The following is a 138,157-nucleotide window of genomic DNA, read 5'->3' on the forward strand; positions in this document are numbered from 1 at the left end:
ATTTACTTTAATGTCGGAGGTCGTCAGGTCAAATATATGAAAGTAGCATTAAGTTTTTTTTATTTCCACTTGTTTCCAGCAGCAACATCATCAGCTTTAAATGGTTCATCCTCTGGAGAGCGGGAAGAAGATCAGGACGGTTCATCCTCCGGAGAGCGGGAAAAAGATCAGGACGGTTCATCCTCCGGAGAGCCGGAAGAAGATCAGGACGGTTCATCCTCCGGAGAGCGGGAAGAAGATCAGGACGGTTCATCCTCCGGAGAGCCGAAAGAAGATCAGGACGGTTCATCCTCCGGAGAGCGGGAAAAAGATCAGGACGGTTCATCCTCCGGAGAGCCGGAAGAAGATCAGGACGGTTCATCCTCTGGAGAGCGGGAAAAAGATCAGGACGGTTCATCCTCTGGAGAGCGGGAAGAAGATCAGGACGGTTCATCCTCCGGAGAGCCGGAAGAAGATCAGGACGGTTCATCCTCCGGAGAGCCGGAAAAAGATCAGGACGGTTCATCCTCTGGTGAACAGGAAGACATTGCTTTGTGCTTTGTTTTGATTTTTACAGATGTTGAGGAACCCGTTCTCTGTTCATACATATGTTTTACTGGTTGGAACGTTGCATTCAAGGACCATTGGGATTTTTGAACCTGTTTGTGTTTGCTGTTGTTGCTACAGAACAGTTTACCTGGCGACACAGATGCATTGTGAACTTTAAGGTCGGAGGTTATTGAGTTAACACTGTGAGACACGTTTTGTTTTGTTGAATATTTTCAGAGAATAATTAATGTAAAATGAAAAACATCAGACCTTAATGTTAGATATTTCACCTGAGCAACACTCAAATTTAGTGACAAACTTTTAGAAACATTGATCCGTCGGTCGCTTACTGTACAGTAAACACAAAACACGAGACGAGAAGACGCAGGTTTAAAAGCCTTCGTTGATTCACACTTCTGTGTGTGTGTGTGTGTGTGTGTGTGTGACAATCTGTCGAGTTTTACTCTCGGAGTAAAAACAGACTCAGAGTAAATCTGCTCATAATTAACTGGAGGATCTATTTTTATCTTCCTGTTTCCACAGTCTCTTGTTGGCGAGCACCAGACGCACACACACACACACACACACAAGTGTTCAGTAAACACTCAAACTAATAGGAGGAGAAGTTCCCACGAGGAGGAAGACGTTCTTCTGACTCTTCTTCTGGTCGATCTCAGTTTCATCGGTGATGTCAATTATTCACTTACGACCTTTGACCTGCCGCTGTAACGCTGAGGGAGATAATTACGCTGACTATCCACGAAGACAAGAAAAGAGGAGGATGAGGGGAGGGGTTACTGTTGCCATGGCAACAGTAACCCTGTGGAGTTGCCACCACACACACACACACACACCTGTCATGCATGTAGCGGAGGCCAAGCAGCAGCTGGAAAAGCCAATCGGTGACCTGGGTTTGGCTCCGCCCCGCTGGCCTGTTATTGTTATTGTTATTACAATAGAGGAATAATCTCAGAGAACGCGGGTCACGACTGATTTTTGTGTTGAACGTGATGAGGTCACGGGCGAGCACTTCGTGAAATGCTCCTTTAAAATAAACTTAACTGTGGAGGCACTGAAGCCCTGCAGGGGATTGTGGGTAATGGTCCGATGAGCTGAGTTCATGTTTCAGCTTCAACGTCAAAGTGACGGACACAATGAATCCTGACGTCTGTTGTATTGTCTGTGGTGCAACACAGACACGACAACAACAGAGAGACAACAACAGACGTGACAACAACAGAGAGACAACAACAGACACAACAACAGACACAACAACAGATAGACAACAGGCATGACAACAACAGAGAGACAACAACAGACATGACAACAACCGATAGAAAACAACAGACACAACAACAGATAGACAACAGGCATGACAACAACAGAGAGACAACAACAGACATGACAACAACAGATACAACAACAGAGAGACAACAGGCATGACAACAACAGAGAGACAACAACAGACATGACAACAACCGATAGAAAACAACAGACACAACAACAGATAGACAACAGGCATGACAACAACAGACACGACAACAACAGATAGAAAACAACAGACATGACAACAACAGATACAACAACAGATAGACAACAGGCATGACAACAACAGACATGACAACAACAGACATGACAACAACAGATACAACAACAGACATGACAACAACAGATATGACAACAACAGATACAACAACAGATAGACAACAGGCATGACAACAACAGACATGACAACAACAGATAGAAAACAACAGATAGACAACAGACACGATAACAACAGACAGACAACAGACAAAGGCGTTGAGTTTCCAGCAGACGAGAGGAACAGAGAGACATTCATACTGAAGTACAGTGAGTGTGTGAGAGAGGCAACATGGGAGTCATTAGAGGAGGAGGAGGGTGAATATGATGAAGAGGAGGATGAAGATGATGAAGAGGAGGAGGGTGAAGATGAGGAGGATTAAAAGGATAAAGAGGATGAAGAGGAGGAGGATGAAGAGGAGAAGGATGATGAAGATGATGAAGAGGAGGAGGGTGAAGATGAGGAGGATTAAAAGGATAAAGAGGATGAAGAGGAGGAGGATGAAGAGGATGAAGAGGAGAAGGATGATGAAGATGATGAAGAGGAGGATGGTGAAGATGATGAAGAGGAGGATGATGAAAATGAAGAGGAGGAGGATGTTGATGATGAAGAGGAGGAAGGTGAAGATGATGAAGATGAAAAGGATGAAGGGGATTAAGAGGAGAAGGATGATGAAGATGATGGAGAGGAGGCTAAAGATGATGAAGAGGAGGAGGATGAAGAATATGGAGATGATGATGAAGAGGAGGATGAAGGAGATGATGAAGAGGAGGCAGCAGCGAGTGGAGAGGTGTTCAGTGTGTTTTCCTTCCTCAGTGTTTTGACGCCTCCTGGTGGCCACAGTCAGAAACACATCATCATGATCGACGATGTACAATCGACACTCACAGTGCCTCCTCCTCCTCTTCATCACCCTCTTCTCCTCCTCTTCATCACCCTCTCCTCCTCCTGATCAGCTCACACACTGTGGACTGTGTGTGTGTGTGTGTGTGTGTGTGTGTTGCGACGCTGCCATCTACTGACACTTCTGTGGCGTCATGACAAGTTCTGAAAACATCAGTGTGAAAGTACCGACACTTTTATTCTGAAGGTCCGACCGGATGCTAGAAGGTTTGTGTTTCACAGCAGCTTGACGCTGCTCGGTCCGATAATGGAACTGGGGAGAGAGTGAGCGTTTTACCTGAGCGTGACGTCATTCAACAGCGGAGACGCAGGTCGCGAGCCGGTAACCGGACGGTGTTGTTGTTTTTATCCGTTAATCAGCTGTTGACCGTTGACGTGATGACACGGTGATGGAGGAGGAGGAGGAGGAGGAGGAGGAAGAGGACAAATAAACAAATCAACAGGTGAAACCACAGGTTTGATGTTTGACTATTATTAATATGTATTTAGTTTTACTTTCCACCGCTGCAGTTCTTCTACAGATTGTACAGGACGAGATGAGGTCTCATTCTTTATCACAACATGAATCATTTACTGGCATATTTAAAAGTTAATAATTCACAATATTGCACTGGAAGGGAACTGAACGAATGTCCCTGTGGACAACAGATCAGAACTGTTGAGACTACAAACACGTTTTACCTCCGACATTAGGGCGCGGTCGAATCATCCTTCCTCTACTGTTCCTTGACCTCTGTGTTAAAGGTCACGAGGTCAAGTAAAGGAGTCAAGGAAGATTCACAGGACTTATGAAAAGAGAATCCGACTCCACTGACACTGAACCATGTGGTCATGTGATGGTGGATGTTGTTGATGCGTCTGTTGTGTTGAAACAACACATTTCTGAAGATCAACTACAAAAACCTCAGCGGCTCCATCAGCGTTTTTCAATGTTTTTTGATTCATATGTAACAGTTACTGACATCTGGGTCATATTCATACTCTTCTTCTTCTTCTTCAGATTGAATCGTTTACGTTCGTTCACGATGCGTCACATTAAATATCGCTGCCGCAATGAATTGTGGGTCTGTTTCTACTTTCCTCACACATAGGAAGCTCCAGTGTGTCCTCTGATGAAGGAGACAGGAGAGGAAACATTGAAGCTCCTTTCCTAAACACTTAGAGACTCTGAACATCATCATGGTGCTGAGGAAATACTTCAGGTCACTTTAAGATTTAGGAAACTTCCTGAGCACAATTGACAATTGGCCCGCAGCTCCAGTGTGTCAGCACAATGAAAAACTTCTAAGCAGAAGTATTTGTGTATTTTGTGTACAACATTCGTACAAACTTGAGAGTTTCAAGACTGAATTGGTGCAATGAGCCTTTAATTTACAACATGCAACAGAAACTCAGTAGTTTAAACACTCATAACAATTAAAAAAAAGTAGAAAAACAACAGAACTCATGTGACGTGTAATAATACTGTGGACATCTTTTCTTCTCAAATATAATAAAACCACTTCATTTCTCCACCAGCACAAACCTGAAGACGCTTTCGTCAGCGTCTTCCTCACTGAGCGCACGTCGGCCCATTGTCGGCCCGTTACTGGCCGGAGAAGCGACGGGTCGACGGATGATTCAACACAACTTTAAGGCACTTTGGAGAAAAATCGAACGTGTTTAAACGACGGTGAGTCTGAGACACTGACGCTTCACGCCGATCCATGATCGAGAACGGACGTCTCACGTGAAACACGCCAAGTGGAGTCTCTCGGGAGTTCGTCCACACCTTAAGAGACCTGCGAGGGGGCGGCGCTGCGACTCCACAGTTTTGGCCTAGTGGTTTGCACGTCGGAGGTCTCGGCCAATCACAAGTCAGTCTCAGACCAGAAACAATCCAATTCAATGTTGGAGTGGATCTGGACAAAGGGGCGGAGCCAGAAATCTAATATTGTGAGGATCTAGTGGATTTAAATGTGTTTTCATCTCCTGCAATGTAGATTATGATTTAATAGTCTGCACTGTTTCGTTGTCGTAGTTATAAGTTTTCATTGTCGGCCTTAGTGGAGCGACGGGATCTACTGACGGATGTTCTAGTCTAGTTTTATTCCGTGAGACGTCCATCCAAGAACCCACAACGTTGAGCGACAGTCACGGTGAATCAGCTCAATGAGCATCTGTGAGAAAAATACAAACATGCCGGAATAAATGATGTAAACGGTCGTGTGGCCTGGAGCCCGAGTGAAGCTAAGAATCTTCTCTGTCAGAAGAACAGAGGATGGAAACAGTCAGTGGCGACGTGTCCATCATGACTCCAGGCAAACAGAAAAAAAGATACACCAATAAAAAACATTTGTATTCAAAAGTTTGACAATAGAAATACAAAACAAACCCAAACATGCTGAATAAATGTACATGGTCGTTCGTGTCCAGTGATTCTACACAAGTGCTTCGGATTCTGATATTCATCAGCATCATTCAGCTGAAATGGTGCCAGCATTAATATTTAAGTTTTACTGTACGAGTGCATCTCTAATGGAAACAAAGCTTCTACGTGTCCAGACACAAAATAAAAAAATCAGTGAAGCAGCAAAACACACAGCAGATGTGAACATGTCGGACCATCGCAGAATGTGTACAGTCGTGATGTGACAGGACGCTGCAGCTCTACACACTGTGACTCAGAGCCAACAGTCGCCAGAGAAACTGGCTCAACTATTTGGCCGTAGAACCAAAATGGCGTCCATGGCGCACTCCGTGAGACACAGATGGACTGTGTAGGACTGTAGCTGCCGCTCAGAACACGAGGTCTTCACGGGACCAGTTCCTTCAAACCCAAAAGGGTCCAAAATTTTTCAGTGCAACAAGGTCGTGTTGGGTTTGATCTGTAAACTAAACTGTCAATCATATCTGTTGATGATGTCGCAACACAATAGTGTCTAATGTACAGAGACATTTTGGATCAGTTGTGGTCGAGGTAAATTGAGTAGGTACCTAGAGTCCAGCCAGATATGATCCTTTCACGAACAATATCAGCGTTCACGTTTGCTGATATTTAAACTTTCATTTTTTTATAGAATAAACAATGCAGGAAATTTGTTGCATTCATGTTTCATATTTTACATGAAGGTTGATGGTTAAACTGCAAAAATATCAAGCCTCAATTCTATTTATTTGACATAAGGGTTTGATTATCACATCTTAGGAATCAAGGAAACATTATATATATACAGTATATATATATATACAGTATATATATATACTGTATATATATAATGGAAATATTTAATATATACAGTATATATATACTGTATATATTAAATATTTCCGTGATATGTTTCTGATATATATCAGCCGATGTATCATATTGGAAATGTTCTGATCCATAGTTAACAGTATCGTCCATATCAGTAATATTAACTTCGTAAAATTCAACATTACAGTGACTGAAAATGTGTTTGTCAGTCATGTGAGGCAGCAGTTGTCTAAAACGGAAATTATTCTTCCTCTTAATATCTAGGGCTGCAACTAATGATCGTTTTCATTATTGATCAATCTCCTGTTCAGTTTTTCATTGAAGATGCTGATTTTTGTATTTGATAAATCGTCCCAATGTACAATGTAAGACTGGAAGAACGGGCAAATCTTCATCATGGAGAAGCTAGAACCAACAAATGTTTGGCATTCTTGATTAGAAATGAATATCAACGATTGACTGACAGGTTTGGTTGATTGACGGCTCGTCACACAGTGTGTACTACGGCTTCATCCGTCGCACCAGAGGCTAAAACAACAATAATCTGTGTTCAAATCCATTGTAATTTGTCCTGTAAACCTAAACACCCACAGTCGTAGCCAGTGACACATTCAATTTTAAAATCCAATTAGACGTAAATCCTTCCTTAGGAATTCCTTCGAAATGTAAACACACATTCAGTGGAAAAATTGGAAGCAGAGATTTTTGGCATCTGATGGCCAGTAAGGCAGTAATCTGAGGACGAACGTCTCCGACCGAGAGCAGGGTTCAGTTTCACACGGAAGAGAGTTTTAAAGCAGGAAAGTTTCGCGCTTTTCACCAGGAAAAACACCAGCAAGCCAGATTTTTAATTCTACGAACATTTCTCACGTAATGAAACCTCACTGATAAAAATTAAAAACACTGATTTATCCGAAACATACCAGCACGTTAAAACGGCCAGATTTACATTCAATCGTTACTCCTTATTAAACTGTCACTTCCTGTCAGAGGTAGTGACATTTAACTTCTTCTGTAATGTGTGAAGCTACTTCATAGAACTAGCTAGCTACTTTAGCAACACAATGCTAATGGTATTCAAAGAAAACCAAGCTGGCCGGTAAGACTGTGTTGGGCCCAGTTAAGACTTGAATTAGCTCAAAGTGTTAATGCACAGAATTTAAATGAGAAGAATTATTTGTGACACACTCCAAAGCGGTTAGCTGTTTGTTTTTTAGCGAGGTTAGCATTAGCAGTTTTAGCTTATGTCTGCTACTATCTACTTGTTCCACCTTCATGAGTTAAGACTCATTAGTAATAAATAATAATGCTTTACTTTCACATTAAAGAGAAAATGAAATCAATCAGCTCAAGCTACTATGATAAAATAACGTAATGTTGATAAAGCTAAAAGAACACCAACAAAACATTTAAGAAAATGAGCAGAAAGACTTTTTCGTCTGAACAAAGTGCATCCTGGAGGCATTAAGGTATTTTACATAAATTCCCACCCAAAGAATCACTGTGGTAAATTAGCTAGCCTCTTGCTACTGTAGCTAACAGACTTTAAGGGGTGTCCAACACCAGCTGACAAGCTACAGTATGAAAAACTTTGTTTGACATTGAAATGCTCTTTGATAAATTAATATCTGATGAACGTAAACATTTGCTTTTAATTTTTTATTTAAGTTCTCTTACAGCATTTTGTGCCTCGACCATGTTTCCCATTTGGAGTGAGAAAATGGTTTTGGAGAAAAAACATTACTATTTCTCATTTTCAGGAATTGAAAGAGTATTGTATATATGATTTATGTATTATGCACTTTTATCCTCAGACAAAGTTAACATGGATAATAGCATAAATTGTGTTTTCCAGTTTGCAGCAGTGCAAATTCCACATTGTTCGAATGTTGATTTGATCAGAAATGTTTCTAGAACCAAAAACACAAACTTAAGCTTTAATCCACGACATCGAGTCATCGGTGAATTATTAAGTAGACTTCTGTCGACTGTCCCTACAGAGCTCGGGGTCACGTGATGTGGAAATACGTTGGCACATATTGATTCAGAGTAGGTGTAAGAAGAGAATAAATGCTTTGGATCAGTTCTGAGCATTATTTAATTTTGTTCACTCACTAAATGGAGGCAGAGATTAATAATCAAAGTCAGAAAAAATTGTGGACTGGATATTTATATTATATTCACTACTTTTTTTGGACAAAGGTTGTTCGTCTGTGCTTTCATCTAGCTGGTGTGACGGTTATGAGCCTGCCAATATGTTCCATCGATTCAATTTTTTTTCTTTTTTTAATGTTATCTGTGTAAACACTTCATTGATCCGTTGGCATGTTTTAGTTGATCCTTAGATTATTATTTAGTACATTCGGTTGATTCATCTGAGCACATATATCTGTAGTTTTGATGAATCTGTTTGTAGATTTATTGATTAGATGTATGTTATATTATTTAGTAAACGTGTTCTTACAGCTCATGCATATGTTTTATTTAAATATTGTTATTAAACCATGTGATGTATTTATCGATCTGTGCTCACATGTAATAAATCAGCATTAACTTCTCATGCATTTTATCAAAAATACATTTTATTGTTCTGTACACTGTTACACTGTACTGTGTTTTGTCAAATATTTGATTAGGTTGTGTGTACATTTTTCAAATCCATGTTTGTTTTTATAAATCCATGTGTTAATCTCTCAAGTAAAGTTCATACATCCATGCAAACATATTTCCACACCAGTAATTTTCTCTGACGAGCTCAATAGAAATCATAATCTGGACCCTGCTCTCTTTGTTTCTGATGATGGAAAGAAGGTTCAGAACGTATTCATATTCAAATAGTTAACAGTTGGTTTCTAAAGCACCAAGGACGTGAACACGTGAACATGTCTGTCCTCTAAACTCTCTAAACTGTGAAGAGTCAAAGTGATGCATCCTGGGAGTTTATGCTCCGCCCACGGGATCAGAGCTTTAGTTCACTTTGGTAAAGTTATTGGTCAATTTTAGAGCTTGACCCATATATCCGTTTGCCGATAATATCGGCCGATATTAGCTTCTGACCGATATGTTTAGAGCCCGACCGATATTATCGGACAACATATAGGAGACTTTAGATGTGCATTTATATTTTACATTTTAGGTTCAATAAATGTTTATTTTCTTAATTCAACTTCTATTTATTTGGTTGTTTCTGCCATTTTTTTTTTCAATTTATAGCAATTAATGATAAAGTTTATGGTTAAACTAAGATATCAAGCCTAAATTACATTTCTGTCATGAAGGTTTGATAACGAAATCTTTGGAATCATTGACAGATTTAAAAAATAAATAAATATAAACATATATATATATATATATTGGCGGATGTCTCGGTATCGGGAATCTTGTACTCCCTAAAATCGATATTGGCATCGCCCCCAAAAATCCATATCGGTCGGGCTCTAGTAATTTTTCCATTAATAGGTCAAATCGATGGCACATCCTTTGTCACACGGTTGTGCAGTTACTGTTTGAAGGATGTAACGGCAAAATTATTGATGTTTTGATACCATCAATAAACATCATGTGCAGACTAACTTCTCTAACTTGTCTGTGGCTCTCTGCTCCAGGCAATAGAATATCTGCAGTTTGTTAAAGAAGGGTCAGTCATTTCCCAGAACAGCTGGGTGCTGTACAGAAGAGAACGGTGCGTTTGTCGGGGACTATTTTCAGAGGCAGATGAATCCACAGCTTGTCTGTAGACAAACACATTGTCGGTTTGTTGACAAATGTAGATTATCACCAAACTTCTATTTCCTGTTTGTGTGTTTGTAAGCATTGTCAGCATGCGATTGTTTTTTCAACGTTTCAATTTACAAAAATTGTTAGCATGCTATCGTTTTTAGCACACGTATGTATTAGCCCCTGAGTAATGTTTTAGCATGCTAACAAAGTCTCGAGCAGTGCGAGCTCTTTCCTGTGAAACACCTGCTTGTAATTTGTATTAGCACGCCGGAACAATGTTTGCACACAAATGTTTTAGTGTGCTAGCAAAATTAGCGTAGCAGGCTAACAGGGCTGTACTGTTCATCGTGTCATTGTTTGACGTTTAAGAAAAGAGATTTTAAAAAGAGATTTTAATACAACCATGGTCTGAACTGGTTTCACTGAGCGGATGAGACGTTACGGAGGAAACGCAACGACGAGGCGTCGCCGAGGCGCTGTGAGAGTCCGGAGGGAAACTGCTTTATGGCACACGACAGTAAGGGGGCGCTGTTCTTTTAACGCTAACACAGCTTTAGCTTCTTTCTCCAGGTGATTGGTGGAGGAATGGGAAAAGCTTACGGAGACAAAAAAAACAAAGATTGTCGGCCCTTCTCAGGGCAGGAGGCGGCGGGGATGATGGGAAACGTAGTCGGTGGTTAAAATGTGAAACTGAGCAACTTTCAATGTGATTCTGTGACAAGCAGAGGAGAGTACTTGGGAGCAGTAACGTTACTACGATCCTGTCGGGGTTTTACCGTGGAGATCGGGGATGTTTATGTGTCGGACTGTTGAAAGCGACGGCTGGTCCTGGATCAGCGCTTCTGTTCCCTCTGCAGAATGAATTATGATCCAATAAACAGGTCAATTATCCAGGTGGTTGCTAGGCAGGACACAGCGAACTGCAGACACCAGCCATCGGTTTCCTCAAGAGACGAGTCGCTGTTTTCACACTGCGGAACCTGGAGGGAGGGAAGGAAGCAGGAAGGATGACGGAGGAGAAGAGGAGCGATGGAGGGAGGGAGTAACCGTGGGAGAAGACAGAAGAAAGGGAAGAAGGCGACACAGAAAAGTGAGACTCAGTGAAACAGAAAATATTTTCCATCATGTGGATCGGACTCACGTGACTCTCCCTGGAGGAACAAGACAATCGGCTCAGTGTTGAAAAATAATCTTGATATTGGGCCTCTCAGTTCCACTTTATGTGTGTGTGTGTGTGTGTGTGTGTTTGTGTGTGTGTGTGTTTTACAAGACAAGTACATAGACAAAAACATCAAATTTGAGAAGCTAAAACCAACCAAAAATATCGAGTTTGCACGAAAAATGAAATGATCAAAGGGGCAGGAAGCAGCTCTGGAGAAAGTTTGCTTCTCTCTTTCTTGTTGTTGTGGTTTGACTGCTCCGGACCGGGCCGCGAACCTGCGACCTCCGGTGCGGGAGTCCGACGCACTAACCACAAGGCCATAACCGCAGAGTTGCGGCACTGCCCACCAGCGCGTGTCTAAAGGTGTCGACGAGTGATGTTTACAAACTGCACTCGCGGCGTTGTGAGGTCCGCGCCATTTCAGAACCTGGGCTGAGCCGAAAGTCTTTCGCTGCTGATTTTAACAAAACGTGTGTTGCTTTAGAATCGCTTACTGCCCCTTTAATCTATTATCAAAAATGTTTCATCGTGAATTTTCTGTCAATCGCTTAATCCTTGTTCTACGGAACTGTAACGTTTGTCTGTGGAGTCGACTCCACAGACTCGACCCGACACTGAACGTAAGCTTCACGGTTCATGTTCGCAGGTTGATTTTCTGACGATGAAGACGTGACCGCGACGCTGCTGTTGACGGGACGTACCGGTGGGATGAGGGCCACAGGTCACACTGTAAGACGTCCACAGACTGACGGCCATCAGGAACGTCGCTATGAAGCCAAACACCTGGAGAGAAACACGATGACATGAACACACGTCACATCTTCACATTCACTCGCTCATCAGACTTTTTTATCCAGAGTGACGACACCGACGCTTCAGTCCATCAGAGACAAAGATCAGGACCACAGCTGGTGAGATGAGTCTTCAGAGGGACGGCCCTAGTCCGACAGCGTCTCCACGCTTGGGAAGCTGAAGACAATGTTCAAAAAAACTAATGCACAAAACCTGAGTTTTGTAGATCACTGATGAAGCCGACAAACGTGGATATGTGAGGTTTCAGTAAAAAAACTGATTGCTATCGGTGAAGCAATCAGCAAATTCTCTAATTAGAGGCGGAAGGACGGGGGCGACTCCCAACAAGAGTCAGAGGTCTCACTCTGCCTGTGCTTCCACTGACCACAGACAGCAAGTTGTAAGAACTACTGCTGCTAGGCAACGGCTGCATGGACGCTACGTTTTATGTTACTGTCGACCAGCAAGTTAGCAAGCTAGCAGGCACGTTACGTAATGCAGGAAATACAAAGAAGTGACAGATTGAAATGAGCAAGATCAACATTTTTATTTTCTTCTACACCACATAGGTCTCATGTAGGGCTGCAACTAATGATTGTTTTTTAATAATTGATTAATCGATTAGTTGTTTGGTCCATAAAATATCATGACATGGTGAAAAATGTTGATCGTGTTTCCCCAAACACCGACATGATGTTTTGTTTCGTCCACACACCAAAGATCTTCAGTTCACTGTCACAGAGGAACAAAGAAACCAGAACATATTCAAATTTAAGCCGAAATCAGAGAATTTCTTTTTACCCCATAAAAACTACTTGAACTGATTAATCGATTATCTAATAGTTGCCGATTCATTTAGTAGTCGATTACTATCGATAAGCAGTTGCACCTCAGTCTCATGTTCAGGTGTTGGATTTACCCAGGTGTCCCAGCGACCCTGAAATCCGACACGCCACATCATTAGCATCTTTCAAATCCCTTCTTAAAACTTTCTTTTATAGGAAAGAGTTTATGAATACTTAATTTATTGTTGAGTTTTATCTCTTGACTTGCCCATTTAATGTATATCTGTGTATATCATGTACATGTATGTGTGTATGTAGATATTTGTATGCATATGTATATACATATATATATATTTATTTATTTTCTTTTTCTCAGGTGTTCTATAGTTTATGACACCTGTTTTTTGTATTTGACTTCATTGTTCTTGGTTTTTATCTGCTGTTTTTTATCTGGAGAGCACTTTTTGTAACCTTGTTTAGAAAAGTGCTTTGGAAATAAAGTTTATCATTATTATTATTCTTTACGTACCGATCCGGCCACCAGCGCAGAAACCGATTCGCTCTTCACGGCGCCGACGATGGAGGCGATGAGGATCAGGACGGTGCCGACGGAATAATGGAAGAACTCCTGAAACAGCCGGAGAACAGATTCACTATCGAACAGCTTCATCAGAACACGTGGAAACTTTCCAAGAAGCTTCCGACGATAAATAAACTTTTTTTTTTATCACAGCATCATCTCGTGTGTCAGATTAGTTTCTAATATCTGATAAATCCTCTGCTTCTCCTGTCTGCTCTGAGCCGAACTGATTACGTTTATAATCTATATTTACTTTCCCGTGACTGTAAAAACCTAAATTCCTTTATTTTCCTGTGATCCTACGAATTGAACAAAATAATATTTAGAGGCTATGTAAACTTTGCTTCAACTAATTTCATGAAGTTTTCATTTGTAACGTTTATTTATGGAGGCAAAACAAAACTTTTTTTAAGTTTTGACCAGAGTGGAGGCCAGTCAAGTGGAAAAAAACGGGGTATCCTGATCATTTCTGCAGGGGTCCTGTGTCCACATGCTCAAGAGGTAGACTCGGTTAGCCCACTAATCAAAATGTGGCTGGTTTGATCCTCGGCCCCTCTAGTCTGCATGCATGGGACAAAATCTCCATACAAATACAACCCATATTTTTATATTTTTGACAAGCGTAATTGTAATGGTGGTTTCCTGTCCACATGTGGAACATTCTGATCAAACCCCTCAGACACGGTGAGCAGCGGATGTTGGACCGTGGATCAGTGGTGATGTGAGCGCGTCGGTCCCGCTCACCGTCAGCGGCCAGTTGATGCACGGCATCTTCGCCTGCAGCCGGAACAGGTGCATGAGGAAGAAGATGAGTAAGGCCACGAGGAACCACAGCGCCACAACCTCAAAGAACTGGAAGGCCGCCCAGCTGGGCCAACCCCGGACGCAGCGGACGCAAAGGAAGGTGACGAGCAGAGCCAGCTGGGGACAAAGAAAACCACAGGTAAATCTACGGTGGCCGAGAAGGGTCAACACTGATGCAAAAGCCACGAGGTTAAAAAGTTTGAAGAAGAAGTGGAAAACGTAATTGCTAGATAACTGTTGTTGGCAATCCTTCACGTTCAGAGACATTTATTTTGAATGCGACTTTGAAAGGACGGGTTGTCCTACTTCTTTTTTTCATCACGCATCCTTAGTTATGCCGTGGACTTCCGTTGTGGCCTTTTTTCTTTTTACTTTCAGTTGTGGCTTTTGTATTTTGCAACATGTCGATGAGTGATGTTCACAAACTGTTTTCAATTTACAGAGCCAGGATTGGATTATAAATCGCTCATTGCCCCTTAAATTGACTTTAACACTTGAAATACTGCAGCCAGACACCAGGGGGCGATCAGGATGATTCATCCATCTTTATTCACGGTTTTTAGTACAAGGCTGGGCAGTGTGCGGCCGTGAGACACTTGAGATCTGAGGTTAGGTATCGATGTGAATTCATCATCAGATTAATTGAAATAAATTATAAAAAATAATTATAAATTATTTGCACGGTGGTGTAGTGGTTAGCACCTTCGCCTCACAGCAAGAAGGTTCTGGGTTCGAATCCCGGTTCAACCGGGGCCTTTCTGTGTGGAGTTTGCATGTTCTCCCCGTGTATGCGTGGGTTCTCTCCGGGTTCTCCATCTTCCTCCCACAGTCCAAAGACATGGAATGGGGTCAGGTTCATTGAAGACTCTAAATTGACCGTAGTGAATGTGAGAATTAATAGGCTGGCGACCTGTCCAGGGTGTCCCCCGCCCAATGTTAGCTGGGATTGGCTCCAGCGACCCTTAAATTGATAAAGCGGTAGACGATGAATGAATGAATAATAAATGAGTGTAAATCGAGTTTGTTCAAGCATGATGTGTGAAAAATGTCAAAAAACACTCCAAATTTGCTCACTAAAATCAAAATGGCCGACTTCCTGTTGGCCGGAGGTGATGGCGCCTTGTTGGTCTTTTTTGTGGGTCTTGATGCGAAACACGTGCTGACCAGACATCAAATGTAAAGCAAGGTTGAAGTTGTTTTTTTGACACGCCCGTGCCCGGGACCCCTAGAACGTCAACATTTTTCACCAGTTCTGATGCGTGTGCAAATACCCGGGTAGGTCGGAGCCCGTTCGGTGACTCAAACTAGCGATTCATTTGCTGAATAATAATAATATCTAATGTAATAATTCATCCATTACAATAGGTCCTCGCTCTGACTTTGTCAGTGGAGCTCGGGCCCTAATACTGACAACAAAATACAGGCTCGCTGCAGCGCTGCAGTCGTTGATTATTGAAAGAAAGAAGAGTTGTGAAAAGTTGAACACAATAATGACGGTGCCAGTGAAGCCACGCCCCCTCCGTCCATTTTCAATAACGCGTTGATTTCAGGATTTTCATCAGGCGGTAACATTCCCGGCTCGACGTGAAGCTGACGGTTTTCATCGGTTAGCTAAACGTGTCCCGGAACAAACTCACGGTTCACTCTGACATCCCGAGTCATCCCGGGTGGACTCGGGTGGACTCGGGTGGACTCGGGGTGACTCGGGTGGACTCGGGGTGACTCGGGGTGCAGCTGTGACATTTCCGTCGCGGCGGGCGGCTCTCACCATCTGTCCCATCTTGAGCAGCCCCGGGATGGTCCGGGTGTAGCCCAGGTTGAGGAGCCCGTCGCCGGACGTCCTGGTGGTGGTGGTCGTGATGACGGTGTGCGACATGTTGACGGTCGTAAAGTTCAACTGCGGCAGAACGAGTCCCGTCGGCCGGCGGCGACACACAGACGGTCTGACAGCACACCGGATCAACAGGGGCACTTCCGGGAGCAGATGTCACAATAAAAGCTCGGCGAGCTCAAGGAAAGACTTTTTATCAATACTATGAGTAATGATAAAAAAAAAAACTAAAAAAACATTTTACTTCATTTCATACAATAAAATAAAACAATTGTACAAAAAACATCATTAAACTCATAAATGAAATAGAATACTCATGAATTCATTTTGAAGGATAAGACTGGTGATTTCCTGAAATCGTATTTTTCTGTATTTGAGTATTTCATTCTATTCTTCCTTTTTTCCATCGTTTTATGTGTTCGTATAAATCAAATATATCAATATCAATAATAAGAATTATTATTATTAATGTTAGAAGTCCAGCTTGTGAGAGACTATTTCAGTCTCTGTCTACGCGTTTGGTTTGTCAGGTTAGTAACGTTTTATTTTATAACACAACAAAGACGCACAGTTACAGAACTAAACAACAGATGGAAGAAACATTTCAATCACATAATTAAAAAAGAAAAGAAAAGTACAAATATGTATCTGGATAAATGAAGAAGTACAGTCGTGAAAACAAGAGTAAAAAGAACAGATGTCTGGTTATTGTTTTTCATTGTTACAGTAAAGACGAAACGAATAGAGTTTCTCTGCCTTTATTTTGAAGAAAACATCCTGTATCCCCTGGCTTCATAATGGATGAGTGTGTGTGTGTGTGTGTGTGTGTGTGTGTGTGTGGGTGTGGAGGTGTGGTCTGTCAGGAAACACTGCAGCAGCAGCAGAGTGTGAAGCTTCCAGACAAACACAGCGACGCTCAGTCCAAACACACGATTGTTCTCAGATCAGTGACAACAGAGCAGCAGTCAGGACCGTTCTGTTCACATGAACACACACACACACACACACACACACACACACACACACACACACACACACACACACACACATGCACACACTGAATACAAAGTGCAGACTGTTCCAGCACTGACACGCAGGACAGGGTCTTGATGAGCGGGTCCGTTCTGGATCTGGTTCCATGGAGGTTTAACACCAGCTTGTGTTTTAACTCTGCGACCTCTGACCTCTGTCTGATGGTTCTCATGAATTATTCTCTGTGATATCTGTGAACATGTTCAAAAACAATGTTACAGAAAGAGATCAAACAGACAGATAGACAGAGAGAAAGAGACAGACAGACAGACAGACAGACAGACAGACAGAGAGAAAGAGAGAGACAGACAGACAGACAGACAGACAGACAGAGAGAAAGAGAGAAAGAGACAGACAGATAGACAGACAGAGAGAAAGAGACAGACAGACAGACAGAGAGAAAGAGAGAGACAGACAGACAGACAGACAGACAGAGAGAGACAGACAGGCAGACAGACAGACAGACAGACAGACAGACAGGCAGGCAGACAGACAGGCAGACAGAGAGAGAGACAGACAGACAGACAGACAGACAGAGAGAGAGACAGACAGACAGACACAGAGAGATTTTTGATTTTTTTTTAAACAACTTTTATTACAATTTACCAGAAAACATCAAATTTTTTGTACGAATGCGCTAAAAATAAAAAACAAAAATAAATAATTGAATGTATTAAATAAAAAAAAATCTTAAAAACACAGAGTGAAAGATGAGCTCTTCCTCCTTCATGGGGGCTTCAGTTCCATCAGAATAGTCCTGCAGCATCTCCCTCTCCTCACTGTCCAGTCTGGTCCACTCCTTCAGAATGGTCCTGGTGTGACGGGCCGACCTCAGGCCCAGCAGGGAGGCCACTGCCTCCGTGTTCTGGAGACCAGGACCAGCAGCCTCCACGATCCCCTCAGGTCTGTCACTCCAGCTCCCGTTAGCCTGTCGGTGAGTCCGGGTCTGCTTCCGTCGTGGAGATCCAGCCGGGCCCCCCACACCAGAGGCTCCTCCAGGAGCCAGAACAGAGACGCTGCAGGTCCTAGTCTGGACCACTTTAAAGTCTCCACGCTGTAAAAAGTCCTTGATAAAAGTGAGGCAGTTTACACAAAGGGACAGAACCACAGTCCACTAAGAACAATGAAGCATCGAGACCCAGACCTGCTACCCCCCTCAGAATGGTGCTGGCCACTGGCCTCCATACGACATCATCAGTCCCAAATAAAAACCTCTGTACGAACTGGAGTCTAAAATGACCTAAAACCACCTCCCCATCCCATTCCCTCCTCCAGTCTGGCCTGTTCAAAGCGTCGTTGTGCGTTTCTTGTAACATTGCTATACTTATTCCTTTAAGCTTTGAATACTCAGAGGCAAGCCCTCTTCCTCACACCTCTGCCACCATTTATATTAAGAGTGGAGAAGGAGACAGACAGACAGACAGAGAGAGACAGAGAGAGAGAGAAAGAGAGAGACAGACAGGCAGACAGACAGACAGACAGACAGACAGGAAGACAGGGAGAGAGAGGAACAGGAAGACAGACAGGAAGACAGACAGACAGACAGAAAGACAGGGAGAGAGAGAGATAGAGAGACAGACAGACAGACAGACAGAGAGACAGAGAGAGAGAGAAAGAGAGAGACAGACAGGCAGACAGACAGACAGACACGAAGACAGGGAGAGAGAGAGATAGAGAGACAGACAGACAGGAAGACAGGGAGAGAGAGAGATAGAGAGACAGACAGACAGGAAGACAGGGAGAGAGAGAGACAGACAGGCAGACAGACAGACAGGAAGACAGGGAGAGAGAGAGACAGACAGGCAGACAGACAGACAGGAAGACAGGGACAGAGAGAGATAGAGAGACAGACAGACAGACAGACAGGGAGAGAGAGAGACAGAGAGACAGACAGACAGGAAGACATGGAGAGAGAGAGACAGAGAGACAGACAGACAGGAAGACAGGGAGAGAGAGAGACAGACAGGCAGACAGGCACACAGACAGACAGGAAGACAGGGAGAGAGAGAGATAGAGAGACAGACAGACAGGAAGACAGGGAGAGAGAGAGACAGACAGACAGACAGACAGACAGGAAGACAGGGACAGAGAGAGATAGACAGGCAGACAGGCACACAGACAGACAGGAAGACAGGGAGAGAGAGAGATAGAGAGACAGACAGACAGGAAGACAGGGAGAGAGAGAGACAGAGAGACAGACAGATAGAGAGAAAGAGCTGTAAATGCAGCAGAACGTTTCAAACACTTTCCTGAACATCGACATTAAAAAGACTTTAACGTAACAACAGATGCTGTAAACCACACCCTGTGGCCACAAAGTGGTTAAACACACACACACACACACACACACACACACACACAGAGGAAGTGAAGCTGGAAGCCGCAGGTCGTTGAAACTGATCTGGGGTCTGTTGGATCTGACTGACCTGAGGACAGGAAGTGACAGCTGAGGGCGAGCGAGCCGCAGTGAAAACCCCGGGTTCAAACCACCGAGGCATTCTGGGGTTTTTACGAGCCGCAGACACAGAGCTCCTCTCTGATTGGCTGCGTCTCACCGTCACTGACGACAGCTGACAGATGATGTTTTCATCGTCTCTCTTTAGTGAAATATGATTCAAGATAAAGTTTCAGGGCTGTGTGGTGTCGCTGACCTCGGTAACGTACCAGCTTTGTCTGGATTCTAACGTTGCTGAAGGTGGCTGTTGCTAGGCAACCCTTAATATTCAAAAAACTGCAACCCCATACATGCAACAGCAGCTTGAAGAACAAAAGCTAATGTTCGTAGTTTGTGTTCGTTCTGATGTTTGTTCGCTTTGCTTCCTGTGAATGTGTCGTCGTCACGACAACCACAAGTGTGTGTGTGGGTATGTCTGTTTTGGAGGCGGGGCTTTGGATTTAGGTGTGGACAGGGGTTGGATTTCTTTTATAAATATTCAACTCTCGCTTTTGTTTCATCATCAACATCACAGGACTTTAAGTAAAAAACATTTATTAACATTTTTCACATTTTCTTAGTATATTTGCTAAGTGATCAACACGAGTCTTGGATGAAGAAATAAACAACAACAACACAATATGTGCAAAATTATGTCTTTCTAATTATCAGATTATCATTATTATTATTATTATTATTATTATTATGTATTTTCATATCAGAGGATATTTGTCATACCCACTCACTGCTGAACATTCACGGCAGAATACAGGACGCCTGGAAAAAATTCAAATACAAATGAACGTTTGTAAAACACTTAATAAGTTTGGAGACACAAAGACATAAAAACAGCTAAAACAAACAAACTGCCTCATGACACGTACTTTATCATAATTTATTAATTTCTTTTTTGCCTTAATTAAGAACAAAGTTTAGTGTGTGTATTACGCAATCTGTTCATATGTTAGTGTAAAAACTTCTTACACTTGAATTATTACTATAACTTCACCCATTAAAACATTTGGTCTCCAATATGCCTCCTAATCTCACTGTGAGATTGTTTTTTAAGTTCACGACTTTTACTTGGAACATTTCTTTTAATTATCTGGTTGATAACCAGGGTGTCATTTTTGTAATTTTGTGGCGCCATCTGGTGGTAAAGTTACAAACCGCAACCAACTGAGCGACCGACAGGGGCTACTTTATGGCGGCGCACCGCTGATTCCATTTCCGGTTTTCGGCCGCGTCAAAATTCAACGTGAACGCGACGTGTTCTGGAGCGTTTAGTTCAACAACCGTATTCAACACGACGTAGAAACATGGAGACTCACACGGAGGTCGGGTCCAACTCATGGAACTAGATATAACTCTTATATGAACATAGTCACGGACAATATATTCAATTTCTGTGAATAACTTCTTCTAAATATTACACTGGAGCTTTAATAACTTTAAATTACAGTGCAGTATGTGTTTGTTTCTAGTCACACTCACCTGCCTCCTGCTGTGGACAGGTGGAGGTCAACCGCTGATGAACAGGCGGAGCTGTGAAGAAGAAGACATCACCTCGTTAGACCTGAGGCTTCGCACATCAGAGCAAAGACTTTTAATCATGAAGTGTTTGATTTATGATTATGTGTTGAATACACAACATCTCAGACCAGCATCATTTTGAACTGAAGGAGTTTTCACATTATTGTGTAGAAGAAGCTTTTGGGAGCGACTCCTCCACGACGCCGGAGACAGGATGCATTGTGGGACAGTTTGATAGCATTGGATCCAAAGTTCAACAGTGAGACTGACAGAGAAACAGGAGTAAATGGACAGAGACACCGACAGGAAGAATTGCGATTCATCTGCGGAGAGCAGTGAGTGTTGGGAAACGAACGAGGCATTGAAGGAGCCTTCAGACATGGAACAGCCTCGTCTCCAGATGCAGCCTTCGAAGAATGAGTCCTCCGAAGTGGTGCGATACATTAACATCTCAGATATCTGTGGTCACAGGACTCACGGGCAGCGGCGCTGTTCAGGCCCACAGCTGAATAAACCAGCTGAATGTCGGCGCCTCCGTCAGCTGCAGAGTCGGACGCTCGCTGTCGATGGTTCAACACTTGACATGAAACACAGAAGAACACGGTGACATTTTGTTTAGAGTAGTTGTTGCTTTGTGAGTGCTTTAGAAACTCCATGTAGGAGAAGAGAAGGTTCTGACGTCTCTTCAGTTTGTCATGTTGTAACTTTTGGTGTTTATTTATTTTTAGTTTCTGCTCATCAGGATTGGTTGGTTTGATAAATAAAGATAGCCGACGTAAGCGGCTCCCAAAAGTGAAGCCAGATCCACATGATCGCCCCCTGGTGTCTGTCTGCAGTACTGGTTATAAGGCCCGCCTCCTGATATAAAAATGGGCTGAGCCGTCATGATTGACAGTCCACACTGACTTATGATTGGTCGAGAGCGTGTATGGACAAATAACGTCAAAAGCAAAAGATGGTGACGCCCCGAGATAGTCTAGTTAAATTCATATAAAAGGGGAGGAAGAGGAGACATGTCCTCCATTTTTATATACAGTCGCTGATCGTTTTTATATACAGTCGCTGATCGTCTTTATATACAGTTGCTGATCGTCTTTATATACAGTCGCTGATCGTCTTTATATACAGTCGCTCATCTTCTTTATATACAGTCAGTGATCGTCTTTATATACAGTCAGTGATGGTCTTTATATACAGTCAGTGATCGTCTTTATATACAGTCAGTTATCGTCTTTATATACAGTCGCTGATCGTCTTTATATACAGTCGCTGATGGTCTTTATATACAGTCAGTGATCGTCTTTATATACAGTCACTGATCGTCAGTGTTTATACAGTCTATCGCCTCCATAATCATGTTTCATGTTTCTCCACTTCACTACATGAAGAAAACAGAGTCTGTTTGTCTGCAGATGTAAAACTGTGAGTGAAAAACGTACCTACTTCAGCGTTTCCATAAACAGGCGAAGAGTCGACTGGAGCTGCAGAGAAACGAGACGAGAAAACCAAACACTGGACCAACCTGCTCATTACAGAATAAAAGGAGATTATTGCTTTAAATTACAATTAAATGATTTCATTGGAGACTTTAAGACACATTTAGACAAAGTGTGTGCTGGAGGAGGACTTGTCCACAACCTGGCAACCCATCAGTTGTCCTTATTAACGGTTTGTGACGGATCTTTAAAGCTTTGGAATGTTTTATTAATCATGATTTAATCCTTAAATTACAGTTTATGAACTCGTTGTTAACAGTTCCTGACCACAGGCGCTCACCTCTGTTCGTGCAGCAGAGGATGATGACTCCTGCAGAGAGCAGCAGCGCCACCATGAGGCCACTCACCACCAGTGCTATCATCAGAGTGTGACTGGTTACTGGATATACTGGATAGGTCCTCTCTGCGTGGCCCTGCGCGTTCTCCGCCCTGCAGGTTAGGTCCGCCCCCTCCAGGTACGCCACGGAGCTGATCAGTCGGAATGGACCGGATTGAGACTCCTCCCCCTGGTCGTCTATCAGGAACCTGGAGGCCGACAACCACACTATTTTGGGCCGCGGATGGCCCTCCGCCTCACACTGCAGCCTCCGGGTGGCGCTGTCTGGGGTGGAGGGTGTCGCCACCACCAAGAGGCTCAGGATCTGAGGTTCACCTTGAAAACATTTCACAAGCAGGAACCAAATTTCATCTGTGGCCGAGTGAACCAGGAAACAAGCTTCAAAATACATAACACCTGTAAACACGTTACAAGGTTTTTATTCTTCAGTTTATTCTTCCACGTCAGTATCCATAGAGTCTTTATGTACACAAAGAGTTTCAATAAGGAAAGCTGATGACTGTGGGTATTTAATTTGGAAGGTGAAGGTGAGAAAAAAGCATAATGTGCCAACAATGTCTGATATCACAAGATGGTGTATGAATAACATTCCGTCACTTCCTCCTCTGTCATTGATTAAACTCTCAAACGCATCCCAGTTTCATAAATTCCTTAATGTCTTGAATGTAACCTATACATGTCCCGCTCATGTTGGACACATTTTGGTATTGATCACTAGTTCTGACTTAACGACATCAGCTGACTTAAGTAATTTGTCGCTGATGGAACTTGGTCCTGATCACCAGCTCTGACCTAGATACTTTAGCTAAAGTAGCTTGAAAAGCTAATAATGTGTTGCTTTAGATAATGTATGAAATAGATAATGTATACATATCAACAAAAATTAGGTTATTTCTGTTTATTAGCACCTAAGTTCTAATAACGTGGTAAATAATTTAATGAGACACAAATAAGTGTCTCATTATATTTGTCGTACACATCATACTGTCCAACTGTCTGTGGACGTGTTACTAGGGTGTGAAATGCTGGTTAACGCTATATTATGAACTGGTTCTGCTACCAATGGCTGGCTAACGTAAACAAAATAGAGCAACAACAAAGGCTCTCGAAGAACAAGATGGACGCCTCCGGTAGCTCTTGGAGGCGTCCATCTTGTACCAACTGGTATGCATCAATTCGGAACCGAGTTCCAAGGTATAATGGAAAGCAGCGTTAACTTTTGTCCTTCCACCAGCTCTTACTTAGCTACCTGCACTACCTTAGCTAACGTAGCTCACTCAGCTTGTGAAATACTGATAATTAGCTTCACCCGCTTCTCCTCTGATACCCTCTGTTTCATTGGATGATCAGTTGATGCAAACTGAGGAAAGCTGAGAACAACAATGTCTGAAATGAGGAAGTCTCAAACTTTCAGGAGAATCTTACTTGTGACATGAAGCTTTGTCTCTTTTTGGAGATATTCCTTCTGTCGGTCCAGCTCCACTCGGCAGAAGTATTCACCATCATCATTCAGCTCAACCTTCTTGATGAGGAGTGACAGCTCCCCCCTCCGCGGATCTCCTGCCAGAGAATATCTGAATCCAGAACAGTCGCTGAGTCTCTCCGTCGAGTCATTTTTAAGTGAACAGCTGAAGAACGGCGCAGCGTTCGATGCTCTGGCCAACCACTTGACGGTGATCGCCCCTGAATAGAACTGTTGATCTGGATGAGTGAAGGAGCAGTTGAGGACGATGTCTTCTCCTCTGGAGACAGTGACCTCCGGAGAGACCGCCATCTTCCGAGGAAGTGAGGACGACCCTGGAGATGAGGATCAGGAAGAGCTTGTGACTCAGCGTGTTTGGAATTATCTCAACTAATTTTGTGACATGATTATGAAATAATCAAAACAAAATTGTTAACTTATTCACTGTCCTGCAGGGATGGATGGAAAAGCTTTAAACTGAAGGATCCCTGGTAATGATTCGTCTTCTGTGGCTCTGAGCTGAACCTGAATGGAGAACAGAATTCTTACCTGTGACGATCACAGTCAGAATTAGAACAATCGACTGAGTTTGCTGCCTCATCTTCAGGCAAACAAAAGTGACACCAGATGAAGAGAAAAGTCTTTAGACATCAAATTAAAACAGCAGCTGAGGAAGTTGTGTGAAATGTGTCATATATCCTGCATTTCCTACATTTCCTGCATTTCCTGCCAGTCTGAAAAAAGTAGAAGTAAAAGAGGCATGGGCAGAAACTACAGAGAGGGGGGCGCAACACAGAGCCGACACATGGTGGCTGTTGTTTGACATATTTTAATCAATCATATGTTTTATGTCCTATCTGGATGTTGAAGCTCTAAGTGTCTGACTGTGTCTCCCAGTGCCACAACAGAAAACTCAGCAGAAAATTCTTGAAGGTTCTTCCACAGACTGTTTATGAAAAGTGACGTAGTCACCGGTTCCGGAAAACGAAGCAAATGCTGAAGTGCCTGAAGCCTGTATTCTTTGTACTGACCAGCAGAGTCTATGAAAACGTGACTCACCCTCACTTGATTCTTAACATCAGTCAAACATTTTCCTGAGGAGTTTATGGTTCAATCGCTAGTTTCAAGTATTCTTCAATACATGATGTTCATTTTGTACATTATGGTCCATTTACAGTCAAACTGTCGTGAACTGAAGTCAGATTGTAAAAAGTAAATGTGAGAATAGCGATTGACGCCTCACACACAGCACTCGCTATTCTTTTTCCTTGCTTCGGTGCACAACACAGAGACACTTCCCCTTCGCACTGCAGCATTTAGACAGACTGCAAATTCACTACTGCAACCCCCCACCCCACACACAAACACACACACACCCTGCGCGTGAGGGAGAGAGTGCGGGGGGAAACACGTTCCTCTTTGCCTCCACCTTGAATGAATGCGATTCTTTATGTCGCACATTTAAAATAAAACTCAAGAAACACAAATGAAATAAATGTTGGTGAAGGAGTAGAAAGATGTAGTGGAACTTCAGATCGGAACACTTTTTCTAATTCCTCCCACTGTCCGCTCTGTCCCACTGACAGTTGACAACCACAGCAACACGTCACCTCTCGCACTGCTTCTTTTTATTACTGATCCTCTGCTGTGGCGACTACACTTCCCTCCAGGTGAGTCCACCTCCCTCCAGGCGAGTGCCCCTCCCTCCAGGCGAGTCCACCTCCCTACAGGCGAGTACACTTCCCTCCAGGCGAGTCCACCTCCCTACAGGCGAGTACACCTCCCTCCAGGCGAGTGCCCCTCCCTCCAGGCGAGTGCCCCTCCCTCCAGGCGAGTCCACCTCCCTACAGGCGAGTCCACCTCCCTCCAGGCGAGTCCACCTCCCTACAGGCGAGTCCACCTCCCTACAGGCGAGTCCACCTCCCTACAGGCGAGTACACCTCCCTCCAGGCGAGTTCACCCCCTACAGGCGAGTCCACTTCCCTACAGGCGAGTACACCTCCCTCCAGGCGAGTCCACATCCCTCCAGGCGAGTCCACCTCCCTACAGGCGAGTAACCCTCCCTCCAGGCGAGTCCCCCTCCCTAAAGGCGAGTCCACCTCCCTACAGGCGAGTACATCTCCCTCCAGGCAAGTCCACCTCCCTCCAGGCGAGTACACCTCCCTAAAGGCGAGATTACCTCCCCACAGGCGAGTCCACCTCCCTCCAGGTGAGTCCCCCTCCCTCCAGGCGAGTCCCCCTCCCTACAGGCGAGTCCACCTCCCTACAGGCGAGTACACTTCCCTCCAGGCGAGTCCACCTCCCTACAGGCGAGTACACCTCCCTACAGGCGAGTCCACCTCCCTACAGGCGAGTACACCTCCCTCCAGGCGAGTACACCTCCCTACAGGCGAGTCCACCTCCCTACAGGCGAGTACACCTCCCTACAGGCGAGTCCACCTCCCTACAGGTGAGTACACCTCCCTCCAGGCGAGTCCACCTCCCTACAGGCGAGTCCACCTCCCTACAGGCGAGTCCACCTCCCTCCAGGCGAGTACAGCTCCCTACAGGCGAGTCCCCCTCCCTACAGGCGAGTACACCTCCCTCCAGGCGGGTCCACCTCCCTCCAGGCGAGTCCACCTCCCTCCAGGCGAGTACACCTCCCTCCAGGCGAGTCCCCCTCCATCCAGGCAAGTCCCCCTCCATCCAGGCGAGTACCCCTCCCTACAGGCGAGTACACCTCCCTCCAGGCGGGTCCACCTCCCTCCAGGCGAGTCCACCTCCCTCCAGGCGAGTACACCTCCCTCCAGGCGAGTCCCCCTCCATCCAGGCAAGTCCACCTCCCTCGGGGCGAGTCCCCCTCCCTACAGGCGAGTCCACCTCCCTACAGGCGAGTACACTTCCCTCCAGGCGAGTCCACCTCCCTCGGGGCGAGTCCCCCTCCCTACAGGCGAGTCCACCTCCCTACAGGCGAGTACACTTCCCTCCAGGCGAGTCCACCTCCCTACAGGCGAGTACACTTCCCTCCAGGCGAGTCCACCTCCCTACAGGCGAGTACACCTCCCTACCGGTGAGTCCACCTCCCTACAGGCGAGTACACCTCCCTCCAGGCGAGTCCACCTCCCTACAGGCGAGTCCACCTCCCTACAGGCGAGTCCACCTCCCTCCAGGCGAGTCCACCTCCCTACAGGCGAGTCCACCTCCCTACAGGCGAGTACACCTCCCTACAGGCGAGTCCACCTCCCTACAGGCGAGTACACCTCCCTCCAGGTGAGTCCACCTCCCTACAGGCGAGTCCACCTCCCTACAGGCGAGTCCACCTCCCTCCAGGCGAGTCCACCTCCCTACAGGCGAGTACACCTCCCTACAGGCGAGTACACCTCCCTACAGGCGAGTCCACCTCCCTACAGGCGAGTACACCTCCCTCCAGGCGAGTCCACCTCCCTACAGGCGAGTCCACCTCCCTACAGGCGAGTACACCTCCCTACAGGCGAGTCCACCTCCCTACAGGCGAGTACACCTCCCTCCAGGCGAGTACACCTCCCTACAGGCGAGTCCACCTCCCTACAGGCGAGTACACCTCCCTACAGGCGAGTCCACCTCCCTACAGGTGAGTACACCTCCCTCCAGGCGAGTCCACCTCCCTACAGGCGAGTCCACCTCCCTACAGGCGAGTCCACCTCCCTCCAGGCGAGTACAGCTCCCTACAGGCGAGTCCCCCTCCCTACAGGCGAGTACACCTCCCTCCAGGCGGGTCCACCTCCCTCCAGGCGAGTCCACCTCCCTCCAGGCGAGTACACCTCCCTCCAGGCGAGTCCCCCTCCATCCAGGCAAGTCCCCCTCCATCCAGGCGAGTACACCTCCCTACAGGCGAGTCCACCTCCCTCGGGGCGAGTCCCCCTCCCTACAGGCGAGTCCACCTCCCTACAGGCGAGTACACTTCCCTCCAGGCGAGTCCACCTCCCTACAGGCGAGTACACCTCCCTACCGGTGAGTCCACCTCCCTACAGGCGAGTACACCTCCCTCCAGGCGAGTCCACCTCCCTACAGGCGAGTCCACCTCCCTACAGGCGAGTCCACCTCCCTCCAGGCGAGTCCACCTCCCTACAGGCGAGTCCACCTCCCTACAGGCGAGTACACCTCCCTACAGGCGAGTCCACCTCCCTACAGGCGAGTACACCTCCCTCCAGGCGAGTCCACCTCCCTACAGGCGAGTCCACTTCCCTACAGGCGAGTACACCTCCCTCCAGGCGAGTCCACATCCCTCCAGGCGAGTCCACCTCCCTCCAGGTGAGTCCCCCTCCCTCCAGGCGAGTCCCCCTCTCTACAGCCGAGTCCACCTCCCTACAGGCGAGTACACTTCCCTCTAGGCGAGTCCACCTCCCTACAGGCGAGTACACCTCCCTCCAGGCGAGTCCACCTCCCTCCAGGCGAGTCCACCTCCCCTCCAGGCGAGTCCACCTCCCTACAGGCGAGTACCCCTCCCTCCAGGCGAGTCCCCCTCCCTAAAGGCGAGTCCACCTCCCTACAGGCGAGTACATCTCCCTCCAGGCGAGTCCACCTCCCTCCAGGCGAGTCCACCTCCCTACAGGCGAGTCTACCTCCCTACAGGCGAGTCTATGTCAGTGTCTGAGAAGTGAGGGTGTTTTTTTCCCTCACCTGTCAGAACGAAAGAACAATTGGATGCCAGGGTGTTATGCACAAGCACGATGGGTATAGGACAACTTCGGCCTACATGTTATCTCAGAAGAGTGACCGCATGGTCTTCTGAAGAAAGGGATGCCAAGACCCCTGGACCCAGGCAGCGACCTGCGGTGACCCTGCATCTCCCAGCTGAGGGGCGTGGTTTGGACAGCCCAACTCGCATCCCTCATTGGCAGAGACCCGCACGGCACCGCAAGGTGTCGCGTGTCGTCACAGACTCTATAAATCAAAGCGTTGCCAACCGCTCATCGCTCTCCGGGAAAGAAACCCGCTTTGATCAGGTGGGTTCCTCTGACCTACAAAGGAGGCAACCACTTCTGGCTTTGGCCCCGTATTGTTGTAAATACACGGAAGTCTTGCACGTATGCGCCTCCCGTCCAGACACACGGAGTTTTCGCTGCCTGAAAACGCCAGATATGCATACGATGATGTCATCGCCCCACCCCACCCCTCGACCCTCGCCCCTAGCCCGCTGAATCTCCAACAACAACAATGGCATCAGATGCTGACTCTCTTGGGTCGCTAGTAGGGCTGGGCGATAAAACGATATGTACGATATGTATCGCGATAGACACGTAATCAATATCAATAGAACACTTTTTTTCCTTGTTGGAAGAAACCGGAGCAAAGAGTCTAGCTACGCCGGCCGCTAGCTACGCTGCTAGCTACGCCGCTAGATACGCCGGCCGCTAGCTACGCCGGCACTCGTCCTCTGGTACCTAGCAACGTATGGAGTGACGCGCCTAATAGCCAATCATGTAACAGTATCACGTTTGGTTGCGCCATCTCGTTGGCTCGTGTTTGTGTTTCTTAGGTCATAAAAATTATCAATAATTATCGATATCGACCGGCCCTAGTCGCTAGGGGAATATATACTTTTGCTCGGTCACTACCATGAGCTAAAAAGGAGTTCGGACAGAATCATATGACACCTCCTTTTTAAATCTTCATCTTCGTACTGTTGTTGTTGTTCGAGTTCTTTTTCTACGAGTATTTGTATGCTCCGCCTCTTCTTCTTCTTTTTTGGTGGAGTTCTGTAGCAGAAAACAGCGCCACATATAGGCCGGGAAGAGGTACTACAGTGTTTCTACAGCTAAATGCGTCTTTCCAATGAATCCATCATTACCGAGAAGTTTCAGGCCCCCCTGCTGAGGAAAATGGGCAGGGGGGGGAAATCGTTTTCGAAATATCTTGTGGTGTGGACGGGGCCTTAGACTTAGACTCGTCCACCGCAACGATCACTCTAGAAACCAGAAGAAGTGACCGTGCACGCAGCTGAACCAGGCCCCAGGTTTCCCGACATCGCTGGACGAATCGGAATCCGTCTTTTTTTTCTCTTCCTTGTGCGCGTTTGGAAACCGACACAGCGCTGGTACCGAGACAAGAGCCGCCGAGGCGGAAAACTCTGTCTTTGATCCCCGCTGAAGGGGATCTCACTATGATGCGAGATATCAGCAAAAATGCACCTGTAGTAAGTAGCAGCCTACCATTGGCAACTACTACAGCAATCAGAATGAGAAAATGTCTTTTTATTGATTTGTGGTGATTTCTTTCCTGAAACCATTCCATGGTAAAGTCTATGCCCCCAGTCTGTGGGGTGTAATTTAGACGGTCCCTAAGACAGAAAGCAGCCGGAACGTAGATTCAAGTGATGTTTTCGCCAGCCAATATCAAACCTGCTGCTAACTTTTACCCGCTCTTTAGCTCTGGGCAGAACGTAGGCTATTTACGTGTGTTTCAGTAAGTTACTGTGTATTGTTGTGAAGTTTGTACCGTACCGCCGTGTCCCGTTTATTGCTGCTATAATAACCGCGTTTTTATCAGTGTTGCTTGACTGTGATTTGTGTCCGATCACGTCGGACTATTGTGTGTTGCTCTGCCATCGTGCCTGAACTCAGCACGCTGTCGTCTGTTTAAAGACCAGCTGAGCCGGCGCGTCTCTGCGTCACAGACCAGGTGCTGGACCTCAGTCATCATCGCATGAGTCTTACTGCTGCTTTGATCGCTTTCCCTTTGCTTTCCTACTAACAAATATTTACACACACTCGTGGGTGCTGGAGAGATCCTGGTCCAAATTTAACTGCGTCCCCGATCTCTCCTTGGTTAGAGTCACATGTTTAAAGGTAGCTGCCCATTTAACTTGAGGTCTCACGCCCCACCTTTCTCTGGCGCCATGTGACGTCCCCGGTCACGTCCGCGACGACTGTGCACACACTCGCACAAACACACGCTCACACACACACACAGACACACACACACACACACACACACACACCAGCTTATTGTTGTCTTTTCATATGATGATCATATGATATATGATTGGTAGCTTAGCTTATAATAGATATTTATTGATAAAAAGTAATATTGATTGTAAATTTATATTGCTAAAGTTAATAAATGCTGTTATACTTGAAAGAGAAGTTGTTTTGTCTTATTTGTATGTACATTGGGATATTGGCTGGTTGACAGAGTCAGTGCTCGAATTCACACCTTTAGTTCACTCCATAAATGCTCATATCTACCAGATATGAGCATTTTGAGTGAAAACCTTTAGTTCTTGAGGCTGAGTTAACGATTTTGTTATTGGTCCCGGTTTCTGGGTGGTGCCCTGTTGCTATTAACATTGATTAATAAGCTCTATTGACTTTCATAATTCATAATTATCTTTGATAATTATAAATTATTGCTGATAACCAAATTAGCCCAAACCGATGCACAACACAGGGTCATTTATATACGGATCAGCATTTATGAGGTGATTTGCATTGACTATTTATGGTTAAAATGGGCGTGTACGCGGCGGGATATGAGGCTGATTCACATACGCACACTTGTAGCTGATCTGTGGTTTTATAAGTCTGAATATTTACGGCGTACGCCATTTTTGGCTTTTGTGCGCACGTACACTTTTAGTCAGGATCCTATGCACAGTTTTATAAATGAGACACCAGATCATTAATGAAATGTGGTTTGATATTGAGAAAATTTCAAGACTACATTTTGACGGATGGCTTTATTCCTGGTTCAATCATTTACTTATGCTTTACAGATCAAGCTTCAAAATACATAACACCTGTAAACACGTTACAAGGTTTTTATTCTTCAGTTTATTCTTCCACGTCAGTATCCATAGAATCTTTATGTACACAAAGAGTTTCAATAACGAAAGCTGATGACTGTGGGTATTTAATTTGGAAGAAGGTGAAGGTGAGAAAAAAGCATAATGTGCCAACAATGTCTGATATCACATGATGGTGTATGAATAACATTCTGTCACTTCCTCCTCTGTCATTGATTAAACTCTCAAACGCATCCCAGTTTCATAAATTCCTTAATGTCTTGAATGTAACCTATACATGTCTCGCTCATGTTGGACACATTTTGGTATTGATCACTAGTTCTGACTTAACGACATCAGCTGACTTAAGTAATTTGTCGCTGATGGAACTTGGTCCTGATCACCAGCTCTGACCTAGATACTTTAGCTAAAGTAGCTTGAAAAGCTAATAATGTGTTGCTTTAGATAATGTATGAAATAGATAATGTATACATATCAACAAAAGTGAGGTTATTACTGTTTATTAGCACTTAAGTTCTAATAACGTGCTAAATAATATAATGAGACACAAATAAGTGTCTCATTATATTTGTCGTACACATCATACTGTCCAACTGTCTGTGGACGTGAAATTCTGGTTAACGCTATATTATGAACTGGTTCTGCTACCAATGGCTGGCTAACGTAAACAAAATAGAGCAACAACAAAGGCTCTACCGACCAAATGTGCATCAATTCGGGTGATTCAGTGTGCCGTCGTACCGAGCACCGAGTTCCAAGGTATAATGGAAAGCAGCGTTAACTTTTGTCCTTCCACCAGCTCTTACTTAGCTACCTGCGCTACCTTAGCTAACGTAGCTCACTCAGCTTGTGAAATACTGATAATTAGCTTCACCCGCTTCTCCTCTGATACCCTCTGTTTCATTGGATGATCAGTTGATGCAAACTGAGGAAAGCTGAGAACAACAATATCTGAAATGAGGAAGTCTCAAACTTTCAGGAGAATCTTACTTACTTACTTGCAAAAGTGTGTGTAAGAATATGGGCCCTCCTGAAGAAATATTTAAAACTATCATGGTGACGTGATAGTTACCAGACAACCTGGCCAATTTGTGTGCCCTCTGAAGTGCCCTTTCATGCAATAAATTATGACCATCTGCCCTTTAGAGCAAGAAAATTTAATAACGTGTCCTAATGAGTGCCCTTTTAGTGGAGAAAACGTGATGCAGTGCCCTGTAAGGCGCCCTTCCAATGGTCTAGACTTGACGTTCCTTATAAGGCGCCCTTCCAATGGTCTAGACTTGACGTTCCCTATAAGGTGCCCTTCCAATGGTTTAGACTTGACGTTCCCTATAAGGCGCCCTTCCAATGGTCTAGACTTGACGTTCCCTATAAGGTGCCCTTCCAATGGTCTAGACTTGACGTTCCCTCTAAGGCGCCCTTCCAATGGAAAAGGGTGTCGTTATGAAGTGCTCTATATGCCCCCCCTATGACAGTGCCCCAGAGGGTGCCCTTTCCAATAGAGAGGATGGGAAGCAGTGCTGTATACGGTACTACAGGTGAGAAGACATGATGAAGTACCCAATTGGGTGCTACCCTAATGGAGAAGTGCCCCTCCAGTGGATAAAATGTGATGCAGTGCTGTAAAAGAAGCCTATTTGTGTTTTTGGAGCGTCGCCCGGCAGTGCACTTTTCAAAAGATGCTACTTTTCCCCATTTTTGTACTTGTATGTGGGCAGGGGTCAATGTCCATACAACACATGTATAAGTTGTAAGGCTACAGCACACAATTGTTTACAAGAGCATAAAGTCCTTCATAGATCTAGCCTCCTAAATTGCTATCAAAATTCACCAGATTGATGGATTTCACAATAAAAAAAATTCACCAAATTTTCCTCCGGTATTCCCACCCCGGAAGAAAAGACTGTGGGTGCAGTAACTGTCGTGGAATTTTGTCTATCTTCCCCTGAGAAACTGTTAAGACGAGTCTTCTCAGGAACCAAGCGAGGTCAACCTGTCTGTGGCCACAACAATCATCGAGCAGCTGAAGTCTCTCTCGAGGTGTCATAGTCGCAACGAGATGACGACATTACTCTAAACTAAATACACTACAGAGACCGGGAACAGGCAGATTGTCCACCTTGTTGATCTGTGTAAATGAACCAGAAATCTCCTTGATATATATTGAGCACTTATAATAAATGCTAATGCCTTCAATTATTTCTTTTCACTTACAATGGGATAATCTCAAGTGCCCTCTTAGATGCCCTTCCGAGTAAGAAGACTATTTCATCATACTTGTATTCCATTGTAGCTTTTTATGCTTCATCCCTCATGTTCAATTCTTCTTTTTCCTCTTCTCCTTCCCTTATTTCTTCATCTCCTGCTCTGAGTGAGGTACACTTATTATTTCTTATTAAACCCAATCTTTCTATTTACAGTAACGCTGTGAGTAAGAAATACAGACATACCATTCACTCACCTCGCATGGACGTGGGTGGAGACGAGAGACCTGTTTATCTTGGTCAGATACAACCAGAAACACACCAGAGATGAGTGACAACGTATGCTTTTTGCATCTTTGCCTTTTTTTGCATAAATGATGCAACAGAACAATGCCTTCTGTCAGTAGAACAAGAGAAGCTGGTGATACAGTTCCCTACATTTCCCTAAAAAGAGTTCCCTGTTAGTGGAGCACACTGGCACAAACGGTCCAGAGAGCAGCAGCAGCATGAAGGACGGGATCTTCCTCGGGGTCCTGTGTCGCTCAGGTCAGTGAATTTGATTGTTTGCATGACGACTAACGGAGATCTGTATCACTTTGAGCCATCGCACATTAAATAGCTGGTGTCGTCCTCAGGGTGCCTCACCTTCGCCACGCGCCTGCCCCGTCAGTACCACTATGTGGCTCAGCCGATGACTTGGACTGGAGCTCGGAGCCACTGCAGAGGGTCGTTCTTAGACATAGCCACTATCGGAAGTCTTGAAGAAATGAACCAACTTATCAAAACAGTTCCATCTGCTGGCAACAGCTCTGAGGTTTGGATTGGCCTGTTCGATGAGATTAAATGGAGGTGGTCAGATGGGTACACGGGGAGTGGAGCGGACTATCGGAAGTGGGAACTCTCTTACAACGAGCCAAACTTTTATGAAGCCGGGGAGTTCTGTGTGACCATAGACAATGACAGAGGATGGTATGATGCCTTTTGCACGGGACAATATCCATTCATGTGCTACAACGGTAAGGATAAAGCATGGGGTGCTGTATGTTGATATTTATTCTCCTACATAATATATCAAATATGACACTGTGATGTTTGTACTCAAACTTTAACTGCAGGGTCGATGCTGGATCCTCACTTTGTTTATGTGAATGAATATATGAACTGGTCCGATGCTCAGAACTACTGCAGGGAGCACTTCACAGATCTGGCCACTGTGAGGAACGACACTGAAAACCTCAAGATACACAAACTTCTGACAGAAAACAAAGACTCGTGGATCGGTTTGTTCAGAGATCCTCACTTTTACTGGTCCGACGGGAGTGTCTTCTCATTCAGCTACTGGTACACTGATTACAACTACCTCGGCTCGCGGACTCTGGTATGTGGTGTTGCAGATTTGGAGAAGTCAGGAAGATGGAGGTTAAGGCCCTGTACAAGAAAACTACCATTTGTCTGCTACAGTATCCCTGGTGAGTGCTTCACTGGCCCTCTGCGGAATCAAGTCAATCAGCCAATAGTGATTCTTAAAACATTAACACATGAACTAACTATGCACAAAAACAGTGAGATGGTCTTGTTGTGTCCTCTAGTGTGTGTTTGTTCCTTCTTCCATGTTTCATGCGTCACTCTGTTCTTCCCGACAAACGGACACTTTGACTTCGTCTGGTTCCAGCAGCAAATTCTCCTTCTGAACAATGCCGACACGACGCTCCAGCTGGTCTTTGACTTGTAACTAATTGTCTATCCATCCGTTGCTCTTGTCCACAGTCGTATGTGTGTCGTGTTCATCCAGACCGTGACCCGACACATGTAGCCAGAAGGGAACATGCTGAAAGACGAGTTACTCTATCGTTTGATTTGATCCAATTTAATTACATTTCATTTTACCGCAGGAAAAAGACAAGTGCTGCCAAGAGAACTGACTGATTGTATATCTGAGGGGACTTTGTGAATTGACTTGCAGGCCGGATCAAACTGTCCAGTGAGCAACGGGGCGGCCTGGAGGCCAGAGGCTCCGCCCCCCTGTTTGAAATAAAAGATCGGAGTACTTCTGTAGGTGTCCCAGAACTAGCAGCACAGTGAGCGTGTGTTTGGTCTCTCTCCCCACTCTGTGTTTGAGCAGTGAATAGGCAGATGGTGAAGCTGAGGATGAAGATGGACTCCTCCGTGACCCCGAGTGACCCTGCTGTGAGAGCAGACATCCTGAAAAAGGCCAGTCTCCAATATTGATAACATCAAACAACAACAATGTGTTCGGTGTGCGAATGTGAAAAAATATATAACCAAAAAACCAACAACTCCGGCCACAGATGTTTGAACCGATTACAATGCAAAGCAGCCTCATGTATGGAAAGAAGAGTTATCATCATGTCTCCTCTTCTCATCGTGCGATCTCGACATGACAAATCCTTATTCCGGACACCGGACACGAATCACGACGGCGTATAAGGGCCATTGTAGGAACAATAAAAAACAAAAACAAATAATTTCTGACATTAAAGACGTAAATTGACGAGAATACAAACTCAGATATTCTCTGAGATTAAGTGGTAAATTTAATTGAAACAAGTTGCAAATCTGCGGAAAAAAGATGGAAAAATAGTGTTTTGTTTATCAAGGAACGTCATAAATAACTACCATATTTCAATCTGCTCTGTCTTCATGCAGTCTGTATGTCGTCTGACTGTTTTTCTTAGTTTGCCACAAATCTTGGCATTTGGCCCAAGTCCAGTAAATGGAGCTGCTGGAAACAAACCAGGCCCGGATGATGCAATGACATCACCGGACCTCGGAGGATTTCTTCGTTCTTTCTAAACTTCATGCCGTGATCGCTACACGTCCCGATCAAACAATACCAATGTTCAAACGTCCCACCAGACAAATTCCTGTTTGACCCTCATCCTGATTACTGTATGTTGTGTCATCAAAATTATGAACTTTCTTCATCACCAGCCAACATGGCTAGTCGACTTTTTTAAATTACAAGCCAATCAGATTTTTCACTAGCCCAATTTTCCATGGAATAAACCAGATTACTTGATGCCACTGAAGACATTTAATCATCCATGTTTCTTTAAAAAAATGTATTAGCGTTGATGGCAGATAAACATTAAAATGGTAAAAATATATATATTGTAATATTCGTTTCTTGGTCAAATACGAGCAGCTCACGACCCGACGGCCATTTATGATTTAAAGTCCTCGTCTTCTTCATCATCCCATGTCTGACACCTCCCTCTTTTTGCTCTTCTGCTTTTTTAACTCCCGAAAAATATCTAACGTGAACTTTAATGTTTCAGCTCCTTTGCTTTGTTTCGTTCCGTTCGTCTTCTCCGTCTCGGCGCCGCTCGCTCGTCATCGACACCACGCACGCCGTGGCCGACTGTCGCGTGACACGTCACGACAGAGTGCTCGTGGGAAATGTAGGATTAGTTCTACGTGCAGCGCTGCCAGATGAAGATTATACGTTGCCAAGACAAACACACACACAACAGACCTGATCTGGCAAAAACACTGATGTTGCATCATTTCTGCAGCCGAAGCGCGCTCGGCAGGCGGCCCCTACTGAGCGCGGGCCCTTTCGACTGTCTTGCAATATTATTTGTCAGGTTCGGTGTGTGGGCCTTCTAATTACAGAAGCTAGAACCGTGCGACCGTTCAATCCTTCACTTAGAGCTGACGTATTCATCCACAATTCCCTGGACTTATTTTTTCTTTGTATACATCTCATCACATTTGCTCCTGGTTTCTTTGTATCGTCTCACCTTGTCGACCTCAGTGTCGACGAGCTGCTGGATGATTGTGTCCCGGTCGGACCTTCTCTGGACTGACTGGACGTCTCTTCTGCTACGATATTGGCTTGCTTTGCTTAATAAGTGACCATTTCTGTTAATGGATTGCATATAGTTTATTATAAATCAGCTATTTCACAGTTAAAATGACGTTATCACCAGGGCTCCTTGACAGTGCTCCGCCCCCTTGGAGTAAAGGTCCAACCCTGGTTTTTACCAGTATAGGTTTGGTTGTATACTATAATTATTTGTTCTCATTTATTCATATTAGTAGATTATTGCTGTGTTACTGTATGCATTTTCTTCAAAATAAAATGTGAAATGCAATTTGACTTTTGTGTATAACTCAAGGACGGTGACGGGAGGCAAGATGATTGTGTGGTTTTTATAATTTAGAAAAGAATACATCAATATTCAAATACACTGAGTCTATACAGCCATGGAAGTTGTTTTATCATATCCTTATTATATTGGAATCTCATGGTTACAACCAAAGCCCGACCGATATTTTTGGGCCGAGAGAACAAGATTTCTGATACCCAGACATCTGCCGATATATATATATATATATATATATATAAATCTGATTCCTTTGATGTCGTCAACAAACCTTTATGACAAAGAAATGTAATTGAGGCTTGATATTTTCGTTTAACCATAAACTTTATTATAAAAAACTGGAATTGTAAATAAAAAGAAAACCCAAATACAACCAAATATATATGGAGAACTTGAATTAAGAAAATAAACATCATTTATTTTACCTCAAATATGAGGTATATATATATCAAATATTATATGAACATAAATGCACATTTTAGAGCCGGACCAATATATTGGTCTAGTTTCTACAGTGATGATCTTCATTATAAAATAAAAAAAACTACGACAATACATAGACTTGTCAATTCTGGATTTTAACAAGTGAATCAAAATGATCCAAATATATTTATGTCATCTTAATAAGTTAATGCTAATGGTTTAAATAATATCTGTAAAACTCAAGAGAAGACAGATGGTGGGGTTATACGGTGAATTGTGAATGATGTGTGATCGCACACCACATTTAAGACGGCACATGAACAAGTCTGCGAACAGGAATCCCTGCGAAATATGTTGCTTATATTAAAATTACCATAACTAGCATTGTGGTGATTAAGTGGCAAAGAAAACAACAACAACAACAACGCGTAGATGCTTCTAGTCTGCCAAATAAAAGAAGAAGAAGAAGAAGAAGAGCACGAGGCAGGGCAGTGGTGCAATTGAATCGTCCTTCCTCTACTGTTCCTCGACCTCAGTGTTAAAGGTCACGAGGTCAAAGGCATCAAGGAGGATTCATAGGACTTATGAAAAGAGAATCCGACTCCACTGACACTAAACTACGTCATCACACGATGGCGGATGTTGTTGATGCGTCTGTCGTGGCGAAACTACACATTTCTGAAGATGAACTAAAAAAAACCTCAGCGGCTCCATCAGCATGTTTCAGTGTTTTACCACCGTTTGACATCAGATGTAAATGATTCATATGTAACAGTAGCTGACATGATGCCGTCTGTTCTGGATCATATTCATACTTTTCTTCTTCTTCTTCAGATTGAATCGTTTACGTTCGTTCATGGCGCGTCACAATAAATATCGCTGCCGCAAAGAATTGTGGGTCTACTGTATATCTCCTTTGCTTAGGAAGCTCCAGTGTGTCCTCTGCTAAAGGAGATAGGAAAGGAAGCATTGAAGCTCCTTTCCTAAGCACTTAGAGAATCTGAACATCATCATGGTGCTGAGGAAACACTTCAGGATTTAGGAAACTTCCTAGTAATAAGTAAATTTGACAATTCAAACGCATCTCGGCAAGTGTCCACAGCAGAAATCCCGTTGTGCGACAGTAATAATCATCCGTGCTGAAACACAGTGAGCATGACGACGTTAGTAACATTGATCAAACCAAGCCTCATGGCAATCGTTCCAGTTTGAGGCCGGAGGGCAATCTGATGGGGATACTGGGAGAGGAGGAGAGGAGGGGGGTAAGAATCACCTGGGAGGCACTACCAACACTTTTAAAAGAGCAGGACATTAGAACACTTTAAAACGCTGTTACACATCCAGTACAGTAGGTGGCGGTATGCAGCTAAACGTTGTTTACAACCAATCCGCCAGTAATCAAGAGAAGAAGAAGACGAAGACGAAGTAGAAAAAAAAGAGCACGACGGTTTACGACGGTTGTCACCGGATGTGCGGTGACGTAAAGTGCGGCGGGTGAGCGAAGCATGTGGAGTCGTTCAGTAGCGGCAAACAAACCCTCCGGTGAGAACACGAACGGTCACAACGGAACGAGTTAGAGTTCACCGTGTAACGGAGGATGTCCGTATTCAGCTCACTTCCGTTAGCGCGAACCAAGGTTGTTAGCTTGTAGCTTAGCCCACTGCTAACGCGGCTAATGAGGACTTCGGTTCTGCTCTCTGTCACTTTATATGTTTTTAAAAACGTCTCCTGTTCGACTGGTTCCGGGACGACACGTCCTTCGCGCGCTCCGTTGGTCTGACGTGTGTCGGGCAGCAGCAACAACAACAACCACCACCACAACAACAACAACAACAACAACCACCACCACCACAACAACAACACTGCGCCGAACTCCGGTCACAACACCGCGGAGTGAATCTTGTTCCGGTGTCCGGTGGAAACTACGCTCGTGGCAGGACGCTGCGACACGCGCCGTTGGATCAACGCGACGCCCGTTTAGAATTCGGCATTGATGACATAACACGAGAATCCGCCCGTTTGTGTGTAAACATGAACCAACTGTGGTCTGACACCGGGCGGTCGAACCTGAGTGACGTCTTTTGTATCCCCAAACAACTACGGTGGCCCTGAGAGCTCACAGCACGGCACCTTAAAGCTCCAGTGTTTAATATTTAGAAGAACTTACTCACAGAAACTTAATATATTGGCCATAACTCTGTGTTTCTATATGAGTTCAATATGGTTCCATGAGGTGGGCCCGAGCTCCGTGCGAGTCTCCATGTTTCTACGTTGAATTTTCAGACGCTGCCGGAAACCAGAAATTGAATCAGCGGTGCGCCACCATTACGTGTCCCCTGTTGGCTGCTCAATTGGTTGCAGTTTGCAACTTCACCACCAGATGCCGCCAGGCAATTTCATAAATTAACCCAAAAACATCTTCAACGCGCGTGCAGCATTTAGAAATCGTGCTGCAAATAGACCGCAACATAAGAAAAGTGCTTCCAGAGGAAAGTGATGCACGCATCTGGACATGCTTGTTGTTGCCCCGGACTTTGACTCACGGCGCTATTAAGGTTGTCTTTTTGTCAGTGGTGTTGAAAAATGAGATAAAAAGTAAAGTTATTTTAACATTGTGATTGCATGATTCAAACGCGTGCATCACTTTTAGGTGTCCGCCGGAAAAACTTTCGTTGCGGTCGACTTGCGGGGGAAAAGTCACGTGTAGACCTGCAAGTGAAAAACATGAGTTAAATGTTTTGAGTAGGGCTGTAACCAACTATTATTTTCATCATCGATTAATCTGTCGATTATTTTCTCGATTCATCGATTTGGAGCAGATGGAGAACTACAGTAAAGCTCGGACGCTGGAGCGGCCGTCGCTCTGTCCGTTCCCGGGCCTCGCCCCCGACACGCCCAAGGTCCGGGTCAAAGACGGTAGCAAGATCCGCCACCTGCTGCGCTATGCCCTGAGCCGCATGGAGGCCAAACCCGGAGTGGCCGACGAGGCGGGCCGCCAGGAGGCTGCGAGTCGCCCGCTCTGCAGACAGATAGTCTTCACCGCGAGTGCCAAGGGCGTGTCCAAGGCCATCACTTGTGCCGAGATCGTGAAGCGGCGCGTGAAGGGGCTCCACCAGCTCACCAGGTTGCTGTACGGCACCGCGGTGGAGGTGTGGGAGCCGCTGGAGCCCGGCGCCGGCCTCGACAGCCTCACCGTCAGCAGGAACGTGCCCGCCATCTGGATCCTCCTCTCCCTGGAGCCGCTGGACTGCAGCCAGCCCGGGTACCAGGCGCCGGGTCGGTACGACGCCCTGTGGGCCCAGTCCGCCAACAGGGAGGAGGAGGCTGCGGGGGGGTCAGGGGTCACGGGACAGAGACCAGGATTCAGGAGAAAGAGAGGAAGAGGAGGAGGGAAGGGGCCCGGTCGTCACACTGGACGATCCAGAGACGCGGAGAAATGAGCTGATTCACATTTGAATAAACTACATGAAACTGTGAACTGGCCTCAAGTGAAACTCGACACAAAGACAGTCGGCACAGTCAGCAGCTATGTCTTTATTACATTTACATTTTTTTATTGTTATATTATTATTGACTGTTATTGGATGCTGACCAAAGACTAAAACACAAACAAGCGTTTGTGGCGGGAAAAACTCTGTTGAGTGTTTAACGTGTGACAAGTCTGTTTGTGCCTCTGAGAACAACCAGTTAATAAAGATGATTATTTTTCTTTGTTTAACCCTGAAATTGTTTCCACTGTTACAGATCCTTTCTTTTTTCCTTTTTATTCCTCAAATTTACTTCATGTCGTCTGCGTCTCCATGGTCGACAGAGACCTGTTCATATCATAACTGATGAATCCATGTAGGCTCTCATATCATTCATTCATTCATCGTCTACCGCTTTATCCATTAAGGGTCGCGGGGGGTCGCTGGAGCCAATCCCAGCTAACATTGGGCGAGAGGCGGGGTTCACCCTGGACAGGTCGCCAGCCTATCGCAGGGCCACACACAGAGACGGACAACCATTCACTCTCACATTCACACCTACGGTCAATTTAGAGTCTCCAATGAACCTGACCCCATTCTACATGTCTTTGGAGTGTGGGAGGAAGCCGGAGAACCCGGAGAGAACCCACGCACACACGGGGAGAACATGCAAACTCCACACAGAAAGGCCCTGGTTGAACCGGGATTCGAACCCAGAACCTTCTTGCTGTGAGGCGAAGGTGCTAACCACTACACCACCGTGCAGCCGGCTCTCATATCAATTGGGCAAATTTAAAAAAAAAAAAATTGTGTCTAGATTAGAGCCCCACCGATATCGGCCAACTGATTTGAGCCTTTAAATGTGCATTTATATTTTACATTTTATGTAAAATACATGTTTATTATAAGTTCTATGTCTTAGGTTTGTATTTGTATTTTCAATTCATAGTTATTTATGATAAATGGTTAAACAAAAATATAATTTAATATATTTTAATTTATAAATATTTGATAACATCATTTTAGAAATCATTGACAGATTTTATATATATATATCGGCCGATGTATCGTATCAGTAATCTTGTACTCCCTAATATCGATATCGCTCTAGTCTGGATTTAATGGCATATTAATATAGTTATTGTTATTTATTTCATTTCTTCCCTACAAACAATTCCTTTACATTTTTCTCTATGAATAAAATAACGGACAGTTATTTTCTATGAAACATTAAAAAGTGACATCACTGTTTCACAGATTCTCTTATACAGCAAAAACCATTCTATTTATTTGAATGTAAAACCAATGGCTGATGTGTTGATGGAGGAGGAGGTTCTGTCCCGACGAAGCATCTGCTGTCGGTGTTGATCCTGTTATCTCCTCAGTGACCTCTGACCTCTCAGCTGCTCCAGAGGATTAGAGGATCAGAGCGGAGCAGTCGACGCAGACGATGGAGCGGAGTGGACGCTCGCTGCTGCTGCTCTGCTGGCTGACGGTCAGCCTGGTGACGGCTCAGGTCCGCCACCCGCTGCCGGTGCTGTGGATGATGCCGGTTGGCTCGGGGTCGGGGTCGGGGAGGGAGAACCTGACGGCCGGCGTGACTGCAGCCGTCACACTGGCTCTGAAGGACCTGACGACACGAGCAGCGCCGCTGGGGAACTATGAGATCCAACTGCAGCTGCTGGACTCACAGGTCATATCCCGTCTCTGATCGTCTTTATATACAGTCAGTGATCGTCTTTATATACAGTCACTGATCATCTTTATATACTGTCAGTGATCGTCTTTATATACAGTCACTGATCATCTTTATATACAGTCATTGATCGTCTTCATATACAGTCAGTGATCGTCTTTATATACAGTCACTGATCGTCTTTATATACAGTCATTGATCGTCTTCATATACAGTCAGTGATCGTCTTTATATACAGTCACTGATCGTCTTTATATACAGTCATTGATCGTCTTCATATACAGTCACTGATCGTCTTTATGTAGTCGACTATCGTCTTCATATACAGTCGCTGATCGTCTTTATATACAGTCACTGATGGTCTTTATATACAGTCACTGATCATCTTTATATACAGTCAGTGATGGTCTTTATATACAGTCACTGATCATCTTTATATACAGTCACTGATCGTCTTTATATACAGTCACTGATGGTCTTTATATACAGTCACTGATCATCTTTATATACAGTCACTGATGGTCTTTATATACAGTCATTGATCGTCTTCATATACAGTCTCTGATCGTCTTCATATACAGTCGCTGATCGTCTTTATATACAGTCAGTGATCGTCTTTATATACAGTCACTGATGGTCTTTATATAGAGTCGACTATCGTCTTCATAGACAGTTGCTGATCGTCTTTATATACAGTCACTGATGGTCTTTATATACAGTCACTGATGGTCTTTATATACAGTCAGTGATCGTCTTTATATACAGTCAGTGATCGTCTTTATATACAGTCAGTGATCGTCTTTATATACAGTCAGTGATCGTCTTTATATACAGTCAGTGATCGTCTTTATATACAGTCACTGATGGTCTTTATATACAGTCTTCACCTCGACAGATTAGCTCCAGTATTTTCATATTTTTTTCAAAGGGAAACAATCAGATATCCAGAGACTAAAGGAAGAACCGATTCATAAAAATACATTGTTTTTAAAGAACATTGAGACAGAGACTGAATGCGTCAGTTCTGAATCAAAATGAGAAGCATGAAATCCATGTAAAGTCGTTGGCGATCGATCGTGATAACGTCAGGATGTTAATCAACAACCTTGAGAGGACACTTGAATGAAATAAAATAAAAGTTTGTCATTCTGTTCATACTGTACCTTCAATACTTAAATGATGTACATCCTAAAACCACCTGGCACCAGGAAGCAGCCAGTGACCGCCATGGCCGCCAGCTTTCGCCTTCGTCCGTCCGTCTTATTATTGTGAACATCTCAGAATAACGCCTGCAGTGAGTTACTTCAAATTTGCAAACGTTGAATTATTAAAACAAATGTTAAGACCTATACTGCAGCCCGCCACCAGGGGGCAGGGCTTATGACTTTTACTGCAGAGAGCCGCCAGGGGGCCACGCAGGGGTTTTGGCTTCACTTTCGGGAGCTGACACATCGTCCATCTTTGTCTTTATCGTTGTGTTCCCGTCATGTTCTGCAGTGTGATCCTGCGCAATCGCTCAAAGCTCTGTTTGATGCCATGTGGGCGGGGCCGAAGTACCTGATGGTGTTTGGAGGAGTGTGTCCATCCGTGACGTCACTCATCGCTCGCTCTCTGCCAGCTCTCAACCTGGTGCAGGTACGAGTTTGGTTCAATCAGTGTGTGTGTGAGACAGATGAAGTCATGTGAATGAAAACGTCAGGTCCAGAGACCTGGTCCACATCCAGAGACCTGGTCCACACTCAGAGACCAGGACTAAGCCAGCACTATGAAGAAACATGGATGTAAACAATGTTATAAATTATTCAGAACTTGTTTTTGCAGAAGTTTGTTAAGAAACCTCTACGGAGCATCTTAAAGTGTGTTGAAGGCCCAAGCCGTGGTTCTGGCGCTGACGAATCCTAACCTGCATCCTCTGCAGGTGTCGTTTGATGCCCCGCCCCCTGGCCCGGCCAACAGGAAGTGGTACGGGAACTTGTTCAGCACGATGCCGTCCGACCGAGCTGTGAACCAGGCCGCGGTCAAACTGCTGCAGCGCCACAAGTGGACCAGAGTCGGCATTGTCACGCAGGAGACGCCCAGACTGTTGCAGGTGACCCTAATGACCTCCTGACCTTTCATCTGACATCATCAGCCACTGAGAAGCCCAACCTCTTCTTCTGACCGTCTTTCTTCCTGCAGATGAAGAAGGATCTGATGCGACAGCTGCTGAAGGCCGACGTCCAGACAGTTTCCACAGAAAGTCTCTCTGACGACGTCTGCAGCAGCGTGAAGACGCTGAAGGTGCAGACGCTCGATGGACCACAGTGTGGCGCTGCTGTACACACCCACAGCAGGATTTAACTAAAGTAAACTATACATGAGTTTTGTCTAAATGCGATGAAAACTTAATGTGACGATGGATTTTAAACTTTGCTGCAGGATCGTGACGTGCGGATCATCATCGGACAGTTTGAAGAAGATTCAGCCTCTGAGGTTTTCTGCTGTGTGAGTCAAATGACATCATCTGTATATAAAGGCGATCCATGACTGTATATAAAGACGATCAGTGACTGTATATAAAGACGATCACTGACTGTATATAAAGACGATCAGTGACTGTATATAAAGACGATCAGTGACTGTATATAACACGATCAGCGACTGTATATAAAGATGACCAGCGACTGTATATGACACGATCAGCGACTGTATATAAGACGATCACTGACTGTATATAAAGACGATCAGCGACTGTATATAAAGACGATCACTGACTCTATATAAAGACGATCAGCGACTGTATATACGACGCTCAGCGACTGTATATAAGACGATCAGCAACTGTATATAAAGACGATCACTGACTGTATATAAAGACGATCACTGACTGTATATAAAGACGATCAGTGACTGTATATAAAGACGATCAGTGACTGTATATACGACGCTCAGCGACTGTATATAAAGACGATCAGCAACTGTATATGAAGACGATCAGTGACTGTATATACGACGATCAGTGACTGTATATAAGACGATCAGCGACTGTATATAAAGACGATCACTGACTGTATATAAAGACGACCAGCGACTGTATAGAAGACGATCAGCGACTGTATATAAAGACGATCACTGACTGTATATAAAGACGACCAGCGACTGTATATAAGACGATCAGCGACTGTATATAAAGACGATCACTGACTGTATATAAAGACCACCAGCGACTGTATATACGACGATCAGTGACTGTTTATGAAGATGATCAGTGACTGTATATAAAGACGATCACTGACTGTATATAAAGACTACGACTCGTCTCTTCTTTCTCTCGTTGTACAAACATGAAGCTAAAATATCTCAGATTCAGGAGCCGCAATCTTGTGCCGGTGACGTCATGTGACGTCAGAGTCTGTGCAGTAGATAAAGGCGGGGCTTATGACCTGTACTGCAGCCAGACACCAGGGGGCGATCATGATAATTTGGCTTCATGTCATCTTTATTTTCTGGTTTAAACATTGTTGGCGATATAAGAGAGTTTCCCCAGCAGCTGTTTCCTCTGTATGACGTCCAGGCGTACCGGTTGAACCTGTTCGGAGCTCGGTACCAGTGGATCGTTGTTGATGGAGGAACCGGCGGCTGGAGGCCGGGGCGGCCGGTCTCTGACTGTACGGCCGACAGCGTCCTGACGGCCGCAGACGGATCCATCAGGCTGCAGATCAGACCGCTCGGGAAGAAAACCACAGCGGGAGTCTCCGGACGGGTCAGAACACATTCTGCTCGTCTGTAAAAGGAACGGGTTCTGGTGAAATTATTAACGGTGACGTTTGTCCTACAGACTCCTCAGAGCTACCAGGAGGCCTACCTCGGACAGCTGGTCCAGGACCGGTCACAGCCCCGCCCCCTCCACGCCTTCGCCTACGACGCTGTCTGGGTCGCCGCCTCCGCCCTGGGTCGCGTGACGGAGGCGGCGAAGCACCGGGAGAGGTACGACACTCAGAGGAACGTGACGCTCAGCGAGGAGGAGGAGCTGAAGCTGCTGCTGGAGGCCGTGAAGAACACGCAGCTGGAAGGTGTCACGGTGAGAACATGAAGAAGAAAGAAATATATGTATATATACATATATATATATAGTCTGAGTGAATGAAACGTACATAATCTGTGTGGTTAGTGTACTTTAAACATTCATATACTAATACTAGTATTACTGTCAGTACTGTGTGTGTTACTGACAGTGGTATTGTAGCTCTGTTATATATATATATATATATATATATATATATATATATAATACATCAAATTTATATATAGCGCTTTTCTAAATCCTCAAAGACGATCTATGCATATATATATATATATATAAACCATATACATATATATATATGTATATAGGAAATATATATACAGAAAGTATAGATTACTATACACATATTTATATAAAGGAAGTGAATATTTATATACAATTGATTTATATACAGAAACTGTAGTTATATCAATTGGAAGTGTTGATTTATATACAGTAGATCTTATACTGTATATACAGTAGATTTATATACAGTAGATTTATATACAGGAACTATAGATTTATATAAACTGGAAGTGTAGATTTATATAAACTGGAAGTGTAGATTTATATACAGAAGTTCTTATATATACAGTAGTTTTATATAGAGTAGATTTATATACAGTATATTTACATACAGGAAGTGTATATTGATATACTGTAGCTTTATATAAAGTAGACTTATATAAAGCACATTTTAACTGTAAATGTATAAATGATGTGGCTGTTTTTTTCAGGGACCAGTTTTCTTTCGTAACGGGGAGAGAATGTCGACGACGGAGCTGATCCAGCTTCAAGGTGATATACATGTAACTCACGTGTAGCTGATGTTCATATTCACGTCATCGTATCATTCTGCTCATCTTCAGTACTGTGTGTGTGTGTGTGTGTGTGTGTGTGTGTGTGTGTCCTCAGGCAGCAGTGGTGTGTTGGTGGGTGAGTTCAGTTCAGCCAGTCAACAGCTGCGACTGCGGAACCACCTGCTGAAGTTCAGAGGTCAGAAACAAAACCAAGCTTTTATTCTGAAGGGAACCAGAAGTGAAATGTGACATCACATATTCCTGCTGCTTCCTTCTGTTGTCACCTTTGACCTTTTCTTACATTAGAATCAGAATGCGCCCGTTGCACGGCGGTGATGATGATGTCACTGTGTCCTGCAGGTCCGGGGCCAGCCAGAGATCAGAATCTGCTGCGTCTGCAGCGACGACACGTGAACCTTCTTCAGTACGGCATCGTGTCCTCGGCTGCAGCTCTGACCATCGTCATCACGCTGATCGTCCTCTTCATCGTCCTCCACCGCAAACACTGGTACTGGTCCTGTGGTACTGGTGCTGTTACATAGGCCCTGTGGTTCTGGTATCGATCCGTACTTCAGCCCTGTGGTTCTGGTTCTGGTCTGTACCTGAGCCCTGTGGTACTGGTCTGGTACCTCAGCCCTTTGGTTCTGGTTCTGGTCAGTACCTAGGCCTTGTGGTTCTGGTTCCGATCCATACTTCAGCCCTGTGGTTCTGGTCCGTACTTCAGCCCTGTGGTTCTGATCCGTACTTCAGCCCTGTGGTTCTGGTCCGTACTTCAGCCCTGTGGTTCTGGTCCGTACTTCAGCCCTGTGGTTCTGGTCCGTACTTCAGCCCTGTGACTCTCCGTCTGTCCTCAGGCTGCTGAAGTCGAGCGGCGGATCCCAGGATGAGCTGCTGCTGCTGGGCCTCCTGCTCTCGTCCTCCTCCGTCCTGCTCTCTGCTCCAGACGGAGCCTCTGTGTCTGACAGGACGTTTGAGATTCTCTGCTCGGTGAGTTCAGCTTATTGTGGTGGTTGTGTGTGATTTCCAATATTTGCATGTTGAAGAAGAAGGATCAGGTGACGTCAGGCAGCTGTGAGAGATGAACGAGCAGGTCACATTTCATTTCATTGGTTCCTTTCAGTGAAATCCTCAAAATATTTGACAAAAACAAAACAATATTCACACACTCCATGATTATGTTTATTGGTTCAATGTGTGTGACGTCAACAACTCTGCAACACGTGCACCAACGTTTCTGCCGACATTCCCGACTCGAGGTGGCGTCTCCGTGGAAACTTCACGAATGTGCCGTTGTTCACATGCATTTGACTGACTTACTCATAAATGTATATTGGCTGATAGCACGTGTATCACGGTGCTGGTTTCCCTGCAGGCGCGTCTGTGGACTCTGTCTGCGGGTCAGACTCTGAGCGCCGCGGTGCTGCTCATCAGAACGTGGACTGCGTACTTTCTCTGCTGCGTCAGACAGAAGGTACAGAGCCACCAAGAGTCTGGTTTTACTTATTAACCATAAACATAATCCTTTGCAGGTTAATTGGTTACTTTCAAGTGAACACCCATTTTGGCTACTGATTTCACAGGTTTGGCTAGTTAGTCCCTGTGTACAGGATGGTGCCCCGAATTCCTAATTTCTAGTAAAAAAAACTATTTTTATTAATATTTGTCTTTGATAATTATTAATAACTTGCCAATTTACAAATCTGCTCCTACCAATGCACAACACGTGACTGTTTCAAGCAGCTCCGGCGGAGTCGTCAGCCGACGCACTGCCTCCTGCTCGGGATGCTCCTGCTGGAGGCGTTGGTTTTAACCACCTGGCAGATCCTGGACCCCCTCAGACGGGTGGTGCTGCAGCATCGCGCAGAGGTAACCCCCGACCAGGACGGCCTCGGGTCATCGGAAGCAGGAAGAGTTCGATAGACAGAAAGTGAATGGGCTGATGGGAGATGTGGTTTGAATGTGGAGAGACACACAATTGGAAGTGGGAGAGGTTTAATCAGCCGCCATGTTCGTATGGAAGATCATTTGTGCCAATGTGTTGAAAACAACATGAAACTTGAGAAACTTTCACAATCTAACTATTATGTTTTTCATTATTTCGTCTCTATTTTGAGAAAAATTACAGGCTGTTTTTCTTTTCATCACATTGGCACAAATGAGCTTCCATAATAATAATAGTAATAATAATAATAATTATAAACCGATTTCTGTATTTTCTCAGTTTTGTAAATGAAGGAATTGTTTGGTTTTCAGTCGGACCCGTCGGACCCGGACGTCGTGCTTCAGCCGTTCTCTGATCACTGCAGCAGCAGCAACGTGGAGCTGTGGCTCAGGGTCGTCTGTGGCTACAGAGGCCCCCTGCTGGTCAGTAGTGACACTGCAGACCCCTGCTGGTCAGTAGTGACACTGCAGCCCCTGCTGGTCAGTATTGAAACTGCAGACGCTATCATCTGTCGCCGTGTTTCTGTCCTCAGGGTCTTGGATGTTTCCTGGCCTGGAACATCAGGTCCACGCAGGTTGGCCATGTCAGCGGTCAACGTCTGGCGCTGAGCGTGTTCGCTGTGACGGCATTCGGGGCGTCCGGAGCGACGGCGTCACTACTGACGTCCCACAATCCTCCCGTTCACTTCTGTCTGAGCGGCGCCCTCGTCCTCGGCTGTAACGTCTGCGTCCTGAACTCGCAGTTCGGACCGACGGTCAGACTTTGCACCCCTGTCTCATCAGTTCAGCGGCGTTACTGCGACGTTACTGACGTACTCCTCGTGTGATTGTAGATTCTACACGTGTCGCTGAACGGCAGCGAGACGCAGCCGCCGTCAGAGGTGGAGGAGGAGGAGGAGGAGGAAGACGAGCAGCTTACCAGGTCCAACCTGCTGCTAAAGAGCCGAACTTCGCAGGTGAGGAAATACAAACGAGTGTCGAAAGATATTTTGAAGATGTGGCAGACAGGAAGTGGAAGGGGCGGAACCCACGCTTGTTTCACACAATGCAGATGTGATGAGTCTGATATGGACGGACTCGACCTGATGATGAATATTAATGAAGTGATGTTGATGTTTGTCGTCTCTGCAGCTCGATGTAGAGATAGAAACCATCACCACGCAGCTGTTGGAGTCCGAGATGAGAACAAACATCGGTAAACCATGAACACGACATCACAGACACACAACGGAACTCTGACTCTACAGCGCCCCCTGATGGTGACACCATGACACTGCATCATGTCCTAACTCGCTGTTCTTCCTCCTCCGGGCAGCTGAGGTCAGATCTGTGAGTTGGTTAGATGAGGATCTGAGAGTCTGTGCTGACGACAGAAGCTCCGGGAGGAAACGTCCACATGACGTCAACTCTCCTGAACTGTGAGTTCAACACGTTGTCTGATGTTATCACCTTTCCCGACACATTTGTACGGTCTCACAGCGCCACGTGTCGGAACAAGAATAACAGATCGTGATCTGGCTACGTATAAGAGTCAGACACAAACACAGACTGTAAATAAAGATGGACGACGTGACGGCTCCTTTAAAGTAAAGCCAAATCATCATGATCGCCCCCTGGTGTATGACTGCAGTATAAGGTTATATATATAGTCTTCATATACAGTCGCCGATCATCTTCATACACAGTAGCTGGTCATCTTTTTATACAGTCTGATCGTATTTATATACAGTCACTGATCTTCTTCATATACAGTCACTGATCATCTTTATATACAGTCACTGATCGTCTTTATATACAATCAGTGATCGTCTTTATATACAGTCACTGATCGTCTTCATATACAGTCAGTGATCGTCTTCATATACAGTCAGTGATCGTCTTTATAAACAGTCACGTATTGTCTTTATATACAGTCACTGATCGTCTTTATATACAGTCACTGATCGTCTTTATAAACAGTCACGTATTGTCTTTATATACAGTCACTGATTGTCTTTATATACAGTCACTGATCGTCTTTATATACAGTCACTGATCGTCTTTATATACAGTCAATGATCGTCTTTATATACAGTCACTGATCGTCTTTATATACAGTCACTGATCGTCTTTATATACAGTCCCCTCTCGTGGCTGCAGAGGTCACTGTTGCTCAAGTCTCACACTGCAGCTTTAAAGTTGAAGAGACGTGAACCTCAGACCTGTGTGGAGTTTTTTTTACAGTGTGTTTGTGTCTATGATTTCTCTCAGCATGTGGCGGCGTCTGTCCGTGCAGTTGCCGATCCTCCATCTCTCCTACCTGCCAGCTATCGGCGGCGTCAAGTCCAGCAGCTCCAGTCTGTTTGGCAGCCGGGACGCCTTCATCCACCACCACGAGGCCTCTGTGACCACGAGAAGGTCCTGTCCACCCGACGACACGCACCTGGAGCCAGGTGACTGCTGAACCAATCAGACGGCAGCTGTGACCTTCAGATTGTGAATTATTATATAAACGATTAAACACGAGCGACAGAGCAGAGCTGAATTTATTCTTACAGACACTGTGAGACTGTTGCTGGTTCTTATATGGTTTATAAGACAAATAAAATTTTGAGGACAGGGAAGAGCTGGAATGTTTCCAGCTGCTGCTCAGTGTCGTCTCTTTCCTCCTGCAAGGGAGTTAAATTAAAAAAATTATGAAATCTGTCCAAACACGAACTTTAACCCACATCATGCAAATCAACAGGCAGCGGACGGACGGACAGAACTCCTCACTGAGGCCGTTGATGGTCGGTTTAAGCTTGTTTGTGTTACCATAGAGGGCGGTGCTGCTCAGGCTACTTGGCAATCCCAACCACCTCCGGAGATGGCAGCTTATCTCAAATCCCCCGACAATGGACAGTGGAAATTCATACACCAGCGGCAGCCACAAGATCCTGGGAAGGATGCCATGGTGGTATGTCCAGGCTTTGAACTTGCCTGGTAGACCCGATATGCCGACCACTGTCAGCCAATCCTCGTGCTCATGGTTCGTCGCTTTGACAGAAGTGGCGTCCTTCAGGGTGCAGTCAAGGGTTTTCCGAGACTTTTTGTTGGTTTCTCTGTAATAGACGGGATCCGGGAGCCTCCGATGGAGAAGTGGAACTTGTAAGTCACCTTCCCTCTTTTCAGTACCAAATACCTGGAGTTTGCTGGCTTAAAACACATCCGCACCCAGGTGGTTAGCCTCTCCAGGCACTGGAGCATCCGTCTGCATCCTGTGACAGACAATGTTGTTACTGGTAAGTCATCCATAAAGGCTCTGATAGAGGGCTGTCGGACTCCAGACTTGGTATTGGGCTCCTACACTCCACCTCGGTTGACTTGACCAGCATATTCATGACCAGGGCAAAAAGGGTCACTGACATGGTACATCAGGTGATGATCCAGTCATTGCCGCTTGGATGTGACTGGTGTGAAGTGAACCCCAGATTAAAGTTATCATAATAATCCATAATGAGGTCCTTTATGTTGTTTGGGATGTGATGCCACTCTAATACCGTCTCCACTAGCTTATGGGGTATGGAACCAAAAGCATTGACAAGGTCTTTTCCTTCTCGTGCTTCTCTGATCAGCTGGGTCACCAGGCATCCTGGAACGCCTGGAATTCCCCCCTTCTGCATAGGGGAGTCAATGTAGTGGGGTTTCAGGAGTTGCTCTGTTAGCCTTTAAGCAACAATACTGAAAAAGTCCTTCCCCTCGACACTGAGCAGTGAGAATGGTCCTAACCTGCTTGATGTTGGTTGAGTTCTCCTCCTATAGGAACCAAACACCTTCTGCAAATCTACATTGTTGGGCTACCTTCCCCTCCTCTAGATCACCCTCAGGATTTAACACAGCTGTTGCATTAGCATGGGACATCTTTTGTACACAAATTACAGGACTCTACTGGGTCCAGGTGCTGAGCTGGATCTGGCAGCCTTCACCACAGAGTTTCATTCCAACTGGGCTCTCTGATGTCGAAGTCAGTGATTGAGTTAGGTGGGTTGATCAAGGCTTTACATTCTCCCTGTAGGTGTTCGCAGGATGGTTATCCATTTTCTCCTTTGGGCATGTGAGGTGGCCGCTGTGCTTTTTGCCTAGCAATTGTCTGGTGAACCTAAAGGGATTTGCTAGGAAGGCAATGCGCTTCCTGGTTCTCTCCTTAGTCTCCCTCCGACGCCACTCTTCTCTACGGAGAGTCATACGTTTCCTCCTGAGGATGTTGCAGAGTTCTGCCAGCCCATTTTTCTTATCTTCACCTGTGCATTTGAACTGCCTCTGCAGAAGCTGCAGTTTGTGTCACAGCTGCGAGATCTTCTCTGCTCTGTGGTTCTTGGTGTATTGGCCTTTGGTACTGCCCTTCTCCCTTGTACAAAACCCCTCAGAGCCAAGTTTGATGATCATGGTTGCCACTGTTTGTAGTCTCCTTGTCTGCCCTCCCTTTCATGGTTGCTTTCAGGATGCTGTCCACATCATCGTCGAATTGGCACCACTCACTCCCTTTGGTGGCGCGAGGCCAGTGAACCCGCAAGTGGTGTTGTGCAATGTTTGTTGGTGCTTGGGCTTCTGGAGCTCGGAGGTTCTGGCCACTGTGGGTTGGCACCTGGCCTGGCTCCCCCTGGTCTCACCAAGGTTACTCCTTCTGTGACCTCGACTAATGCAGTCATTTCCATTTTTCAACATGACACATTGTTTAACTGTAACTGGTTACCTAACGTTTGAAAGTGTGGTCTTATTTACTTTAAAGGGATAGTTCAGTGATTTTGAAGTGGGGTTGTATGAGTTACTTATGCATAGTTAATATGTTACCTCATGGAGATGCTGATCAGCAATGTCAGTTAACAGAGTTTGGAGGGGAAATGGAAGTAGCGTAAGTTTCAGTCCCACTGTAGCAGAGCAGACCACCGAAAAACGTCTTTTGCATACTTCAGCCATTTTTTACCGCGCCAACTCGTGCCGGCAGAGTATCAATCCGCAAATCAGCTGTTTGACTCAAAGCTACCATGGCGAGTTGGCGCAGTAATACATGGCCGAAGTACGCTTGAAAAAAAAGTGCAAACTTAAACAGCTGTCTGGCGGAAAACTGAAGCATTGAAAAAATACGTCCTTCAGTGTACAATTGAACAGTTTTTTTTTTTTAAAGTAAGCATTCAGACGTTGCGAAAAATACTTTTTTTTCGGTGGTCCTCTTTGCTGCAGTGGGACTCTACATCCACTTCCCATTCAAACTCCATTAAATGATATCGCTGATCACCATCTCCATAAGGTCACATATTAACTATGCATAAGTAACTCATACAACCCCACTTCAAAATCACTGAACTATGCCTTCAAGGTTCCTAACTCTTCAGCGCAACACTCGATTGAAACCAAACCTTGGAATGTTGTATGTACCACCGCCTTGCACAAGGTTGTAAAATGTCATACAATTCTGCCAATAGTGGACACCACTGTGTCATCATAACCTGATATTTCTACAATTCTGTGATCTTTAAGGAAATTAAACTTGGTGCGCATGTTCTCGGTGAGAATGCACGTGGCATATTTGAAGCATTCAGATCCACGAACAAACAGACAAAGTGAAAAGTGAGATAGACTCTAGTTCTTCTGAAGAACTTCAGTTCCGGTCTGTCAGAGGAAAAACACTGGAAATCGGGAGATTGGGATTTATTTCTCACCACAAACTGGAAACACGTCAGACTTTACATCAGCTGGTCCACAGATGTTTCTGTTACATAGGAATCAGGTCAGATGGCTGAAAATATCTACATGGTTTATGTAATCAATTATTATTATTATTATTATTATTATATGAATATATAAGAATCAAGAGTTTAAAGACATTTATTATTTTGATCTCAACAAACTTTACATCCATTCACTCTGACATCAACCTCCAAGACATTTTGCTTCATAACATGGAAGACACCTACAGTACTACATCTCTCCACATGATGGAGCCACAACACAAAGAAATGAACAGTAACTTCCTTGTCACTTGTGGTTATGTCTATAGTACGGTGGAGACACTTCCCAGAATTCCTCCAATCACCAAACCAGAAGCTGAACCTGGTCTGTGTGAGCGTCAGAGCGTCTGGTCACAGGTGGAGGGGAGGAGTCTCAGGGAAGATGGCGGCCTGGACGTCGTGCTCTCCTCTTCATCGACACCATCGGTCCGATCTGTTGAGAGAAGACGACAGACGTGACGAGTCGGTGGAGGAGCAGCTTCCTCGGCTTCACGCTAACGTGTCGGAGTGAATGTGCTGAGAGATGGATGGGAACTGACACCCGCTGCTAAACGAGTCCCGGGGATATGAATCAATACGTATCAATAAACTGGGACTGGATCGGTTCTGTTGTCCGTACTGACACGTTCAGAAAATAGATTTCCTATTTTTTATTGCTATATAAGTATCACATCAACAACTCAATTCATGATGAAGATATTAATGGATGATTCATTCAAAGTTCATCTGCTGCTGTTCCAGGTAACGTGATGAAACCAACACGACTGTCACATCTGCGTTCATCCACTCAATCTCAACTGTTCACTAACTCAGAGTGTCAGTGTCAGATCAGTGTGAGGGGGCTCCTGTATTCAATATCTTACTGGTTTAATTATTAATAATGCATCATATTCCATTTTTTTGTTTCACAGAATTTTTACGACCTGAGGCTTTTGTAGAAGAGATCAGCGACCAATCAAATCACAAGTCGCTTAGGGGTGAAGAAGCTGAAGACATGTTTGACGAACATCTTTTATTTGTTTAAATCTTCTTTTTTTTTGTAAGTGTCATAAAACGTGTGTGTGTGTGTGTGTGTGTGTGTGTGTGTGTGTGTGTGTGGAAGAATCCCACCGGCTCGTTGCCGAGGGAACCAGGTTGACATCTGTCATCCCTGAACTTGATTCAGCTTCTCCGAGGTAATGATCCAGAAGAACAGTGGAGGTTCACAGGGAACTCTGGATCTTTGCTCTGATACTGACTGTGATCAGAACAGTTCTGACTCCAGACCTCCACTCACCTCACTGGATCCAGACTCAACACACGACTGTCTGGACAAGATCACGCAGCTCCTTCAGGTCTGAGTTCTTCAGCTTGTTTCCCCTTAGTTCCAGTCGTCTCAGGTGGGAGGTTGTGGACTTCAGAGCTGAGACCAGAGAAGAACAGCTGATCTCTGACAACCTGCAGCGACTCAACCTGGATAAAGAATAAAACTTCAGTCAGGAACACTATAGTCAAAATGAATTAATTCCAATAATCGCAATTGGTTATGTTTGGCAGTATGGCTCTGTTCTGGGACCTCCCTGCCCTCCACACACACATGTGGAAAGCCTGGGATAGGGAGAGCACACCTCCCTATCCTTCCATGAGCTTTCATGGAAATTGAGGAAGGGAGCAGCAATTAAAAAACCCTGCAGAACAGAGCAAGGCCAGAGAACGCAAGTTTATTTGTACAGCACATTTCAACAACAAGGCAATTCAAAGTGCTTTACATAAAACATTTAAAGCATTTGGAAAAAACACATAAAATCACGATAAATACAATAATTAAAAAGAAAAAAAGAAAAACATGTTAAAGTAGGATAAGACGAGTGATAAGTGACAAGAAATGCAGAGATAGCTTATTTACTGAAAAGCAGCGGCAAGCTGAAAAGTCTTCAGTCGTGATTTAAAAAACGAGAGAGTTGCAGCAGACCTGAAGTTTTCTGGGAGTTTGTTCCAGATATGAGCAGGCATCAATCATAACACATGACATTGATTCAGATACAGTATGAAAAGGAGGTGCTGGGGTGGAGGCGGGTTGCGAACTGGCGTGCAGCAGAGCAAGAAGAGTGGGCAGGTTAAAGCAGCTTAAATATGAGGTTATATTAGATAGAGGACCAGCTGAGCAGTCAGCTGATGTGGGCTGGCATATAGATCTCTACTGTCAGCTGATGTGCTACGTTATGGTGGCGCTCGACCTCATGGCCTGCCTGAACTAACGCTTTGCTCGATATGAGACTTTAGAAAACAAAGTTTCTGCTTGAAATGTGAAACACGAGCCATTGAAAGTGAGATGAGATTTGTCTTTGTCTCCACGTTGCTCGGCCACAGTCAGTGGACCATATTCCACAGTCCCAGCTGAGGGCCGAGGGGGACCGGGCCTTATCCCTCCAGGCCCCCCTCTCTGGAACAACCTGCCTGGTGCAACTCTTTCTGAAGATGTTTCCAGACAGGACCTCTGGAGAACCACCACAGAAATGCATCCAGATGTTTTCCAGAGTTTGTGGTTCACATGTGACAAACAGCAGGAGATTGTTGAGTCCAACAGGTTCAGGACAGAAGGTTCTGTGGCGTCTGTGTACAGCAGCAGGAGGCAGGACATGACCATGACTCCACTGTTCACACTCGCTGTGAAGCCTCCACAGATTTTCCTGCTGGATTCTCACATGGACTCACTCACACATTCTCTGGAAATGTGACCAGAGGACCGACAGGAGAAGTTCCTGAACATGTCTAGAGCAACATCTGTGGACATTAGTGTTGTCACATACAGCCCCTCCAGAGAAGATCAGGACCAGGTCTGACAGCAGCCTCACTGTGCTGTGAACGCTGCTATATGAATAAAGTTCATCAGGATTATTACTATTATAACTATGAAGAAGAAAATATGAACATGGTGTCTGACCTCAGAGTCTCCAGTCGACAGTCTGGACTCTCCAGAAAACCACACAGCTCCTTCACTCCTGAATCCTGCAGCGTGTTGTCCCTCAGGTCCAGTCGTCTCAGGTGGGAGGGGTCGGACTTCAGAGCTGAGACCAGAGAAGAACAGCTGATCTCTGACAAACTGCAGCTCCACAACCTGGATAAAGAATAAAACATGAGACTTTAGAAAACAAAGTTTCTGCTTGAAACCGTTCAGTGTTTCATCGTCTGTTCAGCGCTGAAGAAAGTTGAGAACATGGAGGTTTAGAAAAGTGAAGCTCCAAACCCCCTGTATGTCACAACTTCAGCCAGACTTTAGTTTTTTTAATGTGTGTTTCCTGTTTTTGTCACACCAACTCTCATGTCATTTCAGACTCTGCCACTCCCTCCTGATGATTCCATCCACCTGGCCGGCCCCACCCCCAGACCCACCTGCTCCTCTTCAGCCCTTCAGTGTATATATACCAGTCCATTCCCTCAGTTCTCTGCCAGGTTGTCTAGTGTGTCTCCTAGCTCTCCAGCATTCTGTTATTCTGACCCTGATTCTGCCTGTACCTGTTTTGACCTGCCTCTTGGTTTGACCTCTGCCTGTCCATTAAACCCTGTTTTTGCACCTGAACTGTTCTGCATCTTCTTTTGTGGCGTGCTATTTGGTTCTTGCCTGCCATTTTGTGAAAGCCTGACAGTACAATCTGGCCTAAAAAGGAACCAAGCCGACACTGAGAAGATACAGCGTGAAATGGCAGCACAAGTCGCTGCTCTACACCACAACCAACATTTGGAGACTCTGAGCGGTCAGTATCAGCAGCTCATGCAGGCCAGTCAAACGCCAGCGGTTTCTCAAACCACCTGTCTCTGGTCCAGAACCCCACTTAAGTTAAGCCAACATGTTTCTGGAGCTCCAGGTACCTGCCGTTCTTTTTTGGCTCTGTGCTTGCTCATTGACTTTTGACCTACAGCCTCTCACATTTCCCACTGAGAGGTCAAGAGTGGCATTTCTGATCACCCAGCTCACTTGACGGGCTCGGTACTGGGGCACCACTGAGTGGGAGAAGCAGTAGGCTCAATGTTCTTCTGTGACTGCCTTTTCTGAGGGTCTTAGGAAGGTGTTTGATCATGCTACCCCTGGCCGAGAGGCTGCTCGTGGACTGTTTGACCTGGTTCAGGGGAGCCAGAGAGTGACTGACTATTCCATTGAGTTCCAGACAACGGGCTTTCTGATCATAATAATAATAATAATACATTTTATTTGCGCTTTACATTAAAGCAATCTCAAAGTGCTACAGAGCATAGAGTAATGCAATTAGAAAAAATCAAGGTCAATGAATTAAAATTAAAAAGATCTGATGACATCAAGGACGAGCTGGCGGCTCTCATCGCCACGGCCATCTGCATCAACGGGCGTCTCCAGGAAAGGAGACAAGAGAGAGTACTGACCAGTTCTCCCCAGAGCTTTACACGTCCTCCAGCTTCACCTCCCACTGCAAGATTTTCTACTTCCACTGGCACTCCTAGCGACCCAGTTGAGCCCATGCAACTTGGCAGGACAAGGCTGTCAGCTGCTGAATGACAGTGGCGCCAAAGAGAGAACTGCTGCATGTACTGTGGGCAGTAGATGTCCAGTAAAAAGACAGAGCTCACCATGAATCAAGAGGGCGCTGGTGAGCCGCATGAGGAACTCTGAAATGCCCTATCGGCCACTACTTCAGGCCCAGCTCAACTGTAATGGACAATCCTACACGGTTTCTGTTTTCATTGACTCCGGGGCCGACACTAACCTTCTGGATCGTGGTCTTGCCATACAGGTGGGTATTAACTACTGCTCTGGATGGGCGCCTCCTCTGCATAGTAACCCACTGAACTGTTCCTCTTCATCGGGGCATATCAGGTAATCACACTGAATCTATCTATCTTTCACCTGATAAATGCTCCACAGCAGCCGATTATCCTGGGGTTTCGTTGGTTAAAGAGACATAATCCATGCATTGACTTGGGGACTGGTTCCATTCTACAGTGGAGTGAACATTGTCATGCAGTTTGTCTGAGATCTGCTTTGTAACCTGCCATCAACATCTCTTCTTTTAAAGAGTTCCCAGATCTCTCAGGTGTCCCATTCGAGAACCATGACTTAAAGGAGGTGTTTAACAAAGTTCGGGCCACCTCAGTTCCCCCACACCGCCCATATGATTGTGCCATTGACCTTCTCCCTGGCTCATCACCGCCTAGGGTGAGACTCTTCTCTTTCTCAGCTCCTGCAATCAAGGCCATAGAGGAATATATTAACAACTCACTGGCAGCAGGCAGGGTGAGGGTAGTGTGGACAAAAAATTATAAATCCCTCTGGCCCTGCCTCGATTACCGTTGGCTAAATGATGTCACTGTTAAAAACAGGTACCCCCTCCCACTCATCTCCTCTGCATTCGAACTGTTGCAAGGGGCTTCTGTGTTTACCAAGTTTGTTCACATTCAGGAGGGGCAGAGTGGAAAACGGCTTTCAATACCCAGAGGGGCCACTACGTGTGCCTGGTTATGCCTTTCGGACTAACTAATGCTCCTGCAATATTCCAAGCCTTGATGATTGATGTACTCCAGGATATTCTCAATGTGTTTGTGTTTGTATATCTCAATGACATCCTAATCTTTTCAACGTCTGAACAGGAACACGTGCAGCATGTCCAGTGTTCTGCAGAGATTATGAGAGAATCAGCTGTTCGTGAAGGTGGAAAAGTCTGAGTTCCATGCCACTGAGGTGTTGTTCCTGGGATCATTGCGGTCAGATGTATTCACATGGATCCTGCCATGGTTTATGCGGTGGTGGATTGGCTGGTTCTCACCACTTGAAAGAAGCTTCAACAGTTCCTAGGGTTTGCCAATTTTTGTTGTAGTACTATAGTTTATCCGCAACTACAGTTCTGTGGCAGCTCCCCTGACACCCCTCACCTCCCAGAATGTAGCCTTCCAATGGCCTCCTGCTGCAGAAAATGTGTTCAGTGAATTAAAATCACGGTCTATTATTATTATTACTATTATTATTATTAATAACATCATTGCATTTATAATTGTCAGTTTTTCTGAAATTATAATTATCAGTCTGGTAGAGATTAAAGCAACTGTTATACAACTCCTCTCTCCCCCGATGTTTTACATTAGATGTCACTAATTCTGTCTGTGTTTTCTCTCTCTCCTAGTGTATCTCTGACCCGAGAGGTGCAGGACACAAACCCCTCATAATAATAATTATTATTATTATTATTACTAATTATAATAACAACACCAAACATGATTGAATTTATAAGTGTTCGTATTATTTTTTTAATTAGAAGTATCAGTCTGGTAGAGATTAAAGCTTCGGTTGTACAACTGTCCTCTCTCTTCTCCCCTGCTGTCTTTCCTCTCCCCCTCTTTCCTCCCACTTCTGCCCTCTCCCCCATTTCTCTCCTCACCCCAACCGGTCGAGACACATGACCGCCCACAACCGAGTCCAGTTCTGACAGAGATTTATTCCTGTTACGGGAGTTTTTTGCTTGCTCATTGTGGGATTTGTTGAAGTGCCTTGGGACAATGTATGTTGTGATTTGGCGCTATACAAATAAAATTGAATTGAATTGAATCAAATTCTCTTCTGCTCCCATTCTTATCCATCCAGATCCAGAATGCCAGTTTGGGGTGGAAGTGGATGCGTCAGACTCTGGGGTGGGGGCAGTCCTTTCTCAGCATTCAGCGTAGGACCAAAAGTTACATCCTTGTGTTTCCAGTCTGACAGCTGTCCCACACAACCTGAGACTATCATCCCAGAAAATATGGTCAGAAAAAAACAGTCTCAGGCCAACCACCAGCTCCCAGTGTGTGCCCTGATAATCGCCTGTATATGCTTGCGAATCTCCGTTCTCAGGTCCTCTATGCTTCCCGCCTTGCCTGTCATCTGAAGCCACGTTTATGGTGGGCTTCCATGGAAGATGACACCAAGGAGGTCATCACTGCTTGCCAGATTTGCTCTCAGCACAAGACCGCTCACCATGCCTCTTCTGCAGCCAATACCCATTCCTCATCGTCCATGGTCCCACATCTCACTCGACTTTGTCACCGGATTGCCTCTTTCAGAGAGTAACACCACCAATCTAACTATTGTGGATAGATTTTCTAAATCGGCTCAGTTTATTCCATTGACCAAATTACTGTATGCCAAAGAAACAGCTGAACTCGTGTTGCACCATGTTTTCCGTCTGCAAGGCCTTCTCTGTGACATTGTCTCAAACCAGGGGCAGCAGTTCACATCTCATTTGTGGACAGAGTTTTGCCAGCTGTTGGGGGCCACAGTCAGCCTATCCTCTGGTTTCCATCCTCAATCCAACAGACAGACTGAACGGATGAACCAGGAAATGGAAACTGCCTTGCGTTGCATCACATCCCAGAACCTGTCCTCCTGGTCCAAGCAGCTTCTGTGGGTTGAATACGCTCACATTACACTCCCAAGCTCAGCTATGGGGCTTTCTCCTTTTCAGTGCTCTCTGGGATAACAACCTCCCTGTTCCCTGAGCAGGAGTGAGAAGCCAGTGTCCCGTCTGTCCAGGCATTCATCCAGCGCTGTCGGTGCACCTGGTTGTGATCCCGTTCTGCTCTCCTGCGTTTGTCCAACCAGTACAAGAGAAGTGCCAACCGGCGTCGCACCCTTGCACCCTGCTACACTCCTGGTCAGAAGGTTTGGTTGTCCACACATGACCTTCCACTCCAGGTAGAGTCTAGAAAGGTTTGTGGGCCGTCCTCCATCAGTAAATTCATCAACCCTGCTGCAGTCCGTCTCCGCCTTCCTCGCTCTATGAGGATTCATCCTGCCTTCCATGTCTCCAAGGTCAAACCTGTTAAGGAAAGCCAGCTCCAGCCCTCCTCCAGACCCCCACCGCCGTATCATCAAGCATCGTATCAAGTCACGGCGGCGGGGAAGGGGTCTTCAATACATTATAGATTGGGAGGGTTATGGCCCTGAGGGGCACTCATGCGTTCCGGCTCGCCACATCTTGGACCCTGATCTCATCTCAGCATTCCATAGGGACCAGCCTGGTGGGATCTCAGGAGCCGTCCAACCCTAGAAGTGGTTGTTCTGTCACAACTCAGTCTTCTCAGTCAGTGTCAGATGAACTTTCATGCTCGTACTCACAGATAATGAAAGTTTGTTTCATTGTCTGATAAAATGATATGAACAAAATATTGAAATGTGAAACACGATGAGTCATTTAAAGTGAGATCAGATTTGTCTTTGTCTGCACGTTGCTCGTCCACAGTCAGTGGACCATATTCCACAGTCACAGCTGAGGGCCAAGGGGGACCAGGCCTTTTCCATCCAGGCCCCCCCTCTCTGGAACAACCTGCCTGGTGCAACACTTAGTAAAGCTGTTTCAGACAGGACCTCTGGAGAATGTTTGCAGAATTGCATCCAGACATGTGACAAACAGCAGGAGATTGTTGAGTCAAACAGGTTAAAGGACAGAAGGTTCTGTGGCTTCTGTGTAGAGCAGCAGGAGGCAGGACATGACCAGAACTCCACTGTTCACACTCATCAACACGTCCACTCGCTGTGAATCCTCCAGAGATTTTCCTTCTGGATTCTCACAAGGACTCACTCACACATTCCTAGGGAATGTGTGAGTGAGTCCAGGACCAGGTCTGACAGCAGCTTCACTGTGCTGTGAATGCTGCCATATGAATAAAGTTTATCATGATTATTACAATTATAACAATGATGAATAAAATGTAAACATGGTGTCTGACCTCAGAGTCTCCAGTCGACAGTGTGGACTCTCCAGAAAACCACACAGCTCCTTCACTCCTGAATCCTGCAGCTTGTTGTTGTAGCTCAGTTCCAGTCGTCTCAGGTGGGAGGGGTTGGACTTCAGAGCTGAGGCCAGAGAAGAACAGCTGATCTCTGACAAACTGCAGTTCACCAACCTGGATAAAGAATAAAACAAAGAATCACATCATTGATAATCCTGATCAATGAGTCTTTGTCTGTCTGTTCTTGTGAATCATCATCATGTCAATGTCATGTCACTGTTCATGTCAACACAGACTCATGACCTGCTGCTGACCTCAGTCCAAACTGTAACGAGAAAATAAATATCAAAAATTTAGAGATGTTGATCTCCAAACCTCTGTTCCTTCTCTCATGTGTCACACGACCTTCTTCTCCCTGAAGGTCTGTGGGATTAAAACATGTTCAAAGTGGAGACGGGTCCTGATGGTCGAGTCCATTCAATCTGGGTTCTGATTGTGTCTTTCATTCACTTCCTGAGTTTAGTTGATCTGAGCCACTGTCGAACTCGTCTGCTGATTGGTCCCTACATCACAACTACAATGACCGTGTGCATCCATGAGAACACAACAACAGGTTCATACATCTGTTTCCAAGAGAAACTCAACTGGACCCTTTGAACAACAGAAATGTCAGATCCATCACTTCTGTGACACGAGCTCTGAACTATATGTGTTTGTTGAAGAGAGACGCAGCGTTTGTCATGTTCAGATGAGCAGCATCACCAGAAACCTGAGAAATCTTAGTGTCTCCACGACTCTGGATCACAAACACTATGACTGGTCTCACCAGAAGTGAAACTTCTAACATTTAACATGTATGTGTCCAAAACAAACCCAACAGATCCAGTCAGTGAACTGACCTCAGAGTCTCCAGTCTACAATGTGGACTCTCCAGTCCAGCAGACAGAACCCTCACTTCCGAATCCTGCAGGTTGTTGTGGCTCAGGTCCAGTTCTGTCAGGTGGGAGGGGTCGGACTTTAGAGCGGAGGCCACGACTTTACAGTGAGTCTCTGAGAGTCCACAGTGAGTAAATCTGTGAAGAGAGAAAATATAAAACCAGACAATCTGTGATAAAAACACACTTGATGCATCTGATGAGGTGGTTGTGGCTGGCTGCAGTACAGGTCATAAACCAGTATGTGCAGTTTGAATTAGTTATTTGATGCTATAACAACATGTTGACTCATCATAACTGGCAGCTGAGACTGTCTTATGATTGGTCGGTGGTGTATCAGTAGGACCCCGATACCACGGCTCCACTCCCCAATCACTACTGTGATACTCTGATTTGAATGATGTCACCAGAACAAGATGGCGGCGCCTGAATCTGAGATGTTGTGTCTAAAGTTTAGTGCAGAGGGAAGAAGTGGAGACATGTCGTCCATCACTGGTCTGGACTCACCGAGCCTTTCTGCAGTTCCTCACAGCTGGGATCAGTCTCCATCGTCCCTCCCATGATGTGTTGTACTTGTTCAGGTCCAAGTCATCCAGAACCTCCTCTGACATCTGCAGCATGTAGGCCAGAGCAGAGCAGTGGATCACAGAGAGGTTCTTCTCTGATCTGTTCTCTGACTTCAGGAACTCTTGGATCTCCTGATGTACTGAGAGGTCGTTCATCTCCATCAGACAGTGGAAGATGTTGATGCTTCTGTCAGGAGAGATTTTATTACTGTTCATCTTCTTCAGGTTGTCGATGACTCTCTTGATGATCTTCTTCTCTGTGCGACCCATCAGGCCTCTGAAGAATCTCTGGTTGGACTCCAGACAGAGGCCGTGAAGGAATCGAACAAACAGATCCAGGTGGCCATTTGGACTTTCAAAGGATCTCTCCATGGTGCTTCCCAGGATGTCCTCCAGAAAAGAGTCATGTTGTGTGTTGTTCCATTTTGTTCCCAGGAAGTCGTCCAGTACTTTTGTGTTTCTGTTGGTGACACAGTGGAACATGTAGACTGCAGCCAGAAACTCCTGAACGCTCAGATGAACAAAGCAGTAGACGGTTTTCTGGAGGATTACACTCTCTCTTCTGAAGATCTCAGTACAAACTCCTGAGTACACCAGGGCCTCTGTGACGTCAAGGCCACAGCGCTCCAGGTCTTCTTGGTAGAACATGATGTTTCCTGTCTCCAGATGTTTAAACGCCAGCCTCCCCAGCTTCAGGAGAACTTCCCTGTCGGCCTCCGTCAGCTCCTGTGGACTCGTCTCACGTCCTTCATGATACTTGTTCTTCTTCCTCCTTGTCTGAACCAGCAGGAAGTGTGAGTACAGGTCAGTCAGGGTCTTGGGCAGCTCTTCTCTCTGGTCTATGGTCAACATGTGCTCCAGAACTGTAGCACTGATCCAGCAGAAGACTGGGATTTGACACATGATGTGGAGGCTCCTGGACGTCTTCACGTGTGAGATGATTCTGCTGGACAGCTCTTCATCACTGAACCTTCTCCTGAAGTACTCCTCCTTCTGGGCGTCGGTGAAGCCTCGTACCTCTGTCACCCTGTCAACACAAGTCGGAGGGATCTGATTGGCTGCCGCAGGTCGGGAGGTTATCCAGATGAGAGCGGAGGGAAGCAGATTCCCCTGGATGAGGTTCGTCAGCAGCACGTTGACTGATGACCTCTGTGTGACATCACACAAAACCTCCCTGTGGTTGAAATCCAGAGAAAGTCTGCTTTCATCCAGGCCGTCAAAGATGAACAACAGTCTACAGACAGTGAGCTTCTCCTCTGTGACCTTCTGTAATGTTGGATGGAAAACACGGAGCAGCGTGAGAAGACTGTGCTGCTGGTCTCTGATCAGGTTCAGCTCCCTGAACGAAAGCAGAATCAGCAGACTGACGTCTTGGTTTTCCAAACCCTCAGCCCAGTCCAGAGTGAACTTCTGCACCGAGAAGGTTTTTCCAACGCCAGCGACGCCGTTCGTCAGGACGACTCTGATGCGTCTCTGCTGGTCGGGTCCGGCTTTAAAGATGTCGTGGCACTTGATAGGAGTTTCATGGAGGGTCTCCTTCTTGGAGGTCGTCTCGAGCTGCCTCACCTCATGTTGGGTATTGACCTCTTCACTCTGTCCCTCTGTGATGTAGAGCTCAGTGAAGATCCTGTTGAGGAGGGTTTCACTTCCTCTGTCATCACTTCCTTCAGTCACACGTTCACATCTCGACCTCAGACTGATCTTATGTTCATCTAGAACCTGCTGCAGACCACCATCTGCTGAAAGACAAGAACCAGAGTAGGACTGAAGACAGAGAGTCTGATGATCACTTTCATAAGATACGTCCAACTATAAACAGAGAAATCTTTGTCTTTCTGTTTCTGGAATTTCTAGTCAACCGGTCATACGAAAATCAAAAACACAAACTATAAATCATCTATATAAACCTTACACAACCTGTAACTGTACGTTGGATGAAAGTGCAGCAATAACACATGAACCTTGTCGAGTGTGAAGTTGTTTGAATGATGCCTCATGAAAAGCTGCCGGCTGGATTAAAGCTCAACAATCAGACACATTCTGAACTGGATCATATTAAACGTCAGTGCTGTATGATTGAACAAATGAACCATCAGACAGAAGTTCAGTGTCACTCTGCACAGAGCGTCTCTGACCTGCTGTCTGAGCTCCAGGTCCTGTTCTGGATCTTTTTCCACACTGGGGACAGGAGGACTCTCCTGGTGAACCCGACTGGTCCCAGTATGAGGTGATGCAGCGTCTGCAGAGCCAGTGTCCACAGCTGGTGGAGACTGGATCCTTCAGGACGTCCTGACAAGAAGCACAGCAGGACGGCAGCTTCTTCTCAGAGACATGACTCCTCTTCTCTCTGTGGACACGGAGACTTTTCATCAGTGATGCTTCTCTTCAATGTTCCTGCACAAAACCTCTGAGCAGCTTCAGTAGAGAACAAACACAATGTGACTGTGACTTCAGAGAAATCCTGAAAAAAGATCTTTGGCAGCGACTAATAAATGTGAAATGTATTTCAACACTGAATCATGTTCAGATCAGTTCACAGTAGAAACAGTCTCTTACTCAGAGTGTGAGGGTCCAGGTTCACCACTGAAGTTTACAGGTTGTTCTTTGGACCAGTCACTCTTCATGGACACACAGCTGAACACTGGAGACTCTGATCTTTGTCTGTGGACAAATCAAATATGTTAGTCACATCATCAGAACTTGTAATGAGCATCTTCCCATTGTGAACATTTCCTCTGTGACTGGAAACTGTGAAGAGTTTCTACATCGACATGTTGGAGGTTGATTGACTGAACCAGACACAACGTGAGGTGTGGACACAGTCTCTTACTCAGAGTGTGAGGGTCCAGGTTCACCACTGAAGTTTACAGGTTGTTCTTTGGACCAGTCACTCTTCATGGACACACAGCTGAACACTGGAGACTCTGCTCTGTCCTCGTCTTCCTGCAGATCGCTCATCTTCTCTGGTCTGAGAGGTGAAGCTCCAACACTGGAGACACACGAGCTCATCATCATAAACTCATTTAAAGTTAGACGCATCTCATTTCTTTACATGTAGAATTAAAACCACAGATATTTTCCCTCCATCATAAAGACACAGTTTGACTCAACTGGTCGGACTTTAGATCCACGTCACGTGTAGCACTGCGTCACAGTGAGTCGAGTGATGAAGGTCCGGTCCAGACAGACGCCGCTTAGACCGGACCTTCGTCACTGAAGCTCAGTGTGACGCAGTGAGTTGATGTGTGAGCGCACAGGAATAAAAGAGTCAGTGGTGAGAGTCACAGTGAATCTCCTTCCTGCTTCTCCTGTGGACGACTGTTCACTCACTGTTCCTCCATGTTCGTCTCCTCGTCATCTCTGTGGTTTCCTCTCGTCTGCTGCTGGAGAAACCGGCTCTTCTCTCCCGCTGACCCTTAACTTCCTCCTGTGGTATCAATTTCTCATACAATCATGTATTCAACATACTTTCAGTTTAAATTGTGTTTCTTGAATGTGGGACAGACTGTTTACGAGGAGTAATAAACTGCTGAGCCTTGAGTAGAAAGTCAGATAAGGAACGTGTGGTGTACAAGGGTTAATAAACTGATGGTGGATTAGGGGTAATAAGACACTTGTGCCAGGAAGGAAGGATTCAGTAGACGTAAGGTCCAGCTCTCCTGTTGAGTCCGGCCGTGCTGGCCTGGCTGGTTAAGATGTCTTTCCTCTATGATCTGGGTCGGACCTCTGAACCTTCCCATGGTGAAGGAGCTCTTAACCAGCTGAACAGACTCTGTTGTACTCTTGACTTTGTTCAATGAAATTAAGATCTCCACCACACCTCCCACAGACGCTGCTCACAGCTCTATACACACTATATATATATATATTAATAAATCTCATATATTATTCATAAAAGAGAGAGATCTGAAGTCAAATAATATAAACTTACCCGCGGCAGTTTTCTTTTTTACCTCCTGTTCTGCTTAGAGACTGACTCACTGAACACCTTCGTTTTCATCTGCTCCTCCCCTGTTGTGTGTGTGTGTGTGTGTGTGTGTGTGTGTGTGTGTGTGTGTGTGTGTGTGTGTGTTGTTGAGGGAGTTCCAGTGTGTCAATGATTAACGTATATCCCTCATATCCCAACAAGCCCTGGACTTCGTGATCAAACTTAAAAAGACCAAAGAGCAAACAGACTTAAGTTAATAATTTTAAAGACTGTATAGTCACATAATGGACTTTTGTTTTGAGTTAGTTAAATCCAATATGGTGCATCCCTAGTTTTTTCCTTAGGGAGGTTAGTACAATCAACAGGGGCCAGTCGAAGTCAAATGGGAGAGCCCACCTCCTCGCCCCTAATACATCACAAGACTCTGATCAACATTATAAACACGACAGCGATGATGACGATGATGAAGGATGGAGCATGTATAATGTGAAAGGTATCGGTCCCAGCACAGAACCTTGTGGAACTCCGTGACTCACTTTTGTAAGAATGGAAGATTGGTTGTCAACGTTAACAAAGTGAAATCTATCTGATAAGTAAGACTCAAACCAGTCGAGTGCTGTTCCTTTAATCACAGTGTGTCTGAGTCTCTGGGACTGAATATTGTGACCAATGCAGCACTGACAGGATGTGAATAGATACACACTTATTGTTTCACAAATATGGATTAAAGCCACAACATCCTGATGAAGAGTCTGTGATGAGAACCTGACCAGGTCTACACAGCAAAGATGAGATGAGTTGAGAGATATGACATTGTTTCCTTGTGATACAAAATACATATACATAGAGGAAATGGGAAGAAACACAGTGACACAGGGCTGTGTGTGGAGGTACTGAGTCACACACACACACACACACACACACACACACAGACAGACTGGTGTCTTCAGTCGTCTCATCATGGACGTTCATCTGGTCTGTAGAGCTCTGAGTCTGCTGTTGTCTGCTGGAGGAGGTGAGCTGAGGAAAATCATGATGAAAATCATGATGATGATGATGATGATGATGATGATGACTGTGTTGTATTATTTTACTGTTGGTGTCAGAAATGTCCACATTTAAAGATTGTCTCCACGTCTCACCGCACCTGTCCAGTATGCATGTATGAATGTGTGAATGTATGAATGTATGAATGTGTGAATAGATTAGTTGATATTTTGACAAACATCATGAAGTACTCAGGCAGGTTAACCCGCTCTGGTAGCAGGTCATGTGACTGTTGTAATGAATGGAGACTTTCAGGCTGTTAAATTCTTCTGTCTGTTTGTCTGAGTTGTAACTGATTCACAAACATCCGAATCATGAATCAGCCTCAAACTCACAGGAACAGTGAAGCTGTCGGACGTCGCACGGTTTGTTCTTCAGCTTCAGAGACAAACATCATCAAGTCCACAGCTCTGAGCTAACAGCTAATCTCACTCAGAGCTAACAGCTAATTCTGCTCAGAGCTAACAGCTACTTCTGCTCTGAGCTAACAGCTAATCTGACTCACAGCTAACAGCTAATTCTGCTCTGAGCTAACAGCTACATCTGCTCTGGGCTAACAGCTAATCTTACTCAGAGCTAACAGCTAATTCTGCTCTGAGCTAACAGCTAATCTTTCTCTGAGCTAACAGCTAATCTGACTCAGAGCTAACAGCTACTTCTGAACTGAGCTAACAGCTAATTCTGCTCTGAGCTAAAAGCTACTTCTGCTCTGAGCTAAGAGCTAATCTTTCTCTGAGCTAACAGCTACTTCTGATCTGAGCTAACAGCTAATTCTGCTCTGAGCTAACAGCTAAATCTGCTTTGAGCTAATATCTAATCTTTCTCTGAGCTAACAGCTAATCTGACTCAGAGCTAACAGCTAATTCTACTCTGAGTTTACAGCTAATTATGCTCTGAGCTAACAGCTAATCTGACTCAGAGCTAACAGCTAATTCTGCTCTGAGCTAACAACTAATTCTGCTCTGACCTAACAGCTAAATCTGCTTTGAGCTAATATCTAATCTTTCTCTGAGCTAACAGCTACTTCTGCTCTGAGCTAACTGCTTATTCTGCCTTGAGCTAACAGCTAAGTCCGATCTGAGCTAACAGCTAATCTTACTCATCACTAACAGCTAATTCTGCTCTTAGCTAACAGCTAATCTGACTCAGAGCTAACAGCTAGTTCTGCTCTGAGCTTACAGCTAATTCTGCTCTGAGCTAACAACTAATTCTGCTCTGAGCTAACAGCTAATTCTCCTCCTAGCTAACAGCTACTTCTACTCCGAGCTAACAGCTAATTCTCCTCTGAGCTAACGGCTCAGTCTAATCTGAGCTAACAGCTAATTCTGCTCTGAGCTAACAGCTAATTCTGCTCTGAGCTAACAGCTAATCTTACTCATAGCTCCTGCTGTCTGCAATAACAGACTTTTCCTCTAGCGCCACCATCAGGTCGACATTTTTATTTGACACGTTGGTTTATTTTACCTGCAGCTGCCTAACAATGTTCCCATCAGCTGTGTTTTAATGACCTGCTGATGAACTGCGATGGTGGATGCTAAACCTTAGCATTTAGCATCAGAGCCTCGCTGTGGCTACAGACTGAGGTAACCAGCCACCACTTTCCCCCCGTGCCCCCCTCCCACCAGTCCTCTGTGCCAGCGATGACGGCTGGTCCATGAACGTGCAGCCGGAGGTCCGAGCCATCGACGGTTACCCGGTGGTTCTGCCCTGCACTTTCAGCCACCCGCAGCACTCCCAGCATTCCTCGCTGCAGGTGCTGTGGCGTCTGGGCCACGGTCAGGGCGCCGCCGTCCTGTTCCGCTGCACCAGCCGGACCGGGGCCCCCACCTGTGAGCCAGGGCCCCAGCAGGACCAGCGCTACCGGCTGGAGGGCAACCCACGAGAGCACGACCTGTCGCTGCGCATCAACAGAGCCTCCCTACAGGACAGCGGGCGCTACTACTGCAGGGTGGAGGTTCAGGGCCGAGAGCACATCAGCTTCGAGGACAAGATGGGAACCAGACTGAGAGTGGAGGGTTGGTCCACACTGACACTTCGTCATCTTACAACTGCATAATTCACCGTCCTCTGCCTGCAGGGGGCGACTGTGGCCCTTTGTTTTACTCACCAGCTTCTCGTTTGTGCTGCAGCTCCTCCGAAGATCCTGGCTCTGTCAGTGGAGGGCAGTGAGCAGTCCGGGTACAGGGCTCTGTGCCGAGTTCAGGGCTCCCCGCTGCCGGACGTCCAGTGGCTCGGTCCGGACGACCTGCTGGAGGGTTCGTCGGTAGGCCCGCTGGCTCAGGGCACCACGGCTCACTACCACACCGTCAGCCAGCTGAGGGACGTGGAGCCGGGCCAGCAGTACACCTGCAGCGCCTCCAACCCGCTTGGCAAAGAGCAGGCCACCCTGTACGTCCTGCCCCCCCAGCCCCCGCCGTCACTGGCCGGGGCGTCGCCTCCTCTGCTGCTGCTCCTGTCGCTGTCTGTGGGGGCAAAGGTCATCCTCCTGGTGGGGGTGGGGGTGTGGCTGGTGCAGGGAGGAGCTCTGCAGGGAGTCCGCTGCTGGTGGAAGTAACCTGTTCTCAACATCTTAACAATGTAATGAATTAACTCTCATTATAATTTAAGTTTTACAGACTTTATCATCATAATCAGGTTCATATTTCATCATGTTTATTTGTAATCACATGAGCAGGAAGCTGCTGATAAACATCCAAAAAAGTTCTGATGAAAACATGTAGTTGTTCTGTATCAAAGATAAGAACGAACACATTCTCTCAAATGGACGTAATGGGATGAAATGTTTCATAAGTCACAAAATTATGATGAAAAGAAATGTGTAACATAGTAAAACAGGTTACGACTCCAGTTAAACCCCAGGAAATATTAATTCATGATTAATTTCCTGTTTGTAAAAAGGTTTCATGGATGATTAGTGTCCGGTTTTCTCGCGTGACATTAAATATTAATCTCTTCAGTGTTGAATCTATTATTGTATTAATGTTGTGGATGTTGATTGTTGTTGAACAGTCAGAAGAAGTAGAGAGGAACAATATGGTTTTAAGGCGCAGAAATCATTCAACACAGAAAAGTCCTGTCTCACTTCAGAAGAACGACTTTATTCAAATGTCCAACTCGTTTAATGTTACTTGGCTGAAGGGAGACGACCAGTTTCACACATTGTTACAGATCAAACTGAAGTGACCACACTGGTGACGGCCAGCAGGGGGAGCTGGTGTCCAACTGGAGGTCTGGAAAAATATGGATGGAAACAACAAACAGCAGATTCAGGACCATCACAGATTAATCTGCTCAAACTGCTTCTGTCTACACGTGGACTGAAAGATTACGTCCTCCGACTGAACCATTCATGATTCATATAGCATGTGTCACTGTTATAAATGTAGTGCTTCACAAAATGGAGGACCTGATCATTTGGTCCTTTGTTCCAAAGACAAAGGAACAGACTGGAAAACTCTGATGCCCAGAATGCTTCACTTATCACACCTTGGTGTGAACTCTCCTCCAAGCTCCAGCTGCCATTGGTCACTGTGTGCCCCAGACCCCAGGGGGTCATCAGGCCCAGAAAACCCCAGCGCACCCATCTTTTCACTCTCTTCCTGCCTCTAACTTCAAGGAGACAACACTCTCTTCTCCAACCTCTCAACGGAGAGCAAAGACCTCTCTTTCTCCTCTGGGAGAAACCACTGCTCTTGGACCGTGACCTCCATGCAGGCCTGCAGAAGCAGACTGCTGCAACTTCCACAGGCAGCGACGCGAGAGCCTGCCAACAAATGGCCTTATCAAAGAAGCACAGCATGTGGCCGAGCCGACTACTTTGTTCACCGCCATCTTGTTTGTAGTACTTCTTAGACCTTTGACCTTTACGGCCATGCACGCACACACACACACACACACACACACACACACACACACAATCTCAGACATATATATATATTTTATTTGTTAGATTAGATTAGATATTGTTGTTTCAACTCAGTCTGCAGTCTGGTCTATTTAATGTTGCATAAGTGTGAGTATTGCCAACCTCTGACCGGTAGAACTCCAAATCCTTCAACCTCTGCTAACTACCAAGGTGGTGATTCTGGTGGTAATTATTAATTTATTTATCAATCAGAATTCCAAATTGATTGTTAGCATATTGTAAATGAGACTGAATCAATTGATTGGCTATCATTTCCCTTCCTTTGAAGGGTGGTGCCCCAAGAACTTTGATATTAATTTAAGTTATTATTTAATATTAACATTTTTTATATTAATATTTTATTATTTTGATAGCCATAACTGATCAATTATAAATGCTTAGACAAATGGTACTTTCACCAATGTCCAGGCACAACATTAAGTCACATTTGGCGTCTAAATACTGAACCATGTTCCAGTGCAAGGTAAAAAAAACAACTTGATAGTAAGATTGATGCCTCACATGACCACTAGATGTCCCGTAGCCATAAAACGAAACTATCAACTGTAATAATCTGCACCTGCGACCTGCAGAGCTGTTTTTATTTCTGCATGAATATTGGACTGTAAATAAAGTACAGGTCATAAGCCCCGCCCCCTACATGTTAGCAAACAGGGACATGGATAGTTTAGCTTCATTTATATATATTATGTACAGTCGCTGATCGTCTTCATATACATTCGCTGATCGTCTTTATACACAGTCAGTGATCTTCTTTATATACATTTGCTGATTGTTTATATATACAGTCGCTGATCGTCTTTATATACAGTCGCTGATCATCTTCATATACAGTCGCCGATCGTCTTCATATACAGTCGCTGATCGTCTTTATATACAGTCGCTGATTGGTTTTATATACATTCGCTGATTGTTTTTATATACATTCGCTGATCGTCGTTATGTACAGTCGCTGATCGTCTTCATATACATTCACTGATCGTCTTTATATACAGTCAGTGATCTTCTTTATATACATTCACTGATCGTCTTTGTATACAGTAGCTGATTGTTTATATATACAGTCGCTGATCGTCTTTATATACAGTCGCTGATCATCTTCATATACAGTCGCCGATCGTCTTTATATACATTCGCTGATCGTCTTTATATACAGTCGCTGATTGTCTATATATACAGTTGCTGATCATCTTTATATACAGTCGCCGATTGTTTTTATATACAGTCGCTGATTGTCTATATATACAGTTGCTGATCGTCTTTATATACAGTCGCCGATTGTTTTTATATACAGTCGCTGATCGTCTTTATATACAGTCACTGATTGTTTTTATATACAGTCGCTGATTGTTTTTATATACAGTCGCTGATTGTCTATATATACAGTTGCTGATCGTCTCCATATACAGTCACTGATCCAGATTTTGTACAGTTTGTGATAGATTTTCTCTTCGGGGTGATTTTATTCTGACAGAAACTGTGAGACTGTTGCTGTTTAGTTGATTCTTACCAAAAACTAAAAAAATCTGCAGATGAAATCAAATGGACTCCATTTTCTTGTTTCCTCATCGGATCATGTGAGGACGGGGAAGTCGCCTGTTTGCTGCTGCAACTCGTCACATTGCGACATGTGTCAAACACGACCTTCGACCTGCGGCGGCGGCGTGTAGGTCTGATCCGGGTTTCCACTGTAGAACTTCTTTAAATCAAGTCTCGTGGATAAACCAACAAAACAGTACAGACGATTGAATCATAATCTCCGTTCAGGAAGAATAAGTTGATAAAAAGACAAAACAAACAAGACGCACGACCGTTTCCCCGTCGTCGTGTCTGTCGTCTCTGGATCAGAGCCATCAAACTGTGGAAGATTCATACAAACTCAGCCTACAACCTCATGAAAGATTAAATCAACTTAAATCCAAAATCTCTCATCACAGACTCGGTCGGTCAACGTGTCTGATGTTTTCATCAGTGAACACGTTAAAAAGTCAACTCGTTTCCTGTAAACCAACGGACACGGGTGGAAACATCACAAAATGATACAAAGTGATCTAGAATCAAAAACAAATAGCTAATATAGATAATCCTAGTTATAGAATAAGACGCAGTATCATCAGGTCATATGAGACTGGTGACGCTTTCACTGACACCTGTGCAAACGGGATTTTCCCAGATTACAGCATGAAAAGGAATAAACAAGCCGACAATCGATTTGTTCCAGAAAAAAACAACATTTATTGGGAAACAGTGGAAAATCCACCACCACAGGAGGAAGAGGAGCCAGAGGGAGGAGCTTCTGGACTGTATAAAATCCCCGAGCTGTGACTGGCAGACGAACGTCCGCCATGTTTTCCTTCCTCCTCTCGGTTGTGGCTCTGACTCTGCTGCCCGTTGCTGCAGCCTCTTCCTCCTTTTCCTCTGGAGGTAGGTCACTCATATTCTTTTACTTTTTAAACGTCGTGATGATCCTTTTTTCAGTGACAACTGACCGTGACCCGTGTTTGTCTCCGGCTCAGGGGGCGACTCTCCTCCGAACCACAGCTACGACCTGTCGGGCTCGGCGCTGTCGGCCCTCCTCAACTCCCCGGTGCACGACGCTGAGAGGATGAAGAGGCCGCTGGAGGGAGCCACCAGCTGGTTCGGACCAGTCAGCCACTCCGGAGTCCGGTCAGTCCACCCGACCGGACACGTGTTCACAGAGATGCTGACACGTCTACATGTGTTGCTGCTGTCGGGTGTGTTGTGTTGCTGGACTTGTGATTAACGCTCAAGGTCCAGAAACGTTCACATCTACAGTGGAGCGACGGTCGCGGTTCTCAGGTTCAGATAAACTTGCCGTGGGATTGAGGCCCCGCCCACACACACGCTCTCGGCCAATACTGAGTCAGTGTCGGCTTTCAATCATGACGTCTCAGCCCCGTTTTTAGATCATCAAATAACTAATGAGAAGCAAATTGATCAGAAACATGAACACGTGAACAAACGTCAGTGATACGAACGACCTCACATGACATGGAGGGGGCGGGGCTAATGACCTGTACTGCAGCCAGACACCAGGGGGCGGGGCTAATGACCTGTACTGCAGCCAGACACCAGGGGGCGGGGCTAATGACCTGTACTGCAGCCAGACACCAGGGGGCGGGGCTGATGACCTGTACTGCAGCCAGACACCAGGGGGCGGGGCTGATGACCTGTACTGCAGCCAGACACCAGGGGGCGGGGCTAATGACCTGTACTGCAGCCAGACACCAGGGGGCGGGGCTGATGACCTGTACTGCAGCCAGACACCAGGGGGCGATCGCGATGATTTGGCCTCATGTCGTCCGTCTTTATTTTGTTTTTGATTCAGATTCACAGGCTGAGATTCAGAGTCTTTCTTATTAGCAACATACAGTTACATATCTTTGTGTTTCATGTGTAGCTTTCAAAGGATCAGAATAATGCGGGAGAGAAATAAAACCTCTTCACTCTGCTCATTGTTCTTCCAGAGTGACACTGGAGGACGGAACCAAGTGGCTCGTCCACAAGGGGGACGGATTCGGAGTATCCTCTCAGACGGTCGTGACCGACGCTCGACACATGAGCTCAGCGTGGGAGGTGAGCGACCAATCGGAGGCCGACAATCAGACTGGGTCAACGTGTTGCGCAGGAGAGAAAACAGTTCAGATCCACAGATGATTTGATTTTGTTTTCTCTTTTGCCTCTCTGGGCCTCCGTACAAAAAATGATCAGCCTTTAAAAATGATGTGAATCTTTGAATTAACCTTCTACCTACCAACACCAACAACAACAACAACAACATGTGTCTGATAGTTTTCATTTACATTCATTAATTATTCTCCGTGAAATCATGTTAAAAAATGTAAATGTGTTCTCCATGGACACGTTGTTGTGATTCAAAAAATTCAAATCGAAGCGAATATTTCCAACATTCAGACGCTTCAGTTTGGTCGTTGTACGAGTCTGTTCGTGACGAAACCTCCTGGTTTTCCAAACGTATTTAAACAACACAGACAACAACGATCCACAGAAGAACCACGACATGAACGAAACAGAAAAGACAAAAACAAGAGGACAGTCAACAAAGATGAAGCAATGTCGAAGACAACCACTAGGTGGCCACAGAGAGGCCCTGAACAAACAAATACTCAGGGTTGGGTAGTAAAGAACAAGTAACTGATAAAAACTGTAACTGTATATTATAAAAATAGATTAAAAAAAATATGAACAAAAAACATATATAGAACCAATACTCATGACTCATGAAATGGTACGCCATACATGTGGAGGAATTAATGTTGTTGATGATATATACTTATGGTTTATAGCTAATGATAATGGAGTATTCATTCCTTTTTGTTTACATTTAAAATGGAATTTATGAACACATAGTTATGGACAACATATTCAATTTTGTGTGAATAAGTTCGTTGAAATATTACACACTTTGGCTTTAATGCTTTAAATTTGTGGAACTCCAATTTTTTGAAATGTTGTGCTTGCCTTTTTAGCATAAGGTGCAATATTTATAATGTTTGATTTTGAAGTAATCCAAACCAATCCAGATTAGAATACATTATTTTTGGAAACCAAAGGATTACGATACATGTAATTGTATTTTTCGTCAGTTTCCCTGTTCGCTCTCAATCCTCAGTGTTTTCCCTCCACAGCCGGTCAGTCAAAAAGATTTCCAAGGAACGAAGAGAGTCACTGACTTTGTGCGCGAGGGCGGAACCGGCTACAACTTACTGTTGGACAACTGTCACCTGGGGTCTCGACGGATGATGGACCAGTGAACCTTTGGAAGTTGCTGAGCTGATCTCACGTGTCGTGTGGTCTTGACGCCACCAGGTGTCTCCAGAACCCGCCGCGTGGAGTCCGTCTTTGTCGGTTACTTCACTGTAACAGACCAGTTGAATAAATGCACTGTAACTTTTCGTGATGAAATGAAATCCTAATGAGTAAATATTCACTTTAACAGAATAAAGTGACTGTTTCTGTTTCTCACTGGTGAACCTGTTGATGTCGTCACTGACGCGTCATTTAGAAACCGCATAGGTTTTTCCTTCTGATATCTGAATGTGCAGTTTGCTCTTTGCCTTTTTTCAGAAGATGGATTCTGTTTCCTGCGGCTTGTGATCTGTAGCTGATGATTCTTCTTCTCTGACGTTCGGCCTCCACCTCTCTCTGTTCTGTGCTCCGCTCTCGCCCTCCCGTTGTTTGTTCTCGTTGCGTCGAGCCTCGTTCGTCGCCCGTCAGCCTCGTTTGTGCACACGAACAAACGGCCGGTTGAAGGTGTGTAATCGGTCGTGATGACGCTCGCCCACAGATTATGTCACCGCCACATTGGGCTCTTTCATCCACATGATTGTTGCGCAAAGATTATGCAATTCACACGAGCGTGTCTGTGAGTGAGTGTTTGTCCACGTGGAGACAAGAACCAGAGCATCAGTCAGTGTGTGTGTGTCAGTGTGCGATGGATGGTTACGTCTGTCAGTCGCTCTGTTGGGTAAAGTGACGGTTGCCTGCGGCCTGGTCCGACCTCTAGTTGATGGAAAAACTCTGAGAGCAAACGTGTTTCTGAAGAACGTGAGAGGAATGGAGGCAGAACTACTGAACCTGTGAGTCCAGTGTTTCTCTCTCTTCTATCTCCGTGTTTGTTCTCCACCTCCTCCTGAGGAACATCTTCATCGTGTAAATACAAGAGCCCGACCGACATGGATTTTTGGAGGCCAATGCCAATAATTGATATTTGGATTCCCGATGCGGATACATCTGCCAATATATATATATTTTTAAATCTGTGATTATGATTCCTGAGATGTCGTTATCAAACCTTTATGACAAACACAGATATTTTAGTTGAACCATGAACTTTATCATAAATAACTATAAATTGAGAATACAAACTTAAATCAAACATTTGAAGGCTCACATCAGTTGGCCGATAATATCGGTCGGGCTCTTAAAATATCGGCCGATACCAATATGTCTGTGAAAGGCTAATAAGGGCTAATATTATCGGTTAAATACTGCCTCATGTCCACCAGCTGCTCAGACGACGAGGACGGGGGATTTAATCTGCTACAGGAAACACTGAGGCTGACGTCACACCCCCATAACCCCAGATGATTTCGTTACAGCTGCACATTTGTTCGGAAGTCATATAACAACGTTTACGTTAGCCTACTAGCCATTGTTAGCAAAACCAGTTGATGATAAAGCATTACGCGGCATTTCACGCATGCTAACGCCATGGTAACCCGTCCACAGACAGTAGGTCAGGACTACTCTGTGTACGACAGCAAAAACTACAGCTGTCACTTCCTGTCAATACACAGAGCAGCCATCTTGGATTTTGAAAGTCAGGGTTGGAGGTTTTTCTGCGACCGACAACACGATACGAATGAACTCGTTCATCGGTTCACCGCTTGCGCATGCGCGTTGTCACGTCTCTTGGAATTCCAAAGATGGTCGGCAACGACGTGACATCTCACGAATTTTTTCTTTGATTTGACACTTTTAAAGCTTTTAAATGCTGCATTTGATTCGGTTAGGGTTAGGGTTAGGGTCGAACATTTATATGCAAACATTATACAGTATATATTGGTTTTCAGTGATGGGAATAACGGCGTTATAAATAACGGTGTTACTAACGGCGTTACTTTTTTCAGTAACTAGTAATGTAATTGATTACTCTTCCCATCATTATAATGCCGTTACCGTTACTCCGATAACGGCGAAAGAGAGTTCTTTCCCTTTGAGGAGGAGGATGACACCTCTGCTACTGCTGAAATTCAATCACAGATTATTTCAAATCAGGAGAACAAGGGATAGACTCTCTTAATGGATTTGCACTGATAAAGAAAATGTCACTCCAGCACAATGCAGCCACTCCATCCAGTGCCCCAGTAGAGAGACTGTTTAGCCTGGGGAAGCTGGTCTTGACTCCACAGTGGAGCAGGCTCTCTGAGCAGAAGTTTGAGAAGCTTTTGGTTTTCGAGATGCAACCACTGGTTCAATGGCAGGAATAGATGGATGGATAAGTAGATAGGGTGGCTTGGATGGATGGGGAGACTGGAATGATGGTTGGATGACTTGTTTGGATGGATAGTTGAATGAATGAATGTTCAGGAGCTAAAGTTGGATACAGTATGTCTACCTGTTGTTTGAAGTTGTGCTGCATCTTATTAGATTTGCACTAAAAAGAGTGTATATATATTTTTGGAATACATTTTTGGTACATTGCTTAAAGAGCATAATTTCATTTAGATTTATTTGTTGGCTGGCTGCGGCCTCCTGAGGTGAGATTGTCAATGGCAAGAGAAAGCCATGGAGATTATTTTTTTAATGTATTTTTTATTTTTAATGTATTACCTGTTTATATTTGGATGCCTGAGTTTTTCTATACATTGCACTTTTCAGTATTATTGAAAGCACTTGATATTTTTACACTGTTATACTTTTTTGAGGAAGAAAATACTTGAAGTACAGTATGTCTACCATTATTTTTTATTTGGACTACAAAGAGTGAATATATTTGTTATTTATTTTTGGTACATTGCTTAACACGCATAATATCATTTTGCCTAGTTGTGGCCTGTTGAGATGCAATAAATATCAAAAGTTCCAAAACATCTATTGTGTTATTTTTATCGATCCACTATATAAACATAGTAATTTTAATATCTACGATAATACATGACATTTCATTGGAGGCTAGTCTCACCGTCCCACAGCAACGTTAAAATAGTTTAGATTTGTGTACTGTGGATTTCTGTCAATAATTTATTGTATTAAGTGTCCATTTCATTATAATATTCAGATTTATCATAAATAATTGAACATGCACATGTATTTTAAGTTCCATCAAAGAGGGCTGGAGGTGGTGTCCAAATTCTTTGACACATTTAAGCATTTAAAAAATTACTTGAAAGTAACGCAATAGTTACTTTCCAAAGTAACTACTTACTTTTATAACTAAGTAACTACTTTAGTTACTTTTGGGAGAAGTAACTAGTAACTGTAACTAGTTACTTTTTTAGAGTAACTTGCCCAACACTGTTGGTTTTAAGAAACAAACAGAAGAGGGTGGCGATAATGCTCCTGTTATGCTGGTGGTCAACCGCCATTAAAAACAACGAAGAAGAGTCAACAACCAATCACGTTGCGATCGCTTAGCCAGTTGTGGCCTCGACCAGAGCTCCTCGAAATTCCGACTTCGGAGGCCGGTAGCTCCGAGTTCCGAGGTGTAATGGAACGCACCATGAACCAGAGAGAAAAGAAAGAAAATATTAAGATGAGTCAAACTAAATTAATCTCAACAATTTTGAGGAAGCCACCATAGGGAAAAGATGAGACTGTTGAATATCAACATTTTCCTCAGATTTATTATGAAATTACAAAATAAACTGAAATAACAATACATTAGTTTGTGAACACTAGGGGGGAGGGGCATACGCGTTGGACTCGTCCATGAGACGTTCCCATGGAAACAGAGACGGATTGCCCTCCGTAGGTAAAAAAAGAAAAAAGAAGAAGAAGCATTAAATCAAAATTCTCCGGAAGTTACAGTCGAGCAGAGTTCAAAGGTCAAACATTATCTGTTTTTAAATAAAAATCTGCTTCCATGGATTTCAGTCAAGGGGGGGCCAGGGTGGGACCACATCACACGGCGAGGGAGGACCGGCTCCTGCGTCAGGCAGCGTTAGGCTTGCGTCAGCAAGACGCACGACGACCACGACGAGCAGGACGACCACGAAGAGCAGGACGAGCAGGACGAGCAGGACGACCACGACGAGCAGGACGAGCAGGACGAGCAGGAAGAGCAGGACGAGCAGGACGACCACGACGAGCAGGACGAGCACGACGAGCAGGACGAGCAGGACGACCACGACGAGCAGGACGAGCAGGACGACCACGATGAGCAGGACGAGCAGGACGACCACGATGAGCAGGACGAGCAGGACGAGCAGGACGACCACGACGAGCAGGACGAGCAGGACGACCAAGACGAGCAGGACGAGCAGGACGACCACAACGCGTCTGAGGTCACGGATTTGTCATCACAGACTGAGGAAGAGATTTGTCAATGACTGGACCGTCAGTCTGTTATTGGTCTCTCTGTCTGTCTGTCTGTCTGTCTGTCTGTCTGTCTGTCTGTCGGTCTGTCTCTCTGTCTGTCTGTCTGTCTGTCTGTCTGTCTGTCTCTCTGTCTGTCTGTCGGTCTGTCTCTCTGTCTGTCTGTCTGTCTGTCTGTCTGTCTGTCTGTCTGTCTGTCGGTCTGTCTCTCTGTCTCTCTGTCTGTCTGTCTCTCTGTCTGTCTGTCTGTTTCTCTGTCTGTCTGTCTCTCTGTCTCTCTGTCTGTCTGTCTTTCTGTCTGTGTGTCTGTCTGTCTGTCTGTCTGTCTGTCTCTCTGTCTGTCTGTCTGTCTGTCTGTCTGTCTCTCTGTCTCTCTGTCTGTCTGTCTGTCTCTCTGTCTCTCTGTCTGTCTGTCTGTCTGTCTCTCTATCTGTCTGTCTGTCTGTTTGTCTGTCTGTCTGTCTGTCTGTCTGTCTGTCTGTCTGTCTCTCTGTCTCTCTGTCTCTCTGTCTCTCTGTCTGTCTCTCTGTCTCTCTGTCTGTCTGTCTGTGACTGAAATGTCAAACGTTCAGAAACACGTCAGAGTCTGACCACCAGGGTCACATGACCTGGACGTGACGTCAGGTTCAGTTCTGAGCGGAGACCCCGTCTCTTTCAAATCCCCTTTTGTCAGTCGCTCTTCCTCTTGACGTAACCCCCCTCCTCCTCCTCTTCTTCCCTTTTCCTCGCCTCAGTGCTTCAGCCTCGCAGGTGGTCCTCTGAATAACCAGCTCGGTGTTTTCCCTCGGTGGAAAGTGAAAGTTCAGACTTTCCTCTCGTGCTCTGCAGAGCCCCTCCCTCCTCCCCTTCCTCTTCCTCCTCCTCCTCTTGGTGTCTCTCAGCTGATCCTGGGCAGCGCCTGGTAGTTTTTCTTCTTCTGCGATCGCAGCAGAGGCGTCTGCGTGTCCATGTCCCGGGACTGTCCCGTCCTGCCGACCCGGCGCAGGCGAGTGTGCGTCCAGCCGTACACCAGACAGTTGAGGAAACCCTGCGAGGCCGAGGTGAAAGCCTGAGGACACAAGACCAGCAGAATGCCTGAGCTGCAATTCTCACTCTGGTGCAGTTTAATTCTTCATTATTTAACATTAGTCAACCAGCAGGTCGTCCTCCACCGTCTGATGCCATCAACTCAAAACATCCTCTGACATATTTAAAGCTCCAGTGTGTAATATTTAGAAGAACTTATTCACAGAAACTGAATATATTGTCCATAACTCTATGTTCATACATGAGTTAAGTATAGTTCCATGAGGTGGACCGACCTCCGTGTGAGTCTCCATGTTTCTACGTCGTGTTGAATACGGTTGTTGAACTAAACGCTCCAGAATACGTCACGTTCACGTTGAGGTTTCAGTCAGACACCGGAAATGGAATCAGGGGTGCACCACCATAAAGTGTCCCCTGTCAGTTACACACTGGGGCTGAGAAATGAAATATATAACTTTAAGATTTTTTTGGAACCTGGTGCCTTTATTAGATAGCATGGCTCACGCCCCCACTTCCCACCCCCATGTCGCTGGTCAGAATGTGAAACTCGAACCCAATCAGAGCAACAGAATGTGTCTGTTCTTCTTTTAGAGAAATTATCCAGTTGGTGGGATCCAGACAGGAGAGAGAATGAGCATCTTTGATTGGTCGGTTTCCAGGGGAACAAACATTAGCTCCGGGTCTAAAAACATGGAGTCCAGCAGCAGACTGACCTGTGATATGTAGAGGACGACCACGGCTTGGCCCTGACACGCCGACGGCTTCGCCACCCGCAGAGACGCCAGACTCGCCGCTGAGGGAACGACAGAAACAATAATTACACTCGGTCGCTTCCATCAACTGGAGACGCGGCAGCCAATCGGAGGCGTCGCTGTCACATTCGTCCAGTAACGATGGTGATGAGGAAACACACCTGGACCCCAGCAGAGGACGAAGACCAGCGGGTACAGCAGCATCCGCCGGTCCATCACGCGGAGCGAGGTCCGCTGCTCGTTGCCTAGGTAACCGTGTGACGTCACAACCCGTCTGTAGATGCGACGGGCTTTGACCACGAACACCTGCAGCGGGAGATTGAGGCCGCCATTTTGTTTTTGTAGCAAAACGGGAAAAAACACCATTGTGTCTTTCTTTTTCATGTGCGAGAAACTCACGGTGATGCCGACGAGCGTGAGGACGAAGGCGGCGAGGAAGACGGCGATGGTGTAGGTGTGGAGCAGGTGGCAGGCTCTGATTGGCTGCTGGTGCTCGGCGGTCAGGTACAGCGCTCCGGTGTCCATCAGGAGACACCTGGTGGTGTACGGTGCACAGCGAGGGTCAAACATCACACTGAACAAATACATTTACATCAAGTTTCACCAAGTTTCTCTTTATAACTGAAACAAAAATCTGAATCTATAGAAAGTCTAACATTTTCTAAAGGTGCAGGCTGCTCGTGGGGGCGTGTCCTCACCTGTAGGGCTGACTGAAGTTGGCCTGACATTGGCGGATGTTTCCTTGTATGAAAACAGGTGTCATCAGCAGCAGAGGAACCAGACTGTGAACACGTGAACAACAACAACGTGTGTGTTACATGTCTTATTTTTAACGTGTCGGAAGGTGCGTGTTCCCGGGTTTCAGAGCGGAACCTGAACGCATCACGGTTTGAACTCACCCACAGAGCAGAGCCGTGGTTTTTCCAGCAGTGCTCACTCTGTTGGAAAACTGTGGGGAAGACGGACTCAGCATGAAAATGAGTTTCACAGCATGAGAGGAATAACTATATATTATATTATATATATATATATATATATATGGTCAAAGATGGCATAGTCACCGGGTAGAACAAGTGTGTGAAGTCTGTATTCTGTGCACTGACCAGCAGAGGGCGACTCTATGAGAACATGACTCTACTTCTCACTTGATTTATAAACGTCAGTAAACATTTGCCTGAGGAGTTTATGGTTCAGTCTCTATTTCCAATCTGCTTCAACACACGATGTTCATTTTGTACATCATGGTCCATTTACAGTCACAAAGACCATTTTGAATCTGTGAGAACTTTTGATTTGACATGTGATTCGTTGCGAAGGTGGGAGTACCTGCAGCGAGTGTCCGTCCAGGCAGCGGTGCAGCTTCTCCCTGATTCCTCTGAACAGGTCCCACATGTAGTTGAGCGTGAAGAAGAAGGACGACATGAACAGAACCTGACGGAACAAACACAGCAGAGTGTTAACGGTCGCTGCCTCGGAACAATGGATGTAGGTCAGGAATGTTTTCCCCATGTTTTCCTGTTTTCTCTCTTTACGCTCAGTCGTTTCCGGCTCATCTCCGTCTGACCCAGTTCAGGACCGGTTCTGGACTCAGAATGTCCGACAAGTGAATAGTGACCTTGAAGGACCAGTCCAGTCTTTTGTCACAGAGACAGCAGCAGCTCTTAGCTAACGTTATTACAGGTTAGCTAAGGTTATTACAGGTTAGCTAAAGTTATTACAGGTTATCTTAACTATTGTTATTACAGGTTAGCTAAAGTTATCACGGATTAGCTAAGGTTATTACAGGTTAGCTAAAGTTATTTCAGGTTAGCTAAGGTTATTACAGGTTAGTTTAGCTATTGTAATTATAGGTTAGCAAAGTTATACAGGTAAGCTAACTATATTACAGGTTGGGTAAGCTAAAGTTATTACAAGTTAGCTAAAGTTATTTCAGGTTAGCTAAAGTTATTACAGGTTAGCTTAGCTATTGTAATTACAGGTTAGCAAAGTTATTACAGGTAAGTTTACTATATTACAGGTTAGGTAATCTAAAGTTATTACAGGTTAGCTAAAGTTATTTCAGGTTAGCTAAAGTTATTACAGGTTAGCTAATGTTATTAAAGGTTAGCTAATGTTATTACAGGTTAGCTACTGTTATTACAGGTTAACTACTGTTATTACAGGTTAGCTACTGTTATTAAAGGTTAGCTACTGTTATTTGAGGTTAGCTACCATTTTTAAAAGTTAGCTAACGTTATTTCAGGTTAGCTTACGTTATTACAGGTTAGCTTAAGTTATTACAGGTTCAACTGTGGGTGTGGGAACCAGCACTGTCATCTAAGTGTCAAAACAAAAACAGTTTTTGCCAATATCTCAGCCCTGAACAGTGAGTCGTACAGTAATAGGAAACTGAAACTGAATAATTTAGAGTCCTGTTCGCCAGACTCAGCTAAAATGGAATAATAAGACGGAAACCGTGGATGTCTTAAGCAGAAGTATTTATTATAAGACCTCATTATTGAGGAGACTTCCGGTTCGCTACACAGATCAACAGGTTCACAGTGTTCGGCGTCCCAAGATAGTCTTCCCATCCCCGGTCTCTGTAGTGTATTTAGCTTTGAGTAATGTCCTCATCTCCCCGCGACTATGACACCTCTAATGAGACTTCAGCTCTCAATGATTGTTTCGGCTTGACACAGATGAGATGACCTTGCTTGGTGCCTGAGAAGACTCGTCTTAGAGTTTCTCAGGGAGGAGAGACGAAAATTCCTCAACAGAAACTTATCACGAGGCTTCATTCTTCTCATACCACAGACCCGAACTACGAAACGTGTTCAACAAAACCCTGGATTATCTTTTCCTTTATCAGGCTTCTCTGGACCTAAGGTTGGTCGCCGTGACAACCTGTATCATGACGCCGGTTTATCAACTCCCTCAGGTCACTGCGGTTCATGTGTGAAGAGGAAACATTGACGTTTGCACGAAAATCACCATCACTGTCGGTGATTCCTTTGTGTTTCCAGCAAGTTAAACCTACAAAACCTCAGCGCTTGAAACAGTCTGAAGGGAACCACATGGGTGATTGACGCGTCTGTCCTCCAATTTGTGAACCTCTGACACAAAGTGTGTTTTTATTTAAATCCGCATGAATGAGATTTAAAGTCGTTTTAAATCTGGTTTGATTATTGTGAAGCAGCAACATCTTGAGACGAACATTCAAGGAACCAGATGTGAAAGCTTTTCTGTTCTGCAGGGAAAAAAACACGCTGCCGTCGTGTTCTTCAGTTTCAGTTCTCAGCAGGAAGTCGAGAGTTTCCAGTTGTGGCTGTGTCCTTGGCTCAGGAGGATAAAAAATGAAGGTTCCTCGTTCTGAGGAAAACCTCCAGTCATTTTGAGGGGAAGGGAATCCCTCGACCTCTAACAACAGCATTGGAAAAGGTCAAAACTTTCCTCACTTGTAACAGTGTGTGTGTGTGTGTGTGTGTAGAGCTGTGTTACCTGCTCCACAGTGTGCAGGTTGTAACAGTGTGTGTTGCGGTGCTCAGAGAACAGTGCGGCCCCGATCAGCCAGCAGAGGGCGAGCAGCAGGTCGGACACACTGAGCAGGAACAGAGGCTGCAGCTGCAAACACATGGGGAAATCCTCAGTTTGACATTTTATTCTCCGTACTTTTTAGATTAAGAGCAAAGCGAACCACTGACCTCCGGCCTCCAACTGAGTCTCTGTGACATCACACAGACGATGATGGAGCCTGAACCCAGGACACTGCAAATCAGATCCCAGACCAGAGTTAAAAAAAACAACATCATATATCATATCTGTGAAACAGATTCTGTGGTGATTTCATCTTCACAAAAGTACGTTTTGATTTCCAACGAAAAGAAGGTTTCCCTTAGTGTAACAGTTCTGAACTGAAGCTGTCAAACAAAAGCTGCTGTAATCAGATTATTTCATGTCGACTGCATCGTTTCCTCCTTCTATTGTCTGAGTGCTGTGACCTCTGACCTCTTTCCCATCGGCCCCTTGCAGTGTGAAATGCCTAAAAATGAAAGATGAATGTACTGAGGCGTCTCTTGTTTAATATACATGTGAGGAAAGATCCTCACGTCAGAAAAATGTATGACGTGGAGGGAACGTCACCAGATTTTGTGTCGATTCATGAACCAGCGACCTCTGACCTCTACTGACCTGAGCAGGGCCATGAGCAGCTGGATGCACCTGACGACGTCATACACCTGCGGACAGGAAACGTCACAACACTTCAACATCATATCTGTCGTACGTGAAACACGCAAATCGTCAGGTCCCAGTTTAAAATCAGTTAGTGTGTTATTTTTTCTAAACGGACATGAGAGTCTGATGTCACTCTGATGTCACACCAGTGTTACCAACTCAATTTCAATGGGAGTTCCTATTAGCAGGGCCTTTTGGTGCTAAATGACATGATATCATTATGTAATGATGTGAAATTGCATCATAATGTGTAGGGCTGCGACTAAAGATTATTTTCATAAATCGATTAATCTGAAAATAATTTTCTCCATTAATCGATTAGTTGTTTGGTTCATAAAATGGTTAAAAATGTTGATCGCGTTTCCTTAAACCTCAACATGATGTTTTGTTTGTCCACACACCTAAGATATTCACTTTACTGTCACAGAGGAGCAGAGAAACCAGAAAATATTCACATTTAAGAAGCTGAAATCAAAGAATTTTGACCTTTTTTTCATAAAAAATACTTTAAACGATTATCAAAATAGCTGGCGATTAATTTAGTTATCGGAAAAATGCAGCATTTTTAATATTTGAGTCACGTTTCGGAAGTTGCTAAATTAAGTTTCAAGAGAAGATACATTTGTTGGTCGTTGCATTTAGAAAGAAGTTTTGCTGTCAAAGAGCGAACATCACACTCGAGCTGCAGGTGTGAAGTGATGAAACAGAGATGAACAAACTGAGAGTGAGAAACTCGAGCATCACACATCTGAGTCTCACAACGGTTCTAACTAGAGCATGACTATATGTATACATATATATATATATGTATATATATACACATGTAAATATATATATATATATATAATTGTCAGTGATTCCGAAGATGTACTTATCAAATCCAAAGAAACAAAGAAATGTAAAAACATTTTACTGCACTTCATAATAAAGGTTGAGAGCCACTGGATTCAACCACAAAAGAGATAAAGTAATAACAATAATAATAATAAATTTCATTTATAGAGCACTTTTCATTGCTAAAAGCAATTAGATCAAACGATCTTCACCACATTAAACTGCTGCTTACATGTTAATGCTTTAACACAGCAAAGAATAATAATAATAATAATTATTATTATAATAATTATAATAATGTGATGCTGCAGACAAAGTGTCTGAGAGTGAACTCACCTGGGTCCAGTCCTGAGCTCCGGTGACGTTTCTCTCTGAGCTGTTGAACATGTTCCGCTGGAGGTTTCAGCAAATCAGGTAAAAGAAACAACAATAAAGACGCAGGAGAACCAGAGCAGGTGTCTGGATCTGAGACGGTCTCAGCAACATCAGCGCAGCAGCTCTTATCCTGCAGCTCCCACAGGAGGCGGGGTTAATTCCACCTGGCCCCGCCCCCCCCCCTGTGGCAGCCAGACCGGTACCTGTCACTCTGCCGCCACCTTCAGGACAGACGTCAGATCACACAGGGAGTTGCGGCTGTAATGAGCTCTGCGGCCTGGACAGTTCACCTCATGAATGTACTGGATCGTTCCATGACACGACGTTAATGGACTGTGACATGTCCGTTTTCTGTGATCCTACGCATGTGCAGAGTGAGAAACCAGACGAGGTGAACAAACCTCCACCTGCTACAAACTGGATTCCAGACATTTACATCATGAAACTTCAGCTGTTTGAATGAGTAAACAACAGAAACTCAGTGTCTGAGTCACTTTAATGAATATTCAATTCAATATATATATGTGAAACTGTCGGCGGGTTTGTGATGACACAGACATCAGCAGAACGGGCTTGTGGGTATAAAGAACGTCTTTGGGTTGACTGATCCACCTCAGGAAGTGTCCTCGGGCATGGCAATGAGCCGCAGCCGGGGGCGTGGCTCTGTGGGTGACCCTCTGAACGAATGTTCCGTTTTCTGTGGTTTGGTTTGTTTCCAGTCTCACACGCGTCAGAACGTTAAGAGATGGAACCAGCAACGGGAGGCAACGTCAGTAAAGTCTACTCTGTTTTCACCTATGACAATAAAACGGTGTGAGATGCGACTCATCATTTCCAAAAGACCAAAAGTGACAAATGTTCAAATGTTGTTGTTTTTTTTCAAGCCAACAGTTGGAAAACCAAAACAATTATTTTGTTTATTTGTGACAAAATAAAAATCAACTCATCAAATGGGAAAAAACAGAAACATTCTGTCTGAAACCATCCATTAAAATACATTGATAATCAGCTGTTAATAAATATTCTGTTGATCCATTTATTGTGTATATGTATACATGAACCTATTGATTATCTATAGGCGGCGATCAGTGTGACGTTCATCTTCATGTTCAGAGGTAAATCTTTCAGTAGTTTTACGAGAGAAGAGCAAAGTTTTAGTTTCACATTGTTTCAGTCCAGGGTTCAAGTCAAACCTGTTTCTTATTTCAGACCCTCTGACCCTCGGTGGCTCCGCCCGCCGACGGCGTCGTCGTCGTCGCTGCCGCTCCGTCTCGTGGCAGCGATGGCGGCGCCGAGTTCGAGGACTCGTGTTTCTTCATGTGTTTGCGGAAGATCCGCGCTCCGCTCAGGTTCTTTTTGCAGATTTCGCAGAAGTACGGCCGAGCGGCCGAGTGCATGTCCACGTGGTAGGTGAGCTCCAGGGCGCGGCTGAAGCTCTTGCTGCACAGCGGACACTGGTAGCGGACGCCTGAGTGCGTCAGCTGGTGGTTCTTGAGCGAGCTCTGGTACTTGAAGGTCTTCTGGCAGGCGGAGCACTGGTACGGCCGGGTGTCGGCGTGCAGCCGCTGGTGGCGGCGCAGAGCGCTGGAGAAGGTGAAGCTCTTGCCGCAGTCGGAGCAGGTGTAGGGCTTCTCTCCGGTGTGGATCCTCCGGTGCTCCGTCAGGTGCACCTGCTGCGTGAAGCTCTTGTTGCAGGCGGAGCAGTGGAACGGACGCTCGCCCGAGTGAATCCTCAGGTGCTTCTGCAGCGCTGATGCTTTGAAGCAGTCGCGACCGCACACCGGACAGCAGTGCTTCCTTTTACCGTCGCCACCACCTGCTAAAGCCGGCGCCGCCGCCTTTGCCTCCGAGCCGCCGTCGCCGCCGCCTGGTTCTGTCGGGAGACACGAAGAATCTGTGAGAGTGTTTGTTCGTTTTTATCTTTCTGATTTTAGTTAAAGCTGAATGATGCAGCTGCTTGTTTCACTTCAGTCTGACTCCAGATAGAGAACAAAAAACGGACCAATTCAGCTGAAGCTAATGAGCTAAAAGATCTTAAGCTAACGAGCTAAACGACCTGAAGCTAACGAGCTAAACGACCTGAAGCTAACGAGCTAAATGATCTGAAGCTAACAAGCTAAATTACCTGAAGCTAACAAACAAATGACCTGAAGCTAACGAGCTAAACGACCTGAAGACAAAGAACTAAACGACCTGAAGCTAACAAGCTAAACGACCTGAAGCTAAAGAACTAAACGCCCTGAAGCCAACAAGCTAAACAACCTGAAGCTAAAGAACTAAACGCCCTGAAGCCAACAAGCTAAACAACCTGATGCTAACAAGATAAACGACCTGAAGCTAACAAGCTAAACAACCTGAAGCTACCAAGCTAAACGACCTGAAGCTAAAGAACTACACGACCTGAAGCTAACAAGTTACACAACCTGATCCTAACACGATAAACGACCTGAAGCTAACAAGCTAAATTACCTGAAGCTAAAGAACTAAACGCCCTGAAGCCAACAAGCTAAACAACCTGATGCTAACAAGATAAACGACCTGAAGCTAACAAGCTAAACAACCTGAAGCTACCAAGCTAAACGACCTGAAGCTAAAGAACTACACGACCTGAAGCTAACAAGTTACACAACCTGATGCTAACACGATAAACGACCTGAAGCTAACAAGCTAAATTACCTGATGCTAACAAGTTAAACAACCTGAAGCTAACGAGCTAAACCACCTGAAGCTAACGAACTAAACCATCTGAAGCTCATGAGCTAAACCACCTGATGCTTAGCTAAACATTAGCGTCATAGCACTGAATTAGTTGATGACGAACCCACGAGCGCCGGTCTCCAGTCTTCTTCCTCTCCGTCAGAGTTTATCAGGCCGCTGACGTCTCCTCCGTCCTCCTTTGACACTAAGCCATTGCCATGGTTACCAGGCGGCGGTCTGGACTTAGGGGCAGGGGCGGAGAGTTCCTGCGAGTCCTGGAGGACGACCGGAGACAGCTCAGTGAGACACGGACGGGGGAACTTGATCGTGGACACACAAGAAATAGATGTTCACAGCTCGTTTCTTACCTCCTCTTCCAGACCCTCCTCCTCCTCGTTCTTCATCGCCCCTCCCTCCCCCTCCACATTCTGCATGTTGAACCAGAACTCCTGAAACAGACCACACCCGTTTCAATTCTTTTAGACAAAATGTATCTCACCTGCAGATTCATATTTCGTGTCTTATCGTGTGAAATCTCTTTTCTCTGACACATGAACACATCAGCCATGAGATGTCATCTCTCAGGAGTCTCACCTTGTCGGCGGGGACGGCGATGAGTCCGTCCCTGATGTGGATCCTCATGTGTCTGCGCAGCCGGACGGGCCGCAAGAAGCTCTTGGAGCAGATGCTGCAGACGTGGCGTTTGTCAGACACGTGGCCCGGCATCACATTGTCGGCGGCGGCGGCGGTGGAGGAGGCGTGTCCCTCCCTGCTGTGGATCTCTTGGTGCTTCCTGAACACCCGCTGCACTGAGAATCGTTTCTGGCAGACATCGCACTGGTACGGTTTCTCCCCCGTGTGGGACCTTACATGGTCCTTTAGCCGCGATGCTCTGGTGAAACTACGGCCGCAGACGTCGCAGGCGAACTGCAGCGCGCTCTGGTGGAGCTGCTGGTGCAACTGCAGCTTCTCGGCAGAGGAGAAGTCTTTGCGGCACTGGAGGCAGCGGTGAGGCGTCTCCCCCTGACGACAGACACAATGTGTGACACATTCATCAGCTTTAACAGACTTTTATCTTACAAATGACGAAAACATCTAATCAATTCAAGTTGAAGGTTAAACTGTTTCTGAGTGGTTTGATCACAACCTGCTGCCAACAGGAAGTGAAAACCCTCCACCCCCGGTCGACCTGTCACAGACCAGCTTCCTGGTTCTGACTCCATGTTGTTTGACTCACCCTCCGCAGAGCGTCGAGCACGTCTTCCTCCTCGGCGTGTTTCTGCAGGTGCTTCCTCAGCAGGCCCGGTCGGTTGAAGCTCTTGCTGCACAGCGAGCAGGGGTGGAGCTTCTGTCCCGTGTGGAGCCGCACGTGATCCCGGAGGGACGACGGCGTGCTGAAGACCTTGTCGCAGAACGTGCACGAGCGTAGGTTCTCCTCTCTGTGGGTCTTCTGGTGATCGCTGAGGCCCGTCCTGGAGGCAAAGCTCTTGGGGCACAGCGGGCAGGAGAATGGCCTCTCACCCGTGTGCATCCGCTCGTGCTGCACGAGATGCCGCCGCTGGACGAACCCTCGCCCGCACATGGTGCACTGGTGGGGCTTCTCTGCGGCGTGTCCGAGCCGGTGCCTCCTCAGGCAGCTCAGCTGGGCGTATCTGACGCCGCAGTCGGGACAGGAGTACGGCTTCTCCCCGGTGTGGACGCGCTGGTGCGCCGACACATTGATCTTCTTGGAGAAGCGTTTCCCGCACACGGAGCAGCCGTGCGGCTTGACGCCCGCGTGCGTCGCCATGTGGTCTGAGAGGCGAGACGGACGGGAAAACTCCCTGCCGCAGATTGAACAGCGGTGACGGCATTTTGACGGACGGCCGCCATGTTGTAACGCAGGTTCCTCCGGTTCCTCTGGTGTCAGGACGTCTGGATGCGTCCACGCTCCTGCAGGAAACCAGGCCGACGTTAACATCTCAGAGAACATCTATTTATTTTACATATTTATCTTTGACCGTTTTACAGATGTATCATTTCATTCATTCATTCATTCATCGTCTACCGCTTTATCCATTTAAGGGTCGCGGGGGGTCGCTGGAGCCAATCCCAGCTAACATTGGGCGAGAGGCGGGGTTCACCCTGGACAGGTCGCCAGCCTATCGCAGGGCCACATACAGATACGGACAATCATTCACTCTCACATTCACACCTACGGGCAATTTAGAGTCTCCAATGAACCTAACCCCATTCTGCATGTCTTTGGAGTATGGGAGGAAGCCGGAGAACCCGGAGAGAACCCACGCATACACGGGGAGAACATGCAAACTCCACACAGAAAGGCCCTGGCTGAACCGGGATTCGAACCCAGAACCTTCTTGCTGTGAGGCGAAGGTGCTAACCACTACACCACCGTGCAGCCGATGTATCATTTCATTCTATATTATTTATTCAGTTTCTTTGTTGCTCTTCCACAGCGTCTCTCCTCACTTCATGTCCACACAGTCACGTTGTTTCCTGTCGTTTGTATGAAAAGTGATTCAAGAATAAACTGATGGATCGACATGTTTCATTAATAGCTCCACTTGTATTTTAACACGTTGTGTCTAAAAAAACCCTGTGGATACTGAACATCTCTGCAGAACAGACTGAACGTTCACACGCGCTTGACGCTCTCCTGTCGTTTCCATGGAAACGCCTGACGTTGCCCGGGGGACGTTAGCGTCCTGGTGTGACGACACGTGTCCGACCTGAACCGGACTCTTCGGTGTGAAGGTGTGAGGACGAACCTGGAGCTGGACGCCGCGGACTCTCCTCTCCTCTGTCTTCTGCTGCTGCTTCCTCCACCTTCACTCCATTCATCTCTTCATCCCTTCATCCTCTGCTCCTGCGGGAGGCGGACGCTTCTCCTCGCTCAGGTCCGGATCAGGTCCCGAAGCAGCCACCGACGTCTCTCTGTTTCTCCGAGGATCTGGGGGGACGACGACATTTTCAAATTCTTCACTCAAAATGTGCGTGAGGCCCAAAGAAGTTGAAGAAGTGTACGGTGTGTGGCTGGAGCTAACCGTTAGCCTGCAGGTCGTTAGCGTCCACCGGAACAACGTGAACCGTCACAGTCGTTTTCTGCGGAGGAGAAACGGACACGACGCGGAGAACCAGCAGCACTCCCGACGGTGACACTCCTCCGAGCAGGCGGACTCAGGCCGGACTCTGGTCCAACACGGTGGCGGCTAATGTTTGTTAGCTCCGGCTCCGCCGCGGCCCGTGTCACCCTCCGCCCCGCGGCGCCGGGACCAGCTGCTGCTACGTCTGGCGTCGGACCGATGTTAAACGCCTGACACACGAGAGGGAAGAAGTTGTTGTTGTTGTTGTTGTTGTTGTTGTTGTCAGCGAACTCCCGTTGGCGTCAGGCGCAGTTTGATGACGCAGGTGAAATCAAAATATGGCGTCTTCTCCACTCAGCAGCGGCTCGGTGCTGCCGCCCTCCGGCGGGAGGGTGAACTGCAACAACACTGAGTTTTTCCAAGTGGGCATTTCAATGTTCGAGTCTTTTTCTTCAAACATAAAACTGATTGATAAAAGTTGTTTCATGTCTAAGGGCGGATGTGATCGAACTGCTGAATAAATACATTCATGTTTTCAGTTGCACTGTGACACTTGAACTGTAAATGGCACAATAAATAATTTCATCAATATACAGTTGGATTAAAGGAATAGTTACCGATTTTTTTAGGTTTTTTTACCATAACGCCAATTTTAAACCATCGATCAGAATCTGATGTCATGATCATATTACATTGGATCTGTGGAAAATTAAAAATGTATTTCAAAAGGGAATAAAAGGTCCAAACGTATCTCCATGTTATTCATGTGTCAACATTTTTCCTTTCTCCCCCGCGAAAATGCATCAGTATTACTATAACTAACATGATGACAACAGATTTCTGAAAGGTACAGGGTGTCAGCGGTTTGACTCGTTTTGTCGTCCAATTAGAAAGCTCCTCCTCCTCGTGAGCGCAGGCACCGACACTGTCCCATTCATGGGGTTAAATCCGCAGCCTGTTGTCATAACGACCACTGTTAGTTACCGTCACTCTGCTGCTATTGGCTGCTGGAAACGCCAGTCAATAATCAATACCCACCACAGGTCCTCCATAGATTCATAATACACGAGGAATCAAACATGTGACATGTTTTACTGAGAAGGTTTAATATATACTGTACATATACATTGCATTAATAAAATAACTGCACTAGGAAGATCTGGGTTTGTCAGACGTGAGGCGTCTTTATTTGTTTTTCCCACAAATCAAATAAGAATTAATTCTGATGTACAAGTTGACACAAGTGGTATTTACAAGTCAAATTGTGATAAGTGTGATAATTCCCATGTGACATGAACGCATCATCTCTGCAATTGGAGTCTCTGTGTGACCACACTCTGTGTGACCACCCGGAAGAAGGAGCAGTCGAGAGCACACTCCCGCCGCCTCACTGCTTCTTCTTCACCACGTGAGCACAGTCGTATTTGCCCCTGACCACGGTGAGTTTGACCCCTGGCAGGTCCTGCGTCCGGCCGCCCTGCACCAGCACCACGTTGTGCTCCTGCAGGTTGTGACCCTCCCCGGGGATGAACGCCACCGCCTCCTTGCCGTTGGACATCCGCACCCGGGCGCACTTCCTGTTGGCCGAGTTGGGCTTCTTGGGCTTTCGGATCATGGTCTTCAGCACGACCGCTTTGAGCTGCGGGCGGCCGAATGTGGCGCCCACGGCCTTCACGGGCACTTTTGGTTTCCCCTGCCGGTGCATCTGGTTGAGGGTGGCCATGGTCCTGGAGAGGAGGGGGCCCGTCCAGATGGAGGACTGCTGGGAGGCTGAAGTGACAGAAAACATATTTAATATCAAACATCTGTCAGATTTAACTCACAAGAGGAAGTTACTGAACACGTTCATATTAATCCTGTCGTTGCAGCGTATACAGGAAGTGTCAGGCCGATACTTTAGTCTCATAATAATCTATAACACAAACAGTTGTGATTATTGTTACTTTACGTTTGTTTTAACACTTATATCATTTTTCAGTTGATAGAAAGTTATTTGGTCAAACTAAAAGTATGATTTCATGAAGTTCATCTCTGAAGACGTTTCTCTTCCATATTTCTGTGTGATGATGTACAGTACAGTAAGTTACCGTGAACCAGTGACGTCAGCAGCGGCCTCAGGCTCCACAGCGAAGACATTTCTGAAAACAGAGCGGTGATTCAGAGTAAATATTTTAAAAATGACCTTTAATTATGACGCTCTACATGCACGCCGATGTAAAGAGATACCGCTCGCAAACGTGCAGACTGTGTCAGCTGTCGCCTCCACACGTGTGAGTGTGTGTGAGGAGCAGGGAACTGTTAAACACCACAGTTTGGAAAAGGAGTCTGGTGTTCCGGGTCCAAATAACGCGTTAGCCTGCGAGCTAATGCTAACCGGCGCTCGCGGAGAGGACACGCGCAGAGGTTGTTGTGTGACGTGACCCACAGACCTGCTCAGAGATCCGGACAAACCCCGTCAGAGAACCGGAACTTCTTACCAGCGGACCTGACGCTTTTTTTTTATCGCATTTTAATAAAAAATCTATTAAAAAAGAATCAATGGAACACTTCGCTGCTCAGATTGAGCGGCATCAAACACCCACCCGGAAGTTATTCCATCGAGATGTGTGTTTCCGGGTTTCTTCTTCTTCTTCTTTTCCTTTTTTATGGCGGTTGGCAAACAACTTTTAGATGGGCATTACCGCCACCTTCTGAAATGGAGTGTGAATCAGAATGGTCTTTTCTTCTATATGAGAACCCCCCCCCCAAAAAAACACACACTCAGAAACAATCAAACAAAATAAATGAAAGAAAAACAAACAGAATTTAAAAAATAAATAAATTAAGAAATAAAAAATATATATATAATATATAATTCCGGTCTTTCCGTTTCATCTGTTTTATTTCTTTTATATTGAAGTGGATTTGTTCTCTTTCTAGTTGATTCCTACTTATTTCTCTCATTCCTTCGACCTTCTTTTGGATACTGTAGAACCATCTTCCTTTAGTTTCCCTGTTCCATTGCTCCTGCCACTTCTTTTTCATTTCTGCTTTCTGTTATGGATCCCGCCTTCTGTTCGGATCTGGCCATAAGACCTCGTCAACATCACAGGCGATGACCTCGCGGGCTGGGCATCGGGGAAAATATCGCCTTGTGTGCCGAATCCACCCTTGGATTGATCCCACCTCAATGTCTCCGCATGCCTCTTCCATTGCTTGCAGAAGAGGCATGCGGGCGTGTGGTTGCCGATCATATACTTTCCACCACCACGCTGAAAAGAACTCCTCGATTGCATTTAGAAAGGGGCTGTAAGGGGGCAGGTGTAAAAGTGTGAAATGGTTATGGTTGTTGAACCAATCTGGGACCAGAGTAGCCCGGTGGAAACTAACATTATCCCAGATGACAACAAACCTGGGCTGCTCTGGTCTGTCCTGCACAACTGCATGTAGTGCATCTAGAAATGCAATGATCTGTCCTGTATTGTAGGGACCTATAGTGGCATGGTGATGCAGGACTCCTTGGACACTAATTGCAGAACACAAGGTGATATTTCCCCAACGCTGCCCAGGGACATTTACAACGGCCCTTTGTCCAACGACGTCACGGCCCTGACGCCTGGTTTTGGCCAGATTGAAGCCTGCCTCATCCACGTAGATGAACTCATGTGGTGCCATCAAAATCCAGAACTCTCTGTAACAGAAAATATTGAATAGTGTTACTGAAAACACATACAGTAACTACGATGTCTATTTTCACACAAGTAGAGGCTGGGTTGGGTCAGTATAGACAACAACTACAAGCTACAGGCAGGGCAGGTGGCAGCATGAACCCTCATTCCCACATCACAATGTATAGTATGTAAAGTAAAGTGACACATACCTGCACATAATCATGGCGCAGATGCTTGACCCTGACACTGTTCCTCTCAAATGGCACCCTGTACAGCTGCTTCATTCTGAAGTTATGTTTCTGTAAGATGCGTCTTAGTGTAGAAATACTGACCCTGTTGATGTTGTTGAATACATTTCTATTTGCAATTATGCATTGTTGCAACTCAGGAAGTCCGATTGCATTATTTTCTCGCACCATTTCAATGATGGCAAGCTCTTGTTGTTGAGTGAAGAGCTGTTCCCTTCCACCTTGAACAGGTCGTCCAACCATTCTGTAGAAAATGCCACCACAAGATGTCATTGGTTAGGTTCTTTTTCACATCCTGTACTTTCAAACTGTACACAGTACTGTAACATCACAATGGTATTCCTTTACATATACTTCACAGCATTACCCATTTTTGTATAGTACAGTTAGTACAGTAATACTGTAATATGATACAGAATCATGTGACACATACAGTAGGTACAGTCTGGAGTAGAAACTTGAAGATATACCAGTCTGAATGTCCTTATTATCGCTGCTACTGTGTAGCGACTGAGGTTAGGGGGGACTCTTTGCCCAGCCTCCCTCATGGACAGGTCCACCAGAGTAGCCCTGATGTCATCTGGTCCTCGTCTTTGTCCTCGTCCTCTTCCACGTCCTCGTCCTCTCTCTCTTTGTCCTCCTCTTACTCTGATGCCAAATGAGCTTTGCATTTTGAACAGAGTCTTTTCCCAATGATAACAGGAGATTTCGTTTTTGAACAAAGTGTCTAATGTAAGAATACGTGTGTAGTGTTTTGCAATAAGTGTCTTACAGAACAAACAAAGTGCAAAGTTGACACTGTGTTTAAGGTATGGTTACGCTGTGTTTAAGGTATGGCTACGCTGTGTTTAAGGTATGGTTACACTGTGTTTAAGGTATGGCTACACTGTGTTTAAGGTATGGTTACACTGTGTTTAAGGTATGGTTACACTGTGTTTAAGGTATGGTTACACTGTGTTTAAGGTATGGCTACACTGTGTTTAAGGTATGGTTACACTGTGTTTAAAGGTATGGTTACACTGTGTTTAAAGGTATGGTTACACTGTGTTGAAGGTATGGTTACACTGTGTTTAAGGTATGCTACACTGTGTTTAAGGTATGGTTACACTGTGTTTAAGGTATGGTTACACTGTGTTTAAGGTATGGTTACACTGTGTTTAAGGTATGGTTACACTGTGTTTAAGGTATGGCTACACTGTGTTTAAGGTATGGTTACACTGTGTTTAAGGTATGGTTACACTGTGTTGAAGGTATGGTTACACTGTGTTTAAGGTATGCTACACTGTGTTTAAGGTATGGTTACACTGTGTTTAAGGTATGGTTACACTGTGTTTAAGGTATGCTACACTGTGTTTAAGGTATGGTTACTGTAGTGTCTTTTTGTCCATATATGGAATCAGAGGGGAATATGGGCTTACTTCTCTTCCTTTGGAATGTTATGCAAGGGGTCTTTCAAGGACCCTTACCACTCCTTTACTTGGCCTTGAAAGTTACACGTCTCATATAGCATAACTTGATTCGAAGACAGGTGTTCCTTGTCAAGCCAACGATGGGCCTATAAATGTAACCCCCAAGAAGAGTCGGGAGGGTTGTCCTTTTGGCCGGACACTCTCCAAGCTCTGCAGGGCTTGAATCGATACTGGTCTTTTTGTAATAAACCTTTATATACAATCAAGACGGTGTCGGCGGACTTCTCTTCAATACATCTTCACATCATCGCTACTTAGTATACAACATTACACTGTGTTTAAGGTATGCTACACTGTGTTTAAGGTATGGTTACACTGTGTTTAAGGTATGCTACACTGTGTTTAAGGTATGGTTACACTGTGTTTAAGGTATGCTACACTGTGTTTAAGGTATGCTACACTGTGTTTAAGGTATGCTACACTGTGTTTAAGGTATGCTACACTGTGTTTAAGGTATGCTACACTGTGTTTAAGATACACTACAAGAAGTTTAGGTATTGAGGCTTTGGTCTAAGCATTTGTTTTTAGTGTGTAAGCAAAGGGCAAAAACTGTAATATCTGTTTTTATTTCTTACATTGATTCAAATATTATTATTATTATTATTATTATTATTATTATTATTCTAGGTTAAGAACGAATCTGTCCACATTAAAATTATTTATTGACTCAAATTAATAAACTGGCTCATCAACATCTAACCCAACATTATGTTTACCAGAGAGAACCTGTGTGTGTGAGAGTGTTTGTGTGTGAGAAACCGTGTTTCTGTGTGTGTGTGTGTGTGTGTGTGTGTGAGAGAGAGAGTGTGTGAGTGTGTGTGTGCAGATACATGATTGATGAGTCATTAATTTGACTTGATGAACGTCATGATGTTATGATTATGATGTTATGATCAGATGATCATCAGAGTAATTTTTTTTATTATTCAACACGTGAACTTTTTTCTTGTCTTGTCAGACCTGTGATAACGGCCCGGGCCGGTCAGCTGATCTCTATCAGGGAGCCGCGGTAACACATTAACCCTCCGGGGCAGCCTCCTCCCCTCCTCCTCAGGGGCGGCCTTCTCCCCTCCACTGGGGCGGCCTCCTCCCCTCCTCCTCCCCTCCTCCAGGGCGGCCTCCTCCTCCCCTCCTCCTCAGGGGCGGCCTCCTCCTCCCCTCCTGCTCAGGGGCGGCCTCCTCCTCCCCTCCTCCTCCGGGGGCGGCCTCCTCCCCTCCTCCGGGGCGGCCTCCTCCTCCCCTCCTCCTCCGGGGCGGCCTCCTCCCCTCCCCCTCAGGGGCGGCCTCCTCCCCTCCTCCTCCAGGGCGGCCTCCTCCCCTTCTCCGGGACGTCCTCAACCGGGGCGGCCTCCTCCCCTTCTCCGGGACGTCCTCCTCCGGGGCGGCCTCCTCCCCTCCTCCAGGGCGGCCTCCTCCTCCCCTTCTCCGGGGCGGCCTCCTCCCCTCCTCCGGGACGGCCTCCTCCCCTTCTCCGGGGCGGCGCTCAGCCGCAGTCAGTCGGCGACGTGAGGATGACGATGAGCGCGAAGAGGCTGGAGCTCCTGCTGCTGGTGGCGGCGGTCTGCGGGGCAGCGGCCGGCCACAAGCTGCTGCTGGTGTCGTTCGACGGCTTCAGGTGGGACTACGACCAAGACGTGGACACGCCCAACCTGGACCGGCTGGTGCGGGACGGGGTCAAGGCCAAGTACATCACCCCGCCGATGCTGACCATGACCTCGCCTTCCCACTTCACCACCATAACCGGTAACACTGATCAACTAGTCACAGTCACCATCTGATCCATCATGTATTCATATTTAAAAATCATAACCGGTTCAAACTATTGAAACGAGAACCAGCAAATCTGTGAAATGTTTCAGTTGTTTTTTACACAGATAATTAAATGAATGTTAAATTAAAATGAATTATCTCCACGTGGAATTTAACCTATAGAAAAATCATCATATCTTTTAAACTCTCAATGAGTTTTCGAAGTAAATCATAATTCATATCACAGTATTAATACCTTGAGAACTGCAACAGGTAAAAGCAGTGGCAGTATTAATAGTATTAATAATAGTTAGAGGAGGTTAAACTGACATGTAGATTTGAATAGTAATAAATCTGACCTCTGGAAAATAACAAAGTTAAACTTGCTGGATGAATTTCATATCTGGAATTTTTTTGTTGACCATTTCAAAGACGAAGTGGAAAAAACACGGATGTTTGGGTTTTTTGAAGGAAAAGAAAACAATCAGTTCTGTAAATTCAACAGTTGTTTCACGTTGTGTGTGAATAAGTTTAAAAATCTTTGTGGGCAAAGAGTCAGAAACTAGACCCAATCAAACTATAATGACATGAAGGAGTGATATTGATCTGGGCGTGACTCGTGTTGTTGACCGTCAGATAATGATTTTCCACCATCACAATAAAACTTATCTGAGGACAAAGTGCATCATTAGTCAGGAGCTGAGCTCAGGTCCAATAAATCACCTCACTGCAGGTTTACAGTAATAATCTGATCGTCTTTAACATCACTGTCGTGGATAATGACACTTTCATCTGAGGGAGGGAGATGTTTGTTCCGAATCATAGTCAAAGTATCGACCGAATTATTTAAGCGTTAAAGAACAGAACTCAAATGAAGATGTAAAGAAAAGACGTTTCCGAGGACGACTCGTAGTAAACATGAACTTCAAACCTTCACCGGCCGTCGGATACGTATGGAAAGAAGAAGAAGAAGAGAATGAATTCTAAATCCGGGAACAGATACTGAGATACGAGATCCAGAGTTGTTTGGTTCTCTGAAGAAAAGTAGAAAAGAACCAAAACATTAAACATGAACACTTCCTCTAGTTGAACAAATGTGAGGCGAAAAAATCTCAGATTCAGGAGCCGCCATCTTGTGCGAGCGATGTCATGTGGAGTCAGGCCCCGCCCACAAACGCACTCGACCAATCGCGAGTCAGTGTCAGCTGTCAATCATGACGTCTCTCAGCCCCGTTTCTATATTGAATTGAACATGTTCCATCTGCTAAAATGGAGGGGGCGTGGCTTATGACCCATACTGCAGCCAGATATTCAAGGGGCGGGGCTTAGGACCTACACTGCAGCCATAAATTAGGGGGCGGGGCTTATGACATGTACTGCAGCCAGGCACCAGGGGGCGGGGCTTATGACCTGTACTGCAGCCAGACACCAGGGGGTGGGGCTTATGACCTATACTGCAGCCATAAATTAGGGGGCGGTCATGATGTCATGTGGTTTTCTCTGGGTGACATGTTGCTTCCTGTGCGTCAGGCCGGTGGGTCGAGGACCACGAGGTCGTCCACAACATGATGTACGACGCCAAGACGAACCTGAAGGTTGCTCACAAACTGACGTTGACCAGATCAGAGTGGTGGGACAACGGAGTGCTGCCGTTATGGATCACAGCTCAGAACCAGGTGAGTCGTCGCCGCTGTCCGGGCAAACGTATCTCGGTCTGTCTGCGACTGGTCCTGAGACGGAACCAAACTGATCTTTGGTTCTTTGTGTTTCAGGGGCGGAAAACTGCCTCCTTCCACTTCCCAGGAGGTGGCGCCAACTACAGCGGGCAGGCGGTGGACCGAGTGCTGGTGGAGCCGTTGGACCACCCGGACGACAACGAGACCGAGTGGCGTCAGAACATCGACACGGTGATGAGCTGGTTCACTGAGGAAGACTTCGACCTGGTGACACTGTACTACGGCGAGCCGGACAACGTGGGCCACGCCAAGGGCCCCGATCACCCGGACAGGAAGGAGATCGTCCGGCAGATCGACCGCACCATCGGTTACCTGAGGGAGGCCATCGATCGGCATCAACTGAACGACAGCCTGAACGTCATAATCACCTCGGACCACGGCATGACCACCGTCAAGAAGCGGCCACAGGTGGAAGAGATCATCCTCAACAAGTACCTGAATCTACTCAAGCTCGCCAGTTTCGAGATCCTCGACTACGGCGGCTTCGGCATCCTGACGCCACGGCCAGGGAAGGAGCAGGAGGTGTTCGATGCGCTGTCCAAGGCGCCCAACCTGACAGTCTACAGGAAAGACCAGATTCCCGAGAGCTTCCATCTCGGCAAGAGTGAGCGGCTGCCTCCCATCGTGGTCGTCGCAGATCTGGGATTCAACCTGAACTCTGTGAGTGACCCCTGGAACCGTCGGTCAGGTGTCAGTGATCGGATCTCAGACGAGTCCTCGGTTTGTAATTGTGCTTCCTCTTCTTCGTTTCGTCCCACCAGAGGTTCATCGTCTACGTCAACAAAGGCGACCACGGCTACCACAACGGGGAGATGGACATGAAGACCATCTTCAGGGCCTTCGGGCCTGACTTCAGGAGGAACTTCCTGTCCGAGCCGTTCGACAGCGTCCACATCTACCCTCTGATGTGTCAACTACTTCGGATCGAACCGGCGCCGCACAACGGATCGCTGACGGTGACCGAGAAGATGCTGCTGCACAGCGGTGAGGGGGGGGGCGGAGTCATGACTGTCGCTGCGTGTTCACAGCGCCTAGTCTCCTGAAGTTAGGTTATGACTGGAACCAGTCGGATACTTTACTGAAGTAAAGTATATTTGTGTACCATCAAGAAAATTATGCAAAATTGTGAGACGTCGGCTTATTACATGTCAAGTTGAGTTTAATAAGTTAGACCAAACTTAAGTCAAAAAATTAAAATAAACTCTTTAATACTTTGAGCTGTAAATTATAAAATTTGCAGTCAATGTTTATGAAAGAAAAAAAACTTTATTTGTTTACACTGGTGAAAGACGCAGCAGCAATCACAGTACTTTGATTTATTGATAACTGCACTTTATTGATAACTGTACTTTATTAATCAGTTCTTTATTAATAACTTTTCTTGAATAATCACAGTACATTTTAAATAATTGTACTTTATTAATCAGTTCTTTATTAATAACCTTACTTTATTAATCACTGTACTTTATAATAGCCTTACTTTGTTAATCACAGTACTTTATGAATCACAGTACTTTATTAATAACTGTACTTTAAGAATCACAGTACTTTATTAATAACAGTACTTTATGAATCACAGTACTACTAGTATTAACAGTAAACTTTTGTTTGCAGGAGGATCACAGGTCTCAGCTCCAGGGTCAGTGACTCTGCTGCTGCTCATCATGTTCAACGTGCTGTAACAGACCCAGGATCAGATCTACAGACCCAGGATCAGATCTACAGATCCAGGATCAGGTCCTGGATCAGATCTACAGATCCAGGATCAGTTTTGTGGAACAGGCTTTTATAGTTTGTCATCTCTACCATCACTCTTCTGACTCATTCATTTTATCTCTGTGAATTATCTTTGCTTAATATTTATCATAAGTGTTTTTTTTCTTATTTTATTTTGCTACAAGTGATTAAGTGTTTTTTGTTGTGATGCCTCTGACGAGTTTCAGTTGTTAAGTTTTGTCTTTGTGCAAATTTCAGAAATAAATCTGAAGAATTATTAATGAATTTTTGTTTGTTCTCTTCACGCTCACATTGCTCAAACCGTACACGAATATGAATATGACTCTTGAACTCAGATCTTCATCTTCATCAAACTCTGATCGTCTTTAACAAACTGATTTTATTATTAAAGATTGTATGACATCATTCAGTCGGCAGGCAACAAGGTGAGGCACAGCAGTGACACGCATGTATGCACGCACGCGTGCAAACGCACGCGTGCAAACGCACACACACACACACACACGCACCTTTAATCAGCATGATGATTGAGTAAAAACGTCGGACCTGTCGCAGGTCAGAGGTCAGAGGTTGGAGGTCAAGAGCTTCATTAAAGCACGAACAAAATTTAAACAAAAAAATAAACTTCAGTTGTTTTGTTACATCCACGGATCACAGCGCAGCAGCAGGAACCCCAGGAAGCCTTCTTCATCAGCTGCGGCCATATTTGCTGCCAGAGGCGGAGTATCCGTGAAGAGGCGGGGTCTCCGTGATTCACCATAAAACGATGAGATAATTAAACATTCACCTTTGTCGGCAAGAGCGACGAGGTGAAGCCTGATTGGTACTCCAGTGACCTTTCACCTCAGGTCAGAGAAGCTCAGCAGCACCGCCTGGTGGAGGATCAGAGCATCATCGTTGTCTCAGAGCGACGTCTCAGCGTCGACGACTCTTCCTCCATCCTTGTTCTCCACTTTGATCTGGACGCTCGGCAACTTCTCCAGACTGAAACACAGCAATGATCTCATTAATACCCCAGTCTCATCACAACTAAAAAAACACAACCCACACATCAACCCCAAAAAGTTGTCTACCTGTGGCAGCGCTTCAGAGCTTTGTTGCTGTCAGTCGTCATGGAAACGGATTTCCAAATGCCGCTTTTGGCCATTTCATCGGAGATGTTCACCTCCGACGGGTCCACTCTACACACACACACACACACACACACACACACACACACACACACACACACACACACACACACACACACACACACACACACACACACACACACACACACACACACACACACACACACACACACACACACACACACACACACACACACACACACACACACACACACACACACGCGCGTTACTCTCGCCGGCCGAGGCTCCGTGTTATTCGGTGAGCTCGGTGATCGTCTCACCGTCCTTTGAGGCTTTTGATCGGGAAATTCACGACTTCTCCTCTGTCGTAAGCTGGATCATCGTCAGCCTCCTCCAGCCGGCGCCGAGCATCCTGGGAAACACAGACACAGAGAGTGAGTGAGGCGAGCGGTGCAGGGCGACGGTGTCCAGTGCGTCAGCGTCTCACCTCCTTCTCCCTCTTCTTCTTGTCGTCGTCCTTCTTCTTTTTGCTCTCGGGGATCAGGTCGTCCAGCCAGCTCAGCTCCCGCTTGGTGAAGCAGAAGTCCAGAAGCTTCCTGATGAAGACCAGAGCCAGAACCTGAGGATGAGAGCAGACGACGACTCGCTGCGTCAGAGGAGGAGTAATGAGACGTGACGCGGCGTCTGCTGCGGCTGCGTCGCTCTCACCATCATCGGGAAGACAACGGCGGCGGCGGACGCCTTGATGACCCAGAGCACAATGAGGCAGGACAGCTGCACCAGCGTGAACACGTGGACCTTCCACAGCGGGACGTAGCGCAGGTAGATCAGGTCCGGCTGGTGTTTGGCCGGCATGCCGAACAACTTGATCCTGTCGAACAGCTGCAGACGGAGCGAGACTTAGCGGTTAGCGACACTGAAACACAACGACGGCGGCGGCGGGACAGACGGACAGGAACCGACCTGGATGCCCTTGAGCGAGGACACGCCCATGTAGAGGAAGACTCCGTACAGAACGGGCATCGGGATGAACTGAGGGCAGAGGAGGAGGGATTCTGTTTATCGCTGAGGTTTGAAGATGATTATTAATGTATTTATGTGCCCGATGATATGGTGCAGTTCCCATGGAGACGCTGGTTATTTGTACGATGATAGGAGTCGGAAATGTGTGTGTGTGTGTGCTGGGGTGGACTATATCGGTCTGTGTGCGGCGCTCACCTTGAGGGCGGGGGTCATGAAGACGGAGCAGCCCATCAGGACAAAGATCATGAAGCCGGTGACTCTCTGCTCTCGGATGCCGAGGAACTTGGGCTGCTCGCCGGGCGCCGCACACTCCGACTCCAGCTTCAGACTGTTGACGTGGGAGATGGAGAGCACGGTCGCCGCCACGAACCACGGCAGGCCCATGATGGAGCACACGCCCAGCATCACGGCAACCACCAGCAGGTCCAGGTGGTAGCCACCACCCTTCTGCAACCACACACACACACACACACACAAACAGGGAGGGGGCGGAGTCAGAGACAAGCATGCCAGCGCAGAACACACTGTGAACCAAGATGGATGACATGACGCCAGATCAGCATGATCTCCCCCTGGTGTCTGGCTGCAGTATAGGTTATTAGCCCCACCCTTAATATATGGCTACAGTTTAGGTCATAAGCCCCCTGCCCCCTTGTGTATGGCTAGAGTAAAGGTCATAAGCCCCGCCCCATGGTGGCTGACTGCAGTATAGCTCATAAGCCCCGTCTCCTCCATGTTAGCAGATGGTACATTGACGTGTTTCTAAATAACTTGTTTGTACAACGGGAGGACGTGGAGACACGTCGCGTCGCTGCGTCGTCCTGACCTTCAGCTTGTTCTCCTTCCTGTTGACGATGACGGCGGTGATCTGCTGGTCCATGAAGACGAGGATGGTGCAGAGCAGAGCGGGGACAGCGGCCGCCAGCAGCGTCCACCAGGGGTTCGGTCCCAGCGGAGAGATCAGCCACCCCCGTGTGTTCGACGTGGGCTGGACGGGACGAGAAAAGAGCAGCGGGAAACTTTAACTTTAACTCAGACACAGAATCCATAAATGTACACACACACACACACACACACACACACACACACACACACACACACACACACACACACACACACACACACACACACACACACACACACACACACACACACACACACACACACACACACACACACACACACACACACACACACACACACACACACGTGTGTATATATAGAACCTGACTGATTGTTTATCTCAGTCCATCTTGTTGCTGCTGCAGCTGCTACGATTCGTTGTTGATTAATCGATGAGTCAACAGATGGAAAACTGATTTGGCAACTCTATTGATAATCAAATAATAATATATTATGTATATATAATAATCGTCTTCTTCCTACCACTCGACGGTGTTACCTGGAAGCGGTCGGGAACGTTGAGTTTGGGAGAAGGAATTCCCACCAGGTAGTCCACCAGCACCATGATCATGATGGTCAGGAAGACGGCGAAGTCGCTGATGGTCGATCGAACCTGCATTTTTATTAAGATCCAACATGTTTCTGTTAGTTATTGTCTGACATATTGCAAATGAAAGATGATTATCGATCATATACAGTCACTTTTATCCGTGTTACTTATTTGTGTGTGTGTGTGTGTGTGTGTGTGACGGACCCTTGTGGGGAAGTATCTTTTGGTCTTGAACTGTTTGAGGAAGGCCGAGAGGAGGAAGGTGGTGAAGAAGAGGATGAGTGACCAGAAGAGGACATCGGGGACGTAGGGGCCATCGCGGCCGCAGGCGGAGCCGACGAACTCGCCGCGTAAACTCACACAGTCCTGCAAACACACAAGGTCGTCAGAGTCAACGAGCTGCACTTCTTCCGACGTCCACTAGATGCTGCTGCTGCTAGGATCAAACAGGGAAAAATTAAAGACCTCCAAACACATAGTGAGTCCGTTTGTTGGGCTCTCAGCAGGTTCACTGGGCTTCATCTCAGATTGAGATATTATATTTAATAAAGGTGAAATTAAAACATGAATAAAAATGTATTTCCTCGGAGGAAATTTCTCTCGGAGAACGACAACAGACGGAAAATAAAACCTCAGGACTTTTCTTTTTCCTTGAATCCATGAATTTCTTTATCTTCACCAGTTCTGTTCAACTAACACGTCAAGAATATTCAGTTCAAAAATAAAAATGAAGAATGTGTCTGTGTGTGTGCGTGTGTCCGACCTTCACACTCAGCTGATCCCATTCGATGTTTTCCGAGGTGAAGTTCTTGTTGCTCCAGATCTGTTGGACGTCAGCGGAGACGTTGACCGGAGGAGAACAGCGACACCTGCAGGTGAGTCAAGTTAAAAATACGTAAAAGACAAACAGAGTTTATGGTCTCGCGATTAAAAATTATTAATCATCAAACCACCACAGACATTAAATCAAGGCTGTTTACACGGTGACACACACACACACACACACCACACACACACACACACACACACACACACACACACACACACACACACACACACACACACACACACACACACACACACACACACACACACACACACACACACACACACACACACACACACACACACACACACACACACACAGCCTCACGTGTACTGGGTGAGGTTGTCCAGCTGGCCGTGCATGTCGACGGGATAGACCTCCGCGAGGTGGACGAGCTTCTCCAGGGCCTCGTAGATGAAGATGATGCAGATGAGGGCGGCGAACGCCTCCTCGGTGAAGCGGGTGATGTAGCGGACCAGGGAGCTGGCGTCGGTGGCGACCAGCAGCAGACAGAGGAAAGCGGTCCACAGGCCGATGCTGGTCCTCAGGGACAGGTAGCACAGGCCGTAGTCGCTGAGGATGGACGACAGAGGAGACACGTCTGAACATCTCACCGGCTACAAACGGTCACGTGACCTTATTCAGGTCGCTTTGAGATTGCTTTTAGCAATGAAAAGTGCTCTATAAATAAAATGTATTATTATTATTAGTATTATTTAATTATCGTCACAGACTGTTTATAGAACTGAAGCCTGTGTTCTCTGTAATGACCAGCAGAGGGCGACTCCGAGGTTGTTTCTATAGAAGTCTAACATACAGTATATGATAGTATCTTTTGACCTGATTCTGTTTCTGCATATTGAACATGAACACAATGTACAATGTACAATGTCTGTTTAGTTTCGGCCTCGTCACACTTATCTACAGGTTCTCCAGAGTTCAGTGGCCAGACGCTGCAGATAAGATCCTGATCAGAGAATAGACTGTACAGAGAACGTTGACCTGATCAATAATTTGCCACAGAGCATCTGTGGTCCTGGTGACTAATTTACAGTCACTGGTCGTCTTTATATACAGTCAGTGATCTAGTTTATATACAGTCGCTGATCGTCTTTATATACAGTCAGTGATCGTCTTCATATTCAGTCAGTGATCGTCTTTATATACAGTCAGTGATCGTCTTTATATGAAGTCACTGATCGTCTTCATATACAGTCTCTGATCGTCTTTATATACAGTCAGTGATCTAGTTTATATACAGTCGCTGATCGTCTTTATATACAGTCACTGATCGTCTTTATATACAGTCAGTGATCGTCTTTATATACAGTCAGTGATCGTCTTCATATTCAGTCAGTGATCGTCTTTATATACAGTCAGTGATCGTCTTTATATACAGTCAGTGATCGTCTTTATATACAGTCAGTGATCGTCTTCATATACAGTCAGTGATCTTCTTTATATACAGTCACTCATCGTCTTTATATACAGTCGCTGATCGTCTTTATATACAGTCACTGTTCGTCTTTATATACAGTCGCTGATCGTCTTTATATACAGTCACTGTTCATCTTTATATACAGTCGCTGATCGTCTTTATATACAGTCGCTGATCGTCTTTGTATACAGTCACTGTTCATCTTTATACACAGTCGCTGATCGTCTTCATATACAGTCACTGATCGTCTTTATATACAGTCACTGATCGTCTTTATATACAGTCACTGATCGTCTTTATATACAGTCACTGATCGTCTTTATATAGGCGCCGATCATCTTCATATACAGCCATGTTTTAGACCCGCACTCAGTTACCGACAGTGCTAAGCTAATAGCCTAAATTAGCTTCCTTTTGCAGTGTTTTGAATCTGTAGCAGCTTGTTACCAAGTGAAACCAGGAGTAAACGTTGTTTGTGTTAATACTGGGTTTTTGATTTGGTGGTGAAGTCACAGTCCGACAGTTTGCTGACGTGTTACGAGGCTGACGTCATAGTTACAGTGTGAACGATGCAACACGAGCACAGCGTTAGCAAGCTGGTTTAGCAGCTCGCAAGGTGGTGGAGACCAAACACTGAGATACAGGTTCAGGGTTCTTGCACCATTTTTAAAGTCAAATTTAATACTTTTAAAGACATTTTTAAGCCCACCACCACCTGAGGTTGTTTCTGATGAAAACAGTGTCTCCAGTGATGATCAAAGGTTACTTTAGTTCATGGCCTGTAATGTCTATAGTCTCTGTTCTATAGTCAACAGTGACCCCTGCATAACTGTCCTGAGTCAACAGCGACTCAATAATCATCAACCACAGTGTCTCTATATAAAGCTGCTGGTCCCGTCCCACATCCCATCTCCTGCTGGAGCTCAGACATCAACAGACAACATGTGTCGGAGTCTCCCCGGCCTGCTGCTGCTGCTGGCCCTGGCCTGCCTGGCCCGGTCCGGCTCAGCTCAGCCCGTCGACAGCCAGGCCGAGCTGAAGGAGGTGCAGGCCGCCCTGGAGGAGCTGAGGGCCGAGAGACGAGGTGAGACTGACATTCACTACAACCGGTGTTCTCGAAGGTTCACTCGGCCCAAATGACGGAGAGGGACCAGACTGAAGTCAGAGATTACATAACTTTCCCACCGTCCATTTTCATTTTTCATAGACATGAAACTAATTTGGTTTATTTCCTCGTCTCAGCTGCAGCCTCCATCAACTTAGTCTGACTACAGATATTTAAACTGATAGTCACATGACAGATCACATGACCAGAGTTTTTCTCTTGTACAGTATCAGGCGTAGTACTACTAGCAGTAATAGTTGTAGTAACAGTAGCAGCAGTAGGAGTATTAACAGCAGATACACGGTATCATAATGTGTTCGTCAATAATCAGTGAGAAGTTTTCTCATCACAGAAAGTATCGTCAGCATCAAGCTTCTGCAGAAGCAGCTGTTCTTCTGCTGATGAATCAAATCACAGAGTTTAACGTCGAGTGAGACCTCTGTTTTCAACGCAGCTCCTCTCTTCACATGAGCAGCCATGAGCGAGCGTCTGGATGCGGCCGAGCGGGAGATGAAGAGAATCCAAGGTGAGAAATGTCAAAGGCAACGATTAATAAATGTAATCAGACGAATGCAGTTGCGGTTTGTTGTTCGTGGGTCTGTGAAGTTATGATGGTCGACAAGTACTGAACATGGATAAACACAAATGCTCTCATCTGCTTACAAGTGTTGGGTTATTGTTACGACAAGTCATGGACTAAACAATCAAGGAACAATCAAATCATCAGCTGATCATACACTATATCAAACACATTTATGATTCATTTTGTACAGAAACGCCCAAAATCGCCTTCGCAGCCTCGCTGGGAGGAAATGGCCTCGTGAAGACGACTAACGGCAACAAAGACCTCGTCTACAAGGACGTCCTGACCAACGTGGGCGGAGCTTACAACCCCGCCACAGGTGAGAAGCGGTCAAATTCGATGCTGACGTCGATGCTGCAACGCGATCCAGATTAAAACTCTCCTGTCTGAGTCCACACACAATCACATTTCTAAAACAAATCCAGTCGCAAGTAAAAACCTAGATCTGGTCTGTTTGACCTGCGGCTTGTTTATGAGATTTTCTGTCAGATTCTAACGAAAGCTCTAATCATCATTCTGTTCTATCCACACACCAACAGGCAACTCTTTTTTTACATTTCAAATTAAAAGTGAGAATTAAAAAAGGTGGATGTCACAACCCTTGGTGGTGGTTTGGTAAGAGTGAGTTGAAAGAGTTCAAGGTTACTCGTCTAATTCGTCCTCGTTACGCTTCATTTTCCCTCTAGGTGTGTTCACCGCCCCAATTCGCGGAGTCTACTACGTCCGCTTCACCGCCAACGCTCCCACCGACTTCCCCATGAGCGCCGTGCTCTACAAGAACGGCGCAGAGATCCAGCTGATCGCCCACGAGCAGACGTCCGGCGAGGGCAGCGACACGGCGTCCAACGGCGCCACCGTACTGCTGGAGCGCGGCGACACTCTCTCCATGAAGCTGTGGCAAAACACTCAGATCTGGGACAACAGCAACCACCACAGCACGTTCAGCGGCTTCCTGCTGTTCCCCATGTGAGGACCGACACGTAGTGGTTTATACGACTACAACCATCATCACCAACACTACTACTGCTACTGCTACTACTACTGCTACTACTAAAACCATCATCACCAACACTACTACTGCTACTGCTACTACTACTGCTACTACTAAAACCATCATCACCAACACTACTACTGCTACTACTACTGCTACTACTAAAACCATCATCACCAACACTACTACTGCTACTGCTACTACTACTGCTACTACTAAAACCATCATCACCAACACTACTACTGCTACTGCTACTACTACTGCTACTACTAAAACCATCATCACCAACACTACTACTGCTACTGCTACTACTACTGCTACTACTACTACAACCATCATCACCAACACTACTACTGCTACTGCTACTGCTACTACTAAAACCATCATCACCAACACTACTACTGCTACTGCTACTACTACTACAACCATCATCACCAATACTACTACTGCTACTGCTACTACTACTGCTACTACTACTACAACCATCATCACCAACACTACTACTGCTACTGCTACTACTACTACAACCATCATCACCAACACTACTATTGCTACTGCTACTACTACTGCTACTACTACTACAACCATCATCACCAACACTACTACTGCTACTGCTACTACTACTGCTACTACTACTACAACCATCATCACCAACACTACTACTGCTACTGCTACTGCTACTACTACTACAACCATCATCACCAACACTACTACTGCTACTGCTACTACTACTGCTACTACTACTACTACAACCATCATCACCAACACTACTACTGCTACTACTGCTATTACTGCTACTACTACAACCATCGTCACCAACACTACTACTGCTACTACTACTGCTTTTAACTGCGACAAATACAACCATTATCAGCAACAATAATACTACTACTGCTACTACTACAACCATCATCACCAACACTACTACTGCTACTGCTACTACTACTGCTACAACTAAAACCATCATCACCAACACTACTACTGCTACTGCTACTACTACTGCTACAACTAAAACCATCATCACCAACACTACTACTGCTACTACTACTGCTACTACTACAACCATCATCACCAACACTACTACTGCTACTGCTACTACTACTGCTACAACTACAACCATCATCACCAACACTACTACTGCTACTACTACTGCTATTACTGCTACAACTACAACCATCATGACCAACACTACTACTACTGCTGCCAGTACTGCTACAAATACAACCGTCATGACCAACACTACTACTACTACTGCTATTACTGCTACGAATACAACCATCATCACCAACACTACTACTGCTACTGCTACTACTACTGCTATTACTGCTACAACTACAACCATCATAACACTACTACTACTACTGCTGCTATTACTGCTACAAATACAACCATCATCACCAACACTACTACTGCTACTGCTACTATTACTGCTATTACTGCTACAAATACAACCATCATCACCAACACTACTACTGCTACTATTACTGCTATTACTGCTACAAATACAACCATCATCACCAACACTACTACTGCTACTACTACTACAAATACAACCATCACCACCACCACCACTACTACTGCTACTGCTACTACTGCTACAACTACAACCATCAGCACCAACACTGCTACTGCTACTACTGCTACAACTACAACCATCAGCACCAACACTACTACTGCTACAACTACAACCATCAGCACCAACACTACTACAGCTACTACTACTACTATTACTGCTACAACTACAACCATCATCACCAACACTACTACTGCTACTAGTACTACTACTGATACTGTTACTACTAGGCCTACTGCTACTGCAACTAGAACCAACATCACCAACACTACTACTGCTAATACTACGAGCAGAGTTAGATCTAAAACAGGAGGGGCCCGAGGACAGAGCCTTGAGGTACTCTGCAGAACAGAGGATGAACAATAGTATGATCTACTTCATCAAAAGCAGATCTCAGGTCAAGTTAACAACATTTATCACACGCAACGATCCACAGAGAATCTTACGATGGACTCTGTGTGTGTGTGTGTGTGTGTGTGTGTGTGTGTGTGTGTGTGTGTGTGTGTGTGTGTGTGTGTGTGTGTGTGTGTGTGTGTGCGCGTTGAAAGGGTGGACGAACCTCCGACAGAAAACGCCGAGGTCAACCTGAAGACTCTTCAGGCTTCACTGACTCAGCTTCAGGCTGAACACTCAGGTAAGACACTTCACTCCTCACTGGTTATGTCACACATTTACCTTCAAACTGTAGAATCCACATTTATTTTGATCCTGAATATTTTATATTCTGCTAATTTATCTTGTTTGTGCTTTAAGTATCAAGACTTTTCAATCCTGATCCAACTCCATATTTTTCTTTGTATTTCTGACCAGTTTTTTTATGTTCAACAATAACATAATAATAATGTGATTTAAGAACAGATCTGGGATTTAAAAAGTTCGGTCTAAGCATTTTATATCCGTTTCTGATGATCAATAAAGAGTCTATAATCAATATGCAGTGAAGCATTAGGGTTCAATCTGTCCTCACTTATTTCACACATTCAGAAGTAAAATCTCCTGTTCGACTCGCGCCTAAATCCCAAACATGAACTTTGAAGACTTTTAAATACTTTTAAAATAAGTAATTTCTCATCATATTTATATTTTTCCACCTTTAACCACATTGATGAGTTTGTGTGTATTCGCAGAAATCAGGGAGAAGCTGGAGGCCACAGAGAAGCAGCTGAAGGTCATGACAGGTCGGTCCACGTTACCATTTCATCCTCTGACAGTCAACAAACTGCGGGGGAGCAGCGCCCTCTTGTGGACAGAAGCAATACTGACTCCTTCACCTCGTGTCACCACTCAGCTCAGCCTTAATGCAATCAGACCATCAAGCAAAGATCATTTTCTATGTCTTAGTGTTTTGTTTGTTAGCTCCTTTATTAATCAGCATTTCAAAAAAATAAAATAAAAAAAAACAGCTTCCCTCACGTGAAAAAACCTGACAGTGTTATTTCCCCCTCCTTTCTCCAGACGTACCGAAGGTGGCGTTTGCCGTTTCTCTCGGCGGTGACGGTCTTCAGAGGACGACGTCGGGAAGCAAAACACTCGTCTACAAAGACGTGCTGACCAACATCGGACAGGCGTACAACTCGGAGACCGGTCAGTGCCGACACGCCGACTCACTCCAGGACCACAACTCCTCGAATTTTTACAAAGAGCAACGACCATTTATTTTACAAATCAGAGAAGCGACAGGAATATGTCAGGAGTGTAGTTCGTTGTGTTTTCTTTCGGTCACGTTCAGGTTTTATTGATGAACAGATTAACTGTTCAGACGATTAATTTGGGCCGATGAACACAAACACGTCTGCATTTTATTTCAGTGTAAATTTAAAATATTAACAGAAACATTTATTCATATTTAATAACGGTATCTAAGGAATCATTGCCTTTTTTTACTGCATATATCGGCCAATATTTGGCATCGGAACTTTTCTACTCCCCTATATTGATATCAGTGTCAGTGTCATGCTCTACAAATGATTCATGTGCAATGGAGTTGTTGTAACAAGGTTTTCATCTAGACATAACGTTTAGATTAAAACCATATTTTGGTTTCATCAACTGATTTTTTTTTCTTGTGAAAAAGTTGGACCAGCTGAAAGTTCACGTCTCCGGTCGATCATGAATTAAACTCAACTGAACCCTTCTTCTTTCTGGCGTTTCACTCATTTTGTCCCTCCTCAGCCTCCGTACTTCACTGCTCATTTACTCCTCCCTTTCCTCCTCCTCTAGGTGTGTTCACGGCACCGACTCGCGGAGTCTACTACGTCCGCTTCACCGCCAACGCTCCCACCGACTTCCCCATGAGCGCCGTGCTCTACAAGAACGGCGCAGAGATCCAGCTGATCGCCCACGAGCAGACGTCCGGCGAGGGCAGCGACACGGCGTCCAACGGCGCCGCCCTGCTGCTGGAGCGCGGCGACACTCTCTCCATGAAGCTGTGGCAAAACACTCAGATCTGGGACAACAGCAACCACCACAGTACGTTCAGCGGCTTCCTGCTGTTCCCCATGTGAGGACCGACACCACGGAACCAGAACTCAGACGACAGCATCTCAGGTTGGATTGAGGTTCAAATAAAAACAGCTCATGAACTACTCAAACTAAGACTTGTGTTTTTTTCTTATGGCTGCTTCTTTAAATGACGCCTTCAAATGTCAAAGTGTCCGAAAGCCAAAGAGGTTCAGTTTCCCGCCGGAGAAGAGAAAGAAAAGCTGAGAATCATCGGTCATTTGGGGGATTTTCACTGAAACAAAGGGTTCAGACTTTTTTCCAGACTTCTCGTTAGATTATTCGGACCACATTTGAAATCAGAGTGAAGAAATAGCTATAGATGTTTATTGAGTAAATATGATTTATATAAATAAATATTTCACGACTTGACGCTGACCGTTTATAACAAGTGACATAAAAGTGTGTGAAGCCTGTATTCTGTGTTCTGACCAGCAGAGGGCGACTATGAGAACGTGACTCGTCTTCTCACTTGAATCATAACGTCAGTAAAAACATTTTCCTGAGGAGTTTATGGTTCAAGTCTCTTCACGCCCTCAAATATGTTGAGGGCGTGGCTACAGAGTGACAGACAGCTGGTGCCGTCCAATCAGTGCAGGGGGACGAGCTCTCAGTCAGGCCATGCCCCGAATTCTACATCAAGTTGCAAATAAAACCACCGTGCGATGTGATGGCGGGTCGACACTCGACACAGAGGACGGACGTTCAGGGAGACGGCGCCTCCTGCTGGCCGGCTCCGTCACGACTCACCTGCAGAACTTGAAGAGGATCTTCTCAAAGACCAGAACGGGACCGGTGCTGCCCAGGATGGTGAGAGGCTGACCGGCGAACAGGGAGTAGGCCACGCCCGTCAGAGACGCCCCGAACAGAGACTCTATGGCACTCTACCAGAGAGAGAGAGAGAGAATCATATTGATCGATCCGATCGTATCAGAGCCTGACTGATTCATCAGCTGGCCGACAGATCACAGACAAATCGGTATCTGTGAAATGAAAACTTTTATTTTACAGAATAAACAATTGTGCATTTATGTTTATATTATATATTAAAAAATGATTCATATACATGTATGTGTGTGTGTGTCAATAAAATCCATATTAGTCGTGCTCTAATGTGAATACATGAAGACACTGATCTTTAAAATAGATTTTGTTAAAAAAAAAAATTAGAATCGATCGTTACTGATATTTTTCGTACTTTTATATGAAAATCAAGCTGCGAACATCCACATTAAAATACAATATTTCTCATTAAAGTCAGTTTGTTTGCTGATCCACTAACTGACCCGAAATAATCCTGGTGCAAAACATGTTTATTAAAAAAAGGATGACATCAAAATTAAATGGATCATAATTAAATCAATCTTCCTATTTTTAGACGTTGGCTTCTTTTGGTAAAAAGTACGACGGAGTATTATTATTATTATTATCCGAGAATAAAGTCATCATTTTACAAGAATCAAGCTGTAATTTTACAAGAATAATGTTGTGATTTTACGTGAATAAAGTTGTAAATTTGGTCTGTGTTATTTCAGAGAAATGTCAGAAGGTCAGACCTATGTGTTAAAATGAGGAACGTGGAAAAACTTGGTGAAGCTTCAGTCTGGGTCAGTGTTCAAAAGTGTTTAATAAACGTTGAACAGTGATAACGTGATGTTAACTTTCCTATTAAAAAGGAAGAATTATAAAATATACGTTTGGTGTCAAATGAAATCTGCCGAATGTTAGAACTTCTTTTATTGTGAAAAGATCAACATCCCGTCGTCCCATCGGTTCAGGGGCTTACTATGTTTCCTTTGGTGGCTTCTCCCAGCAGCCCCCCGAACGTGACCACGGGTGACATGCAGGCACAGTACAGGAAGAGGACGGACGCCAGACACTGCAGGCTGACGGCGTCTCGGACATCGCTCCACAGGAAGGGAACTTTCCTCCGAACGTCGTTCACCAGACCGCCAAAGATCCTGAACGGACCAGGAGAGGAAAACCAAACAGGATACATGTGAGCATAAGCCCCGCCCCCTGGTGTCTTGCTGCAGTACAGGTCATAAGCCCTGCCCCCTCCATGTTAGCAGACGGGACATGGACGTTAAATGGATGTTAAATAAGATATGAAAATAAAAAATTATAATAACAGTTGTGACCAAACGGATGTTTCATCAGATGTGTGGGATGATTTCAGTATTTATTGTTCTGTAGTATTTTTCGGACTCATGTGACTCAAACGAACCTGCCCGTCCTCTGAAGCTCAGGTCCGGTCTGATGCTCCGCCTCCTTTACCGCGTCAGAGCTGTAGGCGGAGCCATTGGGGACGGACGGCATCTTCCTTTTCTCCTGCGGGACAGAGCCGAGGACGGAGATGATGTCACCGCTGCAGGTTCAGGGTCTGTGTGTGGGGGGCGGGGCCTTACCTGGGACGGGACGCTCTTCGGGGGCTCGATGCGGATGCTGGGGTCCCATTCGCCCGGAGGCAGCACAGTGACCTGATCCAGGAACTCATCGATCCCTGACAGCAGGTCGATCCTGTCCTTCGCCTTGTAGGCCACGTCGTGGAAAATCTACAGAGCAAAGAGATCGAGTCGTTCACACAAACACGACCCGATATTGCGCTGAAGATCAAATATTTCAACGAATTAGTCAAGCGAAGGACACGATTTGTCGCATTGCTGGGTCTTTGCAAATGTGCTCAGTGTTTGGTGCGAACGCAGCTCTAGTGCTACATTGAATCTTAAAAGTTAAAATGAATGATTCTGATCATCGATGCGTCTTCTCACCTCGTCGGTCATCAGTGTGGCGATGGAGCGTCCGATCTCGTGGTACTGCGGACCTTTTCCAAACGGGCCGAGCAGCAGGAAGAGAAACCTGAGAGGACAGGAAGAGAAACCTGAGTGGACAGGAAGAGAAACCTCAGAGGACAGGAAGAGAAACCTCAGAGGACAGGAAGAGAAACCTGAGAGGACAGGAAGAGAAACCTGAGTGGACAGGAAGAGAAACCTCAGAGGACAGGAAGAGAAACCTCAGAGGACAGGAAGAGAAACCTGAGTGGACAGGAAGAGAAACCTGAGTGGACAGGAAGAGAAACCTCAGAGGACAGGAAGAGAAACCTGAGAGGACAGGAAGAGGAACCTGAGAGGACAGGAAGAGGAACCTGAGTGGACAGGAAGAGAAACCTCAGAGGGCAGGAAGAGAAACCTGAGCGGACAGGAAGAGAAACCTGAGTGGACAGGAAGAGAAACCTCAGAGGACAGGAAGAGAAACCTGAGAGGACAGGAAGAGAAACCTGAGCGGACAGGAAGAGAAACCTCAGAGGACAGGAAGAGAAACCTGAGCAGACAGGAAGTGAAACCTGAGAGGACTGGAAGAAGGTTCAGTGAAACATCTGCTCGCTGACGTTTTCATCAAACACGTGTGTGTGTGTGTGTGTGTGTGTGTGTGTGTGTGTGTGTGTGTGTGTGTGTGTGTGTGTGCATGTGTGTGTGTACCTGGTGGGTACCGGGACCTCGGTGAGGCCCGTCAGCAGGACGGCAGGAGATAAGCGAATGAATGCGATGATCGGTCGCTCCAGGAAGTCAACCTCACCCACCAGGACATTCGAGGCCTCTGCACCGGGAGGAATCTTCTTCATGAAGTTCATGTCCACCTGAGACACACAGGGTAGACCACGTCATGTGCCATCATGTGACTACTTCACTCTGCAGTCCGTGGGAGGAGGTAGCTCAGGTGAATCGTTGGTGTGTATCACTGACTGTGTATAAAGACGATTGGCGGCTGTATATGAAGACGATCAGAGACTGTATATGAAGATGATCGTCTTGATATACAGTCGATCGCTGACGATTACTGACTGTATATAAAGACGATTGGCGACTGTATATAAAGACGATTGGCGACTGTATATTAAGACCATGGGTGACTGTATATAAAGACGATTGGCGACTGTATATTAAGACCATGGGTGACTGTATATAAAGACGATTGGCGACTGTATATAAAGACGATTGGCGACTGTATATTAAGACCATGGGTGACTGTATATAAAGACGATTGGCGACTGTATATTAAGACCATGGGTGACTGCATATAAAGACGATTGGCGACTGTATATTAAGACCATGGGTGACTGTATATAAAGACGATCACTGACTGTATATAAAGACGATCCATGACTGTATATAAAGACGATCAGTGACTGTATATAAAGACGATCGGCGACTGTATATGAAGACGATCAGTGACTGTATATAAAGACGATCCATGACTGTATATGAAGACGATCCGTGACTGTATATAAAGACGATCACTGACTGTTTATAAAGACGATCAGTGACTGTATATAAAGACGATCACTGACTGTATATGAAGACGATCCGTGACTGTATATAAAGACGATCACTGACTGTATATAAAGACGATCACTGACTGTATATAAAGACGATCAGTGACTGTATATAAAGACGATCACTGACTGTATATAAAGAAGATCAGTGACTGTATATAAAGACGATCACTGACTGTATATAAAGAAGATCACTGACTGTATATAAAGACGATCCGTGACTGTATATAAAGAAGATCACTGACTGTATATAAAGAAGATCACTGACTGTATATAAAGAAGATCAGTGACTGTATATAAAGACGATCACTGACTGTATATAAAGACGATCCGTGACTGTATATAAAGACGATCACTGACTGTATATAAAGAAGATCAGTGACTGTATATGAAGACGATCCGTGACTGTATATAAAGACGATCACTGACTGTATATAAAGACGATCCGTGACTGTATATAAAGACGATCACTGACTGTATATAAAGAAGATCACTGACTGTATATAAAGAAGATCAGTGACTGTATATAAAGACGATCACTGACTGTATATAAAGACGATCCGTGACTGTATATAAAGACGATCACTGACTGTATATAAAGAAGATCAGTGACTGTATATAAAGACGATCCGTGACTGCATATATGTCACTTCACTGAACAACACCACACCACAACAACACGATGAGTCACAACACAGCAGGCCTCTGATTGGTCGACGGCCGGTGACTGACAGGTGAACAGACTCACAGCAGGTTTTCTGCCGGACGCTGGCAGCAGACAAGTACAGTCGCAGTCCTGCTGAGAAACAAAACACAGACACGACCTCCGCCGGTGAAGACGACAGCAGAGAGCAGGCTGTCGCCATGACGACCACTGTCAAGCTGATACTCACTGTCCACTCTGCTGCCATTGGCTGCTGAGCAAACATGTTTATCAATAATCAACATGCACCACGTGTTTGAAATATGAGGAATCAAACGTGTGATTGTCTGGGGCGAAAGCTGCGTTCCAATTGTCCGATGTCTTGAAGTGACCCTGAAGTGTTTCCTCAGCACCATGAGAAGAGCCATGAGAAGAGCCGGAATTTTTAAGTGTTTAGGAAAGGAGCTTCAATGCTTCCTTTCCTATCTCTTTAAGCATATGGTACACTTGAGCTTCCTTTGCGAAAGGAAAGGACATATAGACGCCCCACAGTTCATTGAGGCAGCTATATTTAACATGATGCTACATGCGCGAACAGAAACGATTAAATCTGAAGAAGTAGAAGAAGATTATGAATATGACCCAGATGTCAGTAACTGTTACATATGAATCATAAAACACTGAAACATGCTGATGGAGCTGCTGAGGTTTTTGTAGTTGATCTTCAGAAATGTGTCGTTTCACCACAACAGACGCATCAACAACATCCACCATCACATGACGACGTAGTTTAGTGTCAGTGGAGTTGGATTCTCTTTTCATAAGTCCTGTGAATCCTCCTTGACTCCTTTGACATCATGACCTTTAACACTGAGGTCGAGGAACAGTAGAGAGAAAAAGAGGACAGGAAAGACGATCTGAATCCAGCCCGTGTGTTTGTGGTAAAGACGTGGTTAAGGTCGTTACCTTGGTGAAGCCCACTGTGCTGTTTTCCCGGCTGCCTCCGCCAATGCGACTCTCGCCGTGTTTGCCGCCGTCGAGGTTTCCAGGAGCAGACTGAGGCGACGCCAGCAGACCTGCCGGACACCAAACACTCCGTCAGTCTCCGACACGTTCACACAAACGCTCCTGATACGACGTGTGAGGGGACACCTCACGGGCTCATGCAGTTTATACGTGTGACACACACACACACACACACACACAATGATAAATGTCAGTGTGCACAAACACAATCTGACTTTAACCTCCTCAGACGTTTAAACGTGGAAAAGATTCCACACGCTTCCACAGTGAAGATGGAAAATGAATTATACAGATTCATTCTGTTTGTTGTCAAAGATGTTTGAAGGTTCAATCAGTAACTTTTAAACCTGTTCCACTGACTCAGCTCAGTCGTCACGCTCACTGATCACTTCCTGACTCCTATTAAAATCTGTCAACTTCAGCACATTAACAGTAACTGAGTAACGAGACGACGATGATGATGATGATGATGATGACCACGTCTACAGATCGCTAATGTGCTAAAGGTGAAGACGGTCACAACTAGAGCTGCAACTAAAGAATATTTATATCATCGATTAATCTGTTGATTATTTTCTCCATTAATTGATTTAGTTGTTTGGTTCAGAAAATGGTGAAAAAAATTTGAAAAATGTTGATCGTCTTTCCCAAAACCCAAGATGATGTTTTGTTTTGTCCACACACAATAGAAGATAATTCAGTTTACTGTCACAGAGCAAAGAAACCAGGGGCCTGTTCCAGGAAGCAGGCTTTGATTTTAACCCTGAAAAGAGGGAAACTCTGGTTTTCCGTTCCAGAAAGCGAGTGAACTTAAACTGTAGGTTAGTTACCATGGTAACTGACGCTGTGAACCTAACCTGCTCGCTGGCAGAGTTTCTCCTGAACTCCTCCCTTTTCCTGAACTTGATCTAGCTGTCCTTTCCTCCTCAACCCGATCGATATGGAAGCCTCACGTCAGAGAGGATGTTCAGTTTCTCTCACAATTTATCACAAATCTGACACACCCGCACGCACGCACGCACACACACACACACACACACACACAGTGTGATATTAAAAAGCTGACCAGCAGGAAACTTTGAGAAAACATTAACATAAACTCATCAACCAGAGTCAAAAACGACGTTCCACATGCACCTGTCACACACCTGTCGCCTCTTCACCGCTCGACCAATCAGGACGAACACACTGTGAACTCTACCCAACGACAGATGACCGACAAAAACACCACCTGACGACAGCAGAACGGAGCCATGACAACACGGGGAGGAGGATCAAAAAACCCAGACTCCGAGACAGAACAAAAAGAAAAACTGTCCAAATCACAGGAATCATTTGTAAAAAAATATGTGAAACTTTCATAGAAACATTCAAACACGGTGCCGTGACAACGGACAGGTTCATTCATTTGAAGTAACGATACCAACTGTAGAGTCCGGAACAGCTCATCACTCAGATGTTTATGATAATATGAAGAATCATCCGGTTCAGGTTTAACTTCAGGTCTAACTTCTGGTTTAACTTCAGGTCTAACTTCTGGTTTAACTTCAGGTCTAACTTCAGGTCTAACTTCAGGTCTAACTTCTGGTCTTACACTGGCTTAACTTCTGGTCTAACTTCAGATCTAACTTCAGGTCTAACTTCAGGTCTAACTTCATGTCTTACACTGGCTTAACTTCTGGTCTAACTTCTGGTCTAACTTCATGTCTTACACTGGCTTAACTTCAGGTCTAACTCTGGCTTGACTTCAGGTTTGACTTCAGGTTTGACTTCAGGTTTGACTCCAGGTCTAACTCCAGGTCTAACTCCAGGTCTAACTTAAGTTTAACTTCAGGTTTAGGTTGCGATAGGTCAACATTCTCATCAGGTAGGCGTCATCCCGCTGATCTGCAGGTCAAATATTCAAAGGCCGAATCTCGGGGCGACGAGCGCGAGCGGCCTCACCGTTACGTTCCAGTAAATGGGGGTCGGAGTGTTTCTTGCCGATGTCGGCGAAGGATCGAACCAGCGGCATCCAGTTGCTCAGCTTCTTCTCGTTCTGGTGGTGGTGGCGTCTCAACATGGCCTCCTTCACCTTCTCCCGCACGCCCTCCTCCAGCTGACCCGACGCCAGCATGCTGTCGATCACCATGTCTGCGTAGAGCGGGACAAGAGGGACATTGTGACAATCACACCCACGAACCGCAGCGGCGACACGGTGTAACGGTGGCGCGGCAGCGTGCTGACCTGCGATCTCCTCGATGCTGTCAGCTCGCATGTCGAGCAGCACGGTGCCGTTCATGATGCAGGAACGCAGCTCGAACAGACTGTGCAGCGACAGCGTGGCCACGTATGGTTTACTCCAGCGCTCGCCGCCATCTTCTACGTCCTCCTCAAACTTCAGCCACCTGAACACACACACACACACTTGACCAACGAACACCAGGACGGAGGTGAAGCAAATCAACCACACTGAAGACGCTCTTCGTCACCTGGCCGTCTCCTTCCACTCCTGCAGCTCTCCGTCCCTGAAGGCGAGCTCGTCAAGCTCGGTGAACAGGTCGTGGGGCACGTGCTCCTCGTCGTCGTCCTCAGTCCCGAGGATGAACTGGACTCTCTGCGACGGCGTGTCTGCGGGGACACAACACACTCGTCATCGTGTCTCGCCCGAGGCTTCACACTCAGAGAGAAGCGATTTGTGACCGAGCCGGAGCCAGACCGTTCGTGGGCGAGTCCCGTCCGTCCTCCCGGTCCATGTTGTCCCGCCGTCTCCGGTGATGTCTGTGTCCTCGGTGACGGTGACGCCTCCGGGTCTGTCGGCCCAGAGGGACGTGGACCCCGACGTACACCGCCCTGTGACCTGAAGGAGGACGACAAACACACAAACACACACTGAGCTTCTGATGTTGATGAAGTGTATAAACATTTTCATTAAACTTCATCCTGAGGCCTGAACTAGGATCCAAGGTGACTACTGGTTTGACTCCTGGTCTAACATCTGGTCTAACTTCAGGTTTAAATCAGGTTTAACTTCTGGTTTTCCATCCCAGGAAGCTGGTTCTCTTCTTATCAGGGTAAATCACCATGGTAACTGATGCTGAATGGCTGACCTGCTCCGGAGAAGTTCCAGATAAGAGACCAAAGACAGACACCAGTCCGTGTCATATATACAACGTATCATATTAAAAACTTTTTCATGGCTCTGACGATGTCGCTTGTAATGAACGACTCAATAATCTGAGGAAAACCTGTGTGTGTGCGTGTGTGTGTGTGTGTGTGTGTGTGTGTGTGTGTGTGTGTGTGTGTGTGTGTGTGTGTGTGTGTGTGTGTGTGTGTGTGTGTGTGTGTGTGTGTGTGTGTGTGTGTGTGTGTGTGTGTGTGTGTGTGTGTGAAGACTCACTCTCCAGTTCATCCATCTCAAAGTTGGTGTGGAGGGTGGAGCTCGTCTTCCCCTGGTCCAACACCGCCTCCTCATCGTTCCCCTGCAACACACACACACACAAAAAAAAGTTTCTGTTCATTCTCCAAATCTAAAAATCTTGATTGTGACCTTTGACCCCAACCTGAACCTCAGAACCCGGTCTGAACCTGCGGATGGTCACCGGACGTAGTGAAGAACAGACTAAATGTCCTCATTACAATTGGTTTAAAGAGTGTGTGTGTGTGTGTGTGTGTGTGTGTGTTCACATCTCTTCTTCCTGTTTAACGGTCACATTTCCTCAAATGACTCACAACGCTGATCAAGTCAAACATATCAGTGAAAAAACAACAACTTCCTCTGTCACTCTGTGTCGCCAGCTCCTCCCTCGTCTGTGTGACTTCAGACACACTGAGTCTTTAACAGCAGATACGTACCAGGGATGTTGCTCTGGCAACTCTCTGACTAGCAATATCTCCCCAAAAGTGTCCCATAGTTGCTCCGGCCATGAACTCCTCAGATCTGAAAAAAAAACCTCTCTGGGAAGAACATAGAAGTCCCAAAGTAACAGAGCAAAACTTCCTGGTAGTGAAAAGAAAAATCCAGCAGCTGCTCGGATACAAACTGTCAACAGTGGTGTGTTCAGGCTCAGTGAGTAAATACAGATGCTGCGCTGCAGAGGAGTCATGTATTTATAGCCCAGTGTGTTGCTTCACTGAGCGTCTGTCAGAGAAACCAGCGAGTGTGGACGTCTGCAAACACACAAAAGAGGCGGGAGGTGGGAGGTGGGAGTTAGGAAGTGGGAGGTAGGAGTTAGGAGACAGGAGTTTGGAGGCAGGAGTAAGGAGGCAGAAGTTAGGAGGCAGAAGTTATGAGGTAGGAGGGAGGAGGCGTCCGATGGACGTATCACACAATTCACTGTGTCTCCACTGTGACCAACAGTGACTAACTGTGTAGAGTCAAGACCAACGAGTCCGTAGTCAAGACCAACGAGTCCAGAGTCAAGACCAACGAGTCCAGAGTCAAGACCAACGAGTCCAGAGTCTAGACCAACAAGTCCAGAGTCTAGACCAACAAGTCCATAGTCAAGACCAACGAGTCCATAGTCAAGACCAACGAGTCCAGAGTCAAGACCAACGAGTCCAGAGTCAAGACCAACGAGTCCAGAGTCTAGACCAACGAGTCCAGAGTCTAGACCAACAAGTCCATAGTCAAGACCAACGAGTCCATAGTCAAGACCAACGAGTCCAGAGTCTAGACCAACAAGTCCAGAGTCTAGACCAACAAGTCCCATGTTAAAAGCAACAAGTCCCAAATCAAAAACCCAAATCAGGTGAAGAAGGTCCAAGTTCAAATCTCGAGGCTTCTCCAGACAAACAAAACCCACATCAACACCAAAAGGTTCGAACTTAATAAGAACAAGTTCAGAGAAAAAAAGTTCAAGACCAGAGGCACAAGTCAAGAATAACAGAGATGAAGTAAAGTCCAGAGTTAAGAAAAAATAGTCAGAAGCTGATAGACCTGATGGATCTAATGAATCTGATGGAGCTGATGGATCTGATGGTGATCTCATGGATCAGATGATGATCTGATGAAGCTGATGGATCTGATGATGATCTAATGAAGATGATGATCTGATGAAGCTGATGGATCTAATGAAGCTGATGGAGCTGATGATGATCTGATGAAGCTGATGGATCTAATGAAGCTGATGGAGCCGATGATGATCTGATGAAGCTGATGGATCTAATGAAGCTGATGGATCTAATGATGATCTGATATAGCTGATGGATCTGATGGATCTAATGAAGCTGATGATGGATCTAATGAAGCAGATGGAGCTGATGATGATCTGATGAAGCTGATGGATCTAATGAAGCTGATGGAGCTGATGATGATCTGATGAAGCTGATGGATCTAATGAAGCTGATGGAGCCGATGTTGATCAGATGAAGCTGATGGAGCTGATGATGGATCTAATGAAGCTGATGGAGCCGATGATGATCTGATGAAGCTGATGGATCTGATGGATCTAATGAAGCTGATGATGGATCTAATGAAGCAGATGGAGCTGATGATGATCTGATGAAGCTGATGGATCTAATGAAGCTGATGGAGCTGATGATGATCTGATGAAGCTGATGGATCTAATGAAGCTGATGGAGCCGATGTTGATCAGATGAAGCTGATTGATCTAATGAAGCTGATGGAGCTGATGATGGATCTAATGAAGCTGATGGAGCCGATGATGATCTGATGAAGCTGATGGATCTGATGGATCTAATGAAGCTGATGATGGATCTAATGAAGCAGATGGAGCTGATGATGATCTGATGAAGCTGATGGATCTGATGGATCTAATCAAGCTGATGAAGCAGATTGGGGCTGATAACGCTAATTGGGGCTGATGGATCTGATGGAGCTGATGATGATCTGATAGAGCTGTTGGATCTGACGAGCTGATGGATCTGGTGATGATATGGTGGATCTAATGAAGCTGATGGAGCTGATGGAGCTGAACGTCGTAGGATCTCTGGTGTGAGCTTGGACATTTCAAAGTTTCCAGTTTTAGTTTTCACATGAGTAAACAACAAATAAATCATTTTTCATTTTGGAGCAGCAGCAGTTCAGACCCTCAGGTCTTTTCCTCTCAGCTCAGGAATTCTGATGAGAAACAACAACAAGCTGCTACATGAGCACAGAGCGAATAAACACATGACACACACACACTCACACAGACACACACTGAAACCACAATCAAATGACCAAATACAGAGCAAGACTGCCACAGGCTCAGAAACAAGAGGAACATTTCATGTCATCTGACAAATATTCTCTGGCAGCTGCTCTTTTATTTTTTTCCCCCATGTATTTTTATTGTTTGTTAGACAAGAGATGTACAATGTCACACAAGTTGTAATATTTTACAATGGTTGCATTTCTCTTTGCGACAATGTACAATGTTACAAGAATTGTAGCATTTTAACAATTAACATTTTTATATTTTTATAAACCCCATCCAACCCTAACAATCCCTTGTGCCGTGAAAATAAAATAAAATTCATAATAATAATAATAATTTTAAAAAATAAAAAATTAAAAGATTTAAAATATATATATATAAAATAAAAGGGGGGGGGGGGTTCCACCTAAGATGAAAGCGTTTGTGCTTTACGTTGAAGCTTATTTACTAGAGAGTTGCAAGTTTGCCAAAATAAACCAGTAAAGGGTCCCAGACTTTGTATAATTTTTTGGTTGTTCCTCTAAGAAGGTATTTAACTTTTTCAATTTTTAAAAACATCATCATATCAGAAAGCCACACTGATGCCTTCGGTGGTAATTGTGATTTCCATTCCAAGAGTATTCCAAGAGCAATCAGAGTTGCAAAAGCAATAACATTTTTCTTGCTAATGGCTATTGCAGTGTCATTACCTCTTACTCCAAATATAGCCATTAAAGGGCTAGGTTGTAGATCTAGGCCAAAAGCCACATTCAAAATACCAAATATTTTTTTCCAAAATTCGTGGACTCGCCTGTAGGGAGGTGGACTCGTCTGTAGGGGAGGGGGACTCGCCTGTACGCAGGGGGACTCGCCTGTAGGGAGGTGGACTCGTCTGTAGGGGAGGGGGACTCGCCTGTACGCAGGGGGACTCGCCTGTAGGGAGGTGGACTCGTCTGTAGGGAGGTGGACTCGTCTGTAGGGGAGGGGGACTCGCCTGTACGCAGGGGGACTCGCCTGTAGGGAGGTGGACTCGTCTGTAGGGGAGGGGGACTCGCCTGTACGCAGGGGGACTCGCCTGTACGCAGGGGGACTCGCCTGTAGGGAGGTGGACTTGTCTGTAGGGGAGGGGGACTTGTCTGTAGGGGAGGGGGACTCGCCTGTACGGAGGTGGACTCGTCTGTAGGGGAGGGGGACTCGCCTGTAGGGGAGGGGGACTTGCCTGTAGGGATGTGGACTCGCCTGTAGGGAGGTGGACTCGCCTGTAGGGGAGGGGGACTCGCCTGTAGGGGAGGGGGACTTGCCTGTTGGGGAGGGGGACTCGCCTGTAGGGAGGTGGACTCGCCTGTAGGGAGGTGGACTCGCCTGTACGTAGGTGGACTCATCTGTAGGGGAGGGGGACTCGCCTGTTGGGGGGGGGACTCGCCTGTAGGGAGGTGGACTCGCCTGTAGGGAGGTGGACTTGTCTGTAGGGGAGGGGGACTCTCTTGTAGGGAGGTGGACTCGTCTGTAGGGGAGGAGGACTCGCCTGTACGCAGGGGGACTCGCCTGTAGGGAAGTGGACTCGCCTGTAGGGAAGTGGACTCGCCTGTAGGGAAGTGGACTCGCCTGTACGGAGGTGGACTCGTCTGTACGGAGGGGGACTCGCCTGTACGGAGGGGGACTCGCCTGTACGGAGGGGGACTGGCCTGTACGGAGGGGGACTGGCCTGTAGGGAAGTGGACTCGCCTGTAGGGAAGTGGACTCGCCTGTACGCAGGGGGACTCGCCTGTACGGAGGGGGACTCGCCTGTAGGGAGGTGGACTCGCCTGTAGGGAAGTGGACTCGCCTGTACGGAGGGGGACTCGCCTGTACGGAGGGGGACTCGCCTGTACGGAGGGGGACTCGCCTGTACGGAGGGGGACTCGCCTGTAGGGAGGTGGACTCGCCTGTAGGGAGGTGGACTCGCCTGTAGGGAGGGGGACTCGCCTGTAGGGAGGGGGACTCGTCTGTAGGGGAGGGGGACTCGTCTGTAGGGGAGGGGGACTCGCCTGTTGGGGAGGGGGACTCGCCTGTAGGGAGGTGGACTCGCCTGTAGGGAGGTGGACTTGTCTGTAGGGGAGGGGGACTCTCTTGTAGGGAGGTGGACTCGTCTGTAGGGGAGGGGGACTCGCCTGTACGCAGGGGGACTCGCCTGTAGGGAAGTGGACTCGCCTGTACGGAGGTGGACTCGTCTGTAGGGGAGGGGGACTCGCCTGTACGGAGGGGGACTCGCCTGTAGGGAAGTGGACTCGCCTGTAGGGAAGTGGACTCGCCTGTACGGAGGGGGACTCGCCTGTAGGGAAGTGGACTCGCCTGTAGGGAAGTGGACTCGCCTGTACGCAGGGGGACTCGCCTGTACGGAGGGGGACTCGCATGTAGGGAGGTGGACTCGCCTGTAGGGCGGTGGACTCGCCTGTAGGGAGGTGGACTCGCCTGTACGGAAGTGGACTCGCCTGTAGGGAGGTGGACTCGCCTGTAGGGAGGTGGACTTGTCTGTAGGGGAGGGGGACTCGCTTGTAGGGAGGTGGACTCGTCTGTAGGGGAGGGGGACTCGCCTGTACGCAGGGGGACTCGCCTGTAGGGAAGTGGACTCGCCTGTACGGAGGTGGACTCGTCTGTAGGGGAGGGGGACTCGCCTGTAGGGAGGGGGACTCGCCTGTAGGGCGGTGGACTCGCCTGTAGGGTGGTGGACTCGCCTGTAGGGAGGTGGACTCGCCTGTATGGAAGTGGACTCGCCTGTACGGAAGTGGACTCGCCTGTAGGGAGGTGGACTCGCCTGTAGGGAGGTGGACTTGTCTGTAGGGGAGGGGGACTCTCTTGTAGGGAGGTGGACTCGTCTGTAGGGGAGGGCGACTCGCCTGTACGCAGGGGGACTCGCCTGTAGGGAAGTGGACTCGCCTGTACGGAGGGGGACTCGCCTGTACGGAGGGGGACTCGCCTGTACGGAAGTGGACTCGCCTGTAGGGAAGTGGACTCGCCTGTAGGGAGGGGGACTCGCCTGTACGGAGGGGGACTCGCCTGTACGGAGGGGGACTCGCCTGTACGGAGGGGGACTCGCCTGTAGGGAGGTGGACTCGCCTGTAGGGCGGTGGACTCGTCTGTAGGGCCTGTAGGGAGGTGGACTCGCCTGTACGGAAGTGGACTCGCCTGTAGGGAGGTGGACTCGCCTGTAGGGAGGGGGACTCGCCTGTAGGGAGGTGGACTCGCCTGTAGGGAGGTGGACTCGCCTGTAGGGCGGTGGACTCGTCTGTAGGGCCTGTAGGGAGGTGGACTCGCCTGTACGGAAGTGGACTCGCCTGTAGGGAGGTGGACTCGCCTGTAGGGAGGGGGACTCGCCTGTACGGAAGTGGACTCGCCTGTAGGGAGGTGGACTCGCCTGTAGGGAGGGGGACTCGCCTGTAGGGAGGTGGACTCGCCTGTAGGGAGGTGGACTCGCCTGTAGGGAGGGGGACTCGCCTGTACGGAAGTGGACTCGCCTGTAGGGAGGGGGACTCGCCTGTACGGAAGTGGACTCGCCTGTAGGGAGGTGGACTCGCCTGTAGGGAGGGGGACTCGCCTGTAGGGAGGTGGACTCACCTGTACGGAGGTAGACTCGCCTGTACGGAGGTAGACTCGCCTGTACGGAGGTAGACTCGCCTGTAGGGAGGTGTTATCTCCTGTAGGGAGGTGGACTCACCTGTACGGAGGTAGACTCGCCTGTACGGAGGTAGACTCGCCTGTACGGAGGTAGACTCGCCTGTAGGGAGGTGGACTCGCCTGTAGGGAGGGGGACTCGCCTGTAGGGAGGGGACTCGCCTGTAGGGAGGTGTTATCTCCTGTAGGGAGGGGGACTCGCCTGTCGGGAGTGTATGTAAATAAAATCACTGTCTATATGTAAAGACAATTACTGACCATTTATAATGACATCTGTATAAAGACATCAGCAACTGTGTAAAGATGATCAGCGACTGTACATGTAGAAGGACAACACCTCTATGCAGTAGTGATCGTGGAGTGGAGCCGTGGTACCGAGGCCCCGCCCACACACACTCGACCACCAATCGTGGGTATCAGTTGTCAATCATGACGAAAATCAAAGTGATCAGAAACATGAACAGACTGTCGCTTTAATTGAAATATGTTTGGTGTAAATCTCACAAATAAAAATCTTCAGAATGGCCTCAGCTCTACATTAACCCTGTCTGACCTCTTCAAACAGCCAAATAAATGCGTCCACAAGGAACAAAGAGCCGCTCTTTGTTCAGCTGCTCGGAGTGGTCGGAACCACCAGAGGGTCGAGCAGGGAGGTGGAACACTCTGACCTCTGACCCCCGACGACCCACAAACTCCATCAACTGCCAGAAGCTGATTCAAGGGAATTTCTGCTGGTTTTTGTTCCCTCCTGTTAATCTGGATCAAGCTGTCTAAAGTATTTCTAATGAGCTTGTTGCAGCTCAGAGTTGCTGGGTCTTCACCCAGAGTCCAGGCTGAATGTGGGTCGGTTCTGTGCCTCCTCAGAACCAGAGTCTGAGTCCTGATCCTCATGCTGTCAGCGTCCGTGTGACCTTATGAATGTTGATAAGAAGAAGGAGAGACAGATGACCAACAGTCTCCCTATGAAACCACATTGAAATCCTCTCCCTCACAGAATCAGCCAGTGAACGTGTCTGATGGTTCTCATGAATCATCTCCGTGACATCAGTGAACATGTTAAAAAACAATGTTACAGAACTTCATCAGTCCACCAAGCACGTTCGACCGACTCTCGTCCCGTCTCCAAGGCAACAGACTGAGAGCAGCATCCGGCAGGATGGCAAAGAGCCTCCGAGTCCAGAACAAGAGAGGAGTCTGTGCCTTGCTCGTGAGCCCTGAGGCAGAACATCTGTCTGTCTGCTGACTGCACCTCACCACACCACATCACACCCACTTCCTCCCCCTCCCCCTCTTCCTCCTCCTACAGCAACGTGTTCAACACGTTAGTCATAGAGTAACTTCCACATCCTCACACCAGACTCCATTCACTAAAACATCCGTTTTAAGCGTTTGTGCCTGTCGGCAAACTCACATACTGCGAACAGACATTCAAGACAGCTGCTCCGACTCATTGAGAACCATGCTCACACTCGGCTTCACTACAAAAGCGTGAATCTACATACTCGAAGTTATGTTCACCTTTAACAACTCGCGACGGGGGGGACCGCGAAGAGCCACACAGACGCACAGATACGGTGTCAGTGAGGACCGGGGGCGGGGGGCACTGCGCC

General features: G+C 46.0%; 13 protein-coding genes across 29 annotated transcripts in view; 6 read left to right on the plus strand and 7 right to left on the minus strand.

Moving 5' to 3' along the window:
- Window positions 1-43: 43 nt before the first annotated feature.
- cmtm7 (CKLF-like MARVEL transmembrane domain containing 7) lies at window positions 44-16,067 on the minus strand. 4 transcript variants are annotated; one of them, XR_007031531.1, is made up of 7 exons: window positions 15,863-16,067; window positions 14,035-14,211; window positions 13,240-13,338; window positions 11,835-11,916; window positions 10,748-10,951; window positions 3,291-3,373; window positions 44-364 (listed from the first exon to the last, which is right to left on the minus strand). XR_007031531.1 is itself a non-coding variant. In XM_035607416.2 (5 exons), exons 1-5 carry the CDS (start codon window positions 15,968-15,970, stop codon window positions 10,938-10,940), a joined length of 480 nt encoding a protein of 159 aa, XP_035463309.1. In that variant the 5' UTR covers window positions 15,971-16,067; the 3' UTR covers window positions 9,576-10,937. The 4 variants fall into 4 exon arrangements, 2 of the variants coding, with proteins under 2 accessions (XP_035463309.1, XP_035463310.1); XR_004784905.2 differs by having other exon boundaries at window positions 44-508; XM_035607416.2 differs by lacking the exons at window positions 44-364; window positions 3,291-3,373 and having other exon boundaries at window positions 9,576-10,951.
- Window positions 16,068-19,929: 3,862 nt separating this feature from the next.
- On the minus strand, window positions 19,930-38,053 carry LOC118284589 (sialic acid-binding Ig-like lectin 15). Its single transcript, XM_035607415.2, has 8 exons — window positions 37,950-38,053; window positions 24,665-24,744; window positions 24,183-24,554; window positions 22,701-23,072; window positions 22,364-22,405; window positions 21,403-21,501; window positions 20,886-20,936; window positions 19,930-20,168 (listed from the first exon to the last, which is right to left on the minus strand). The coding sequence occupies exons 3-8, from the start codon at window positions 24,529-24,531 to the stop codon at window positions 20,134-20,136; spliced, it is 948 nt and encodes a 315-aa protein (XP_035463308.1). The 5' UTR covers window positions 24,532-24,554; window positions 24,665-24,744; window positions 37,950-38,053; the 3' UTR covers window positions 19,930-20,133.
- A 2,091-nt stretch (window positions 38,054-40,144) lies between these two features.
- Window positions 40,145-42,464, plus strand: rpp25l (ribonuclease P/MRP 25 subunit-like). 2 transcript variants are annotated; one of them, XM_035608085.2, is made up of 2 exons: window positions 40,145-40,280; window positions 41,558-42,464. In XM_035608085.2, exon 2 carries the CDS (start codon window positions 41,558-41,560, stop codon window positions 42,176-42,178), a length of 621 nt encoding a protein of 206 aa, XP_035463978.1. In that variant the 5' UTR covers window positions 40,145-40,280; the 3' UTR covers window positions 42,179-42,464. The 2 variants fall into 2 exon arrangements, with proteins under 2 accessions (XP_035463978.1, XP_035463977.1); XM_035608084.2 differs by having other exon boundaries at window positions 40,222-40,374.
- Window positions 42,465-42,979: 515 nt separating this feature from the next.
- LOC118284905 (gamma-aminobutyric acid type B receptor subunit 2) lies at window positions 42,980-55,425 on the plus strand. Its single transcript, XM_047335366.1, has 19 exons — window positions 42,980-43,898; window positions 45,399-45,536; window positions 45,820-45,990; window positions 46,080-46,181; window positions 46,320-46,385; window positions 47,455-47,643; window positions 47,719-47,961; window positions 48,681-48,741; window positions 48,859-48,939; window positions 49,104-49,251; window positions 49,598-49,730; window positions 50,116-50,214; window positions 50,484-50,609; window positions 50,997-51,107; window positions 51,218-51,439; window positions 51,518-51,640; window positions 51,816-51,879; window positions 52,000-52,102; window positions 52,935-55,425. Exons 1-19 carry the CDS (start codon window positions 43,656-43,658, stop codon window positions 53,125-53,127), a joined length of 2,616 nt encoding a protein of 871 aa, XP_047191322.1. The 5' UTR covers window positions 42,980-43,655; the 3' UTR covers window positions 53,128-55,425.
- Window positions 55,426-56,336: 911 nt separating this feature from the next.
- LOC118284901 (NACHT, LRR and PYD domains-containing protein 14) lies at window positions 56,337-73,867 on the minus strand. Of its 7 annotated transcripts, none has more exons than XM_047335108.1 (11): window positions 73,724-73,867; window positions 69,972-70,068; window positions 69,472-69,630; window positions 69,198-69,302; window positions 68,777-68,988; window positions 66,583-68,380; window positions 66,040-66,213; window positions 65,138-65,314; window positions 59,355-59,528; window positions 57,708-57,883; window positions 56,337-56,864 (listed from the first exon to the last, which is right to left on the minus strand). In XM_047335108.1, the coding sequence occupies exons 2-10, from the start codon at window positions 69,980-69,982 to the stop codon at window positions 57,724-57,726; spliced, it is 2,970 nt and encodes a 989-aa protein (XP_047191064.1). In that variant the 5' UTR covers window positions 69,983-70,068; window positions 73,724-73,867; the 3' UTR covers window positions 56,337-56,864; window positions 57,708-57,723. The 7 variants fall into 7 exon arrangements, with proteins under 7 accessions (XP_047191064.1, XP_047191067.1, XP_047191065.1 ...); XM_047335111.1 differs by lacking the exon at window positions 73,724-73,867 and adding an exon at window positions 70,573-70,866 and having other exon boundaries at window positions 69,198-69,251; window positions 69,526-69,630; XM_047335109.1 differs by lacking the exon at window positions 73,724-73,867 and adding an exon at window positions 70,573-70,866 and having other exon boundaries at window positions 66,583-68,377.
- Window positions 71,469-74,572, plus strand: LOC118284902 (sialic acid-binding Ig-like lectin 15). Of its 2 annotated transcripts, none has more exons than XM_035608083.2 (3): window positions 71,469-71,584; window positions 73,242-73,631; window positions 73,746-74,572. In XM_035608083.2, exons 1-3 carry the CDS (start codon window positions 71,530-71,532, stop codon window positions 74,168-74,170), a joined length of 870 nt encoding a protein of 289 aa, XP_035463976.2. In that variant the 5' UTR covers window positions 71,469-71,529; the 3' UTR covers window positions 74,171-74,572. The 2 variants fall into 2 exon arrangements, with proteins under 2 accessions (XP_035463976.2, XP_047191070.1); XM_047335114.1 differs by lacking the exon at window positions 71,469-71,584 and adding an exon at window positions 71,628-71,981.
- Window positions 74,573-77,808: 3,236 nt separating this feature from the next.
- On the plus strand, window positions 77,809-80,548 carry LOC118285537. The gene is made up of 4 exons (XM_035609239.2): window positions 77,809-77,965; window positions 78,058-78,208; window positions 79,030-79,138; window positions 80,212-80,548. The coding sequence occupies exons 1-4, from the start codon at window positions 77,887-77,889 to the stop codon at window positions 80,335-80,337; spliced, it is 465 nt and encodes a 154-aa protein (XP_035465132.2). The 5' UTR covers window positions 77,809-77,886; the 3' UTR covers window positions 80,338-80,548.
- Window positions 80,549-85,057: 4,509 nt separating this feature from the next.
- tmem116 (transmembrane protein 116) lies at window positions 85,058-92,581 on the minus strand. 2 transcript variants are annotated; one of them, XM_035608263.2, is made up of 12 exons: window positions 91,783-92,581; window positions 90,568-90,614; window positions 90,385-90,418; window positions 90,081-90,144; window positions 89,878-90,000; window positions 87,727-87,831; window positions 87,300-87,349; window positions 87,099-87,182; window positions 86,800-86,935; window positions 86,562-86,706; window positions 86,362-86,441; window positions 85,058-85,670 (listed from the first exon to the last, which is right to left on the minus strand). In XM_035608263.2, exons 2-12 carry the CDS (start codon window positions 90,608-90,610, stop codon window positions 85,500-85,502), a joined length of 1,035 nt encoding a protein of 344 aa, XP_035464156.2. In that variant the 5' UTR covers window positions 90,611-90,614; window positions 91,783-92,581; the 3' UTR covers window positions 85,058-85,499. The 2 variants fall into 2 exon arrangements, with proteins under 2 accessions (XP_035464156.2, XP_035464155.2); XM_035608262.2 differs by lacking the exon at window positions 90,385-90,418.
- Window positions 92,582-92,724: 143 nt separating this feature from the next.
- On the minus strand, window positions 92,725-97,950 carry LOC118284999 (zinc finger protein 883-like). Of its 3 annotated transcripts, none has more exons than XM_035608261.2 (7): window positions 97,566-97,950; window positions 97,290-97,471; window positions 95,756-96,450; window positions 95,113-95,541; window positions 94,887-94,967; window positions 94,643-94,793; window positions 92,725-93,694 (listed from the first exon to the last, which is right to left on the minus strand). In XM_035608261.2, the coding sequence occupies exons 2-7, from the start codon at window positions 97,360-97,362 to the stop codon at window positions 93,027-93,029; spliced, it is 2,097 nt and encodes a 698-aa protein (XP_035464154.2). In that variant the 5' UTR covers window positions 97,363-97,471; window positions 97,566-97,950; the 3' UTR covers window positions 92,725-93,026. The 3 variants fall into 3 exon arrangements, with proteins under 3 accessions (XP_035464154.2, XP_035464152.2, XP_047191045.1); XM_035608259.2 differs by having other exon boundaries at window positions 92,725-93,715; XM_047335089.1 differs by having other exon boundaries at window positions 92,725-93,715; window positions 95,756-96,530; window positions 96,926-97,950.
- A 739-nt stretch (window positions 97,951-98,689) lies between these two features.
- Window positions 98,690-100,278, minus strand: mrps12 (mitochondrial ribosomal protein S12). 2 transcript variants are annotated; one of them, XM_035608266.2, is made up of 3 exons: window positions 100,187-100,278; window positions 99,692-99,742; window positions 98,690-99,374 (listed from the first exon to the last, which is right to left on the minus strand). In XM_035608266.2, exons 2-3 carry the CDS (start codon window positions 99,738-99,740, stop codon window positions 98,992-98,994), a joined length of 432 nt encoding a protein of 143 aa, XP_035464159.2. In that variant the 5' UTR covers window positions 99,741-99,742; window positions 100,187-100,278; the 3' UTR covers window positions 98,690-98,991. The 2 variants fall into 2 exon arrangements, with proteins under 2 accessions (XP_035464159.2, XP_035464158.2); XM_035608265.2 differs by having other exon boundaries at window positions 100,034-100,219.
- A 4,167-nt stretch (window positions 100,279-104,445) lies between these two features.
- On the plus strand, window positions 104,446-108,457 carry zgc:153896 (uncharacterized protein LOC569930 homolog). Its single transcript, XM_035608076.2, has 5 exons — window positions 104,446-104,714; window positions 106,251-106,396; window positions 106,493-107,116; window positions 107,218-107,440; window positions 108,071-108,457. The coding sequence occupies exons 1-5, from the start codon at window positions 104,483-104,485 to the stop codon at window positions 108,136-108,138; spliced, it is 1,293 nt and encodes a 430-aa protein (XP_035463969.1). The 5' UTR covers window positions 104,446-104,482; the 3' UTR covers window positions 108,139-108,457.
- Window positions 108,458-108,552: 95 nt separating this feature from the next.
- LOC118284898 (sodium bicarbonate cotransporter 3) overlaps window positions 108,553-138,157 on the minus strand; it is a 30,163-nt gene continuing 558 nt past the window's right edge. The window contains exons 1-25 of one of the 2 annotated variants that reach the window (XM_035608073.2): window positions 130,612-130,924; window positions 130,157-130,238; window positions 129,476-129,616; window positions 129,249-129,387; window positions 129,004-129,164; window positions 128,722-128,910; window positions 126,718-126,827; window positions 124,255-124,412; window positions 123,547-123,634; window positions 123,184-123,330; window positions 123,003-123,106; window positions 122,562-122,736; window positions 121,526-121,659; window positions 112,914-113,159; window positions 112,524-112,629; window positions 111,965-112,126; window positions 111,710-111,823; window positions 111,134-111,295; window positions 110,503-110,754; window positions 110,248-110,316; window positions 109,993-110,166; window positions 109,772-109,903; window positions 109,605-109,696; window positions 109,267-109,374; window positions 108,553-109,177 (exon numbers count right to left, since the gene is read on the minus strand). In XM_035608073.2, coding sequence (XP_035463966.1) covers window positions 109,096-109,177; window positions 109,267-109,374; window positions 109,605-109,696; window positions 109,772-109,903; window positions 109,993-110,166; window positions 110,248-110,316; window positions 110,503-110,754; window positions 111,134-111,295; window positions 111,710-111,823; window positions 111,965-112,126; window positions 112,524-112,629; window positions 112,914-113,159; window positions 121,526-121,659; window positions 122,562-122,736; window positions 123,003-123,106; window positions 123,184-123,330; window positions 123,547-123,634; window positions 124,255-124,412; window positions 126,718-126,827; window positions 128,722-128,910; window positions 129,004-129,164; window positions 129,249-129,387; window positions 129,476-129,616; window positions 130,157-130,238; window positions 130,612-130,683 — 3,399 coding nt within the window. In that variant the 5' untranslated portion in view covers window positions 130,684-130,924 and the 3' untranslated portion in view covers window positions 108,553-109,095. Of the gene's footprint in view, window positions 109,178-109,266; window positions 109,375-109,604; window positions 109,697-109,771; window positions 109,904-109,992; window positions 110,167-110,247; window positions 110,317-110,502; window positions 110,755-111,133; window positions 111,296-111,709; window positions 111,824-111,964; window positions 112,127-112,523; window positions 112,630-112,913; window positions 113,160-121,525; window positions 121,660-122,561; window positions 122,737-123,002; window positions 123,107-123,183; window positions 123,331-123,546; window positions 123,635-124,254; window positions 124,413-126,717; window positions 126,828-128,721; window positions 128,911-129,003; window positions 129,165-129,248; window positions 129,388-129,475; window positions 129,617-130,156; window positions 130,239-130,611; window positions 130,925-138,157 lie in introns of those variants that run through there. The other variant, XM_035608074.2, reaches the window with a different exon arrangement.
- LOC118284900 lies at window positions 114,919-120,867 on the plus strand. The gene is made up of 8 exons (XM_035608077.2): window positions 114,919-115,108; window positions 115,605-115,655; window positions 115,903-116,031; window positions 116,399-116,678; window positions 118,825-118,910; window positions 119,404-119,454; window positions 119,732-119,860; window positions 120,497-120,867. Exons 1-8 carry the CDS (start codon window positions 114,967-114,969, stop codon window positions 120,778-120,780), a joined length of 1,152 nt encoding a protein of 383 aa, XP_035463970.2. The 5' UTR covers window positions 114,919-114,966; the 3' UTR covers window positions 120,781-120,867.

The sequence above is a fragment of the Scophthalmus maximus genome, chromosome 10, assembly GCF_022379125.1.
Source record: "Scophthalmus maximus strain ysfricsl-2021 chromosome 10, ASM2237912v1, whole genome shotgun sequence".
NCBI classification, from domain to species: domain Eukaryota; kingdom Metazoa; phylum Chordata; class Actinopteri; order Pleuronectiformes; family Scophthalmidae; genus Scophthalmus; species Scophthalmus maximus.

What these genes read in the sequence shown, in the direction of transcription:
- cmtm7 (XM_035607416.2), bottom strand. Translation starts at nt 15,970, where the DNA reads ATGTCGCACACCGTCATCACGACCACCACCACCAGGACGTCCGGCGAC. An exon ending in GCATCAACTGGCCGCTGACG is followed by an intron (nt 13,339 to 14,034) that starts GTGAGCGGGACC and finishes CGGCTGTTTCAG; the next exon opens with GAGTTCTTCCATTATTCCGT. An exon ending in CTGCGCTGGTGGCCGGATCG is followed by an intron (nt 11,917 to 13,239) that starts GTACGTAAAGAA and finishes GTTTCTCTCCAG; the next exon opens with GTGTTTGGCTTCATAGCGAC.
- LOC118284589 (XM_035607415.2), bottom strand. Translation starts at nt 24,531, where the DNA reads ATGGCGGTCTCTCCGGAGGTCACTGTCTCCAGAGGAGAAGACATCGTC. An exon ending in CCTCTGCTGCACGAACAGAG is followed by an intron (nt 22,406 to 22,700) that starts GTGAGCGCCTGT and finishes GTTTCTCTGCAG; the next exon opens with CTCCAGTCGACTCTTCGCCT. An exon ending in CCTGAACAGCGCCGCTGCCC is followed by an intron (nt 20,937 to 21,402) that starts GTGAGTCCTGTG and finishes TCTTCTTCACAG; the next exon opens with CTCCGCCTGTTCATCAGCGG.
- rpp25l (XM_035608084.2), top strand. Translation starts at nt 40,336, where the DNA reads ATGTCCGTATTCAGCTCACTTCCGTTAGCGCGAACCAAG. An exon ending in TTCCGTTAGCGCGAACCAAG is followed by an intron (nt 40,375 to 41,557) that starts GTTGTTAGCTTG and finishes GATTTGGAGCAG; the next exon opens with ATGGAGAACTACAGTAAAGC.
- LOC118284905 (XM_047335366.1), top strand. Translation starts at nt 43,656, where the DNA reads ATGGAGCGGAGTGGACGCTCGCTGCTGCTGCTCTGCTGGCTGACGGTC. An exon ending in GCTACAGAGGCCCCCTGCTG is followed by an intron (nt 51,108 to 51,217) that starts GTCAGTAGTGAC and finishes TTCTGTCCTCAG; the next exon opens with GGTCTTGGATGTTTCCTGGC. An exon ending in CGAGATGAGAACAAACATCG is followed by an intron (nt 51,880 to 51,999) that starts GTAAACCATGAA and finishes TCCTCCGGGCAG; the next exon opens with CTGAGGTCAGATCTGTGAGT.
- LOC118284901 (XM_047335108.1), bottom strand. An exon ending in CCTGGACCCTCACACTCTGA is followed by an intron (nt 69,303 to 69,471) that starts GTAAGAGACTGT and finishes ATTTGTCCACAG; the next exon opens with ACAAAGATCAGAGTCTCCAG. An exon ending in ACCTGGAGCTCAGACAGCAG is followed by an intron (nt 68,381 to 68,776) that starts GTCAGAGACGCT and finishes CTTGTCTTTCAG; the next exon opens with CAGATGGTGGTCTGCAGCAG.
- LOC118284902 (XM_035608083.2), top strand. Translation starts at nt 71,530, where the DNA reads ATGGACGTTCATCTGGTCTGTAGAGCTCTGAGTCTGCTGTTGTCTGCT. An exon ending in GCTGTTGTCTGCTGGAGGAG is followed by an intron (nt 71,585 to 73,241) that starts GTGAGCTGAGGA and finishes CCCTCCCACCAG; the next exon opens with TCCTCTGTGCCAGCGATGAC. An exon ending in AACCAGACTGAGAGTGGAGG is followed by an intron (nt 73,632 to 73,745) that starts GTTGGTCCACAC and finishes TTTGTGCTGCAG; the next exon opens with CTCCTCCGAAGATCCTGGCT.
- LOC118285537 (XM_035609239.2), top strand. Translation starts at nt 77,887, where the DNA reads ATGTTTTCCTTCCTCCTCTCGGTTGTGGCTCTGACTCTGCTGCCCGTT. An exon ending in GTCAGCCACTCCGGAGTCCG is followed by an intron (nt 78,209 to 79,029) that starts GTCAGTCCACCC and finishes TTGTTCTTCCAG; the next exon opens with AGTGACACTGGAGGACGGAA. An exon ending in ACATGAGCTCAGCGTGGGAG is followed by an intron (nt 79,139 to 80,211) that starts GTGAGCGACCAA and finishes TTCCCTCCACAG; the next exon opens with CCGGTCAGTCAAAAAGATTT.
- tmem116 (XM_035608262.2), bottom strand. Translation starts at nt 91,833, where the DNA reads ATGTTCAACAGCTCAGAGAGAAACGTCACCGGAGCTCAGGACTGGACC. An exon ending in ACCTGCACACTGTGGAGCAG is followed by an intron (nt 87,832 to 89,877) that starts GTAACACAGCTC and finishes TTGTTCCGTCAG; the next exon opens with GTTCTGTTCATGTCGTCCTT. An exon ending in AACTTCAGTCAGCCCTACAG is followed by an intron (nt 86,936 to 87,098) that starts GTGAGGACACGC and finishes GTACACCACCAG; the next exon opens with GTGTCTCCTGATGGACACCG.
- LOC118284999 (XM_035608259.2), bottom strand. Translation starts at nt 97,362, where the DNA reads ATGAATGGAGTGAAGGTGGAGGAAGCAGCAGCAGAAGACAGAGGAGAG. An exon ending in TGCTCGACGCTCTGCGGAGG is followed by an intron (nt 95,542 to 95,755) that starts GTGAGTCAAACA and finishes GTCTGTCGTCAG; the next exon opens with GGGGAGACGCCTCACCGCTG. An exon ending in AGGAGGGTCTGGAAGAGGAG is followed by an intron (nt 94,794 to 94,886) that starts GTAAGAAACGAG and finishes GTCGTCCTCCAG; the next exon opens with GACTCGCAGGAACTCTCCGC.
- mrps12 (XM_035608266.2), bottom strand. Translation starts at nt 99,740, where the DNA reads ATGTCTTCGCTGTGGAGCCTGAGGCCGCTGCTGACGTCACTGGTTCAC. An exon ending in GCTGACGTCACTGGTTCACG is followed by an intron (nt 99,375 to 99,691) that starts GTAACTTACTGT and finishes CTGTCACTTCAG; the next exon opens with CCTCCCAGCAGTCCTCCATC.
- zgc:153896 (XM_035608076.2), top strand. Translation starts at nt 104,483, where the DNA reads ATGACGATGAGCGCGAAGAGGCTGGAGCTCCTGCTGCTGGTGGCGGCG. An exon ending in TGGGATTCAACCTGAACTCT is followed by an intron (nt 107,117 to 107,217) that starts GTGAGTGACCCC and finishes TCGTCCCACCAG; the next exon opens with AGGTTCATCGTCTACGTCAA. An exon ending in GAAGATGCTGCTGCACAGCG is followed by an intron (nt 107,441 to 108,070) that starts GTGAGGGGGGGG and finishes TTTTGTTTGCAG; the next exon opens with GAGGATCACAGGTCTCAGCT.
- LOC118284900 (XM_035608077.2), top strand. Translation starts at nt 114,967, where the DNA reads ATGTGTCGGAGTCTCCCCGGCCTGCTGCTGCTGCTGGCCCTGGCCTGC. An exon ending in AGCTTACAACCCCGCCACAG is followed by an intron (nt 116,032 to 116,398) that starts GTGAGAAGCGGT and finishes TTTTCCCTCTAG; the next exon opens with GTGTGTTCACCGCCCCAATT. An exon ending in GGCTTCCTGCTGTTCCCCAT is followed by an intron (nt 116,679 to 118,824) that starts GTGAGGACCGAC and finishes GCGCGTTGAAAG; the next exon opens with GGTGGACGAACCTCCGACAG.